Source organism: Solanum dulcamara, chromosome 4, assembly GCF_947179165.1.
Source record: "Solanum dulcamara chromosome 4, daSolDulc1.2, whole genome shotgun sequence".
NCBI lineage: Eukaryota > Viridiplantae > Streptophyta > Magnoliopsida > Solanales > Solanaceae > Solanum > Solanum dulcamara.
The window spans coordinates 71,661,934-71,791,782 of NC_077240.1; the positions used below are offsets into that span (position 1 = coordinate 71,661,934).

The 129,849-nt window shown below is 36.7% G+C and overlaps 2 protein-coding genes across 13 annotated transcripts; both read left to right on the plus strand.

Moving 5' to 3' along the window:
- The first annotated feature begins 11,423 nt into the window (after window positions 1-11,423).
- On the plus strand, window positions 11,424-35,494 carry LOC129887548 (uncharacterized). Of its 8 annotated transcripts, XM_055962677.1 has the most exons (9): window positions 11,424-15,399; window positions 21,969-22,031; window positions 22,328-22,481; window positions 23,442-23,504; window positions 32,408-32,505; window positions 33,607-33,696; window positions 34,775-34,822; window positions 34,904-34,980; window positions 35,084-35,494. In XM_055962677.1, the coding sequence occupies exon 1, from the start codon at window positions 11,873-11,875 to the stop codon at window positions 12,944-12,946; it is 1,074 nt and encodes a 357-aa protein (XP_055818652.1). In that variant the 5' UTR covers window positions 11,424-11,872; the 3' UTR covers window positions 12,947-15,399; window positions 21,969-22,031; window positions 22,328-22,481; window positions 23,442-23,504; window positions 32,408-32,505; window positions 33,607-33,696; window positions 34,775-34,822; window positions 34,904-34,980; window positions 35,084-35,494. The 8 variants fall into 8 exon arrangements, with proteins under 8 accessions (XP_055818652.1, XP_055818651.1, XP_055818649.1 ...); XM_055962676.1 differs by having other exon boundaries at window positions 22,328-23,504; XM_055962674.1 differs by lacking the exon at window positions 32,408-32,505.
- Window positions 35,495-45,052: 9,558 nt separating this feature from the next.
- Window positions 45,053-70,260, plus strand: LOC129887550 (uncharacterized). 5 transcript variants are annotated; one of them, XM_055962681.1, is made up of 9 exons: window positions 45,053-45,271; window positions 46,437-47,141; window positions 60,103-60,193; window positions 60,314-60,349; window positions 61,273-61,410; window positions 68,364-68,453; window positions 69,534-69,581; window positions 69,670-69,746; window positions 69,850-70,260. In XM_055962681.1, exons 3-9 carry the CDS (start codon window positions 60,119-60,121, stop codon window positions 69,998-70,000), a joined length of 615 nt encoding a protein of 204 aa, XP_055818656.1. In that variant the 5' UTR covers window positions 45,053-45,271; window positions 46,437-47,141; window positions 60,103-60,118; the 3' UTR covers window positions 70,001-70,260. The 5 variants fall into 5 exon arrangements, with proteins under 5 accessions (XP_055818656.1, XP_055818657.1, XP_055818659.1 ...); XM_055962682.1 differs by having other exon boundaries at window positions 46,661-47,141; XM_055962684.1 differs by lacking the exon at window positions 46,437-47,141.
- The last annotated feature ends 59,589 nt before the right edge of the window (window positions 70,261-129,849 follow it).

Sequence of the window (129,849 nt, forward strand, 5' to 3'; positions counted from 1 at the left end):
GATGAACCAGATCCTCTCGTGAATGAGATGATGTATCATGGAATCATTGGTTCCTTACTGTATATCACAGCCTGTATACTTAATATCGTTTTCAGTCTATGAATGTGTGTAAGATTCTAGGCATATCCTAAAGATTACACCTTAATGACGCAATGAGGATTCTATGATATCTTAAGAGGAACCCCGAAATGGTCCTCTTCTATCCCGTAGGCGAACTTTGATCTTATTATCAATGCAAATGTTGATTATGTTGGATATCTGGTAGATAGGAAAAGTATTTCTGTAATGGCTCACTTTTTGGGTTCCATTCTAATCTCTTGGGAAACTAGAAAACAAAATGCAGTTGCCCTATCTATGGCCGAAACTGAATATATTGTTGTTGCATCATGCTGTGCACAAATTTTGTGGATCAAGTATTGACTTGAAGACTTTGGTATCCTCACTGATTTCATTCCATTAATGTGTGAAAACATAAGTGCTTTAAACATATCTAAAAACCCAGGTAGCACAAGCGTAATAAGTACATTGACATCATACATCAATTTTAAGGGATAATATGGAAAAATGGATGATATGTATGAAGTACTGCAAAGTAGAGGACTAGGTGGCAGATATCTTTTCTCAAGCTCTAAGCAGAGAAAATTTTGAATTGAATCGACTGAGGTTGGGATTGATAAACTTGATGGCTTATGCAATGAGTCGTGGTTTGCTGTCTCATTTTAATGATGCCAAATGGGGACTATGAGGAATGATTGATAGGGGAAACTGGTTGTTAGGCGAAATGTTCTGAGAAAAAGAAGTCAGGTGGATTTGTCTCACATGGTGAACATAAACTGAACTGTTGATTATCTGCGAAGTGGCTGAAATGATTGCATTATTTGTCATCAACAAAAAAGGGAAGAATGTTATAATGTTGTAAAAATGATTTTGATGATTGAAAAACCTATAGAAGGGACATGGTATGTATAACATGCATTCAACAAAGTCAACAATCCAAGTGTAAAGTGTAACTTGTCTATGCAGTGCGACAAAGCAGTAGGGCATGGTGACAGTGTGATAGTAGTTTCCTTGTACAACTTGACCAATGAGAAGAGGTTAAAGTTTTGCCCTTTGTCTCCCTCTCATTGATAAGTAGACTTAGCAAAGAGCAAAACCTAGCTTTTGTAACATTGATAAATATTGCTCTCTTCTCAATCATAGGTTGTGTCAACACTCTTATCACAAATACCTCAACCACAAATGACTTGCTCTTATCACTAAAGTTGTTCATTTATTCCTTGTTGTTGAGTCTTTCTTTTGTGCTAATAATGTAAACCTACCCTTCTCAATAAAGCTTGTATAATTATTGTTTCTTTTCTTATCTTTAGCTTAACGTTATTGGCTAGAGTTAGATGTAGGTGTGTTGTGGGGTAGAGTTAGCCGTAGAAGTCTATGCTAGCTAGAGTTAGTTGGTATAATAGGAAATAGAGTTATTTCTTGGTTGTCTTGTAATAGACATATTACAAGGCTCTTGTTAAGTGAAGATGTTGGTGAAATCCTATGTAGTAGGTAGTGGTTTTTTCCTTCCTTTAGCAAGAAGGTTTCCATGTAAACATTGTGTGTGCTTTTCTTTCTAATGTATAGATTGTTCTTTCTTTGTTCTTAGTTTTTCTTATTCAAGGACTTGCTCCTTCACTCTTGGTGGATTCATACAAGCCATCAATATGATACTTGGACATATTGGGATTTTAGAGTAGACTTCAAAGTAATGTTAAATCTATACAGTTCAGTAGATGATATTTAAAGTAGAAGAATAGCGAATATAAATGAGGTGGACAATATTTGAATAATCTAAAAGAAACAAATCATTGAAAGGTATTGATGTATCTATATACAGTAGGAGGATTATTGGATTCTCTTTGATGTGTCTTTAAGGAACATCATGAAATCAAACCATTATACAAAGTTATGCACATTTGGGAGAGAATACAAACAATTATGAGCTCAAGAGTTTGACCCTACTTGCCAAGAGGGTTAAAATGTTAAATGTGCAGTAATTATAGCCTATTATGAATACAAGCTCTTATCCGGATCAAAAAAAGACTACTAATAGAGTAACAGTTAGCTGTCAATGTCAACACTAGCATCACTTGTTTCTGATATTACCCTATATCCTCACATGTCTGTTCCTCACCATGGCACTAGTTAGACATCTTTAGTTTTAGAATTATCTATTTTCATCACTAAAGCTCTGCAATAAAAGCATAATTCCACATCTTTATCAATAGAAAAACTAAAATCTTTTGAGTTATCCATTACAATACTTCTACTCAAGCGATTCACGCCAACTTAATGCAAAAATTTTGCATAGAACCCTACTATACTACATTTTTGCCCAATATTCAATTTTCCATCCACTCATGTTGTGTGCCTATATCTTTCTAGTTTGTACAGACCACCAACATGACTTATGCCTCTTTACAGACGAGTGCAAGGTATGGCATGCATACACTTATAAATTAAACATTGTAATCATTATCATTATTAGTAATCTCGTTATTTCTAATCTTATCACTCCTAGTATGATCGCACATCCATCTCAACATCCTTATCCCACAACATGCATCTTCTAAATATGGGTTTTTTGACTAGCAAGTACTCCATCCCATGCAATAATGTCAGTCTAACCACCATTCTATAGAACTTACCTTTGAGTTTTGGTAGTACCTTTTTATCATACAAGACTCCAGGGGCAAGCCTTTATTTTATCCACGTCGCACTAATACGATGTGTGATATCCTTGTTGATGTCCCCACTCCCCTAAATTATAAACCCAAGGTACTTGGATTTTTCTCTCTTGGGGATATTTTGTGTGTCCAGCCTCACTTCCTCCCCCACCTTATGCATTACATCACTAAATCTGAACTCCACATATTCTGTCTTAATCCTACTCAAACTGAACCCTTTAGTCTCCAGCGTTTGTCCCCATACCTCTAATATAACGTTAACTTCATTGTGCGCATCATCAATCTGTACTATGCCATCTACAAATAATATATACCAAGGCACCTATCTTGAATATTTTACGTCAATTCATCCATCACAAAGGAAAATATAAATGGACTAAGAGTTGATCCCTAATGTAACCTCATCTCTACTGGAAAGTGATACGAGTCTCCTCATACCATGCTTACCCTCATTTTATCTCATTCGTACATGTATTATATCACCCTAATATAGGCCACCAATACACCTCTTGGCTCTAGGCATCACCATAAAATTTCCCTCAGGACTTTGTTATAGGCCTTCTCAAGGTTAATGAACACCATATGTAAGTCTCTCTTCCTTTCTCGATACTTCTCCATTAGTCTCTTCACAAGATGGATATCTTTTATGGTTGATCTCCCTAGATGAATACAAAATGATTTTATGATAATAATTTTCTACTTATTGTTACTATTATGATATGTACAAATGTACACCATTATCTCCAGCAGCTTGAGGAGCTATCCTCAGCTACATCCTTTCGAGCAAGTTATTCAAACCATGACTATCTATCATATCCTCCTCCAATTTGCTACAGCATCGTCAAAGACTTAAAGAAAAACTCAAAGCAGAAATTAAAAAGATAACATAATGCTTGGAAGTAATTAATGATTGCAAGCAAATGCTTAAACTAAGATACTATATGAAAAATACACTAGTTGTTAAAAAGAGAATGCATAAGACCTTAAAGGGTAGTAAGCTCATGTAAGAAGCTAAAACATAGTCCTTAAACAACATGACCATGAAAGCTACCCAATGGAGAATTTATATGCTACAAATTAATTATGGAGGAAATTAAATAAATAATAAAAAAATAATTGTCAAGCAAAGCATACAGAGGATAATAAACATAATATACTTCTTAATATATGGTTCTCCAAACTTTCATGAGCCATAAACTCGTAGATGATTTGCCTCTCATCTACTTCCTTGCAATATCCTACTAACTTGACTAAATTCTAATGGTGAACATTGCGAAGAAAGTTTACTTCAGCATGCCATATGAGATAACTTGTAAATGGACATGCATAAAAAATTACAGTAGTAAATTTTTAAAATCAAGAAATAAAGACAAAAACTAGAAAGTAGCAATACAAGCCACCCCATATGACCCTGAAGTCCATGTGTATTCAGAGTTTTTACTGCAACAAGAAGCCCAGTGTTAGGTTTCATTGCCAAACTTCCACTCTCATTTATCCAACCTTTGTAAATAGAACCAAAGACATCCACTCCAAGAATACCTTTAGGTCTGAAGTTCCCTATCGCCAACCTCAGCTCATTGAAAGCAATGTTTTGAACCTGTGTAGCTATTTCTAGTTCCCTATTGTATTGAAGTTTCACAGGTTTCTTGGAGTAGACAACTAAGTTTCTAATTACAAGTGTTGGATAAATGAGAGTTGAAGTTCACTAGTGAAAATCGATATTGGGCTTGTTGTTACGGTAAAAGCTCTCAAGGTTATAGGGAGTGGCTTATATGCTACTTTCTAGTTTTATCTTTATTTTATGGACTTTGAAAATTTAATACGTGTAATATTTTTATGCGTATCATGTATAAGCTATCTCATGTGACAGGTTGAATCTCTTCACAATCTCCACTATCAGAATCTAGTTAAGTTAGTAAGATATTGCAAGGAAGGTGATGAGAGGCTAATCATCTACAAGTTTATGACTGATGAAAGTTTGGAGAACCATCTATTCAGAAATATGTTATGCTTGTGCTCTTCCGCATGCTTTGCTTGACCATTTTTTTTTGTTTATTTAATTTCCTCCGTAATAGAATTTGTAGCATATAAATTCTCCATTGGGTAGCATTCATGGTAAAGCTTCTTAAAAACTATGTCATGTTTTAGCTTCTAACATGTGTTTAGTACCCCATAAGGGCTTATGCATTTACGTTCTTTCAACTGGTATATATCATGTAGTTTCTTAGTTTAAGCATTTGCTTGTAATAATTAATTACTTCCAAGCATTTTGGTGTCTTTTTAATTTCTGTTTTGAGTTTTTCTTTAAGTTTTTGGCCATGCTGTAGCAAATTGGAGTTGTGGTTTGAATAACTTGCTCGAAAGGATTTAGTTGATGATAGCTCATCTAGGCGCTTGTGATAATGGTGTACATTTATACTTATCATAATAGTAACAATAAGTATAAAATTAAAATTATTAATACTATTTTATTATTGTTATTATTGGTATGTAAGAGACTACACCAGCCATTATGTTGGTGTCTTATTCAAGCTAGAAAGAGGTAGGCACACAACATGAGTGGATGAAAATAGGAAAGCTAGGCAAAAAATTAGTATTGTAGGGTTTTATGCAAAAAATTTGCATTAAGTTGGCGTGAATCGCTTGAGTAGAAGTATTGTAATGAATAATTTAGAAAAAAATAGTTTTTCTATCTGTGTTGATGTTAATGGTGCTTTTATTGCAGAGCTTTAGTGATGAACATAACTAATTCTAAACTAGTGATGTCTAACTAGTGTCATGGTGAGGAACATACATGCGACGATAGAAGCTAATATCAGAAACATGTTGACATTGACTGCTAACTGTTACTTTATTAGTAGTCCTTTTTCGAACCCTTTCCTCAACTTTAAAGTTATGCATTTTCTCCTTTTATACTGACGTGCTACAACTTCAAACAGTGTAGCATGAAACTTGAAACTTGAATGTGAAGGAAAAGACTTTGGTTAGGTCTTATTGAGTGCTTGCTAGTACTAAGTCATTGAGTTATACACGTCAGATGGTTAGTCTAATTATGCTTGATGTGTAAAATTAGGTTTTTCATAATTAGACTTTTCTAAATTCATTGTGGACTGATTCTCACAATTATAGTCATCTTTGACCATGATATTTAATGGTATTGCTCCTTATCAATGCCTATAGCATATATCAATCAGATTTCTACCATGGGCAATACTGGTCTAGTACATACCATTGCATAAGTTAAACTTTCAACGACAGAGGAATATAGAACTCTGACCACTCTCCCCCCTAATTGTAGGACATATATTTTTGCTCAACTTTATATGACTAGCAAGAAGTATGCTAACAGACTTACTATTCATCATGTTGAAGCGCTCTAGTACATGTTACCAGGGGCGGAATCAAAATATTTGATAAGAGGGTTCAAGAAAATTAAAAAATAAGGGACTAGATGAAAAAAGTAAAAAAATGTGTCATTGCCGAGAGTCAAACCCGCGACCGCGAGCTCAATCATAGGCACCTTATCCACTGATCCACAATCTCCATTTGTTAAGGGGATGCAAAAATAATATTTGTACATGAATAAAAAAATTCGCAGTATATATATAGTGCAATTTTCCGACGAAGGGGGTTCGGTTGCCACCCCTCGCACCCCTGTAGCTCCGCCCCTTCATGTTACATGTTCAATATACTTATTTTGTGATAAATAAATCCTCCTTTCATCTCTGAGATGAGTAATATAATTCTCATGTCCAAAATTTTCCTAGCATGACCCAAGTCTTTCATAGCAAAAGATTTACACAACTCTTTCTTCAACTCGTCAATCTTAGAAGTATTTCTGCCCACAATCAACTTACCATCCACATATAGCAGGAGGATGTTAAAATCACTGTTAAAAATATTTTGTACAAACACACAATGATCTCAAAAAGTCTTTTTGTAGCCTTGCTCTCCCATAAGAGATTCAAACTTTTTGTACTACCATCTAGGAGCTTGTTTTATGTCACAGACATTTTTATAAGTTTGCAAAAACAAATTGTTTACCCTTTACGTTGAAGCCTTTAAGTTGTTCCATATAAAACTCTTATTCTAGGTCATTCTGAAGAAAATCCGTCTTCAGATCCATCTGCTCAATCTCTAAATTAATACTAGAAGTCAAACCAAAATTGTATGATCGAATAACATTTTAGGACAAGAAAAAATATTTTGTCAAAATCATTGTTCTTCCTTTGACCAAATCCCTTACAACCAATCTATATTTGTACCTAGTCACAAAATTAAAATTACTCTCTCTCTAGAAAATCTCTCCCCTAACGGTAACTAGCACTACTGTTCATCATCTTCATCGGCAGAAGACTGCCGAAATGGCTTCACCACCGCCGGTGGAGCTCCACATACCACCGGACCGTAATATGAACATATCTCAAGAAGCATCAACCTCTAATCCAGCTAAGAGTACTTTGAATCTGCAAAAAAATACTGACAAAGCAGTAGCAATTTCAAGTAAAGCAGGATTGATTCAAGTTGTAACATTGCAAAATTCAACCCACAGCTCCTCCAATCTGCAAAATACACCTGCGAACACTGTAGCACTTTCGGAAGAGCAAATCGCCTGGGTTCACAAAATTATTGCGCTAGAGAAATCTGGTTTGATTCATGTAAAATCGAACACTGGAGATGAATCTCCATTGCCTAATGTATATACTATTGAAAAATCAGTTCATTTCATCGTGCCAATCTCGAGATCTTCACTGTCAGCTCAAGCGCAAGTCGCGACGGCGCCGCTGGAAACTAGATCACAAATTAGCGATACCTCCGGCGACATTCGAGCAAATTTGATCACTGGGGTTTGTTCTCCAGTCCATAGCGCTCCTCATACCAAAAATTCAAACCAAATGGCCGACAGAATCATGGTGGAGCAAACTGACGGCGATGGTGGCAGAGCTCCGATGAACTTTTCAGTTCAAAACCAATGCCAAGAGGGACGCTTCAAAGATCATAACAACCCCCACCAGGTATCATCCATCGAATCTCAGCCTATCAATTCGAATATCAAAAACTTACCTACTGGAAGTGAAAATGCTGCTGAGATTTCTGGAGAAAAAATTCATGTTTCAATTTCGGATAATACTCAATGTAGTCGTTTAGTTATTATGAAAGATAGAGATTATCCTACTCCAATATTTGGTGATGAAGATTTGAGCTCCTCAGTTGTTGGGAAAAAGGACCTGTACACTGTTTCATTGAACGACAAGCTCGAAACTGATAAAGACATATCAAAATGTGGTCGTAATAAGATGAATGATCTCAGTTCAACTAATTTTTCGATTGGTCTAACTACTCATGGAGCCTTGTTAGAAATTCAAGCAAATGACAAGAATCAAGGATTCACTGCCAAAGAAGTAGAAGTAGAACAGCCATATACACTTATGGCGGTTGCTCAACACAATAATACATCTCCAATAGCACCTACCATAGCAGATCAACAAGCTGATAATATAGAGAATCCACGACATCATAATGCTAATGAGAATGCAAGGCAATCACAAATGCAAACAGTGGGCACAGCTGCAGATGTGGTCAATACTGAACAGGGGAATACATCCTTTGGAAATGTGCAAACAAACAACAATATAAACCAACAACCTGCACACCTCACTGTGAACCTCCAACCTGTCCAAAGACCTTATATTCCTAATAGCAATCCTATGAAAGTGTCTAACAATTTTGAGGTTTTCAAATCCAATAATAAAACTGCTGCTGTGAATAATGGAAGCAATTCAGGTTCCAAAAATCCAAACCAAATTAGAGTTCCAAGTCTTAATAGTCCTAATCCTCCTAATCATGTGGTGCCTCCCAATACTAATCTGGCTATCAAACAAACCAAGCATCCCAATACTAATACTCCAACCCCTCCTAATCCTGTCATCCCTCATACCTTGGCTACTAAGTTGAGAGCCCAAGAAAATATGAAAACTGCTACTATTGAGATTACCCCTCCCAAAATTACCACAAAGCAGGGCTATCCAGCTGTTGTATTTATACAAGAAGATTTCATGGTGAAGCTGGCCAATGACTGTAAGTATACTCTAATAGACAAATTCACAAACACTATGCCTAAGATGGAAACCATTAGAAAGGAATTCATCTTGCAAACAGAGCTTAGAGGAGGAGTGAAACTTACCCACTTTAACTCTAGGCATCCGTATATAGACTTGGACAATGAGTATGGCCACTCTACTGTATGGTCCAAAGGAAAAATATACATAAATGGCCAACTTATGAGACTCCAGCTATGGACCCCCACCTTCAAGCCTGACGAAGAAACTCCTTTAGTTCCTATATGGGCTATCTTACCCGAATTACCTTGGCACTGCTATCGTCTTGAAGTGGCAATCCCATTATTATCTCCAATTGGAAAGGTCTTGTTCTTGGACTTGGCAACCTACAAGAAAACAAGGGGTAGTGTTGCAAAAGTCAAAGTTCAAATTGATCTTACCAAACAAAGACCCCAGCATGTCTGGATGGGCTTCGATGAAGATGAAAATGGAGCAGGCAGGTGAGCCTGAAGTCTGAAAGCTTTTTAGTAGTATTGATACTGGTAGAGATCTGTTACTTCTTTTTTTTTCTTCTTCTTGTCCTGATGACCCCCGGGTGATAAACCCTGTTTCTCAGTGACCTGCAACTCTTCATCCTGAGTTGTAGTATCTGTGGTAGCATCCAGTGCTCTCCAAAGAGGGGCACTAGTTTCCTCATCCTCATCATGAGATTGTTCCCTTTGATCTGGATCCTCTTCATCTTCAGATTGAATAGTTCTGTATTCATCCTCAAAGTCATCTGATATGGCTCTTTTATTAAGCACACACAACTCAGTAGAGCTGGCTTGAATTTGGAGAGGATTCACATGAATCCCTGCTTGTTCTTCAACCAACACATAGTTCACTCTATGCTGTGACTTTCCAGACAGAGATTTCTTTGTCTTAGCTAGCTTTTTCTTCAATGCATCCCTCTTCTTCTTACTCAAAGATAGAGTATATTTATTGTTCAGGAGCTGAGCCACTACACCCATATTTTGTTCATTGATATTTGGAGATTCAGCACCTCCCTTATCAATTTCATTGAGCTGGAACCTGTCCTCTGAAACCTGTTGAACATCAACTTGTTGAACCTGCATATTGGACCTTGTATCTGCTGGAAGAGTGGTGGCAGAGGCTCTAGGGACTCTCCTATGGTCAATCAATAGATTTTCCCTCTCCCTGGTTTCCCCTTCCTGCAGATTAGTGATTTTCTCCTGTATTCCCACAACCTCACCTCCACAGACTTCTTCAGCCACAACAGTAATATTGTTTAACACATTAAAATAATTGGGGGAGCCATGGGGGTGTGGGAGCATTGAGTCAATACCTGAGATTTTTCCTTTGGCATTGTTGCATTCCACATTATCCAAATCAGTATTTGGTTCAAACCTGACAGTAATATTATGATCTTTTTGTTTGTCTGCAGGTCTGCTAGTTCCATTAACATGTAAAACCTGTTGTATGGGATTATGGGGACTGGGATCCAATGTTGTATGGGGAGAGGGGGGTTGGCTCTGGACTCCAGAGTCAACATTACAAGTTTGGATATTACAAGTATTAGAGTTAGAGTTAATAAGCATACCTGCCTGCTGTTGAGTTTTCCTTTATTGCTGTTGCTGATATTGTGCTGGGGGTACTGAGCTTTCCCCTTTTGACATGGATACTTGTGTTTTATGCTGTTGTGGTTGTTGTTGGTAGTTCTGTCCATCTTTTTTGCCTTTCCTCCTTTGAACTACCAACAACTACCACAACAGCATAAAACACAAGTATCCATGTCAAAAGGGGAAAGCTCACTACCCCCAGCACAATATCAGCAACAGCAATAAAGGAAAAACTCAACAGCAGGCAGGTATGCTTATTAACTCTAACTCTAATTCTTGTAATATCCAAACTTGTAATGTTGACTCTGGAGTCCAGAGCCAACCCCCCTCTCCCCATACAACATTGGATCCCAGTCCCCATAATCCCATGCAGCAGGTTTTACATGTTAATGGAACTAGCAGACCTGCAGACAAACAAAAAGATCATAATATTACTGTCAGGTTTGAACCAAATACTGATTTGGATAATGTGGAATGCAACAATGCCAAAGGAAAAATCCCAGGTATTGACTCAATGCTCCCACACCCCCATGGCTCCCCTAATTATTTTAATGTGTTAAACAATATTACTGTTGTGGCTGAAGAAGTCTGTGGAGGTGAGGTTGGGGGAATACAGGAGAAAATCACTAATCTGCAGGAAGGGGAAACCAGGGAGAGGGAAAATCTATTGATTGACCATAGGAGAGTCCCTAGAGCCTCTGCCACCACTCTTCCAGCAGATACAAGGTCCAATATGCAGGTTCAACAAGTTGATGTTCAACAGGTTTCAGAGGACAGGTTCCAGCTCAATGAAATTGATAAGGGAGGTGCTGAATCTCCAAATATCAATGAACAAAATATGGGTGCAGTGGCTCAGCTCCTGAACAATAAATATACTCTATCTTTGAGTAAGAAGAAGAGGGATGCATTGAAGAAAAAGCTAGCTAAGACAAAGAAATCTCTGTCTGGAAAGTCACAGCATAGAGTGAACTATGTGTTGGTTGAAGAACAAGCAGGGATTCATGTGAATCCTCTCCAAATTCAAGCCAGCTCTACTGAGTTGTGTGTGCTTAATAAAAGAGCCATATCAGATGACTTTGAGGATGAATACAGAACTATTCAATCTGAAGATGAAGAGGATCCAGATCAAAGGGAACAATCTCATGATGAGGATGAGGAAACTAGTGCCCCTCTTTGGAGAGCACTGGATGCTACCACAGATACTACAACTCAGGATGAAGAGTTGCAGGTCACTTAGAAACAGGGTTTATCACCCGGGGGTCAACAGGACAAGAAGAAGAAGCAACAGATCTCTACCAGTATCAATACTCCTAAAAAGCTTTCAGACTTCAGGCCTATATCCCACAGTAATTTTACTAATAAAGTCATTTCTAAGGTTTTATGCCTCAGATTAGCTCCCATTCTTCCTCAGCTAATCTCTGAAAATCAGTCAGGATTTGTCCAGGGAAGAAACATCTCTGAAAATGTCATGTTGGCACAAGAAATCATTCACAGCATCAAAAGACCTAAGATTGGTGATAATGTTGTTATCAAACTAGACATGGTCAAAGCCTATGACAGAGTGTCTTGGTCATTCATATGCCTGGTTATGAGAAGGATGGGATTTGGAGAAATATTTATAGATATGGTTTGGAGGTTAATGGCCAATAATTGGTATTCAGTTATTGTGAATGGTGGTAGGCATGGTTTTTTCGATTCTACAAGAGGCCTCAAACAAGGAGATCCATTGTCCCCTGCCCTCTTTGTAATAGGTGCTGAAGTTCTTTCAAGAATGCTCAATAATTTGCATCAACATTACCTGTACAGAGGTTTTTACATGGAGAAGAAGGGCCCCTTGATTAATCATCTGAGCTTTGCTGATGATATAATCAGCTTCACTTCAACTTGTAAATACTCTCTCAAGCTGATCATGAAGACACTCCAGAGGTATGAAAAAAGTTTAGGTCAGCTTATTAACAAGGAGAAGAGTCAGTGCATGCTCCCCTTGAATACCAATCCTGAGATTATGTCAAGGATCACTTCCATCACTGAATTCAAGCATACTCATGGTCCTATTACCTATTTAGGATGTCCTCTATATATTGGAAGACAAAGGATCATTTACTTTACTAGTATGGTGTCTAAAGTGACCTCTAGAATTAGAGGATGGCAGACCAAAGTCCTCAACTACGGAGGGAGAGCTGCTCTTGTGAAGTATGTGCTGCAGTCTCTCCCAATTCATCTTCTATCTGCTATCACCCCTACTGCCACTACCCTCAAACAAATAAAGTCTCTTATAGCAAACTTCTTTTGGGGATGGGACAAAGAAAAGAGGAAATACCATTGGGCTTCATGGGAGACCCTCAGCTATCCAACAGAAGAAGGAGGTATTGGTATGAAAAATCTTAAAGATGTGTGCCAAGCATTGCAGTATAAACAATGGTGGACCTTCAGGTATAAGAAGACTTTATGGGGGAGCTTCTTGAGGGCCAAGTACTGCCAAAGAGCTCATCCAGTAATCAAGAAATGGGACACTGTCAATCACTTATGTGGAAGCACATGATGACAAATAAATCTGACATTGAGCCTCATATACAGTGGCACATTAATTCAGGTTCTTGCAGCTTTTGGTGGGATGATTGGCTAGGAATTGGCCCCCTAGCCTACCACAATGACCATCTACCTAGACTTAACAATATCACTATCTCTAAGTTCTTGGTTAATGGAGGCTGGAATGAAGAGAAAGTGAGACAGGATGCACCACAGCACCTTATACATAAGATCCTCAATTTTTCCTTCAAGTATCAACCTGACCTCTCAGATATAGCCTGCTGGAAACTGACCTCAGATGGCAAGTTCACTTGTGCTTCAGCTTGGAACCAGATCAGGTAAAAAAGGAACAAAACCATGACTGACAATAATATATGGCATAGGAATATCCCTTTCAAGATATCCTTCCTTATTTGGAGAACTCTCAGAAGCAAGCTGCCTACAAATGAAAGTATTGAACACTTTGGTCATGCACCTGCTCAGTGTTCTTGCTTCTACAGGCCAGGGTGGGACACTATAGATCACATATTTATCTCTGGACACATTGCTAGACACATATGGAAGTATTTTTCTGACTGCTGGGATATACAACACAGCAGTAGCCCCATGAGAAGTAAGTTGATGAAATGGTGGCTGTCTAAACCAAATAATGAGGTACATAAACTCTTATTGCAAGCTACTCCTATATTTATTTGTTGGAACCTATGGAAGAATAGATGTGCTAGCAAATATGGAGGCAAAAAGTCAAGCAGTATTAGAGATTTTCAGTCATCAAAGACCTCTATATGCTGATTTTCACAGCTTTCCCTTACATTAGCTGGCCAAATGACTGGAAGGGGCTAATAGCTATGGTGGAGAGATGCAACCATGAACTGAAAATCATCCAAGTTAGTTGGCACAAACCTGCTTACAACTTGGTTAAGCTTAACACTGATGGAAGTGCTTTGGAGAATCCTGGAAGAATTGGAGCTGGGGGCATCCTAAGAGATCACAAAGGAAAGCTCATTTATGCCTTTGCTGCACCACTTGGATTTGGATCTAATAACCAAGCTGAGGTGCAGGCTGCTCTGATGGGCATCACTTGGTGCATTCAGCATGGCTACAGCAGTGTTCTCTTGGAGGTTGATTCGGAATTACTTGTGAAATGGCTAAAACAAGAGATCACACCACCTTGGACCATCAGAAACTACATCATAGACCTGCAGGAGCTGGTTATAATGTTGGATTACTTTCAATGTAGCCACATCTATAGAGAAGCTAACTTTGCTGCAGATACTCTTTCCAAGCACAGCCACAGTGTAGACAGCATGTTCTAAGTCTACAATGTTCAACAACTTCCAAAGGAAACAAGAGGATACTACATATTAGACAAAATGGGGATGGCAAGTTTTAGAAGGACAAAATTGAAGAGGATCAAACAACCTCCATGACTTGTATACCTTATCTGTAATTGTAGTATAGAACTCTTTATGTATAATTTCATAGTTAGAATTTTTGTAAAGGGGAGAGTCTCCCTTGTTTATTGCTTTCCTAGAATAATCAACTTACCAGTAGAGGTAAGGACTAGAGTAGTTGTTTCTTCTTTGGTTTTGCTGTGCAGGTACATGACTGATCTGCAGCACTTGAGCCAACACTTGGAAATGCATTGTTTGTTTCTTTGAGCAGGCACACTAAAGTGTTGCAGCACTTGGTTATGGAGCTCCAACATGGTTCCAGTACCTGTAGAGTCCAAGAATCTGAAGGTTGATACCAATAAAGATGCAACACCCAACAACAACATCTTCAACATCCAATAATCTGTAACTAGTAGAACTGCAGCTGTACACTCCAGGCCTGCAACATCTCAACCAACATTTGGAATTTTCCTTTCCTTTTCTTATGTTGTGCAGGCTACTTCAAGAAGACCAGTGGATCCAACAGGAGCAGCACACAACAACAACAAGAGTTGCAGCAGTTACACTACAGCTGCAGCAGTCACCAGGAGCAACACACAACACCAACATCCAACAACAACAGCACTCGACATGTTCATGGAGTTGCAGATTGCAGCCTTAATCAGCCTAACATGGGGGATTTCTTGTAGGTACATGGCAGAGCTGCAGTTCTTGTATACTGCAGGTCTGCAACAACCAACAATTAGTCCATTAACCACTACAAACATCTACAACAACATACAGAATTGCAGTAATATCAGTGCAGGCTACAACACTACAATCACACTGCAGACCATCAGCATTTGTTGCATCTCTTGTTTTTTTGCTCTCTTGGTTTGCTTATTTTGTGCAGGTACACTAAAGAGATGCATCATTTGCCTGAGCTGCAACATCATCCTGTACCTGCAGGGCCAAGCAACAATCCTACAACAACAGCAACCTGTAAAAACCAGGGACTACACCTTGGTTCATCAAGAGATGCTGACCTGCAGAGAAACACCTACAAATATTTCAACCTCCAACACTGGATAAGGTAATTTTCCAGCACCTGCATATCCCATGGAGATGCAGATTGCATCACCTTGGAGTTCCTCTAATCCAAATTGTAGTCAAGAAGATCAAACACCAACATGAAATCCCCATACTTGATGGGCTGCTGCTGCTGGTTCTTCACTGTGACTAATTATAGCTCTTTTGAAGAACTTGAGGTTAGGACTTTCTTGAACTTGACTAAGCTGGAATCGATAATTTAGAAGACGACAACGACTCTAGACGAACAAGATAACATCATGAGTTCTCCAGTTTTACTGTTTAATTTGGAACTAAGTACTTCTTAACTTTTTAAGAATATTTAGTTACGATTAGATTGTAAAGGGGAGAGTCTCCCTCGTTTATTGCTTTTCTAGATATTGTGAATAGAGAGGAGTCCACTCATAGGGTCTTTCTCTTTTTTTCTAGTATTTAGAAAGCACCATATTGTATCGGGGAAGAGTTGGCCGACCTTAGTAGGTTAGCCGACTTATGAACCACTATAGGATCGGAGGTTAGGTTTATGTCCCCCTCTTTGTATTTTTCTGTTTTCATGTATAATAAGGCTTAGGGGTGTTGCTCAACCCCTGGCTGTGCACGAGAGGTGGGAGCCTCTTGTAGGGTCTGTTCCCGAGAAAAAAAAATATTTGTACCTAGTCTTTATGTTGTATTCTTCAACTTGAACTTTGAACACCACGAGTTTTTCAAATCTCTCATGCCCCTAGGCAATTTCATCAACTCATAAGTGTGGTTCTCTTGCAGAGGTTTCATCTCATCTTGCATGACTTCAATCCTTTGATCCGTATACTCATCTTCCATGGACTCCTCATAAAATTTAGATTCTCCCCCATCAGTGAGTAGTACATACTCATTAGGTGAATAATGAGAGAAAAGGAATACGTTATCTTGTGGATCTCCTAAGAGGAATGTTCGATTCATCCACAACTTCATGAGTAGGAGCATCATCAATAATAACATCATTTTCCTTATTAATATCAACATGTTGATTTGGGACATGGTTTTGGACATCACTATGAGCATCAAGCCCACCAACATCATGCACACTTGTATAAGGAACTTCATCAAGATTAACTACACCATCAGAACTTGAAGATTCTAGTAACTTCACTTTGTTCATATTTTCAATGGTTTGATTCTCCATGAAGACGATATCACAGCTTCTCACAAACTTCTTCTCAGTTAGATTATATAGCCCATACAAAAAACATCTAGGCCATAGCCAATGAATATGCACTACCTTGTCTTGGCATCTAACTTTGACCTTTACTCTTTTAGCACATGTGCAAAAACTTTGCAATCAAATACTCGCAAATGGTCATAGGAAACATCCTTGCCATACAAAACTCTTTTTGGAACAACAATTTGTGAAGAAACATTAGAAGATAGATTAATAACATGTGAAGCGGCCAATAGAGCTTCACCCCAAAAGGAGTTTGACAACATTGCTTCAGAAAGTAATCATCTAACTCTTTTCATTAAGGTTCTATTCATCCTCTCTGCCAAAACATTAAGCTAAGGAGTCTTAGGTGGAGTCTTCTGGTGTCTAATACCCTGATGCTTGTGGTATTTGTCAAACTATCCACAATATTTACCACCGTAATTAATAGTGCATAAAGATTTTAGCTTTATGTAAATTTCTCTTTCAATTAAAGCCTGAAATTGATTAAACACAACTAACACTTGGTATTTAGTCTCCAAAGACATATACCCAACGTTTCCTTGAACAGTCATTAATAAAAGTGATAAAGTAAATGCATCACTCAAAGTCCTTCTCTTCATATGACCACAAAAATCTGAATGTAACAATTCAAGCAACTTTATCTCTCCTTGTAACACCCAGTACTATTCTAGCCAAGACCAAATCTAAGAACCAAGTGAAAACTCAAGAAAAATTGAGGAAGTGAACTGGAAGTGGGGTCTACAACCTGCTCTATGGCCCATAGTGTGATCTACGATCCATAGAAAGGGTTCATGGAATCCCTCCACACTTTGCCATTTTCATAAGGGTTATAACACTCCTACGAGTCAAGTCTATGACCTATAGGAAGGATCGTAGGTGAAGTTCAGAAATCTAGGAAACTTGGTATGCAGAACGACTTGCAAGGACAAGCCGTCAATCATTCTACGACTTGTAAGAGGTGGTAGTAGGAACCCTTGACACTTAGCCAAAATCTAGGGGTCAAGAACTATTCCTACGACCCAAGCGATGACCCGTAGGATGTTGTATGGGCCGTAAAAAATGGCCCATAGGCTCCACCTTCAGAAGGGCCTTCAAAACCCTTCCTACGAGTGAGAAGGATGACTCGTCTAAGGGTCTACGACCTTTAGGAACATGGTCATAGACCCATGAAAGGAATATCCAGTTAAGTCCAATTTTGGACCATGGCTTCTATGACCGGCCTTCTACAGTCCGTAGGAGTGCCCGTAGATGGCCCCTAGTCAATTTTAATGGGATTAGTTTAGTCTTTTCCTACCTTTTCCAAACTAAACCCAACCCATTTTATGACTAAAATTAGTCTCTTATCAGTAGCTAAAGGATTTTTATCTCATTAACACTTAGAAATTTTGAGAGAAAGGATTAGAGAGAAGAAGAAGAAGAGCTAGAGTTCAAGCTTTTCAAGCGAAGTTGTTATACCCCAATTTTTTTTATGCTAAGACCTAAGCCATCCTTCTTGTGCGTATAGTCCCCGAGCCTGATGAATTCTAATTTTATATATGTTTTAGGATCAATTCCTAAGTATTCGGGGTGTATTAGAGGTGAAATAGGGTCATAAGGAACCTCTAGTACTAAGTCGAGTTCAAAGATTCTTTACCAATTGAGTTTTCGTATAAGATCATATGAGGGTCAACTTCAAATGATCATATCTCTTAGAGTATTAAGAGTTATGTTTTTCATGACTAATAAATTAAATATCTACTTGTCCTCTTTCCAACACCACCAACTTTGCCTCATTTGGAATTTGTAGTAGAAAGTTATGGTCATTTTACCAAAGGGTGTCTGTACAGGACAATTAGGTGAGCTAACTAGACATTTTGGCGACTCGCCAAATGGTTATGCCAGGCTCAACTTAGCTCACCGAATGGACCCGAAATCCTCCAGAAACTATTATTTTAGGCGAGTTAAAGCCCCATTTTGGCTACTCGCCAGATGATTCGGCGAGGAGACCTCCAGCTCGCCGATATGGCCGACGAGACTCATTAAAAGGTTATTTTTTTAATTTTATGATTTTCTTATGTTTCTAAAAGGGTATTCTTGACCTTTTACCCTTAATTAACTTCCCTAAGTCTACCTTATAGTCTTTTAACCTCCCTATTCATTCCAAACCCTTCGACAAATCAAAATTTACACGTTCTAAATTATTTTAAGAGGGGAAAAAGCTAGAGTTCCAAGAGCATTCATCGAATTCTTCAAAGTCCTTCAAGAATATAATTCTTATACGTATGTAAGGCTAACACAATGTTGGACTGAGTTTGTTCACGTGCCCCTTCATCATTGTTGATTCGAGTTGAATTGAGTTGGAGTTTTCAAGTTCCTTGAATTGAATTCTTGAGTTATCTATGGTCCTTTTGAGTTCCTTGTACCTATTTAAATACATATTGATGTTGTTCATAGGTTGAATATTTGATTTAGATGCATGTTCATATCTCCATTCACATTAATCCTAATTGAAGATTATATTTGATTTTGATCCTTGATTTTACAAGAATTTGATTTTCACATGAGTTGAGTCTAAGGAGTCTATGAAAGTTTTTATTATTTTGAACATGAATATTTTGAGCATAAATGATGGTTTTGAGCAGAGTTTTAATAAGTTGTGATTGATTTTAAAAATATTTCGCAAAGAACTTGATGATTTGAGCATGATCTGAGCTCAAATTGAATTGAAAAGAGTCTTTAAGATTATAACTGTGTTGTGATCCTGATTTCTGTATGAATTATTTTGAGTCGAGATTGCATGTTTTTAAAGAGATTTAAAATTTTTGAGTATTTAATTTAAATGAGTGGATTTGATTGAATTGATTTGAAAGAGCATCATGATTAAGGATTTAGTCTAGAGCCTTGAACTGTGAATGCATGATTGTGATTGGAATGTGAGCATAATGATAGTATTGATAGTGTTAACGAATTGATAGTCTTGAATGTTGTCATAAATGATTGTTTAAAACCCCTCATAAATAAATGATTTGAGTGCGATTGGAAAATTGATTGGTTGAAAGGATTGATTGATAGAACGAATGAGTGGAAAAAGGGTCCAATGAAACCAGATGAGATGGTTTGAATATCTTACATCATAGATATGAGCATATTAAGTCTTGAAAGGAGTATTGAGCACCGATTTGGATAAGAGTGTAGTTCATACTAGAACCCAATGAACTACGTAGCCAATGTAGGATGGAGGGTTAAACCTCTTAAGTCCCAAAATGATGGACTTTGATAGATTATGGATCCAATGATAGTGATTCATCCCTTACCCTGACAAAGTATTGGATGGGGGTGGCAACGATATCGCTTCATTGTGCATCACTGGCTCATAAGTGATGATTGTCGGTTAGAGAAACTCCCAAATTTAGTGGATTGTGCATGATGTGATTGGTTCGATTGAGATTGTAGATGATTGATCGATTTGAAAGGCATTGCTAAATTCTAATTTGCACATCTATCATCTATCGAGTTGAGTCCTCTGAATCGACATGAGTATTTTCAAAGTTGATCTAGATTGGTCTTGATAGTACTCTAATGATTGGATTGGATTAGATTGGATTGTATATGGTTGGTCTCTGTCTAAACTTTACTCTTGCTTTAAACTTATGATATCCTGATTGAGTTCCTTACACGTGATTAAGTTGCTTGATCAAACGTTATTCTACCTTATGCACGTTTCATTCTGCCATATTACATACTCATACATTCCACGTACTGTCTTCCATTTGGACATACATTAGGGTCATAAGGAACCTCTAGTACTAAGTCGAGTTCAAAGATTCTTTACCGATTAAGTTTTCGTATAAAATCATATGAGGGTCAACTTCAAATGACCATATCTCTTAGAATATTAAGAGTTATGTGTTCCATTAGAATCAAATTAAATATCTACTTGTCCTCTTTCCAACGACACCAAATTTTCCTCATTTAGAGTTTGTAGTAGAAAGTTATGGTCATTTTACCGAAGGGTGTACGAATAGGATAATTAGGCAAGCTGACTAGCTATTTTGGCAACTCGCCGAATGTTTATGCGAGACCTGACTTAGCTCGCCGAATGGACTCGAAATCCTCCAGAAACAATTATTTTAGGAAATCTAAAGCCCCCTTTTGGCTACTCGCCGATATGGCCGATGAGACTCATTAAAAGGTCTTTTTTTAAAAATTTTAATGATTTTCTTACGTCCCCAGAAGGGTATTCTTGACCTTTTACCCACAATTAACTTCCCACCTTATAGTCTTATAACCTCCCTATTCATTCCAAACCCTTAGACAAATAAAAATTCACACGTTCTAAGTTATTTCAAGTGGGAAAAAGGCTAGGGTTCCAAGAGCATTCGTCGAGTTCATCAAAGTCCTTCAAGAATTTAATTCTTCTAGGTATGTAAGGCTAACACAACGTTGTACTGAGTTCATCCACGTGCCCCTTTATCTTTATTGATTCGAGTTGAATTGAGTTGGAATTTTTGAGTTCCTTGAAATGAATTCTTGAATTATCTATGGTCTGTTTAAGTTCCTTGTACCTATTTAAATATGTATTGATGTTGTTCATGGGTTGAATATTTGATTTAGATGCATGTTCATGTCCTAATTCACATGGACTCTAATTGAGGATTATATTTGATTTTGACCCTTGATTTTATAAGAGTTTGAGTTTTCACATGAGTTGAGTTTGAGGAGTCTCTAAAAGTTTGCACTATTTTGAACATGAATATTTCGAGCATAAATGCTGGTTTTGAGATAGAGTTTTAACAAGTTGTGATTGATTTTGAAAAGAATAATATGAAAGTACTTGATGATTTGAGCATGAGCCAAGCCCGAGTTGAATTGGAAAAAGTCTTTAAGATTATAACTATGTTGTGATCCTGATTTTTCTATGCATTATTTTGAATTGAGATTGCATATTCTTAAAGTATTAGACTGGTGTGGCAACCATACTGCTTCATTGTGCATTACTGGCTCATAAGTGATGGTTGTCGGTTAGACAAACTCCCAAATTTAGTGGATTGTGCATGATGTGATTGGTTCGATTAAAATTGTAGGTGATTGAGTCGATTTGAAAGGCATTGCTAAATTATAATTTGCATATCTATCGAGTTGAGTCCTCTGAGTCGACATGAGTATATTCAGAGTTGATCTAGATTGGTCTTGATAGTAATATAATGATTGGATTGTATTGTATATAGTTGGTCTCTGTCTTAACCTTACTCTTGCTTTAGACTTATGATATCCTGATTGAGTTACTTGAGTTGAAGTTATTCTACCTCATGCACATTTCATTCTGCCGTATTACATACTTATACATTCTACATACTAACGTTCATTTGGACCTGCATCATTTCATGATGTAGAGACAGGTTTAAGAGATCATCAACAGGCGCACCATTGAAGATCTGTTCACACTCAGCTTATTGGTGAGTCCTCCCCTACATTCGAAGAATACCACTTATGTTTTTCCTGCGTTGAGTTTAGTTTTTTCATTCTGATTTTAGGTAGCCATGAACCTATCATTGGTACAAATTGGATAATAGTGATAGAGGCTTCATAGAATACATACTGATGGGTTGATTGAGTATTTTATTTTCTTGAATTGTACTTGTCAAACTATTTTAATAACATAGATTGGAGTTTGATTTATTGGCCCATGGCCTTTTTTTCTTGAGTTAGATTGTTGATTGGAATTGCCACCTAATTATCTCTTTATTTTAAGTCTTCCGCTAATTGAGTAAATGAACGGATGTGTGATCAAGCCAAGTAGTTCGCTTGGGAGCCAGTAATGGTTTCTGAGTGTCGGCCACGTCTAGGATACTCTCCCGGGGTGTGACAGAAGTCTTCAATTTTTAGCTAGATAATCCTCATTCCAGGTATGTAAGGCTATCACAATGTTGTACTAAGTTCGTCCTTGTGCCCTACATGTTCATAAAGTCAATTAAGTTATGAGTTAGAGTTTCTAATTCCATAAAAGTGAATTCTTAATGTATTTATTTACTTCTTTATTGAGTTCCAGTATGAATATTATATTATACTTGATGAGTTGATGTTTGAGGTTATGGATTCGTAGTTGCATTCACATGAACCCAAATTGAGGTTTGCATTAAATATCTTATGCACTATTGTTGTTAAAAGATGGACTATTATAATTGAATAAATGAGCATGATGTTGAGCTATGAAGGAGTTTATCAATGTCTATTTTCTCACATGAGTTTTTACATATCCTAAATGTCATATTTAAATAGGTACAAGGAACTTAAATTGATGTAAATTGATGTAAAAAGTCCAATGAGACTTAGATGAGATGTAAATTGAGTTTTTTGCTCACTTGATGTATATGAGCTTAATAATGTTTTGGAAGTAATATTGAGCACCGACTTGGAAAAGAGTATAACTAACTTAATCCCCATAAACTACGTAGCCAACGTAGGATAGGATCGTTCCGTTCTTTCGGTTGACTCCTTATTGTCCTAAAAGAGGACTTTTTATATGGATCCAAAGTTGATGTGACATCCTTTACCCTAGCAAAGTATTGGATGGATGTGGAAACAATATCGCTTCATTGTATCATTACTAGCTCATAATTGATGGTTGTCACTTGGAGAAATTCCCCTAATGAATAAAAGTACTATATTTTATTTTACTGAGTTGCGTCTATCATTGCATGCCTTTAAACATTGTTTTACTACATTGCATTTTCTATTGAGTTGAGTCATTTTTAGAGATGAGTTCCTTAAATTAAGTATCTTGGTGTAAGTTTTCTTTTTCCATTTTACATGCTTGTACATTCCATGTACTGACGTTGTTCAACCTGCATCATTTCATGATGCAGATACATGTGTGTTAGAGATCATCAGCAGGCGCACCATTGAATATCTATCTATCCGAGCTTTTGGTGAGATCTCTTTGCATTCAGAGGAGCTCCTTCACATTTCAATTTCATTCATTTTGTTACTTCTTTGAGGTAGCAGTGGGCTTGTCTCAGCATCTTTTTGATTGTCAGTAGAGGCTTCATAGACTGAGTAGAGTAAAGTCATGTTGAGTCATTTGGAGTCTGTTTAAAAACTATGATTTTTGTTATTGAAGTTATAATAGTTGTCCTATATTTTTATATGGGTACTTGAAGCTATTAATTAAGATTGATGAGACCATTTTAAATTCCCACTTGATGTTACTCTTTAATCAAGTTAAGTCTTTCGGTGAGTGAATTAGCCAGGCTAAGTGGTTCTCTTGGGACCAGCAATGGTTATCGAGTGTCGGTCACATCCAGGGTATAGGCTCGGGGCATGAAAAACTTGGTATCAGAGCACAGAGTTCAAGTGTCTAGAGTGTCTATGAAGCCGAGTCTAGTAGAGTCCTTATTGGTGTGAAGTGCGCTACATCTATAACTGTGAGGTTACAGGACTTTAAAAACTGTTCCACTTCTTTCATGTTCCACCCCATGCTATAGAGTTTGAATCTATGAAATCTCCTTTTAATTCATGCTTTTCACAATTTTAGGTCATTCCTTCTAAGATAACTTTGAGTTAGAGGAACGTCACTGAGGACAAGATCCTGCACCCATCCGGAATACAGACCCAAAACTGAGCTCAAGCTACTAAGAATGAGAATAAGATTAGGAATAGGACTCTGGGAGTTCCACAAACTACTCAGCCCATGATGACTTCTGACGGCGAGTTTAGGGGAGCTATCTCTATGCTCACCCAGTTGATGGCTATACAGACTAGTTGTCAGAATACCCCAGCCCCGAGCTACAGTTCTCAGGATCCATCTGCTGCAAACAGGATAAGTGATTTTCTAAGAATGAATCCACCAATCTTCACTAGTTCTAAGGTCGAGGAAGAGCCTTAAAATTTCATTGATGACATGTGAAAGATCTTGAAAGATATGGATTCCATAGAGATAGAAGGAGTTGAACTTGTCTCCTATCAGTTGAAAGATGTTGCCAATGTCTGGTACAATCAGTGAGAAGAAAGTAAAGGTATGGATGCCGAGCCTGCAGTGTAGGATAAGTTTGATAGTTCATTCTTATATCACTTCTTCTCGCAAGATCTAAGGGAGGCAAGGTAGAAGAGTTCATAAACTTGAAGTACGAAGGGATAAATATCAAAGAGTATATCCTCAAATTTATTCAGATGTCGAGGTATGCTCTCGAAACAGTTCCCGATATGAGAGCCAAAATGAGAAAGTTTATTTTAGGTTTGGGCAGACATGTGAAGAAGGAGTGCCATGCAACATTATTGATCTCAGATATGGACACCTCCATACTTATGATGTATGCCCAACAAGTTGAGGGCAATAATTAAAAGGATCGAGAGGAACACCAGAGTAAGAAGGCTAAATCTGCAGGCCATAAATCAAACCAACAGAAGGAAAGAATGGAAATCGCTCTTTATTTCAGAATAAGTCTTCTAATTATGCACCCTCTGTAAGTGCACCTACACTCAACATAAGAAATGATCAAAGGTCAAAAAATTTCATAGCACAAGGTTCTCAGTCTTAAGAAAGTGTGGCCCAAGGTCCTATATGGGCACTGCCTTGTGGTAAATATGGTAAGCTCCACCTGAGACAGTGTCAGGTTGGCATAAATAGATGTTACAAGTGTGGCCAAGCAAATCACTTCCACAGAGAATATCTGACGGGTAGATAGAGTGATGGGCGCGACAGAGCCCAATCTTCTTCGGCAGCACCGCCAAATAGAGGTAATCAGCGGGGTGCTACTTCAAGAACATGCGGAGGTCAAAACCATTTGTATTCTATGGCTAATCGCCATGATCAGGAGAACTCGCCAGATGTTATCACTAGTATGCTTCAAGGTTTTTCCCATGGTGTTTGTGCTTTACTTGATCTAGTGCTATCTTGTCTTTTGTGACTCCTTATATAGCCTTTAAGTTCAAAATTCTTCCTGAACGACTCTTAGAACCATCATTCTTTTCACCCCTGATGTGAGTCCATTCAAGCTAAGAGAGTTTATCGTGATTGTATAGTCTCTGTCTATCATAAAGACACTTTTGCAGACTTAGTTGAGCTAGATATGGTTGACTCTAATGCCATTCTTGGCATGGACTGGCTTTTTTATACCTATTATACCCAATTGATTGTAGAATCCGAGTTGTCAAGTTCCACCTTCTGAATGAGCTAGTCTTAGAGTGGAAAGGTAGTCTAGCTTTGCCTAAGGGTCGATCTATTTCTTACCTTAAGGCCAAAAAGTTAGTGTCCAAGAGGTGTATCTGCCACATTATCCGAGTTGGAGATGATAGTGTGGATACACCATCCCTTCAGTTAGTTCCTATAGTGTATGAGTTTCTTGAAGTCTTTTTCGAGGATTTTCCTGGAGTCCCTCCTAATAGGGAGATAGACTTCGGAATAGATATTCTTCCTAATACTTAGCCAATCTCCATCCGCCATATAGAATGTCTCTCGCTGAATTAAAAAAGTTGAAAGATCTACTATATAAAGTGTTTATTAGGCCTAGTATCTCACCTTGTGGCGTTCCTGTCCTATTCGTGCGGAAGAAAGATGGTTCCTTAAGAATGTGAATTGACTACCGTCAGCTGAACAAGGTTATCATAAAGAATAAGTATCCTCTTTCGAGAATCGATGACCTTTTTGACCAAATTTAGGGCGCCATTTGTTTATCTAAGATAGACCTCAGATCAGACTATTATCAGTTGAAGGTAAGAGAATGTGACATCCTGAAAGAAAGCCTTCAGAACAAGGTATGGTCACTATGAGTTCTTAGTCATGTTTTTTTAATTTGATTAACGCTCCTGCAACATTTATGAACCTCATGAATAAAGTGTTCAAGAAGTACTTAGATATGTTTGTTATTGCATTTATTGATGAAATCTTGATCTATTCAAGGAATGAGGAGGAGCATGCCAACCATCTCAGAATTGTTCTCCAAACACTCAAGAAAAAGGAGTTGTATGCTAGATTTTTGAAGTGTGAGTTTTGTCTTGCATCTGTGGCCTTCTTAGGCCATATTATTTCTGGTGATGGTATTTGAGTTGACTCGTGGAAGAATGAAGCCGTAAAGAACTAGCTCAAATCCACATCTCTGACTGACATAAGAAGTTTTTAGGTTTGGCTAGTTACTATAGGAGATTTGTTCATGGATTCTCATCCATGTCGTCTCTATGGACCAAGTTGACTAAGAAGAAGACTAAGTTTTAATAATCTGATGCTTTCGAGAAGAGTTTCCAAAAGTTGCAGATGAAGTTGACTATTACTCCAATTTTGTCCCTACTCGAGGGAACAAATAGGTTCGTGATTTATTGTTATGCGTCTTGATTTTGGGTTGTGTTTTAATGAAGAAAACCAAGGTTATAACTTATTCTTCTAGACAGCTTAACATTCACGAGAGGAATTATCCAACTCATGATCTAGAGTTGGCAACGATAGTATTTGCACTCAAGATTTGGCATCATTATGTTTATGGCGTGCATATGGATGTGTTCACTAATTACAAGACTCTGCAATATGTGTTTAGTAAGAAAGAGTTGAACCTGAGGCAGAAAAGGTGGCTTAAGTTGTTCAAGGATTATGACATAAGTATTATCTACCATTTAGGTAAAGCTAATGCTATTACCGATGCTCTTAGCAGATTTTCCATGGGAAGTACATCTTATGTTGAGGAAGAGAAGAAAGAGCTAGCTAAAGAAGTGCATATGCTTACACGATTGGGAGTTTGTCTTGTGGATTCCGTTGAGGGAGATGCTATCATTCAGAATAGAGTTGAATCCTCACTAGTTTTTAGGGTGAATGAAAAGCAAGATAAATATCCTTTTCTCCTTCAATTGAAAGATGATGTTTGAAAACAGAAAGTGATTGCTTTCGGCAAAGGGAGAGATGGAGTGTTGAGTTCTTGCATTGTATTTGTGCCTTGAATATATTCTTAACTTGATCATCATTCAAGGATGAATGTTCTGAATGGGGAGCTATTGTAACACCCAGTACTATTCTAGCCTAGACCAATACCTAGAACCAAGAGAAAACCCGAGAAAATATGAGGAAGTGAACTGGCACTGGGTGTACGACCTACTCTACGACCCGTAAAGTGATCTATGAGCCGCAGAAAGGGCTCGTGGAACCCCTCCACACTTAGCCATTTTAATAAGCATCAGAACACTCCTACGAGTCAAGTATACAACCCGTAGTAAGTGTTACGACCTGTAGGAAGGATTGTAGGTGAAGTTCAGAAACCTTGGAAACTTTGGTACTTAGGACGACTTGTTATGATGATCCATCGATCATTCTACGAATCGTAGGAGGTGGACATAAGACCTACCAACACTTAGCCAAAATACAAGGGTCAAGGACCATTCCCACGACCCAAGCGACGACCCATAGAATGTTGTACATGCCATCGAAAATGGCACGTAGCTCCACCTTCAGAAGGGACCTCAAAAACCTTCCTACAAGTTAGGAGAATGACTCGTCTAAGGGTCTATGACCCGTAAGAAGGTGGTCGTAGACCCATGAGAAGGGACCTCAAAAACCTTCTAATTTTGGACCATGGCTTCTACGACCGGCCTTCTACGGTCCATAGGAGTGTCCGTAGATGGCCCCTAGTCAATTTTAATAAGGTTTAGTTTGGTCTTTTCCATCCTTTACCAAACTAAACCCAACCCATTTTCAAACTAAAATCAATCCCTTATGAGTACCCAAAGGGGTTTTCTCTCATTAACACTTAGAACTTTTGAGAGAAAGGATTGAAAAGAAGAAGAAAAGCTAGGGTTCAAGGTTTTCAAGTGAAGTCTTCAATTTTCGGCTAGATAATCTTCATTCCAGGTATGTAAGGCTAGAACAATATTGGAATAAGTTCTTCCTCATGTCCTACATGTTCATAAAGTCAATTAAGTTATGAGTTTGAGTTAACAATTCCATAAAAGTAAAAATGTATTTACTTACTCCTTTATTGGGTTATAGTATGAATATTATATTATACTTGAGGAGTCGATATTTGAGGTTATGGATTCATGCTTGCATTCACGTGAACCCAAATTGAGGTTTGTGTTAAATATCTTATACATTATTGATGTTAAAAGATGGACTATTGTAATTAATTAAACGAGTATGATGTTGAGCTTTGAAGGGGTTTATTGATGTCTATTTTCTCACATGAGTTTTTACATATTCTAAATGTCATATTTTGAGAATTTGAGGTATGTTTTCAAATGAATGATTAAGATAAGATGTACTTATATTGAAGAGAAGAGATGATGATATGAGAAGATGATGTAAATTGATGTAAAAAGTCCAATGAGACTAGATGAAATGTAAATTGAGTATTTCACTAACTTGATGTATATGAGCTTAATAATGTTATGGGAGCAGTATTGAGCACTGACTTGGACAAGAGTATAGCTAACTCAATCCCCATAAACTACGTAGCCAGCGCAGGATAGAATCATGTCATTCATTCGGACGACTCCTCCTTGTCCAAAAAGAGGACTTTTTATATGGATCTAGAGAAGATGTGACGTCCTTTACCCTGACAAAGTATTGGACGGATGTGGCAATGAAATTTCTTCGTTGTATCGTCACTAGCCCATAAGTGATGATTTTCAGTTAGAGAAACTCACCTAATGAAATAAAAGTACTATATTTTATTTTACTGAGTTGCATCTATCATTGTATACCTTTTAAAGCAATGTTTTACTACATTGCATGTTCTATTGAGTTGCGTCATTTTCAGAGATGACTTTCTTGAGTTGAGTATCTTGGTGTAAGTTTCCTTTTACCATTTTACATACTCATACATTCCATGTACTGATGTCATTCGACCTGCATTATTTCATGATGCATATACATGTATTAGAGATCATTAACTGGCGCACTGTTGATGATCTATCTTTCCGAGCCTTTGGTGAGACCTCTTTGCATTCAGAGGAGCTCCTTCACATTTCAGTTTCTTTCATTATGTTAGTTCTTTGAGGTAGTCATGGGCTTGTATCGGCACCTTCTTGATAGTCAGTAGAGGCTTTATAGACTAAGTAGAGTAGAGTCATGTTGAGTTATTTGGAGTCTGTTTAAAAACTATGATTTTCATTATTGAAGTTATGATAGTTGACTTATGTTTTTATATGGGTGCTTTAAGCTATTAATTAAGATTGATGAGAATGTTTTAAATGCCCTGTATAGGCTCTGGGCGTGACACTCTTGAAGGAGGACGAGACTTAAAGGAAGCTCTATCATATATTGCATTAAATACATCTCTACATATATGTGCTTTTTAGGGTGGTGAATATATATGCTTATATGAACTAATTGTAGGGACATGACCTCATTCCAATGACTACCATTCTTTGATTTGTTCATATGGATCGGTGTTCCTATTGTTACTTATTTGTTACCTTTTTTTCTCAATTCTTTTTTTGATCTATCAAATAATTTAAAATTGAGCATAATGGGTAAAAAAAATTTATATATCCAACCCAATCAGATTTAGACTGAGGCGCAGTTGACTGATTGACTGAACAGATAGTTTTCAAAGCATTTTACCCTAAAAAAATAGTTTTAAATGGAACAAGGAGGCACTGCAAAACTGAGCGAGCTAAGTGGAACATAACAGTTGTTTGGTATCAAAAATTATTGCCACTCTTGTTTCTGTTTCGAAATACATCTACTTTGTGTTTCTCGAGTTTTAGGTATGAATTCTCACGCACTAATCAGGCTTTTTGGTAACCCGTTTAAACACTGGTCCATTGAGGGCAGAGTGATTTTTTTTCTCCTTTTGAAATGTTAGGCAGGGCAGAATAAAATGATAATTGTCTTCTTTTTTCCCATTAACTGGTCCTAACAAAACCAGGAAAAAGCTCTGTAAGAAAAAGGCCATTACTTCCTTGGGATAGAAAGAAGGAATTGCAACCAGACATAATGGTTGAAGGATCAACATTTGGCTTTTTTGTGGGATTTTGATTCCTATTTATCTCTCCAACATTATCTTTCTCATTTTCATACATCCCAAACGAAAAAATGCATCTTTTTCGGAGCTTAAGCTTATGATTGATCCAAACTTAATTATCTATCCAATGCTGCTAGTCAGCTTTGTAGTGCTGACACTTTTTTTTTGAAAAAGGTAACTTGTATTATGAACAAAGGAACACTCCAAAAGTATTCCAGTAATACTTATAGCAAAATTACAGAGGGAGAGGTGGCCCAACTAGTGCTTCATAAATAATCTAGAATACTAGTAATATTCTCTTCTTCTTGAGGATATCTGTGTTTACACAAAAAAAAGAAAAGGACTAAACAGTTCATCTTCAATTTTTGCAGAGTGCATCTCTTGTTTTCGAAGCACATCTAGTTCCTTTCCATCCATATCATCTGCCAAATGTATGCTGGGACAATCTTACATCTCTTCCTCTGTCCTGACTGATTTCCATCTCGATTCTAGCAAGCTAGAGCCACTTTGATGCTCCTTGACATAGTCCAGCTTATGCATCTTAAATTAATGAAAATCTGCCATAACTTCATATTCTCTCTACAATGTAGAAAGAGATGGTTTATTGTCTCAATCTCACAATCACAAAAAGAGCAATTAGAGCAAATTTGAAAATCTCTTTTCATGAGGTTGTCCTGGGTGAGTGTGGTCTGTTTGGATAGTAGCCAAGTGAAGCATGCCACCTTGAAGGGTATCTTGACTTTCCAGATCATCTTCCAGGACTAGCCACCACACTATGAGACTGATCTCTGTGATCTCTTGTAAGTTGAACATACTGAAAATCTGCCTTGCTTGTCTGGTAGCCAAAATAGATTGTCCTCGTTAGAGTTTAAATCTTTGTATTGCTCCAGAGTATTGAGTAGTTCAGCCACATTGTTAATTTCCGAGTCGTTCAAGTGTCTCCTAAACCTTAGATCCCACCCCTTATTGTCTCTCATTTCTCTAATTTTGGATACCTTTTGAAGGCTCAGATTGAACAAGTCAGGATACTTGTTCTTCAAAATCTCCTGTCCAATCCACACATCTTCCAAAAATAGTGTTTTCCCCCATTTCCTACCTTTATTTTGCAGCTGTTAGCAATACTAATCTACATGAAAGTCTGACGGTACTCCATGGAATCTAAGTCACTACACCTATCAAGTCGACTTTTGATAGGCCTCCATAATCCAGTCCCATAAGATTGTGTGGGCATGCAGGTAGTCCATTTGTTCTCCCTTCAAAACCCAGCCTTGATTATCTCCTTCCACAATGCTTGTTTCTGTGATGCAAATCTCCATAGCCATTTCATGATTCATCAAAAGGCTCTGATTCTGCAACTTTAGATTCCTTATCCCTAGACTCCCTTCTTTTTTGCTTTCAATGACTTGATCCCACTTTACAAGACAAAATTTGTAATCACTTGGATGACAGTTCCCTTACCACAAAAAATTTCCTAATGGCATCCATTCTGTCAATCACATTTGTAGGCATTGGGAAAATTGACATCATGTATGTAGGCATGGAATCCAACACACTGTTGATGAGTGCAACTCTTCCACCTAGAGACAAATATTTGCTTTTTCAATTCACTAGCTTCTTCTCATATTTCTCCAGAACATTGTTCCATATGCCTTTTGACTTGCTCTTATCCCCTAAAAATATACCAAGGTAGGCATACCAAAGTACACTGTGGGAAGTTCTCCTGTCTTCCCCCCAAGAATATTTGCTAACACATTTGTTGGACACCTTATTAACTGGGTAAATGAAACTTTTCCCCCCTGTTAATTTGTAATCCTAAGATGGATTCAAACAATATCAAGACAATTCTTAAATACTTTAGTTCTGAGCTCTCTGCATCAACAAAAACTCAGGCTTTGCGCATGGAAGTTCTGCACTGTTGCAACTACTTCTTTACTGACCACATCCCAACAGGCTATGAAGAGCGCCATGGTGTAACCGTCAGGGCCAGGTGCTTTATCCCTTGCACATACCATAAACAGTCTTTTGTTTTTTTTTCACTGAACTGTTCTTGTAGCATGATGTTATCCATCTCGTTCACCATAGTACCAGATCTGCTCCATCTTTCTGTTTCACCATATAAGTTCTGATAGAATTAAATGAGTTCTTTGACAATGATATTGTACCTCTTGTGACAGTTCACAGTTCTAAGTTCTATGGAAAACCTTAGTGTTTTTGTCTGCCTCTTTTAGCCACAAAGCCCTGGACCTTTGTCTCCAAGCAATTTCTTCCATGGTTGTGAGTGAAGATTGAAGTATGATTTTTGATGGGATTGAGCTTGAACTTTCATTGGATAAGTTCAAAATTTGGAGGTAAGAAGTGGAGGATTTGAAATCAAAAAATCAAAAAATGTGAAGATAATGTGATAGAACAGAGAGTTTAGGGAGCCAACGAAGGGAGTTACTGTAGTGATTTTGAGCGAAATAATAGATTTGGAGATTTTGAGAAGAAAAAGTGAGTACCGCCATTATTGTGAGAGGTTTTGCTTTGAGATGGAGTGTTGTCATGGTTGGTAAATATACCTGTTGGGTGCGTGTTTATCACCATCAAACACATATCTCGTTATGACTTTTTAGGGTGGAATTAATTCCACTTTTAAATAGTTTAGGGGGGTAATAGGACCCCCGCAAAGTATAAGTGTGTAGTTGAGAATCAACGAATAGGTTGGGGGGACATTTGGCTATTTTCTCCTGCAAAAATCAATGGATTTCCTCCATATATCACTTTATAGTCCTCTATTTTAATTCCAGTTTTTTCAAAAGAATTTTATGATTTTTGGTATTATCTCTTTGATCTCGATTAATGCAATTCAGTACTCTGACAACTCTCCGAGGAGTTTTTCTTCAAGGTCCAGTATTACATTGCAAAATAATTGGTCTTGTATTTACAATCATATAAATGGGAATTCTTTTACATGAAATGAGATGTTGAACTTGTTCATTTCTCTGAAGCTTGCAGTTTGATAATTGGTTAAGCCCAAATCTTTATAAGTTGTTAGGTTACATGGCATTTCAGATGTTATCTTGTTGATTTTTTTGGTTTATATCTACAGATCACTGAGCAGTCAGCAGCAGTGTTTGAGGCCCCTGAATTGTTATATAGAAACATGCCTGCTGTCATCACCACCGCTGTTGGTCAAATGGTATGTTAATGTTATTTTAGAAGTGCTCCGCATTTATGTATGATCTCAACTTCAATTGGTACCTTATTTCTATGGATCTTCATGTTTATGACATAGTTTTGATGGCAACAAAAGCTGTTTTAATGTTTTTACCTGTTTAAAAAAAAGCTATTTTAATCTGTCATCAGAATTGGGGAGGTTACCATGAAGGTCATATACCATTTGGGAGAAGCATCTTTTTTGCTTAATGTCTAGTTAGCGTCTCTATAAACCCTAAGAACTTCCATTCTCTTCCACCATGGTTATCAAAAAGAAGAAAGAGAAAAAAAAAGGAACGTTCATTCTCATTACAGTAAATTCCGTAGTTTGTGCTCCTGTGTATGAAATGAATTTTATTGTAGTTTTCTTCACAAAATTGGCAGATCCATTGTGTAATCTTCAATAGATATAGCACCTGGTGTAACTCAACCTCAAAAGTTCCCCTCTGGGAGGATTGCAAAAGTCCATGTAAGGAGACCAGTTGCCCATCCCCACTACCAATATGTGATACTTTAACAATTTTCTGAAAATTATGACTCATGGCCTTGATGACTTGAATTTGCTTTGAATTTAACTCACAGACGAGCTTGGTCCCTTTATCAACTCCACATTTTGGCCATCTTCTCGTTATTTTTTACATTTATACATTCATTAAGTGACCTGACAAGATGCACATGAAGATTTTTGTTGGATAAGGAACTTAACAATGGCGCTCCTCTATAGTGTCATATGACAATGTTAAGAAATGCACGTTCTCAGAAGAGGATTTAGTTCTCTAGTCTCATACATCCCTCTCTTTTTACTTTCAATATGTAGATATTTTGGTAAAGCTAAAGTTATCTTCCTTCTTCATCACATTTGCATGAAATTATTTTCTGGAAAAACGAAAGTAGATGTGAAGATTGTTAGTTCTCCCAACACACAAAGATTCAACTAGGATGAGAGTCATCGACATGCTAGCGAGCTAGTTGTATAATTTCATAAATTTCTTTTGTTGGTTGGTAAGATTTATCATTTCATGTTGTTTTGCTAATCCTGATCAACCTTATTCAATTCATAGGCAGTTTCTAAGGGAAGACAAGGGAGGGAAGCACAGAACTTGGTTAAGGTAAGTTTGTAATTTCCCTTTCCATCCCCCATCCCCTTCCCTGATGCAGTTTAAACGACAAGATGAGAGTGTCCTGTTCAGGTGTACCTGGCAAACATTCGCCTTAAGGAAGTTGGGACGGATGTTCTGATAACTGCATATGAGCCTCTAGTAATTAAGTAAGTTTGGATGATAACTCGGTTTATTCCTGGTGTTCTTAAAACTATAAAGTCAAATTAGCTTGCTTTTTAACATTTTCTTTGTTTACCTTTGTGATTGTAGCCGTTTGAGTTAGAGTGCTACCGTAGTCGGGGCAGGCATGGTTGTACCTGTTGCACAGTCTGGAGTTATGCCGATGGCTGAAGTTTTTAAACTTGCAGTCTCTAGTTTCAAAGTGCACAACTGGAGTCTCTTTGGCTCCCCTGCTGCTTGAGTTGCAGTTACACACATCTGGCATCACTTGGTTGATTATTGGTCCAATTTTGAAGTTTCCGATTATTTTATTTTTTCCGTATCGATTAGTTGCTTAGATGGTTTCCTGTTTTAGTAGACTGAGGGAGATAGAAAGTGCAGTATTTCTACTTTTCAACTTTTGTTTTGGGTTTTGACTCTTTGCTTTCCTTTGTTAAGTTAATGAGTAAAGTATACACTTCACTACAAAGGCTTGAAGCTATTAAGTACAATGTTGATCAACATCTAAGACTGTTGAGTCATATTTCATCCTGGATAAAGTGGTAATAAGTAATGATATTTTGTACTATGGATCAATTAGAAATTAGGATTTTGAAATCAACATTTTAAGTGTACTTTTTTGATCGTGCATGTATTTTAAAAAAAGAAAGTAAAGACTTTTGAAAACTTATGGTCTTATACAATTCGTGACTATAAAATGATGTCATTTAGGATAAAATGAAAAGTTTAAGTTAAATTACGTTATATATATATATATATATATATATATATATATATATATATATATATATATATATATATATATATATATATAGATAGATAGATAGATAGATGGATAGATAGAGAGAGATAGAGAGAGAGAGAGAGAGAAATGTATAGATACATGTATCTGGCGTGTTTAGATACATGTTTCGGATGAATGAGGTCAAATTAGATGTAATTTATTTCAGATACACTGTATCCAAACATATTTACATGTATCTGGAAATTATTGACTCTCTCTCATTGTAACACCCCTCAAAATTTTTCCCTAGAATTCAAACCCTTCTTGTATACGGGTAGGGTCGAACTCGAGTATTGAGGAGCGTATGCATGAGTTGAGATGAGTCTTTGAGAATTTGAGCAGTATTAGAGGTGAGGTGGGGTCATGGAGGACCCCTAGGATCAAATTAAATCCAAAAGATTCGTCGGGGCTAAGTTTAGGATGAGTTCGTATAAGGGTCGACTTGTAACGACCCTATCTTTTGAAGGACGTCAATCTGGGTGGCCCACGACCTATCAAATTAAAGGTCGTCGAGTCTTCTTTCCAACTCCACCAAGAATGTAAATTTTGGAGTTCGGAGTCAAAAGATATGACGATCCTAAGATGAACTAGCACGGCAGGAATTTCATTCTTGGCCTGGGTTGCAACTGCTGGGGAAATAGCCTTGGCGCTGTAAGGGCGCGACGCGCCACTATCGCGCCAGAAACATGCCTCAGTAGTTTGGTCCTTGGCGCGACGCGCCACTAAAAGTTGTGCAGGGTTTTTCATGCCAAATTCCCAGAACCCAGAAAATTTGGCCTTGGCGTTGTAAGGGCGCGACGCGCCACTATCGCGCCAGAAACATGCCTCAGTAGTTTGGTCTTTGGCGCGGCGCGCCACTACGAGGTGTGCAGGTTTTAGGCGTATTTAGCCTGGCGCTGCAATGGCGCGACGCGCCACTATCGCGCCAGGTGCGTTTTTAGCCTATTTTCAGAACTTTGAGGAGGGGTAATTTGGGAACTTACCCAAGTTATATATGTATTGCCCTTGGTCATTTTGGGATCAAAATTTCCAGCTCTCTCTCTCTCTCTAAAAGCCCTAGAAGTTCCTCTCTCTCCCTCTCTCTTCTTCATCTTCTTCTTCTTCTCCATTCTCAACAAAGATTTGTCCCAAGAGCTTCAAGATTTGAGTCCTCCATTGAAGACCCAACATCAAGGTTTTCTCCAAGTCTTCACTAAGGTATGTAAGGTTATCCAAAATATGGGTTGAGTCCACCCATGTGCCCTACTCTTGCCTTGAAGTTAGATGTTCATGAAAATGGAGTTTCTTGGTATGGTTTATGTTTGTATGAACTTTGTCTCCTATTTATTTGATGCTATATGTGTTGATGTTGTTGAGCTAAGGAGTCCCTAAAATCCTTCATGTTATTATGAGTTGATGGAGATGACTTGTTGTTACGTCTTGTTGATCTTTTTAGCTATGTGATTATGTTGCTTAAGCCAATTTCCTTAAATGTGCTATTCTACTTGAATTGTTGAGTTGAAGTCATAGAGTTGTGCCGAATCTTGAGGAGATGTCATAAATGTTTAGGTAAATGAGGCTTGATTGAGTTGATTTGAGGATGGAATTGACGAGTGGACAAAGTCCTAAATGAGACTTGCCATTATGACTTAATTGAGTTGAAATGAGAACCAAGTTGATGAGGTGGTAATGTACCACGTGAAACTAGCCGTGAGGGCTTGTTTGAGATGATTAGAGGAGTTTTATGAGCATGGAGTCATAGGAGGAGTATCGAGCATCGAGGCGGGCGAGAGTACAATCCATACTCGAACCCCAGAAACTACGCCGCCAACGTAGGTAGGGATGGAACCGTTAAAGTCGGATGTTTCCTATTTTTATTGTCCTGAAATGATAGGACTTGACTAATCGATGGTAACCATGATTAGGGAGGCGTTCATGCCCTGGCAAGGTATGGACGGACGTGGCAACAACGTCTGATTGTTGTACTATCGCCGGCTCATAGGTGATGGTTGTCGGTTAAGAGAAATTCCCATTTAGGTCTTGATAGTGCTCTGAGTCAGTTGAGTTGAGTGGTTTATGAGTTAGTCCCGTCTAAACTATTCTTGTTAGACTTAGGACATTTGAGTGAGTTGTCCTATATTTATATATATATATATATATATATATATATATGTATGAGCTGAGGTGCTGAGTTGATGTTGATGTCTTCTTGATGTTGTTTCCTCCGGCCATTTTACATACTCGTACATTCCATGTACTGACGCCATTTGGCCTGCATCGTTTTATGATGCAGCGAAAGGTACCAGAGATCATCAACCGACGCCCCGTTGAAGATCCACTTACACTCTCAGCTAGTCGGTGAGCTCTCCTAGTTTCCGGAGGATGTTGAGTTCCTTGTATAGTTTTGTTGTTGTCGTTTCCTTTATCTTGATTGTTGGTAGCCATGGGCTTGTCATTGTCACCTTCTAGACTTTGATAGAGGCTTCATAGACTAGAGTGTGGGAAAGTTGGACTGTTATTTTGAGGGGTCCTATTTTACTTGTTTTGTTGAGTTGAATATGTTTGGCCTTCGGCCCTGCAATGTGGATAGTATGTTATGGTTGACCCCTCCTTTGGGAGAGTGTGATTGAATGATGAAGTGACTGAATCAGGTGGTTCGCTTGAAGGTCAGAAATGGCTTTCAAGTGCCGGTTACGTCTAGGGTACCCTCCCGGGGCGTGACACTCATACTCATAAAATTCGTTGATTTCACGAATAGTAATAATATAAACATAAGCATTTCTAATGATGAATTGACAAAAAAAATGACTTTGATGATGTGAAATGTTTTCTAAATAGTATTTGCTTATGAATTTTAAATGGAACTTAAAAAGATTTATATTAATTGGAGATTTATTAAAACATAATGAAAATAATTAAATTTCATAAATTCATTAACTTTTATATTTCGCGTGGACAAATATACTAGTACTCTCTTCGTTTCATTTTATGTGGCATAGGACAATACCTAGCTTACGATATATCTGAAAACTGAAAAAAGTTTCAAAAGACATAAAAGAACTCATAATATGACCATGTCTTAAACCATGAGGACTTACCAAAGTAATATATGTTGATCAGAATCTTGAACTAGCCACAACCAGAAGAAGGAGCGTCAAACCCTATATTATGAGACAATATAGGCAAAATTATGTGTCAATAGTCTGAATGTACTGAGTATGGAGAACATGCAATGATATGATATCAACATAAATTGAAAAAAATGATAATGCAATGACCAAGCTAAAACATGATGTACCTTTATCAACATGAGTTAAAAACATAGTACATGGTCAATACAATATCCTAAATATCATAATCTAATATAAGTGCAAACATAGTCTTTTGTGGGAGGTACCATTAACCGACATATAACCATGTGAGCTATAACATGGAGTTCAGTGTTTTACGCTCATAATGAAAAGAGAGGGTCCTACTTGCCAAGGTAATGACCATAACATCGCCTAAGTGGATCGACTAAGCTACTAAGGAATCAAGCCTCAACTAATGAGTGATCCTTTCTAAGGAGTCAAGCCTCTACTAATGGGTGACCCTTTTCTCCTATGGTGACACGTAGTTCTAGGACAAGGGGATTTCTATGGAATGTCTCAAGCCTCTATTAATGGGGTGAGCGCCCATTCCAAAGTCCACTCGGTGCTAAGTAAACTCCCAATGAAAAATATATATATAATCATATCATAATTTTTTGAAATGGTAAAGATCTAGTAATACCAAGTTCATCATAAAATACTTAAAATCATAAGAATAACTCCTTTCAACATATCATGATTCATAACATAATCCATTCATAAGAGACACTTATCTAAATCATCTTAATCATGATAAACTTTTCATAAAAAATCACAGTTCAATTAGAAGTGGCTAAGTCATGGTAATCCTTCAAGATGAAAATACTTCAATTCGAAGCAACCTTGTTTTCATAAAGCATAAATGATACTTTATCTAAAAGAATCATTAAATTACAGTCTCTCCAATCATGATACATGCATAATCTCGAAACATATTTCATAATCATAAAATAGGCATAATGCATGGGTTCATGAGAAAACCGTTGAAAACATCCATTTAGATCGAATCATGCATAATAAAATCAAATAGGATGAATATAGTCAGAAATAATTGAATCCATAAGAAACTTGCATGACCCTAATGTGGATTGAAAATCATTGAAGAAGTAGATAAATCTTTGGGACTCAATGGATGGAAAGGATCCATTGATAAATTCTCACATACCTTGATGGATTCTAGCCTTGAAATTTAAAAGAGAAGACTTGAAGCTTGAAGAACCCTAATTAACATTAGGAGAATCCTTGGAAAATAAAACTTGAGTTCTTTTGAGGTTTTGAGTGAATGAGAGGGAATGGGAGAATTTTGAAGGGTAAAAATAGCTATAGGCCTTAGGATTTAGGACTTTTCACATTTCCAGGGTCTTACAGCTCCTTTATGCAAGTATGCAACAACATTAAATTTAAAAAATGGTTAATAATTTTTGTGAGTTTCTATTTTTTAAGAATATTAAAAATTAGAATAACTGCATATAAAAAAGTAACAACATAAAAATAAACTATAAAAATGAAAAGAAAACTAACTATCAAAATTTAAATTTATAAAATAATCTGTAAAATGATAAGGAGTACATCTATAGTTTTTAGGTAAAAATTTATTTTTTCACATAAATTGCTTATTTATGAAGAGAATTCACTTTATATATATTGTGAGGGTTTATATGCTATTTATGAATTATATTTAAAATAAAATATATCATTCCCCTTCGCATTCTGCCTCTGAGGGCACACACCGTCCTCATCTGTCAAGCATAGCCTCTCCCCCGTCGTCCTCTTTTTTTTTTCCAGAGGATTTTCGGCACCATACCTTGGGGAGGAAGTTTAAGAATTTAAGCTACAAAATTTAACTATTCATGAACTTAACTTGGACAATGAATCAAGCAACCGAGACAGTTTAAGCAGTGGTGCTAGATTGAGCAATTATCTTATTAATTCCTTTATCTATGGGTAGTGAAATTCATGGCTTAGTACCCTTGCCAAGAGTTACACATTTCAAAAACGTATAGCAAATTAATGATGTAACATATCCTGAATGTGGAGTATTCTTATGCTTACCTACATTCTTAATAACACCGACACATCTCGTATTCTACCTTCATATATTCACCATTACAACATTTTCAATGTCAAACTTGATAAAATAAATAATCTTATTGGATTATTCATCTTTTCATGACTTCATCATTCCTAAAATACAAAGTAAAAGTATTATAATTTTTTAATAATATAAAAATATTATTTATGTATAGAGAGATGAGGAGTTTCAAGAAGCAAAAGAGATAAAATTGTAACAAATGATTTGACTAAGTAATGAAACATGAAAACTCCAAATCTTACCAACATATTGGACATCCTTAGCAGGAGAATTTTGCAAATAAAGGTATCCATTTTTATAAAGATAATTAGAAATCAAATTTAAAAATAAACGATAGAAAATAATAAAGAAAACGTAAAATTTGAATAGATATCTTGTTGCAATATTAATTTTTTTGAGTTTGGGGGGTGTCAAGATGAGTCTAAAGATAAATGATGTATCCCTGATGAAACGATTTCTTGCCTCATAATTATTTATTTATATTGAGATCTAAAGGTAGTGTATAATTATCTAAACAAATTTAATTTCTTAATATTGGATGGTTTTATTTTCATTTACGTAATTAAATGTATTTATTTTTATCAAAAATCAAACAAACAAAATAAGAATGAAAATATTACTTACTTCGATCCAGGCATGAATATAATAGAAAAGAGAATTAACCTGTAATACAATCATCACTTATCTGCATATGACAAACAAAAATATTAAAACAAAAAGAAATATTAAAAATGAAGAATATGGTAAAAAAATTTAAGGATAAAGTTAATGATCAATAACAAAAAAAAGAGGGAAGGAACTCAATATTGTATATCATTGTAGGAGCATATATTATATACAAAAGAGGTTAGAAGTTAGAACTCCATTCCAACTCAAATTTCATTTAAATTCAAATTCAAATATTATATCAATACATTGAAAGAAGATAAATTCATTCTTTTTTCTTATTCTTTATTTTTAAAATACAATGCATATTTTTAGTACGGAAAAGGGCCAAAATTCCCTTCAACTATTTGAAATAGAGCATATATACCCTTAGAGCCCGTTTGGATGGGCTTAAAAAAAGTAACTTTTATGTATGAAATGCTTTTAGAACTTTAAAGTGCTGAAAGTTATTTTTATAAATAAGCAGTTGAGTGTTTGGATAAAAGTGCTTAAATGAGGAAAATTATGTGAATTTTAGGGTTAAAAGAATAAAAAGGGTAGTTTAGGAATTTAGTTAAAATATAAGGGATATAAAAGTAATTTCCATGGTCAAAGAAAATGACTTTAAGCACTTAGAAAAAAAAAGTTAGGAATCCTAACTTTTCATTTTTGACTGACTTTAAGATCTTTCTGGCTTAAAGTTAGCATTAGGCAAACACGTCCAAAAGCTGAAAAGGGGCTTTAAGTTGATTTTGACCAACTTAAAGCCAATCCAAACGGGCTCTTAAACTATATTCTGGCTCAAAAATATCATTTCCTTCATACTATTGACTCAAAAATACCCTTCACGTTATACTATTGACTCACTTCTACCCCTCCGTTTGACAGAATGAAATGTGGCATTTCATGTGTATCAATTTACGTCATGTAAGATCTCTACATAAGCACCCCACCCCATCAATTAAAAGACTCAAGCTCATCATTGACTCTCGTAGTTATTGTTTTCTTGACTCTCGTAGTTATGGCTGCCACAATTAATTTGCACTAATTTTTAAGCAAACTATTAATTGGCTATTTAATTTGCTAAACTACAGTTTTCATTCCGTAGACATAGCTAGCAAAGGGTGATAAGTTTAACTTTCCAAAATGACAATTAAGAAAGTGTGTTACCTGATCAAGTATGTACTTTTCTAGAAAGAAGATGGGTACGGTCGGGCCTGAAGTGAGCTGCAGAACAATATAATCGTATGTTTAACGTGATCAATAGATGCATGAGAAGTAGCTGAAGTGTTTTTCCTAAAGCCATACCAATAAGCAAGGGTGTTTGACTGCCGCGAATTGTTACGAGAGTTGCTTAAAAACTGCTACAAATTAATTGTGACACCCATAACTACGGGAGTCAAGGAAACCATAACTACGGGAGTCAAGGATAGTTTTGGGTCTTTTAATGGGTGAGTTTGAGTCTTTTAATTGATGATGTGTGGTGGGGTGCTTATGTGGAAATCCTATGTGGCATAAATTAATACACATGAGAAGCCTCATTTCATTTCGACAAACAAAGGGGTAGAAGTGAACCAATAGTATGACGTGAAAGGTATTTTTGAGCCAAAATTTAGTTTAAGAGTATATGTTCTCTATTTCGAATAGTTGAAGAATAGTTTTGGCCTTTTCCATATTTAGTATAATCTATACATTTAAATTAAGAGAAATATTTGGGACGAATAAGATCAGTTTGTTGTTCTTCTTCATCTGTGCTATTTTATCTTTTCCCTATTTTTTATTCTCTCTCTCTTCCTCTTTTATCTTTTTTTTTGTTATTTTCTATTTTATTATTATAATTACGACTACTATTGTTGTTATTATTATTATTATTATATTTAAAATTTTATTTATATTTAAATATATTTGGTGTCAAGAAATAAGAACATAAAAATCTGGAAAACTTGCTCGGAATCCACCACTGGCCACCGCTTTCTCCATCGCACCCCTCAAACCACATTCTTCGCTGAAGGGTTTTTCTGATCGGTGCCCATTGAAATCAGGTCTGCTAAAACTCTCACGCCGACGACTTTCAAGTTAGTTCACACTTTCATTATTCACCGAAAAAATAAAGGTACAAGGATTCGCCTAAATTCTTTCTTGGGAAAAGGATTAAAAATACCACTCAATTTTTATTTATTAATTGACTTTACCTTTATTATTAAAATCATACCCCGCCGTTATCAAACTTAACAAATATACCCTGCAATTGGACAGTTTCCCCAAATTAACTTAAACTATTCAATTTAAATTAAAATTATCCGATTCGACCCACTAAATTAAATAAATCCATAACTAATTAAATCCCAAAATCGATTTATCTTCATCTCCTTCCTCCATGGAAACACCAGGGGATTTTAATTAAAAGAGACTTTTGAGTTATCTATTTGAGGATATAGGACACAAGTTTTAAAAATTGGGTAAAAGGGACTCTAGTATAATTAGGTATTAATGGGTTATGCTAATTTAAAAAAGAATATTTTTATACACCCCAAAATTTTGCTATTTACAAATAGGTCCAACATATAAGAGGGTTGTAAAAAACACCTAAACAACTTAGGGTTGTTTAAATATCTTCGGGTTGTTTGAACTAAACAACTTTTGGTTGTTTAAACAACTTCTGGTTGTTTGAACTAAACAACTTAGGGTTGTTTAAATATCTTCTGATTGTTTGAACTAAACAACTTTTGGTTGTTTAAATAATTTTTGGTTGTTTAAACAACTTCTGTTGTTTGAACTAAATAATTTAGGGTTGTTTAAATATCTTCTGGTTGTTTGAACTAAACAATTTTTGGTTGTTTAAATATCTTCTTGGTTGCTTGAACAACTCATGTTTATATAAACATTTACAACATATCCTCTCTTCTGTTCTCTTCTCTTTTCATCAATTTTTTTAATATAATTTTCACAATCAAATCGGAGTGAAGAAAAAAATGAGAATGACAACATCCGAAGAAGAAGAAGATGAAAACACAAAAAGTTTAAAAAGAAAGGGAAAAACGGAGAAGAAAAAAAGTAAAGAAGTTAAGGAAGAAGAAGATGAAAGAAAAAGAAACAAGAGCGTTTAAAAAAATGAAGAAAAGAGAAGAGAGGAGAGGAGAGAAATGAAGAACAGAAGTTTTAAAAAATGGAGTAAAGAAAAGAGAAGAGAAAAGGGAAATAGAGAACATAAGTTTAAAAAAGTGGAGTAAATGAATGAAAATTAAGGTTTTATTAAAAGTTTTTGATCTTTTATTTTTTACCCTAAATTTTTAAATATTCTAATTCAACCCAATCTCTTCATAATTAACATCTAATTAAATATTTATAAAAATAAAAATAAAAATAAAATATAAATCCCCTATCTTTCATTTCACTTTCAAAGGTCCCTTTTACCTTATTTTTCCGAAACACCATGCCTTGTCTGTCTCCAAGTTATCCGATCCTTCTTCATCTCCATCCTCCATGTAAACCCATAACAGAGGAGGATCCACAATTTTTCCTCAAAGTCAGCTCCTTAGGTCATTCAAAAAGTTGCCGTTGATTCGAACTTTCTTTTGCAATCTTCACTAGAACCGTCCCCGTTGTTCCTGCCGGAAAAGAGCTCGTTTTGTGAATATTTCATTCTAAGGGTAAACCATAGCTTTTCCTTTTGCAATCATTTGTGTACTATTGTTGGTTCGTAGCTCTTATCATTTGTGTATATGCAGATTTAGAGTTATTTTCAGATTGGTTCCTATATTATCTTAAGATATAACTTGCTTTCTTTATTTCGATTACTCTATTTTATCTGTGTCGCTTTTGATATTTGCTTTACCATATCACTTTGAACTTCTTAGTCTTATCTGACCTTTATGCTTTTATTGAGCCGAGTATCTTTCAGAAACAACTGTCCTATCTTGATAGGAGTAAAATTTGCGTACACTTTATTCTTCTCAGACTCCACGTTGTGAGATTTTACTGGATTATTGTTATCGTATATTTTATTAGATCTAAAAATAATAAGTTTATGAAATAGTAAGATTCTCCGGAATTCCATATCAACTCAAATTTTATTTAAAAATAAATTCAAATATCATATCAATTTATTAAAAGAAGATAAAAGAATTATTCTAATTTTTAAACATATAATGCATATTTTTAGTATAATCAATACATTTGAATTAATTTTTTTTATAATGAATAAAATCAATTTTTTTTTTTTTTTACAAATAACACTAATGAAATAAAAGAGACCAGTTTATTGTTCTTTCCTTATCACTTCTTCTTTTCATTTTTTGTTTGTTGTTTTTTTATTTTATTATTATAATGAATTAAAGTTAATTTACACTAAAATAGAGCTAACACAATTTTAATTTAAAATTTTTTGTGTCCTGAACCGGAAATGCCCCAAACACTAATATTGTTGAAGATTTTTTTTTTTTACTCAACAATTTTGGCGTTCAAAGTAAGCCATTGTAGAAGGTATATATATATATATATATTCTGGGCTGAAGAGTGAGTAGAGATATTCTATCAATAAGAGTGAGCAATATTGTTGTAATTTTAAGGTAATTTTTTTCTCATATCTCCCTCTCGGTCTTCAATTTTTAAATTCGATTTCTTCATATGTTTTCTCTTGGATTATCTTTTGAATACAATTTTGGGCTAATTTCATATAAGTATCAAAAAGTTATTAGTTTACAAAAACTTTAGTATATTTTTATTTATACAAAAAATAGTATTAGGTTTTTTTTGCTTTTATTTTTTGGTAACTAACTATAGTATTTAATTACCAAAAACAAACATTACACACAGCTATCACAGCATGTTTTGTTTTCGGACTTGAGACTCAGCAGACGAGCTCTAACATTCCTATTGCTCAGAAAGTACAGCTATTCAATACGTTCCTTATGCTAGAGTTAGATCTAACGATGGTAATGTAGGGTATCTCTTTCACCATATAAGTTAGATGCATAAAAAAATGTAAAAAAGGAAAAGGATACCTTTTCGTCTGACTGAACCACTGATCCTATCAATAGAAGGCGCAATCGCAACAGAAGACCTCTCCAATTTACGAGCACCGCCGCTAAAACTTTCCGATCCCATAAGCTTAGACACATCCACATCCACCAAAACAGGTCCTTTCAAAGTTTCCATCACTTCACTGTACTCCACCAAACAAAATCCTCACATAAACTCTCAAACTCATCATTTTCCGTCGGAAAAACTTCAAATTGAACAGATTTCAGCCGGTAAAAAGGTAAAATTGAGCTGATTTTGGGAGATTTGAAGGGAAAACAAGAGATAATTTATGGATTATAGGTGAAAGTGAGCTGTTGAGGCTGAAGAGAAAAGGGGGAGTTTCGTGGGCACTTTCATTCCCTATTTAACTAATCTGTCTACAGTTAATAACCTCTTGTGGAGCATGAGCCACAAGGTGAAATAGGCTTTTGGTCTGGCTGCATTTCTGAACATAAGGCATTTCCACTGCATTCTTGGTTGCTCCCCTAATATTTGCAGGTATGTTTGCCTTATCATGCATCCTCTTTTACTCCTTGCCTGTTGCATTTGATCAGCTACCTGTTTAGCTTCCATGACCTCCCTGACCATCCAACTAGCTTGTCTTGGTATTTGCCATATGCTTTGGCCCTTTATATAGAAACTATGGATCCATTTTATCCACAAGTTATCTTCCTTGTGTGCAAGATCCCAACATATTTTTGCTAGTACTGCCATATTCCACAGCTGCAAATTAAGTATTCCCATACCCCCTGCTGCTTTGGGACAACAGACTCTATCCCAGGCAACTAGAGCCTTCTTGGTAAGATGACCTTCTCCAGACCATAGGTAGCTTCTACATAGGCCTTCAATTAGCTTGATAATCTTTGTAGGTATAATAAACAACTATGCCCAGTATGACTGAACCCCAAATAACACAGTTTGGACTAATTGTGTTCTGCCTGCATAAGACAGTTTTCTAGATGTCCAAGAGATGATCCTTGCCATTATTTTCTCTATAAGAGGATACCATTGTAGTACAGATAGCTTCTTTGTGGATAATGGAATCCCAAGGTACTTAAAAGGTAGTTCTCCCACTGAGTATCCAAGTTGTTGTGTGATTTGATTTCTATCCTCTAGTGCCACTCCTCCAAAATAGATGGAGCTTTTGCTCAAGTTTGCTTGCAGCCCTGAAGCCTGAGAGAATTGAGAGAAGCATTGTTGTAAGGCTTTGATAGAGTTTAGGTCACCTCTGGAAAATATTAGGAGGTCATCTGCAAAACATAGATGTGTAATACCCAATTTAGAAAACCTTGGATGGAATTTGAAAGTTTTGTCATTCTTGAGTCCATTGAGTGATCTGCTAAGGTACTCCATTGCAATGGCAAATAGAAATGGAGACGTTGGACCCCTTGTCTAAGCCCTTTAACAGCTGCAAATGCCTGAGAGGTATTTCCATTCACAACAATAGAGTAACTAACTGTCTTCATACAAATCATGACCCATTGAGTGAACATAGCAGGAAATCCCAGCTCCTTCATCACCTGTTCTAGATAGCCCCGTTCTACAGAGTCATAAGCTTTCTGAAGGTCAATTTTCAGCATACATCTAGGTGAAATATTCTTCTTAGTGTATGCTTTAACCTACTCATGAGCAAGCAGTGTATTATCAGATATTTTTCTCCCTGGGATAAACCCAGCTTGGCTGTCACTTATGATAGTATGGATGACATCATGTAGCCTTTTAGTCAATACCTTGCAGATGATCTTATATAACACAGTACAGCATGCAATAGGCCTGGACTCTTTCACATTGTTGGGACTATTCACTTTTGGGACAAGGGATACTAATGTACAGTTATCAGGTTTATAAATCTTCCCAGTAGTGTAAAAACTTTGTACTGCATCAATAACTTCATGCTTGATGATCTGCCATGCCTGCTTGAAGAAAAAAGCACTATAGCTATCAATACCTGATTCCTTGTCATTCCCAATGGTTTGCAGTCCTGTATATATCTCCTCCTCTGATATCTCAGCACATAGTTTGATTCTTTGTTGTCTAGTCAGCACTGGACCCCTGGACCCCTTTTCATAACTTGAATATCTATGGCTGGTAGATTGATTGCTGAGGTTTCCATAAGCCCCTTATAGAACTGGAAAAATTCTTCTTGAATATCTTTAGGCTCATATAATCTCTGTCCTAAAAGGGAGGTGATGGTCCTTATTTGTTTCTTCTGAGTTCTCTCCCTTAGATAGCACTGAAGTATTTGTTGTTAGCATCCCCTAGCTGAATCCATTTTGTTCTGGACTTTTGTTGTAATGCACTCTCCTCTATCAAGAACCATTTTTCCGGCTTCATTAGCATCTCCTTTTCTTGGTCAATTAAGTCATCAGTAGCTTGAATGGCTATATGATCTTGTATTCTATTGAGATCCTCTCTGGCCTTTTCTATCCTCTTGCTTATGTATTTGAATTCAGAATTATTTAGCTTCCTCAATCCCTGTTGAAGATCCTTCAGCTTAAACCACACATTCTTCATACTGTTATTGCTAAACTTCTTCTTCCAGGTGGTGTTAACCATAGTCAGGAATGCTGGGGTTCTTGCAGGGCGAGTACCATAGGGCAATGATCCGAGATACCAGGGTTCCCATAGTCAGTGGTAACATGTCCCCATTGTACCATCCGCTCATAATTACCAAAGGCTCTATCAATTCTGCTTGATATCCTTCCTGACTCATGCTGCTTGTTAGTCCAGGAGTAATAGCTTCCCCTCCATGGTAATTCATTAATGCCAATAGTTTGCACACATTCCACAAAGTCTTTAACATCATTCATTGTTAGAGCCCCAGCTAGCCTATCCTGTGGAGTTAATAAAGCATTGAAATCACCAGCTATAAGCCAAGGTAGATAAAATGCTTTGTGCTTGTGTGTTCAGATCTTGCCATAGATACTTCCTCAGTTCTATAGTACTGAACCCATAGATGACTGATATCATACATTGCTGATCATTAGCTCTATCTCTAATTAAACACTGCAACACTTGTGCTGTACTGCTTATGACATTGGCCTCATAATAGTTTTCATCCCATATCAACCATATCCTTCCATTAGTTGTTGTATTATAGTTATTTAGTATTCCCCATCCTGGTGCTATCCTTTTACTAATTGCCTTCATGTTGTGATCTTTCGCCCTTGTTTCAATAAGTCCAGCCAGAGTTATTTTATTATTCTGCAAATAAGTCTTAAGCTCCTTCTGCTTATATCTCTTATTCACACCCCTCAAGTTCCAGAATAACCACTTCATTAACAAGTTTTTGAGCTCTATCCACAGGCAGTGAAGCTAGTTTACTATGCATGAGACTCTCAAATCCATTCCTAGTTGGTATAGTGGCGAACACAGGGAAGTTAGTAAGAGTGAATTCTGTGCATGTGTATCCTGCATTTGGCCAAAAGTTATACTGCTTTGTCTCACTTGGTGTGTGCATGGCTGTAGCTATCCCCTTCTCTGGCTGTCTCATCTGCTCATCTGTATTGTGCTGACTAGGGCTTGTAAGTGTCTGATCTTGTTCTTTATTAGGCTCAACAGGTTGCTTCTGTGGCTGAATAGGTCCTTTATATTGCCAAGCCTGAGTTACCTTCTTCCCTGGCCTCCTCATCTTTGAAGTATCATCTGTAGCTATCATAGGCTTAGAACATTGATGACCAATCTTTTGGCATTTATCGCAATACTGAGGTCTCCATTCAAGTTCCACTAATTGGGGAAATGTCTTCTCGTTAGGATCCATAACCATTATTTGTTGAGGAATGTCCTTAGTAACATTCACTTCAATTAGCATCCTAGCATACGAAATTCTTGTTTGCTTAGTTGTACATTCATCAGCAAACAGTGGTACTCCAACTGCACTCTCTATTCTGCTTAAAGATCCCACACCCCAACAGTTGAGAGGTAGTTTGGGAAAGGTCACCAACAGAGAAATTTCAGCTAGGAATTCACTACCAAAATCAAAATCAGGACACCATTGTTTCAGTATCATAGGCCTGTGATTAATGGTATATGGTCCAGTATACAATATCTCCTTCACATCATGGATTGATTGGAACTTTATTATGTAATATCCTTCTTCATGAAGATACACATCTGGTTTGGTTTAGTCACTGTAGTCCAGTTCAAAGTAACATACATGTTCATTGTGTTGTATCCAGGACATTCTCCAACAACATACACAATGAGGGCACATTTCCATTTCTCCTCTTCAGTTTGGACATCTTCCTCCTCCAGTTGAACTGTGGTTTGTCCATCAATAATTTGCGAAGGAAAATAGGCTAAGTTCATACCATTATTTGTTGCTCGATTGTTCCTGAACATATTCGTCCAAGGCTCCATATGTTCAGAATCCTTGATCTTCTCCTTGCCCTTGTTTTGCCCTAGGCCACTAGTATGTTCCTACTGAATCACACTCTTATACGGTTTAGCTCCAGCTACTGCAGATGCTGGTTACTGTTCCATTGATTTCAGTTTCCTTACCTCCAAGTAAAGGCTCTGAATCTGGGGGCCCTCTTGAATCTGCAGTTGGAGGCGTCACACTCTGATTCAATCTCCTAGCTACCTCAGATCTTGATGCAGTTCCTATTTCAGCATTCTCCCCTTCATTCACTGATAAGGTTTTTGATTGCACCCGTATTTCTTCCACTTCTCCTATCACTCGAGCTCCCACCGAGCTTCCTAGTGTTAGCAATGTTATTTTCCGTCCACGACCACGTCCCCTCCCTCTTCCTCTTCCTCTCGCCATAGCTACCACCCCTGCGCACGTTAACTACCGTGCACTGAGAGCATCTAGAGAGAGTTTTTTTTTTAGACTTTGAATATCACACACTTTTTTTGCTTTCTTTCCTTTTCTTTTTTTCTTTGCTGTGTTGATTTTTTTTAAAAAATAAAAATTATTTTACTGTTTTTTTTGCTGCATTTTAAAATAAAAAATATATTTTGTTTTTTCAATTTTTTTTCATTAATTTTTTTTCATCTATCAATATTGTATAAATGGTGTAAAAACATGTATAATATACAAACAATTATGTAGTGTATATGTAATGTATCGATTTTTTATATGTAATGTATCGATATTGTATAAATAGTTATGTAGTGTATATGTAATGTATCGATATTGTATAAGTAGTTATGTAGTGCATATATAATGTATTGATATTGTATAAATGTTGTATGAACGTGTATCAATATTGTATAAATGATGTATAAACATGTATATGTGATGTATAAATAATTATGTAGTGTATATGTAATATATTGATATTGTATAAATGTGTATAATCATGTATTGATATTATATAAATAATTATGTAATGTATCGATATTTATTTGACTATTATGCATTCCCACCTTAACAAATAAAGAATAAACAAAAAAAACAAAACGACATAAATACTCATTTTTTCCACAAAAAAAGTGAAACAATTATAAAAAAGGGCAACCCGGTGCACTTAAGCTCCCGCTATGCGCAGGGTCCGGGGAAGGGCCCGACCACAAGGGTCTGTTGTACGCAGCCTTACCTTGCATTTCTGCCAGAGGCTGTTTCCAAGGCTTGAACCCGTGACCTCCTGGTCACATGGCAGCAACTTTACCAGTTACTCCAAGGCTCCCCTTCACAATTATAAAATAAAAAAAATAAAAAAGGAGCAAATAAATAAATAAATTAAAACAACGATTTTATTTTAAAAGAGCATAGCATTTGTTTTTTAAAATAAAGCAAATGGCCCACTTGCTTTGCACAGCCGAGTGGCCATTGGCCATTTGTTTGGTTAGATAAAAAGGCATGGCTATTTATTTTGAAAACAAATGGACCGAATGGCCACTGACTGTAATTTTGCCTACAATTTTTTCATCCAATTTTTATATTTGTCTGAATAAATTTGTAAATCTTTCGTTTTAGATTTAGTTCGATGAAGAATCTAATTTGAGAAGTTTGAGTTTGAATATAAGACATCATAATCATAAAAGCTTTTTGGTAACATAGTAAAGGAATATGTAAAAGGAGTGATCAACTTCATATATAATAACCGAAATTTAGTGTTCTTTTATAAAGCCTTGTTGCTGATAGCAGTTTTTGGTTAATGTACACACTTGAAGACTATGGGAGATCGTAATCTTATGCCAATTTGATACAACCTGAAATTCGAAATATGAAATTGAACAGAGTTGAGCTCACCTAAAGAACAAATGGCTGAATTGTTCTTGAACAGTGCACTCTAGAACCCTTATTGGATTCAGCAGTTAGAGAAGAAAGAGAGAAATCTTATTGATTGAGAATTTTCTGATGCTTTACAATTCACCGTTTTGCTATTTATGCTGTGAGTAACTGAATTAGGGAAATGGAATCTAAAAGTTAGTTACAACTAACTTTCTAACTACCTACAGCTGACCACGTGACTTCTAAATGACTAATCTATTGCTAAAATAGGCCTCGACAGATTAGGATCGTATCAAATACTCTCCCCTTGAGACAATCCTTTTCCTCAAGGATTGAACCGAGGGAATTGAAGAGCAAACTTATTATAGTCCTCCCAGGTGCTATCTTCTTCGGCAGTGTTGAGCCACTTAATCAACAGTTGTGGAACAGCTCGGCCATTCCTTTGGATGAGCCTCCTATCCAACACCCTTTTAGGCATCAAGAGGACATGGCCAGAGTCAGAGTGAATGACAGGGAGTGTCACTGAGGCAGCATACGAACCAATCTTCTTCTTCAATTGGGAGATATGGAAAGTGGGATGGAGCTAGGTACCTGCTGGTAATGCCAAAGTATAAGCAACCAAACCAACCTTAGCTACAATTTCAAATGGTCCAAAGAACTTGGCGGATAACTTCTGAAAGGTGTGAGATCTTAAGGAGGTCTGTCGATAGGGATGGAGCTTGACATAAACCCAATCACCCACATCATAACTTCTGTAAGACCTTTTCTTATCTGCGTGAGATTTCATCCTGTTTTGAGCCTTGAGCAAATTAGATTTGAGCATCCTCAAAGTAGTTTCCCTATCAGTCAAACTTCTATCCACAACGTCCAATTGGGAATCCAGAGGCATATAAGGCAGAAGAGGTGGTGGTTTCTGGCCATACACTATCTCATATGGAGACATCAGAGTAGAGGAATGGAAAGTGGTGTTGTACCATCATTCAGCTAGTGGTAACCACTGTGGCCATTCTTTAGGTCTCTCGAAAGTCATGCATCTGAGGTAACACTCAAGACATCTATTGACTACTTCTGTTTGACCATCAGTTTGTGGGTGGTAGGCAGTGGAAGTAAGGAGAGATACCTTCTGGGGCTTAAACAATTCTTACCAAAACCTACTAGTAAAGACAACATCTCTGTCCGATACGATAGATCTGGGCATGCCATGTAGCTTGAACACCTCACTCATAAACAATTGCGCCACCTCCAATGCAGTATAAGGGTGTTTTAATGCCAAGAAATGAGCAGCCTTACTTAGTCTGTCCACCAAAACAAAAATAACTTCTTTCCCAGAAGCCTTTGGCAACCCTTCAATAAAATCCATAAATATATCCTGCCAGACCCCAGCAGCCCTGGAGAAGCCACATTCTCACCTTTGCATTTTTGACATACAACACAGTGCCTCACAAAGATATAGACCTCCTGTTTCATCTTCTTCCAACAAAACTCCTGTTGCAACCTTTGTAAAGTGGCTTTAATCCCAGAATGGCCACCTAGAGGACTTTCATGATAGAAGGTCATCAGTTTCTGTTTCAAAGCCATATTAGAACCATCACTTTGCCCTTTCTACTGAGAATGCCAGCATGATACTTGTACTAAAGGTGGGGACTAGAATTGGCCTGAATGAGAAGGATCAATCTTTGAAGTTTGGGGTCAGCCTCCCATGAGAGCTTGATCTGATCTAGTAAGGTAGACTGTATTGCAGAAATACTACAGAGGGAAATGCCTTCCTCCATCCTAGAGAGGGCATCTGCCACTATGTTCTCTTTTCCCTTCTTGTAGTCAATGGTGTAGTCATATCCGAGCAACTTGACTAATCATTTTTGTTGACTTGGGGTGGTGATTCGCTGCTCCAATAAGTATTTGAGACTGTGATGGTCTGTCTTGATCACAAAATGCCTTACCAATAGATAAGGTCTCCACTTTTGGACAGCTGAAACTAAAGCCAACAGTTCCCTCTCATAAACTGATAGTGCCTTATTCCTCTATGATAGACCTTGACTATAAAATGCAATGGGTCTACTGTCTTGGACCAACACAGCACCAATTCCTCCACCAGAAGCATCAGTCTCCACTATAAATTCCTTGGAGAAGTCAGGTAAGGCTAAGACAGGTGCTTAAGTAATAGCTAACTTCAGGTTCTCAAAGGCAGTAGAAGCTGCAACCTTCCAGATGAAATTTCCCTGTTTCAGTAAATCATTTAGTGGTCTAGCAATGACCCCATAACCTTTTATGAATCTCCCGTAATACCCAGCCAACCCTAAAAACTCCTCAAACTCTTGATAGTTTTAGGTTGGGGCCGCTGTAGTACAGCTGCAACCTTCTGTTTATCCATAGCCACTCCAAGCTCAGAAATAACATGACCTAAATAATCAATCTGAGTGACACCAAAAGCACACTTGCTTTTCTTAACAAAGAGAACATTGGTTCTGAGAATCTGGAAGGTTTGTTGTAGAAGCACCAAATGATCAGACCAACTGTGACTGTAGACAAGGATATCATAAAAAAAAACCAAAATAAATTTCCTAAGATGGGCATGGAATATCTGATTCATGAGACTCTGAAAAGTTGAAGGTGCATTGGTGTGGCCAAAAGGCATCACTAAGAACTCGCAATGACCTTGATGAGTTCTGAATGCAGTCTTGGGTATGTCATCCTCAAACATTTTGATCTGGTGGTATCCAGATCTCAAATCCAACTTAGAGAAGTACTTAGCCCCATGTAACTCATCTAACAATTCCTCAATAACTGGAATTGGAAATTTATCCTTGATGGTGTTATTGTTCAGTTCTCTGTAATCCACACATAGTCTCCAAGATCCATCCTTTTTTTTCACCATCACAATGGGTGAAGAAGTAAGGGCTGGTGTTGTGCCTAATCACTCCTGAATCCAACATCTCATCAACCATCTTTTCAATCTCATCCTTCTGGATTGTAGGGTACCTTTATGGTCTAATGTTGATTGGAGAGGTCCCTTCCTTTAATGTGATCTTATGGTCATGCAACCTAGAAGGAGGCAATTCAGTAGGGGTCTGGAATAAGTCCTGATATGACTGAAGGATCAACTGCAATTCATTATCATCTTCATACTTCCCTGATGCCTCCAATGAGAATAAGCTAGCCCCATTTACAGGTTTCTCCTCCTGAAACTTGCCCACAGTTACCATGCATAGTTCTGATGGTTTGGCCAAGAGTTTGTCCAAGCTATGCTGTTGTACCATCTATGCAGTAGGTGGTTAGCTGCCCCTTAGTGATATCTTATGTCCCATGATGCTAAACTCCATTTTAAGTTTATTAAAATTCCACATAATGTCCCCTAAGGTGATCAACCACTAGATTCCTAGAACCATGTTGCATCCACCAATTGGCAAAATTAACATGTCAGAGTCAAATGAAACCCCCTGCATCTTCCAAACTAGGCTCTTACACACATAATTGTTCTGAGTTTTCTTCCCATCAACTACTGATACATCAAAAGGTGATATAGCAGTCAACAAACACCCAAGTTTCCCGGCAGTGTTAAAATCCAAGAAATTGTGGGTACTCCCTGTATCAATCAACACATGACCAACTGTTCCTTTTACTGAGGCAGTGACTCTCATTGTCCTAAAGTCATGAATCCCATTCATGGCATGTACCGACACATGAGGTAGGATAGCCCCTTCATCATCAGTTTATAATCCTTGACCAATCGTGGTTAAGAATTCAGCAGGGTCTATCATCACATCCTCCTCCTCTCCACTTCCGACTTCTTCCCCACGTTCTCCTACATCCATAGAAAACAATTGCCTCTTGTTTTTACATACGTGCCCAAAAGCTTACTTCTCATCACAGTTAAAGCATAGGCCCTTGCTTCTCCTTTCATCCATTTCGACAGGAGTCAAAAGTTTGGCATTTCTGTAGTTGGATTAAGGTGCAGTAAAAGTTTGTTGTGTTTTTGGGTAGGACTGGGATGGCTTATGTGATTGACTGGAGCTTGGATTAAAGGAAGAATTCGATTGTGCAAATCGTGGTGTACTTCTTGGATTAGCTAATATAGCAGAGTTTTGGAAAATTTGTTTCTGTACAATAAGGGTTTGTTCCTGAATTCTTGCCAGATTAATAGCCTTAGCCGGGATAATTCACAGGAAGGCCCATCTCAGGTTTCAACCCCCTAACAAAGCAACTAACTACGTAATCCTCGGATAATTCCACTCGAGTGAGCAGTTCATCGAAAATATCTACATAGTCTTGGACAGAGTGTACCTGCCTGAGATCTTTAAAATCTCCCATAGGATCATCAAACAACTCTGAACCAAATCGAGCGTAGAGGCATGTGACATACTCTCCCCATCGCGGCCATTCCCTCGATAGCCTGTGTTTCATAAAAGACTGGTGCCATTGAAGGGCCTTACCTTCCAACTTGCAAGATGCCAATTTTACCCTTGAATCTTCTGGTGTTTCATCCACGTCAAAGAACTGTTAACACTTGTACAACCAATCCTTCAAGACCACTCCATCGAATTTAGGAAATTCGACTTGATATCCCCTGGTAGGAAGCTGATAAGCTCCCCTTTGATGTTCTGTTTGCTCCGGATTGTCATTTCCCTCTGAATTGTCCGTCAAATCTACTCGTGGTGGATTCTCCATATAATTACTGTTGCCTAACAATAAATTCTTGATCTCCTCCATGGCCGCCGCGACCTTGTCATCCATAGAATTCCTCATTTCTGCAACAGTATTGACTACCCCTTCCATCAAGCCCTTCAAATTATCCACTTCTTTCCGTAGCTCTTGCATTCTTGTATTGTGCTCTCCCATAGCACAGGTCAGAGGATTAAGGCTCTGATACCAATGATACAACCTGAAATTCGAAATATGAAATTGAACAGAGTCGAGCTCACCTAAAGAACAAATGGCTGAATTGTTCCTGAACAGTGTACTCGAGAACCCTAATTGGATTCAACGGTTAGAGAAGAAAAAAAGAGAAATATTATTGATTGAGAATTTTCTGATGCTTAACAATTCACCATTCTGCTATTTATGCTGTGAGTAACTGAATTAGGGAAATGGAATCTAAAAGTTAGTTACAACTAACTTTCTAACTACCTACAACTGCCCACGTGCATATCATGTAACTTCTAAATGACTAATCTATTGCTAAAATAGGCCTCGACAGATTAGGATCGTATCACAATTTAATATCACATAATATTATTTGTGTTTTCTATCTTTGTTCTCACTATAATAATTCCTCTCTCCATTTTGCAAAGCTTGAATTTGAATATTTGGTGTTCGTCCCTAAAATATGTATCATACTTGTAGCAGCCACTTTCATTGGAGCTGTTTATATTGCATGTATGTAATTTTAATGTAGTTTTGTTTTTGTGAAAATTTGGAACTTGAAAACGCCTCAGTGTTCAAGTATGTCCACATTGGGAGAGGGCTTATTTGTAACTGAAACCCCATATGAAACAAAGTCACACAATTCTTTTGATTCTGTGACAGTGAAAGGCTAATAAAAGGACAATTGATTAGAGCCTTTGTTTGCTAAATGCATATCAGTTCACCACATTAAGAGGCATATCCACATGGCCACATTACAATCACATGCTCAGAGTAGACCCCTTTTTCGTGCTTATGGACCTATATAAATGTTCTTGGTTGATGCTCATTAGGGTTTCCCTGATCGTCTTCTTTTAGTTTTCATTTTATTCGAATTTTGTTTTCTGATTAATACCTTCACTGTTCTTCATCTTTTTCTTTTCTATTTCTAGACTTTCTTCATTCAAGTTAAGTTTAAACTTTGAGAATTGTCATGTTCTCTATTTATACATGTACTCACCATTTCTCAAATGACATACCCTCTGTTTACAGGAAAAAGCAATGAATTCAAGTGAAGCATATAATTTTTAGATGAATATCATATTCGTTTTTCATAGCACATGCATATATATTCCTTCACTGGTTCCTTAATCATTGTTGTAAATGAATGTGTAATCAAATTGTCTAGAATTTATAGTTTGAAGAATGGCTAGCAGAAGCATCTTCACTTTGACGTTAGCTGAAAAGTTTTGATTGACGAGCTATTGTGATTTCACTATTTTGTAGTAATTTAGTATGAATCTTTTCTTGCGAGGAACCAGTGTATTCACATATATGAGTTACTTTTAGCTTGAAATTAAAAAAACTCATTTGAGCATAATATAGGTGTAAATCAATTTTGTCATCAAAAACTAGGGGTAAATCAATCTCTTGATATGATAGAACCTTATTTTACATTGATAGTTGAGGCTCTATCGGAAACAATCTCTTTACCCCACAAAGGTAGAGGTAAGGTCTATGTACATCTTATCCTCCATGGACCCCACAAGTGGGATTACAATGGATATATGTTGTTGTATTTTATATTGATGTATATGTCTAGTTTTCCATGTCTCATGCTAACGTCAAGGTGCTATATGTATAATACTTTGAAGTACATGGAGAGAGAATTTCTTTCTTATCAGATTTGGCTTGAGCTTATTAAAGTTGTAGCATCAAAAAAGTAGTTGTGCTCTTTGAAATTTTTGGTTAAGTATACCTGCAATTCTCAAAGCCATTTTTTCATTGAACTTGTTGGTTTCACTAAAAGTTGGTCTAAAGATATTCACCAATCATGTGCACGACTATATGCACTCAAGGGTGTAGATTTTTTGTTACAGATAGGTAAAAGTCAAATGGAGGGACGTATGGATGGAGGAAACAGTTTACTGGAGTAGGCCCTATTTTGGGTGAACAGGCACATCTATTAGATTTTGAATTTCATCTAATATAAGTTTGAAATACATTTTGCACCGCAGTATACCACTTAAGGAGTGCCGTTTAATTAGGTTTCTCTTCAATGTATTTTTAGGAAATTTACATTTTTAGCTTGATTAGATATGATTGCCATATCAATCAAGACCAGTAAATTCGTAATTTCATTTTGTCCTTTCAAGATCAATAAGTTCATAATTTTTTTTCATGCATTTCTGTAATTTTGATTCTACCATGTAAAAAGTACTCTAACTCATGTGTTGGGCCTGTGCGCAGCACTGGCATTAGACATCTAGTATAAATATATTACATAGTTTTTCTTCTTGTCAAGAATATAAAAACTTGATGGAAAAATCTTTAGGAAAATTTTGAAGTTTGCTTTCAAAGTAAGCCATTGCAGTAGGTATATATATTTTCTGGGCTGTCTAGTTCTTTCTACTGACATACATAATATGTTTTCTTGTCAAGAGTTGGGATTTTGAATATGTCTGGAGATTCTATTGTTGTGCGTCCTCTCTTCGGTGGCACTATTTCCACTACTTTTCCTCTCCGTTTCCAGGTTTTTTTTCCAATTTCTCTATCTCTATTTGCTTCTACATAATTATTCAAATAGGGGATTGCAACATAATTTATATGATTTTCCAATTTCCCATATTGAGGGTTTTCATTCATTTTGCAGGATGTCAGTAATGTGCGTCAAGTTCCTGATCATCAGGTTTGTTGCTTTTCTTTGTTTTTTTGTTTTGGTCGAATTAGTGACAACCCATAAAAGGCTACAGTTGAATTCAAGTGTGGTTTAAGGGCAAACGAATTGAATTGATGTTGCAATGAAAGGAATAATAGTAATTGAACAATAATAAAGGCAAGAATAATCGGAATTATGTTGGAGCCTTGAAACAAAGTAGCCCAATAGAGCTTGAGAGCAAAGCTTGTAGCCTGTAGGTAAGAAAAAATAGTATGTAGTGTTATATATCAGAATTCTTGAACCCCTAATACAAATGGCTAAGTGGTTATTTATAGAGAAACGCTAGGGTGCAACTTCTGTAGAATTCGCCCTTTTGTGGTCACCAACTTTGCGGTTGTGTATTGTGATCTCAACACCTTTCGTGATTCAGCTGTGGTTCTGCCTCCTCTCCTTTATCTCCAGAGCTAGATGAGCCTTTTCTTCCTGAACCGGGTTCCACTCGTTGGCCATGCCCACAGATGTTATTCAATGCTTCTTACTGGACCGCTGTAACCGGTCATTACTCACCACGTGTCGTTGCATCATTCGTCCACCTACTTGAGACCACTTTTGCTCCATACAACCCCTATATGCAATTTCCTTTGTAAAAGTTCAATCTTGGATGGAATTTCTGGGATTATTTTATTTTTGATCGTGTTTCATCCCTTTGTTCTTCTAAATAGTTTGTTCAGATTTTTTTTTGCTTTGTTTGTTTAAATCATACAAGGTTTATTTCCTTTGTTCTTGTTAACTTTTGATTGAATTAAGAAAAACACACTTGATTGTTATTTATAAAAGTCTCAATCTTGGAAGAGATACTGGATTTTTTAAATTATTTTGGATAGTGGCTCATTTTTTCTTTTTCTTTCTAATCTTCTGCTTGAATTTATTTCACTTTTATTGTTTGATTGCAGGAGGTGTTTGTTGACCCTGGGCGCGATGAGAGTTTGATAATTGAGCTTCTGGATATGAAGGTGGATGTAGCAGACAATGGAAGTGCCAACTGGTTTCTTCAAGACCTTGCCAATGAACAAGAGGCTGAGGGAACTACAGTAAGCTCTTCTCCTTTCTTCAGAGAAGAACTGTTTTGGCATAACTTAATTTTTGTTCTCTTCATTTCTGTTTGATCAAAATTTGATATTCTTTTCGAGGTAGTGAATATATATACGCTTATATGAACTAATTGTAGGGACATGACCTCATGCCAACGACTACCATTCTTTGATTTGTTCATATGGATTGTTGTTCTTGTTGTTACTTATTTCTTACCTTTTTTCTCAATTCTTTTTTGGATCTCAAAAATAATTTAAAATTGAGCATAACGGCTACAAATAATTTATATATCCAACCCAACTAGTTTTTGGACTCAGGCACGGTTGATTGACTGACTGAACAAATAGTTTTCAAAGGGTTTTACCCAAAAAAAATAATTTTAAATGGAACAAGGAGGCACAGCAAAACTGAGAGAGCTGGGTGGAACATAATTTGTATCAGTTGTTTGGTATTAAAAATTATTGCGACTCTTGTTCCTGTTTCGAAATCCAGCTACTTTGTGTTTCTCTAGTTTTAGGCGTGAATTCTCATGCACCAATCAGCCTTTTTGGTAACCTGTTTAAACACTGGTCCACTGAGGGCAGAGTGATTTTTTTTCTCCTTTTGAAATGGTAGGCAGGGCAGAGTAAAATGGTATTTGTCTTCTTTTTTCCCATTAACTGGTCCTAACAAAACCAGGAAGAAGCTCCGTAAGAAAAAGGCCATTACTTCCTTGGGATAGAAAGAAGGAATTGCAACCAGACATAATGGTTGAAGGATCAACATTTGGCTTTTTTGTTGGGTTTTGATTCCTATTTTTCTCTCCAACATTATCTTTCTCATTTTCATACATCCCAAACGAAAAATGCATCTTTTCCGGAGCTTAAGCTTATGATTGATCCAAACTGAATTATCTATCCAATGCTGCTAGTCAGCTTTGTAGTGCTGGCACTTTTTTTTTTTTGAAAAAGGTAACTTCTATTATGAACAAAGGAATACTCCAAAAGTATTCCAGTAATACTTACAGAAAAATTACAGAGGGAGAGGTGACCCTACTAGTGCTTCATAAATAATCTAGAATACTAGTAATATTCTCTTCTTCTTGAGGATATTCGTGTTTACACCAAAAAAAGAAAAGGACTAGATAGTTCATCTTCGATTTCTGCAGAGAGCATCTCTTGTTTCGAAGCACCTCTAGTTCCTTTCCATCCATATCGTCCGCCAAATGCATGCTGGGACAATCTTCCATCTCTCCCTCTGTCCTGACTGATTTCCATCTCTATTCCAGCAAGATAGAGCCTCTTTGATGCTCCTTGGCATAGCTCAGCTTATGCATCTTAAATTAATGAAAATCTGCCATAACTTCATAGTCTCTCTACAATGTAGAAAGAGATGATTTATTGTCTCAATCTCACAATCACAAAAAGAGCAATTAGAGCAAATTTGAAAATCTCTTTTCATAAGGTTGTCCTGGGTGAGTGTGGTCTGTTTGGCTAGTAGCCAAGTGAAGCATACTACCATAAAGGGTACGTTGACTTTCCAGATCATCTTCCAGGACTAGCCACCACACTATGAGACTGATCTCTGTGATCTCTTGTAAGTTGAACCAACTGAAAATCTGCCTTGCTTGTCTGGTAGCCAAAATAGATTGTCCCCGTTGGAGTTTAAATCTTTGTATTGCTCCAGAGTATTGAGTAGTTCAGCCACTTTGTTAATTTCCTAGTTGTTCAAGTGTTTCCTAAACCTAAGATCCCACCCCGAGATCCCACACCTGATTGTCTCTCATTTCTCTGATTGTGGATACCTTTTGAAGACTCAAATTGAACAGGTCAGGATACTTGTTCTTCAAAATCTCCTGTCCAACCCACACATCTTCCCAAAATAGTGTTTTCCCCCATTTCCTACCTTTATTTTACAGCTTTTAGTTAGCAATACTGATCCACTGACTTCTGATAGGCCTCCATAATCCAGTCCCATAAGGTTGTGTGGGCATGTAGGTAGTCCATTTGTTCTCCATTCCAAACCCAGCCTTGATTATCTCCTTCCACAATGTTGTTCCTGTGATGCAAATCTCCATAGCCATTTCATGATTCATCAGAAGGCTCTGATTCTGCAACTTTAGGTTCCTTATCCCTAGACCCCTTTCTTTTTTACTTTGAATGACTTGATCCCACTTTACAAGACGAAATTTGTATCACTAGGATCACAGTTCCCTTGCCACAAAAAATTTCTCCTAATGGCATCCATTCTGTCAATCACATTTGCAGCCTGCAGGCATTGGGAAAATTTACATCATGTATGTAGGCATGGCATCCAACACACTGTTGATGAGTGCAACTCTTCCACCTAGAGACAAATATTTTCTTTTCCAATTCACTAGCTTCTTCTCATATTAAACCAGAACATTGTTCCATATGCCTTTTGACTTGCTCTTATCCCCCAAAGGCATACCAAGGTACACTGTGGGAAGTTCTCCTGTCCCCCCCCCCCCCTCCCCAAGAATATTTTGCTAACACATTTGTTGGACACCTTATTAACTGGGTAAATGAAGCTTTTCCCCCAGTTAATTTGTAATCCTGAGATGGCTTCAAACAATATCAAGACAATTCTTAAATACTTTAGTTCTGAGCTCTCTGCATCAACAAAAAATCAGGGTGTCATCAGCATATTGTAAATGTGATATGGCTATGCCCTGTCTATCATTCATGTTGGCATTGAATCCTCTTATCCATCCTTCCATTTGAGCTGTCCTGAGCATGTCATTTAGTCTTTCCATTGCCAGAATAAAGAGAAAAGGGGATGGAGGGTCCCCTTGCTTCAATCCTCTCTGAGATGGGAAGAATCTCGAAGGAGATCCATTTATTAGAATGAAAAAATTCACAGTCGAGATGCAGAATTTCATCCATTTTTCACCAAAGCCCATATTCTCTAAAGTCTTCCAGAGGAATCCCCAGTGAAGGTGGTCATAGGCTTTTTCAATAACTAACTTACATTGGATACCTGGGACCTTGCTGATCTTTCCGACATCCACACACTCACTTGCAATCAAAATTGCATCCATGATCTGTTTGCCTTTTATAAACAATTGCTGAGCTCCACCAGCTTGGAGACTACTTTCTTGAGCCTTTCAGTCAGAACTTCTGATAGGATCTTGTATATGCTTCCTATTAGGCTTATGGGTCTGAAGTCTCGTTTTTGGGATCAGTGCTATGAAGGTCGCATTGAAACTTTTTTCAAAAAAGCTTTGCGCATTGAAGTTCTGCACTGTTGCAACTACTTCTTTACTGACCACATCCCAACAGGCTATGAAGAGCGCCATGGTGTAACCGTCAGGGCCAGGTGCTTTATCCCTTGCACATGCCATAAATAGTCTTTTGTTTCTTTTTCACTGAACTGTTCTTGTAGCATGATGTTATCCATCTCGTTCACCACAGTACCTGATCTGCTCCATCTTTCTGTTGCAGCCTATAAGTTCTAATAGAATTTAATGAGTTCTTTGATCACTGTTGGTTCCCCTATGCATTCTCCATTGACAGACAACTTGTCAATGTTATTGTACCTCTTGTGACAGTTCGCAGTTCTATGGAAAACCTTAGTGTTTTTGTCCGCCTCTTTTAGCCACAAAGCCCTGGACCTTTGTCTCCAAGAATTTCTTCCATCTTTGCATTTTCTTCAAATTCAACTGCGAGGACTGCTCTCAAATATGTCTCATCATCTGTCAATTGTCTTTGGCATCGGATCCCATCTAATTCAGCCAATTGATTTAGGATGCCGTGTTTTGCAGTCCTAAATTTCCTTGTCTTGTTTTACTCCACTCTTTGAGTTTTATCTTTTAAGCATCTCAGTTTACTTGCTAAGATAAAATCAGGCCTTTCCCTAACATTGAGTGACTCCCACCAGATTTTTACCATCTCCTTGAAGTTTTCAGTTTTTAACCACCATTACTCAAACTTAAAATAAGAGTTTGATCTTTCCCAGTTCCCGCATTCTAAAATCAAAGGAGAGTGATCAGAAATAAGCCTATGCATAGTTGATTGTTTGATGTTTCTAATGGAAGTCTCCCATTCTTCTGATATCAAAAACCTATCAAGTCTTGCTACGAGAAAATAGCCAAATGCCTGTCCAACCTATTCGTCAATTCTCAACTACATTCCTTGTTCTGACTGCAACACCATATCTTGACCCTTTTCTCGAATTACACTTATACTTTACGGGGGTCCTATTACCCCCTGAACTATTTAAAAGTGGAATTAATTCCACCATAAATGCTGATGTGGCATAGAGAGATTATTTCACTCTCTTAAATAGAGTGAGAAGCAACAATAACAGTAAAAATTATTTTTATATTATATTTTATTGATTGTGTTTTCTTTTTCTTTTTTCTTTAATTATCTCCTTTTTCTTATTTTTCTGCCTATACTTCCTCTGCCACTACGACACCGGAGCCACCATCTTCTCCAACAGAACTCTCCAACAAAACTCACCCAATTAATTCTTCTACTTCCCCAACTCTCACAAACTCTGATTCATTTTTGCTCACATCAATTCCATTAACTCGATCCAAATGAAATTCTTTTTCGTGCACTAAATCGACAAAAACCAACCATCTTCCCCAATATTAACAAAATCAGATTCATTTTTGCTCACATCAATTTCATTAATCCGATCCAAATAAAATCTTTTTTTGTGCACACTTTCCTGTTACGATGGGGTTGCACCAGGGATCGACTCTTAGCCCGTTTCTATTCGCCCTGGTGATGGATCAATTGACAAGACAAATACAAGGTGAGGTGCCTTGGTGTATGTTGTTCGCGGATGACATAGTCCTGATTGACGAGACTCACTATGGAGTTAACGACAAGCTGGAGGGCTGGAGACAGACGTTGGAGTCTAAAGGATTTAAATTGAGTAGGACCAAGACAGAATACTTGGAGTGCAGTTTCAGTGGCCTGCCGCGTGAGGCTGACGGGGAAGTGAGGCTTGGTACCCAGGCCATTCAAAAGAAAAGAAGCTTCAAGTACCTTGGGTCTATTATACAGAAAGATGGGGATATCGACGACGATGTTTCACACCGCATCGGTGCAGGGTGGATGAAATGGAGGCTCGCCTCCGGAGTGCTGTGTGACAAGAAACTGCCACCAAAACTCAAAGGCAAGTTCTACAAAGTGGTGGTTAGACCGATCCTATTGTATGGGGTGGAGTGTTGGCTAATCAAGAAACTTCATGTTCAGAAGATGAGAGTCGCGGAAATGCGAATGCTGCGGTGGATGTGTGGGCACACTAGGATGGATAGAATTAGGAATGAAGATATCCGAGACAAGGTGGGAGTGGCATCGGTGGAGGACAAGATGCGGGAAGCGAGACTGAGATGGTTTGGGCATGTGAAGAGGAGAGACACAGATGCTCCAGTGCGGAGGTGCGAGAGGTTGACTATGGACGGTTTCAGGAGGGGCAAAGGGAGGCCGAAGAAATATTGGGAAGAGGTCATTAGACATGATATGGCACAGTTGCAGCTCTCCGAGGACATGACCTTAGATAGGAGGCTATGGAGGACTTAGACTAAGATAGTGGGCTAGGTGGCCTATCGGTTCTCCATAGTAGTCGTAGTCGCGCTCATTTGTCTTAACATATGATTTTGCATGTGATTACTGCTTATATTAGTTGGCCCAGTTTACTTTGGGTATCCTATTTTATCTATAGTAGTTAATGCTCCTTTATCCCCGATCTTTCCTATCCTGACTTTATCGCTTTATCGCTCTCATTATTCATATCTTTATATTGTCTGCTATATGCCTGGCTTTACTGACCTATGTCTTGTTTTCCTTGTTTCTCCTCCCTTGTTCTTCCCTCTTAAGTCGAGGGTCTTTCGAAAACAGCCGCCCTACCTTTTAAGGTGGGGGTTAGGTCTGCGTACACTCTACCCTCCCCAGACCCCACATGGTGGGATTACACTGTGTTTGTTGTTGTTGTTGTTGTAAATTGACAAAATAGAACAATTTATTAACCAAATCAGTTGTATAAAGCAACGAAAAATCTGAAAAAGTGAAGACAACAATAAGGAATTTATTGGGGTTTTGCAAAGTTGTCAATAAAGTGATTCTTGATGGTTGTGAGTGAAGATTGAAGTATGATTTTTGATGGGTTTGAGCTTGAACTTTCATTGGATAAGTTCAGAATTTGGAGGTAAGAAGTGGAGGATTTGAAATCAAAAAATGTGAAGATAATGTGAAGGTACAGAGAGTTTAGGGAGCCAACGAAGAGAGTTAATGTAGTGATTTTGAGCGAAATAATAGATTTGGAGATTTTGAGAAGAAAAAGTGAGTACCGCCATTGTTGTGAGAGGTTTTGCTTTGAGATGGAGTGTTGTCATGGTTGGGGAAGAATAGGAAACTGAATAAGGAGAAAGAAAATTAATTAAAAATTAAATTAATCGGTAAATATACCTGTTGGGTGCGTGTTTATCACCATCAAACACATATCTCGTTATGACTTTTTAGGGTGGAATTAATTCCACTTTTAAATAGTTTAGGGGGGTAATAGGACCCCCGCAAAGTATAAGTGTGTAGTTGAGAATCAACGAATAGGTTGGGGGGACATTTGGCTATTTTCTCCTGCAAAAATCAATGGATTTCCTCCATATATCACTTTATAGTCCTCTATTTTAATTCCAGTTTTTTCAAAAGAATTTTATGATTTTTGGTATTATCTCTTTGATCTCGATTAATGCAATTCAGTACTCTGACAACTCTCCGAGGAGTTTTTCTTCAAGGTCCAGTATTACATTGCAAAATAATTGGTCTTGTATTTACAATCATATAAATGGGAATTCTTTTACATGAAATGAGATGTTGAACTTGTTCATTTCTCTGAAGCTTGCAGTTTGATAATTGGTTAAGCCCAAATCTTTATAAGTTGTTAGGTTACATGGCATTTCAGATGTTATCTTGTTGATTTTTTTGGTTTATATCTACAGATCACTGAGCAGTCAGCAGCAGTGTTTGAGGCCCCTGAATTGTTATATAGAAACATGCCTGCTGTCATCACCACCGCTGTTGCTCAAATGGTATGTTAATGTTATTTTAGAAGTGCTCCGCATTTATGTATGATCTCAACTTCAATTGGTACCTTATTTCTATGGATCTTCATGTTTATGACATAGTTTTGATGGCAACAAAAGCTGTTTTAATGTTTTTACCTGTTTAAAAAAAAGCTATTTTAATCTGTCATCAGAATTGGGGAGGTTACCATGAAGGTCATATACCATTTGGGAGAAGCATCTTTTTTGCTTAATGTCTAGTTAGCGTCTCTAGAAACCCTAAGAACTTCCATTCTCTTCCACCATGGTTATCAAAAAGAAAAAAGAGAAAAAAAAAAAGGAACGTTCATTCTCATTACAGTAAATTCCGTAGTTTGTGCTCCTGTGTATGAAATGAATTTTATTGTAGTTTTCTTCACAAAATTGGCAGATCCATTGTGTAATCTTCAATAGATATAGCACCTGGTGTAACTCAACCTCAAAAGTTCCCCTCTGGGAGGATTGCAAAAGTCCATGTAAGGAGACCAGTTGCCCATCCCCACTACCAATATGTGATACTATAACAATTTTCTGAAAATTATGACTCATGGCCTTGATGACTGGAATTTGCTTTGAATTTAACTCACAGATGAGCTTGGTCCCTTTATCAACTCCACATTTTGGCCATCTTCTCGTTATTTTTTACATTTATACATTCATTAAGTGACCTGACAAGATGCACATGAAAATTTTTGTTGGATAAGGAACTTAACAATGGCGCTCCTCTATAGTGTCATATGACAATGTTAAGAAATGCACGTTCTCAGAGGAGGATTTAGTTCTCTAGTCTCATACATCCCTCTCTTTTTACTTTCAATATGTAGATATTTTGGTAAAGCTAAAGTTATCTTCCTTCTTCATCACATTTGCGTGAAATTATTTTCTGGAAAAACGAAAGTAGATGTGAAGATTGTTAGTTCTCCCAACACACAAAGATTCAACTAGGATGAGAGTCATCCACATGCTAGCGAGCTAGTTGTATAATTTCATAAATTTCTTTTGTTGGTTGGTAAGATTTATCATTTCATGTTGTTTTGCTAATCCTGATCAACCTTATTCAATTCATAGGCAGTTTCTAAGGGAAGACAAGGGAGGGAAGCACAGAACTTGGTTAAGGTAAGTTTGTAATTTCCCTTTCCATCCCCTATCCCCTTCCCTGATGCTGTTTAAACGACAAGATGAGATCTAATCGTGTCCTGTTCAGGTGTACCTGGCAAACATTCGCCTTAAGGAAGTTGGGACGGATGTTCTGATAACTGCATATGAGCCTCTAGTAATTAAGTAAGTTTGGATGATAACTCGGTTTACTCCTGGTGTTCTTAAAACTATTAAGTCAAATTAGCTTGCTTTTTAACGTTTTCTTTGTTTACCTTTGTGATTGTAGCCGTTTGAGTGAGAGTGCTACCGCAGTCGGGGCAGGCATGGCTGTACCTGCTGCACAGTCTGGAGTTATGCCGATGGCTGAAGTTTTTAAACTTGCAGTCTCTAGTTTCAAAGTGCACAACTGGAGTCTCTTTGGCTCTGCTGCTGCTTGAGTTGCAGTTACACACGTCTGGCATCACTTGGTTGATTATTGGTCCATTTTTGAAGATCCGGATTATTTTATTTTTTCCGTATCGATTAGTTGCTTAGATGGTTTCCTGTTTTAGTAGACTGAGGGAGATAGAAAGTGCAGTATTTCTACTTTTCAACTTTTGTTTTGGGTTTTGACTCTTTGCTTTCCTTTGTTAAGTTAATGAGTAAAGTATACACTTCACTACAAAGGCTTGAAGCTATTAAGTACAATGTTGATCAACATCTAAGACTGTTTGAGTCACATTTCATCCTTCATAAAGTGGTAATAAGTAATGATATTTTGTACTATAGATCAATTAGAAATTAGGATTTTGAAATCAACATTTTAAGTGAACTTGTTTGATCGTGCATGTATTTTAAAAAAGAAAGTAAAGACTTTTTGTCTTGTACAATTCGTGACTATAAAATGATGTCATTTAGGATAAAATGAAAAGTTTAAGTTAAATTACTTTCAAATATGTATATAGAAAAATGTATAGATTTTTTTAGAATAGAGTAATAAGGAAAGAATGCTACATAAAATGGACCGAGGGAGTATAGTTTATCATTATAGGCAGAAAACACAAATTTCACCAGTTTAGGACTGACTTACATGGTTTTTTGTGTTTTTGAAATTTATCATTCGTGTCATATTTCGATCGCCAGATACATGTATCTGGCGTGTTCAGATACATGTATCTGGTGTGTTTAGATACATGTATCTAGCGTGTTCAGATACATATTTCGGATGCATGAGGTCAAATTAGGTGTAATTTGTTTCAGATACACTGTATCCAAACATATTTACATGTATCTGGAAAATATTGACTCTCTCTTACTCATAAAATTCGTTGATTTCACGAATCGTAATAATATAAGCATAAACATTTCTAATGATGAATTGACCAAAAAAATGACTTCGATGATGTGAAATGTTTTCTAAATAGTATTTGCTTATGAATTTTAAATGGAACTTAAAAAGATTTATATTAATTGGAGATTTATTAAAACATGATGAAAATAATTAAAATTCATAAATTCATTAACTTTTATATTTTGCGCGGACAAATATACTAGTACTCTCTCCGTTCCATTTTATGTGACACTCTTTGACTTGACACGGTGTTTAAGAAAAAAAGAAAGACTTTTGAAAGTTATAGTCTAAAATAATCTTTAGATAAAATTAATTATTTTTAGTTATAATAATGTAACATTTTTTTTGGAACGGACTAAAAAAAAAGGTTGCCACATAAAATGGGACATAGTGAATAGTAAATAATAAGCCATCCAAGCTAGATTTCACGAACTTCTTGTTGTGAGTTTTGATTTCTTCTCCTTCAAATTCATTGTCTCTGCGTGCTTCTTCAGGTAATCAATAATTTTTATTAGGATCGGGGTATCACTGTTTGGGGGAGGGATGAGGCTAAAATCACCCTCCCCATATTTTGGTTGGATTCTTCCAATTCAAACTCGGCGTCTGGGGCGGCTCAATATAGTTACTGATCTAGAGCCAAACTTAATAGATATAATCAGTGTTCTCAAAGGTGTGCTTAAGCCATGAAGTGAGGCTCAAAACGTGTTTAGCGCTTCGTCTCGCTTTATGTGCACTTCAGTGTAGTCATCTAGGTTCTAATGCTTACTTTTCCTTGCCAATGAACCTCTTTTGAAGAAGTGATACTAAACAATTGATATTTCACTTTATCATACTTTTTTTCCAACTTCTTTGGTCATATATTTATCATTCTTGTTTATAATTATTGATCTTGGACTATATATATTTGTATCTTTTTCTCCCTTTGCCCCTTTTTTCATTAAAACCCACACTTTATTTGCTCTCTGCAAAGTTTTTTTGTGCTTTTAGCCTTTGATAACACTGAATATCATAAATATTTAAATTTTTTATTTATTCAAAATTGACTCTTTTAACTCTTTTATAGGCAGAGCTATAAATTTATTCTTTTAAGAATTAATTTATCCAAAAATTTCTTTTAATGGGTACAAAAAAAATTAATTCAAAAAAAAATTATGTTTAAAAAGGAATATAAAACTATTATAAATATGAAAAGGGAGAACAAATTTGTGGGAAGAAATTAACGTAACTAATACACAATTTTATAATTTTCTTGAATATTTATATAATAATGCATTAATGGCCTAACCATTTGATCACATTTTTATTTCCATATTTCAAGTTACAATTAATTCTTCAACAATTCTTTTTATATAGCCACTAAAACATTACTATACATATCACAATATTACAATCAATATTCGAAAACGTTTCACTATTTCCTTAAATAATCATAACAATAAAAATGTAGTAAAGAAATAAGTTTTTAAGTTTTTAGTTAAATGACAATATAACTTTGTCTAATATTTTAGAACTTTGAATAAAAAAATTACATTTAATAACTACTTTTTTTAAAAAAAAAATAAAAAAAATTACATTTAATAACTACTTTTTTTTTTTAAAATTAAGGTCAGTGAAACAAGTCCCACTAACTATTTTATTAAATAAAAAGGTATGTACAGAAAACTAAAATACCGTAAAAGCAAAAGATCAAAAGTAAAATAGGTTTTCAAAAGATAAGTGAGGATTGCTCAGTTAGTTAAGCACCTCCATCCACGATCGGTAGGTCCTGGGTTTGAGTCACACTGAAGGAGAATTGTGGAAAAACTATAAATCCTCCAAAATGGGGGGGGGGGGGGGGAGGGGGAAGAAAAAAAATTACATTTAATAACTACCTTTTTTTTTTAAATTAAGGTCAGTGAAACAGGTCCCACTAACTATTTTATTGAATAAAAAATATATGTACAGAAAACTAAAATACCCTAAAAGCAAAAGAACAAAAGTAAAATAGGTTTTCAAAAGACAAGTGAGGGTTGCTCAGTTGGTTAAGCACCTTCACCCACGATCGGTAGGTCCTGGATTCGAGTCAAACTGGAGGGGAAGTGTGGAAACACTATAAATCCTCCAAAATGGGGGGGGGGGGGGAGAAAAAAATTATATTTAAAAACTACCTTTTTTTTTAAATTAAGGTCAGTGAAACAGGTCCCACTAACTATTTTATTGAATAAAAAAGGTATGTATAGAAAACTAAAATACCGTAAAAGCAAACAAAAAAAGTAAAATAGGTTTTCAAAAGAGAAGTGAGAGTTGCTTAGTTGGTTAAGCACCTTCACCCACGACCGGTAGGTCCTGGGTTTGAGTCACACTGGAGGGGAAGTGTGGAAACACTATAAATCCTCCAAAGTGAGGGGGGGGGGGAAGAAAAAATATTACATTTAATACCTTTTTTTATTTTTAAATTAAGGTCAGTGAAACAGGTCCCACTAACTATTTTATTGAATAAAAAAGGTATGTACAGAAAACTAAAATACCGAAAAAGCAAAAGAACAAAAGTAAAATAGGTTTTCAAAAGACAAGTGAGGGTTGCTCAGTTGGTTAAGCACCTTCACCCACGACCGGTAGGTCCTGGGTTCGAGTCACATTGGAGGGGAAGTGTGGAAACACTATAAATCCTCCAAAATGGGGGAGGGGGGAAGAAAAAAAATTATATTTAATAACTACCTTTTTTTATTTTTAAATTAAGGTCAGTGAAACAGGTCCCACTAACTATTTTATTGAATTAAAAAGGTATGTACAGAAAACTAAAATACCATAAAAGCAAAAGAACAAAAATAAAATAGGTTTTCAAAAGACAAGTGAGAGTTGCTCAATTGGTTATGCACCTCCACCCATGACCGGTAAGTCCTGGATTCGAGTCACACTGGAGGGGAAGTGTGGAAACACTAAAAATCATCCAAAATTGGGGGGGGGGGGTAGAAAAAAATATAGGTTTTCAAATTGAATTTGGATAGTCTTGAACTTCTTCCTCATGTTGTCCGTCGGTGGCTCATGCTCCTATACATCGATTTGTTTCCTCCGGCCATCTAAGGTATGATTCTTGTACTCTTCTTTTAGCTTCTTGATGTTTTACTGTTTAGTTTTCCATTTCCTCTTGTATGTGTGTCCTCTTACCATCCAAATCTGGTGTGGTTGTTGTTGAACACGGTGGTCTCTATTCTAATTTGGACTTGTGATGTATTTACACTTAAGGTAGGTATTTTGTCCTCTTCCTCCTATTTAGCCTTTTGTTTTATGTTCGATGAATTTTTTATATGCTTGTTATTCTTGTGTTTATTGCATTTAATAGAATTGTATCTTTCTTGATTGATCTCCTTTTTCTTACTTTTGTTCGAGGAACACTTGCATTTTTTGTACCTTACATTTTTAGATTAAATTTTGAACAGTGGGTTGAGCTTCCGTAGATGTTGATACCACTATTGTCCTACTTTCTATGTTTCAAGTTGTGTATACCTCCTTTGTTGCCCTGGTTTGTTGTATGAAATTCTTTCTTTGTACCAAATTTCTGCATGTGTTGTGATTTGCGATGCTTTTTTGTGGTTTTATACCCTTTTGTTTTTTGTATTATTCTTTCTTGATGTGAATTATCTTTCTGTTGACTTCCTGCAAAGTTAGACAATCAATTATTGTATATAACTTTTTCATATTTTTCCTCCTTTTGGACTTGAATTCGAAGAACTCTTTTTTCTCTATTATCCATATTAATCGATTTCGTAAATGGAAAATACTGGTGGTTGATTCTTTTGTTGTTTTTCATTTATTTTGGGAAGTGAGTTGAGCATCCAAGGATGTTGATACCATCAATTTCCAAATTTTGATGTATTAATCAAAATTGTAATTTGTGTGTATCTCCATTGACCCTCCTCTTGTATTTGATAAATCTCATCTAGTTCAATATGTTGTGTCTGCGAGTGTTTTGCTCTCTTTGATTTCTTTGTGTTTTGTCTTTCTTTGTGTGTGTTTCCTATTCCTCTATATTGATTACCTACAAAAATGAACGAACAATTAGTAAGAGAAGAATACTCATAGCTCTTGTCCCTTAGGATTTGAGCTTGAGGATCTCCTTTCACTGTTATATCCCGCACTTTTGGGCATGCAGAAAGAGGAAAAAAAATATTTTTGGCTTGCAAGGAGTAGAGTTGTAAATTATTTTATTCATTTTAATTAGTACCGATGTGATGTTCATGGAAAAATTGGTGTGAAAATACGGAGGAAGGCCGAGGGAAAAATTGGAAATTTTGGAAACTAGTTGGTGAATTACTAATACGACTTATGGTTTTGTTGGGCTCAAATAATGATAATAATAATAGGAACTAAGTGATTGGGCTTGGAAAATAAAAAGGAAAACAAGAGAGGCCCAACACAAGGAAAGGGCCCAAGTCTTGGAACTTAGCCCATTAATTAAGTGGCTTATATATATATATATGTTGATGACTTTTAAGTCATATTTATCCATTAAGTTTTCTTTATCAACAAGAGGATTCAAGAGAGTTCTAGAGAGAAAGGAAGAGAAGAAACTTGAAGCTAGAGGAAGAATGAGTTCGGCCAAAGGAAAAAAAAAGGTAAGTCTCCGATTTTGCTTCGTGAATTAATTATCTAAGGTGTACCAAGATGTTATGAAGGTATTGGTAACGTAAATTTATGGTTTGTAGCATCCCAAAAACGTTACCAAACAGCCCCAAAGTTTTAGCCGCGCTAGGAGAGCTTCCGAGGCAAGTTTTGGAGAGTTTCGGTAAAGGTAAGGTCTCTCCTTTCAAATTGGAGTTTATGATGTTGTTATGAGGTGTATTACGTGTCCTAAATATGGCTGGAATCATAGAAAATGTATAAGGAGGCATGATGTTGGAAACTACTAAATTAAAGTCGTAGTAGCTAAATCGAAGTCGCGTAGTGTATGGTCGTTGAGGCGCTGCGGGTGCAGCTGGTTGGATTGTATGTTGCAGGGCTTTAAAGTATTTTAAAAAGGGTGTGGTTGCTGCTGGTTTCAGCCACACGACCCCCCGTTTGGTATGGTTAAAGATTTTACGAAATAAAGGTTAAAAACTCTATTTTGGTATCGTAGTTTTATGCTAGTTGTTTGGAGCTTGTGTTGTGTAAAGTTGAGGTGATTTGATTGTATATATACTGCTGGTTGTTGTTGTTGATATGGTTGTTGACATGGTGGCCGAGTTGAAATCTCGGGGATGGTGTATTTATAGGGGAGATGCTGCCGAAATTTCGGCAGATTGGAAATTAATTTGTTTGAAGGATTGAGACAAGTATATGGTGATGAATCTAATGACTATGTCAACTCTCTTGAATGTAGAAAAACAAGTTGGACATAAGCGTAGCTAGTAAGGCGCGGCACAGGTACGTAAAGCGAACCTTTCTTTCTTTTGGCATGTCTTTGGCATAAGTATGTAAAGCTAACCGTTCCTTCTTTTGGCATGTCTTTGACATAAGTATGTAAGGCTTACCCTTTTTTTTTCAAGGCATGATCCCGATGTTATGGTTTCATAAGTTCTTCCATATTTTTTCTTGTTTCCAAAAGTTAGGTGTCAATGGTCCCAAGGGAATGACTACTTTTTCTATAACCCGTCAATGTTTTCCAAAATGTCTATAGCTTTCCAAGACAAAGGTTTATAGTATTACAAGCTTTTATGATAGTAACGATAGATATATTTTACAACGACATTGATGATGTCGAGGATAAGAATATGTCTATGATGGCTATGATAAGAACGGCTTCATGTATGTAATGTTTACTCTTCTTTATCTTGGCATGTTTTGACATAAGTATATAGAGCTACACTTTATTTTGGCATGATTTTTATGAAACAAGTATATGTCATTTTGTACAATTTCAAGGAAGTCCTATTCGTAGAGCCACTAGGATGGTCAATTTTCTTGAGTTTCCAAAAGATATTTTTCTCGTGCTTAAATACGTGTATATGATTCCAAAAGTTTTATGTTGATATAATCCATGGTAATTTTTGAAAGGTACTTGACATGACTCTTATCTTGTTTTGTTAATCATAGCTCATTCCGATTATTCTATGAGTCTTGAAAATTGGTCCTATGTGCATATGTATACGATTTGGCGTCTTATGAGATTGTGACCTTATTCTACGTTCTCTTAATATTATCTTTCGTTGATAGTCTCATCCTATAATAATTGTTCCTTCAAGGTGAGACAAAGCGACCATGGTTAGTCTATAATACAATCGGAGGTTACCGACCTTCCGTCACTCCGATAAGTATACGACTTTCATTGGGCTCTCATGCATGCTATCTATATGTATATGTATATGTATATGTATATGTATATGGGGGATATGGGGAGGTGCATATGTGGCGCTATAGACGCATTCCCACCTGATCAGTTGGAGTAATTTTCATCCTGGACGCGGGATGCCCAGACGCGGGAAATATGTGGGCACGCTGACGTTGTTCGGTGATATGACTTCTATTTTCTATGCATATGAAAAAGATATGTTTTATATGATAAGACAAGCATGCATGGCATCCGGCCTAAAAGGGCACTCATATGTACATGTTACTCTCTTATCTCACTATATGTCTATGATTCTACGATATAGTTGTTCATACCTTATGTTCTTTATTATGCTGATTTTCATGCCTTACATACTCAGTACATTACTCGTACTGACCCCCTTTTCTTTGGGGGCTGCGTTTCATGCCACGCAGGTACACCCAGACAAGTAGAAGTTACTATAGAAGATGTTGCAGCGGGGTTAGCAACTCCACTTGTTCCTGGAGTGCTGCCGAGTTAGAGTATATGCGCTATGATGTTTCATTCGAAGTTAGAGACTTTGCAGATAGAGTCGTGGGAGTAGAGTGTCAGCTTTGTAAGCGGCGTCACCAACCGATATGTTATTATGTAGTATGTCATGAGTTTATGAGATGATAGATTTTGGATAGCAAGATTCGGAAAGCGTAGCTATGTTTTTCATTTCTTTTTGATGCAAAATTCTAAAGAGATTGAGAATGTAATATGATTTAGCGGGTTCGCTCGGCTTCGAGCACGGGGTCGGGTGCCCATCACACCCTGTTGAGATCGGGGTGTGACATTCACCCCCCCTCCCTTTTTCTCCAGTCTCAACTTCATCTTCTACATAATCGAATTCTTAGGTAGGACATCATCAACTTGTCACTTTTGATTATCCTCCTTCCTTGGGATTCCATCTCTTGAAAACTGCTCATAATAAGTGTCACGATCCAACTCCGTAGGCCTTGACGAGTGTTCAAGCTTGACGCTCGCGTATACCCCTATTAACTGTAAGTAAACCTGTCGCATGATTACGCATTGGCATAACCTGTCTCCTGAGGGGTCACAACTTATCATTTAGGCAACATAACACATAAGCCAAAGAGGCTATCATAGCATGTGGGGTCTTCCCACTATATACATACATGCAAGCCGACAAGGCTGCCATGACGAAGGGAACATCCCATAATATGAGTCGTATGGGCATAATCGAACACACATATATACACAACACACACACGTATCTACAGACCCCTAAGAGTATTAACGATAACCTATGGCGGGATAGGGCCCACGCCATACCCTTGAATGAACAATATACACATCAGAAGGCCAGTACCAAAAGCTAGGCTCCGATACAATGGAGCTTTTCCCAAACCGCTGTGTGGAATCCTAAGCTGGCGGATCCCCAAAACATGCGTCTATACCTGCAGGCATGAAACACAGCCCCTCGGAGAATGTGGGGTCAGTACGATATGTGTACTGAGTATATAAAGCATAAAATGTCATAACTGAGACAACAACTGAAATAGGGATGCAAGCAACAAGTGTAACAGTTAACAAATAACTATACCTGCACCTTATGAAATGAAGGCATGTATATCTTCCTCACATACCATATCTAGCCCGCTGTGGGACTCGGTGCTATAAGTGTATCACTATATTTCATATCCATGTCTATATACTGTATCCGCCCATTTGGTAAGGGACTCAGTGAGTAATCATCTCATTATTTATCAGGCCCGACCCTTCATGGGAGGCAGTGAATAATTATTTCATCATTTATCATGCCCGGCCCTTCATGGAACGTGGTGAATAATCATTTCATCATTTATCATGCCGGACCTTCATGAGACGCAGTGAATAACCATTTAATTATTTATCTGACCGGCCCTTCATGGGATGCGGTGAATAATCATTTTATCATTTATCATGCCCGTCCCTTCATGGGATGCGGTGAATAATCATTTCATCCTTTATCATGCCTGACCATTCATGGGACGCGGTGAATAATCATTTCATCGTTTATCATGCCCTGCCCTTCATGGGATGTGGTGAATAATCATTTAATAGCATGCACGAGTAGAGTAGCGAGCTGCGAGTAACCATATGCAAGTAAAGTTACCGTATAAGATTCAAGGAAATAGTCAAGTGAACCGTCACTTAAAGATCAGGGTAGTACTTGTCTTAAGTACCCTCTAAAGGTCATTAGGGATCATATTAAGTGGAGCCTCAGGCAACATAGACGTGCATCAAGATAATGCTACACAACCTATGCAATCAGAGACATTTATCATCACAGAGTCTTTAGAAATAGGAGCTTACGTACTTAGTCACTACTCAACATATAGAAGGCTCGAGGGTAGTAGTTCAACTATTTTAGGAATTCTAGCATTCAGGAGTGAGCACGATTCATGAGTTATGTCCGAAACTTATGAATGGAACTCCCTCCAAACTCATATCAAACCTCAATTCACTTACATTTAAGATATTCCAAAAGAAAGGAGAGATAGGCTTTACGTATACTACCCTTCATCATATAGAAACATTAAAAGGCAATAACTCAACTATTATAGGAGTTCTTATACCAAGAAGTGGGTAAGAATTATGAGTCATGCCTGGAGTTTTATGAATGTAATTATCCCCACATTTTATATAAAAATTACTTATGGCTAAGACATGCCAAGAGAAAAGAAGTATAGCTTCACATACTCATCACTTCCTAACGTATGAAAGGCTTGAGAAGCTCTAGTTCAATTACTGTAAGAGTGATTTCATCAAGAAGTAAATAAGGACCGTGAATTACGCTTGGCATTTATGAGTAGATTTACCCTCAAGCTCATATCATTCATTACTTAACTTGAAGACATACCAAAATAAAAGAAGAGATAAGCTTTACATACCTCTGATGGGTTACTCGTAACCACATTCACATCATCTTCCTATGAGCCTATTTAACACAAAAATAATACTCATATTAATAACCTTCGACTCTTCAGTTCCTATATTTGTATTCAAGTATCCATAGGAACCATTTCCTTGTTCACCTTTCTCGACTAGTTTATAAGTTAGTTAGGAAGTTAACGTAAATCAAGCAGCACCTCCCCTATAACTTGCCCTATCCAAACTTCCATTTTAACCTCCAAACCTTAGCAGACATATTAACAACAACAACCAACATCTATACAACATCGAATTACTACAATACGACGCAATACAAGTTCCAAATAACTCGCCCAAAACCACGATATCAAAATAAGGTTTTGTATCTCTATTTCGTAAAACCTTTAACCACACAAAATAGGACGTGATGTGGCTGAAACCAGCATAAATTATACCCATATTTAGAAATTTTTACATCCCTGAAACACTACAAAACAACTCCCCATACAACCCCACAACAACAACGACACTAGCCAAACTTTAACCCATTAGAATATCGTCAAAACAACCCTTGTACGGCATGCAACATCCTTCAGCCATAACGTACATATTTGCATGTATCCAACTCATATTTACACATCCATCACACACTTAAACCTTTACCAAAACGTGGGAGAAGAGAATCAAGCCATACCTTGCTGAAAATTGACTTCGGAAGCTCCTTGTCGCGGCTGAACTTTGGTGGCTGTTTGCAGCCCTATCTTTCTGCCCCAAATAATTAATTTATGTTGTTAAACACCTTTATTTAACCGAGGTATACCTTACATAATTAACTCACGGAGCAGAATCGGAGGGCTTACCTTATTTTGCCCTTAGCCGTCGCTACTCTCTCTTAGTCTCTAGGGTTTCTCTCTTTATTTTTGTTCTAAGTGCTGAAGAATAGGATATGTTCAGCATGTAGTACATATATACACCTCCTTAGGAGGTGAAACATGTCAAACCCTAAGGGTGACACGTGTCCAGCCCCTATTGGGCCACTACACCCATGCATCCCTTCCTAGGTTGGCACGTGGCAGGTGGGGGTCCACCCTAAGATGCTGCATCACCTACTTGAACCTAAGTAGGTGCATCACCTGCTTCCATGTGTCTTTACCACGTGCTGCCACGTGTCCAAGTAGATGCATCACCTGCTTACTCCTTTTTCGTGGGTTCGTAATCCCGTCTTACTTTAAAAATCTATGTAATCCTTGCTACGTAGACTCGTTATGTACTTAAGTAGATTAAGTATGTAAGACATCCAAGTTGATAGCCTATGCAAGTAAGTCGAGTCCTATGACTCATTACTTGGACTTCAATTCCTTTTAAATCCTTCCACACCTATGTCCAACCATCACTACTCACGTAGGGCTAGCTTATGCTAAATTTGGGATGGCCTCATCCTCCCTTCCTTAGACTTATTTGACAATGTCGTGGGTAACACGGATCATATAGTAGCTTTAGAGAAGCTAAATAGATGTTCCCATGTATCAAAAGTGCGGGGTATAACAATAAAGTTTGTGGTTGCTAGTGATAATAAGCGAGGTGATCATTTATTTCCTTCTTTACAAATATTCTTAATAATCATTGTTCTTTCTTGATTTAGTATCCAAATTTCCTATAAATAGTCTCAGCTTGCCCGGGAATCTTCCAGCCTTTTTTTACAATATTTTTATTAGAAGAGAATCTGTTTCAATCATTAGTCTATCCATCTGTGTTTCCTCTACGAACTTTAAGGCCTGTAGAATAACTATAACTTCTGGTTGAGTGTTTATACAAGCCAAATCTTTGTTCTCTTGAGATTTTGCATGAAAAATATCTCCCCTTTTATCTCTTACATAGAAATCGCAAGAGATTTTTCATGGATTTTGTCATGATCTAGACAATCCCCTAGGTGTGACATGAGGAATAGGATCCTGAGAGACCCTAAACAAGCCCCTTGACATAAGTATAACATTTTGAAATCAATATAACTAACACATAAGATAAGCGGAAGAGAAAATCTCAAGCATAATCTCAACATAAGGAGAATCCAGTACAAAGACTGACAATGCGGAAATCATACTAAGTTTGATATAAGCCTATACTTTCATAGTTATGGCATAGGACAATACCTAGCTTACGATATATCTGAAAACTGAAAGAAGTCTGAAAAGACATAAAAGAACTCATACTATGACCATGTACTAGAAACATGAGGACTCACTAAAGTAGTATAAGCTGATCACAATCTTGAAATAGCCACAACCAGAAGAACGAGCGTCAAACCCTATATTATGAGATAATATAGGCAAAAGTATGTGTCAATACTCTGAATGTACTGAGTATGGAGAACATGCAATGATATGATATCAACATAAATTGAAAAAAATGATAATGCAATGACCAAGCTAAAACATGATGTACCTTTATCAATATGAGTTAAAAACATAGTACATGGTCAATACAATATCCTAAGTATCATAATCTAATATAAGTGCAAACATAGTCTTTTGTGGGAGGTACCATTAATCGACATATAACCATGTGAGCTATAACATGGAGTTCAGTGTTTTACGCTCATAATGAAAAGAGAGGGTCCTACAAGGTAATGACCATAACATCGCCTAAGTGGATCGACTAAGCTACTAAGGAATCAAGCCTCAACTAATGGGTGATCCTTTCTAAGGAGTCAAGCCTCTACTAGTGGATGGCCCTTTTCTCCTACGGTGACACGTAGTTATAGGACAAGGGGATTTCTATGGAATGTCTCAAGCCTCTACTAATGGGGTGAGCACCCATTCAAAAGTCCACTCTGTGATAAGTAAACTCCCAATGGAAAATATATATATAATCATATCATAATTTTTGAAATGGTAAGGATTTAATAATACCAAGTTCATCATAAAATACTTAAAATCATAAGAATAACTCCTTTCAACATATCATGATTCATAACATAATTCATTCATAAGAGACAATTATCTAAATTATCTTAATCATGATAAAATTTTCATAGAAAATCACAATTCAATTGGAAGTGGCTAAGTCATGGCAATCCTTCATGATGAGAATACTTCAATTAGAAGCAACCTTGTTTTCATAAAGCATACTTGATACTTTATCTAAAAGAATCATTAAATCACAGTTTCTCCAATCATGAAATATGCATAATCTCGAAACATATTTCATAATCATAAAATAGGCATAATGCATGGGTTCATGAGAAAACTATTGAAAACATCCATTTAGATTGAATCATGCATAATAAAATCAAATAGGATGAATTTAGTTAGAAATAATTGAATCCATACGAAACTTGCATAACCCTAATGTGGATTGAAAATTATTGAAGAAGTAGATAAATCTTTGGGACTCAATGGATAGAAAGGATCCATTGATAAATTCGCACATACCTTGATGGATTCTAGCTTTGAAATTTGAAAGAGGAGACTTGAAGCTTGTAGAATCCTAATTAACATTAGGAGGATCCTTGGAGAATAAAACTTGAGTTCTTTTGGGGTTTTGAGTGAATGAGAGAATTTTGAAGGGTAAAAGTAGCTATATGTCTTAGGAATAGGCTTAAAATGACATAAATTAAGTGTTAACAGAATTAAAAAGACTGAAATAATCATGAGAAATAACTGCTGGAGGGACTTTACGGACCCCACCTATGGGCCGTAGACCCCACCTACGGACTGTCCATGGTCTTGTGGGAAACAGTGCAAAAGTACAAGTCTCTGAAGTTCATATTATGACCCACTCCATGGTTTGTAGAATTTCTTGTCATGTTCAACCTAAGAAAATAACTCTCTGAATCTCAATCAACGGGACCACCTACGACCCATAACCCTATCCTATGGTCCATAGGACCTCTCGTGGAACCCAACCTTTGAAAGAATACCTCTAATTCTCATCCTATGACCACTCCTATGGGTTGTAGGTCCTCATACATTCCGTAGGCACCTTTCAATGTCGTAATCATTTTTCCAAACTTAGGACCTCACCTATGACTGCTTATCTGAACCTTTTTTTCCAACTAAGCCTTTCAACTTCTGGGGTGTTACAGGTTTACTTTTGAAGTTCCATTAGTATTAACTTTCATCCTTCTAGTGTCAGGTTGCTTCCAAATTACCTTAGTTACCTTAACTTTGGGATTGTAGTTATTTAGAGATTCCACCACTATCCTCCATTTGTATGGAATATGTTTAGTCTTTCTCATCCTTGTCTTTATAAGTAAAATCAGAGTATGAATAATTTGGTAAATTAATCTACTACTCAACATTTTTCTCCATGACTCACCTTATTTATCCTTTTCTATAAATCCTTGAAAATGGTGGCAAGGACATCATGAAAGACATAGTTCACCTTATGGTGAATAATTATTTCCCACCATAGATTTATTACTTGAGTTGGGTGCATGTTCTCCGTTCTTATAACTACAGGCCCACATAAGTGTTTCCCTTCCAATTGAGCAGTTGGTGAGTGTAGAAAGACATGGAATATGTCCTCTACCTTGGGCTGATCATAACAAAAGCATCTAGAGTGGAATTGAATCCCCCAACTTCTAAAAGTACCATCTAATGCTATCTTGGTCTTCCACAGTTTTCACATTAAAAGAAAATTTTAAGAGGCATAACTTTAATCCACATGTGGTTGTAAATCATATTCACCTTTTGTCTCTGTTTTATATGATAAAATGCAAAACTTATTATAAATCTTGCCTTGGGTTTCAGTCTCAAATAAGGTCTATCTAGTTTTTCTTCCTTCTTTGATGGACTAATTCTGTTGAGTATGTCTTCTACTAGGTTTTTGAGGTAGTAGGTTTCTTAGTGCCTGGTCATTTGGTTGCCCTGTCTCAACCACTTTCTTGACTAGAGTTACTATTTGATAATATTCTACACCTAAAGGGATTATTCTCCCATTATTGTAAACTCCATTCACTTCTGGATCATCTGCAGGATGTTTCTTTTTAGTTGCTTCTTCCCTTGCTTTTTCTTTATCATTTTCTATTCTTTATTTTCTTCTTAGATGTAAAATCCAACATCCTTGTAGGTCATGTCCTTGTAGACTACCTTATAGACTACATTAGGTGCAATAATTTGGAAGGTAATTATACTATTCTTTGAAATTTAGATCTCACTGTTCTTATTTCTCCTTTTATACACTTTATTTTTATTCTCTCTACACATGTGGGTGGGTGTTTAAATAGAGAAACAGAATAAAGATGATCAAATGGGAGATTATGGGTTTAAAACCTAGGGTTTCTGCAAGTGGCGCCAATCAACAAGGTATCTATTTGCGCCATTGCTATAGCCCGACAGAAGTGACCCCTTTGAATGCCAAAAGAACAAGCGACAACAGAGAGATTGATAACCCAGAGATTGGTGTTGCTAAAAACCTAGATCCAATTCATTTTGCAAATTGGATGCCAGGTCGATGGACTGTATCAACAGTTCCCTAATTGGTATGTGAAGAAGTACCTAAGGACTTATCAAGGACTCACATGCCCAATGTAGTAATGCTAAACCTAGAAAATAGGGAATCCATTGCAACAAAGAAACTTACTTTCTCGGCAATGGCCACTGGCATCACACTCCCGATGGTGGAGGTAATAAAGGATAACTGAACCACTTAGATGGGACTCTAGAGAGAGTTCTATCCAAAAATACGATAGGATGATGTCAAGAAGGTCTAAGTTAACCCTATGAAAATCACAGAGAAGTGTTAGCGATAGAAGTCCTCCCTAATAGGCTATGTTATTAGGGACAATCTTTCATTCAAGGAAATGTTGTGATTTGTTTATAGAGTATGGAATTTTGTCACTATTCCACAAGTTTCTACATAGTGACAAGTATTTCATATTTTGTTTTACATATGAGGAAGATAAGATGGAATTGCTACAAAATGGGCCATATACATTCAACAATAGACCAGTGGTTCTTCATCAATGGGAACCGATTTTTATGATAAGTAAGGACCCAACACAATTGTGCACCTTCTCTAACCTACATGAATTAGCGCTCCCATGGTTGAAGCCGTTGTCCCAATTATCTTGGTTCCTATCTACGCAACATTCATTTTGATATTTGTTCCAACCTTGATCGCTTTGTCCTTTCCACCAAGGTCCTTGGTTATAACCCTGGTAGTTTGGAAGGGAACCCCCATCCGGTTATTGATATAGCGAGCTTCATCCTCATAATTATGGTAAGTGTCCTTCTATATTTACCCTTGATCATTAATAACTATAACATTCAACTTCTGTGTAGGTGAACTCATTACATGCTTAGTCAATAACATATTTTCATCATTAATTATGCGATTCTTTGCTCATTAGCTTCTTTTTTTGAGTATCTCTTTAGTTCAAACTTTAGGGTTGAGCAACTTCGTTGCCTAAATTCTCTCTATTTCAGGATCAATTGAAACCAAGGGAGATCATTGAATCCTATATCAGGCATAAACAATAGAGGACACTGCAATGGACAAAAACAACAACTGTAATTTGAAAAAAGAAAATAATAGCAACCTAATGAATTTCTACAAATTATAAAACTCTAAACTACACTCCCGGTAACAACGCTAGAATTTTGATGTTGCCTAAACTACTCTCTTTTTAAGGGATTAAAGTGATTGATGCAAGATACAGTAACTCGATTAGGTTGAGGGTTGAATCTCGTAAAGAGTGTACTAAAGTTTATTCATAATTTCATGTTGAGAATCACATAAGTAACTATTATTTGGGAAAATGGAGTTTTTTTATAATATATTAACTACTTTAATTACTTGGTTTTTATCAATAAAGAAGATAAACTAGGGCTACAATTCTTTGATAGTGAAACTCCAATAAATACTATACTATCCATTCATTCTGGTGTATTCATTGTGTAAAATTGACAAATTTATAAGTCTCCTAAAGCCTTTCAGCCCAATTAGGACAATATCACCCTAAGTCATTCTCAAGCACTTGTGTGTCGAATTAATTTGTTCGTCAACCAAATGTCTCAAGTAAACTATCCTCTCTTGTGCTCAAGTATAGTATGGTGGTTGATATAACCAAATTCTTTTTAATGAACCTTTTTCCTAATCTATACTTCTATAGTCAAGCAGGTCAGAATACATGCGAGTTTCTTTATTAATGGTTGTCAATCATCTAAAGTTAGGTATAAAAAGAACTTAACACATCACCCTATTTATGAATATACATATATTATAAAATATTTATTATCACATCACTATTCTAAGTTTCATAACCCCAGTTATGAATTTAACTACTCATAACTTGTGTGAAATAGAAATTATAATAATTTAAACTAAAGAATTCTTACCCTATATATATATATATATAACAGGGTTAAATCCTAATCTCGGTTGGACCTAGATTGACTGGGTCAAATATATTCTGGTAGACAGGGGTAGCTAGGTGAGTGGCATCGTGAGGAGCCTAGCCCGCAGAGCAGGGGCTATCTCAAGTTTGGCCTCTTTTTTTTGAGCCTTAAAATTTTAGTTTCTAGAGAGGTATGACATGAGGTTAACCTCATGGTCCTTTTGGGAGCTATTAGCACAAATTACTTTGCTTTACGTTCCAATCTATATCATTTATTGCTAGTTTTGACCTAAAATCAACCTAATTATGTACATTAGATCATCACAACATATCATCAATAGACATAAGGATATTCATAAGATTATAATTAGAACTATTCTAAAATACGAGTAACATTTGGTGTTTGAATGCGCAAATACACCCTAGATCAGGTAACACCATTAAGAATAAAGCAGATTGATTGTTCAAGGATGTAATCTAGAAGAGGGGATAGACTATGATAAAACCTTTTATATTATTTCCCGAGTTGAAGCAATAAGGATCCTGTTCACTTTTGCCTCCTATATGAAAATAAAACTATTTTAGATGGACGTGAAAAGTGACTTTCTAAATGAAATTATGAAAAAAGAGGTATATGTGAAGAACCCTCCTAGTTTTGAAGATTTTGAAAACCCAACCATGTTTTCAAACTGGATAAACCTCTCTATGGATTGAATCAAGCACTAAGGGTCCTGATATGAGAGATTGTCTAAGTTTTTGCATAAAAATGAATACAAGAAAGGAAAGATTAATAACACTCTTTTATAAAAATCAATAGGGCGAAATCTACTCATAGTTTAAGTGTATGTGTACAACATCATTTTTAGTGCTACGTTGGACTCATTTTGTGAAGAATTTGAAAAGCTGATGGGAAGTGAATTTGAAATAACTATGATGGGTTAACTGAACTTCTTTGTTGATCTTCAAGTAAAGCAGTTGTAATTGGTATTATGATCTTTCAACAAAAATATATTGGAGATATGCTCAAGAGGTTTCACATTGAATATGAAAACCCAACTGCCACTACCATCAGAACTTCCACCAAACTAATCATCGATGAACCAGATCCCCTCGTGAATGAGATGATGTATCATGGAATCATTGGGTCTATACTGTATCTCACGGCCTGCATACTTAATATCATTTTTATTTTATGAATGTGTGTAAGATTCTTGGCATATCCTAAAGATTACACCTTAATGACATAATGAGGATTCTACGATATCTTTAGAGGAATCCTGAAATAGTCCTCTTCTATCCCATTGGCAAACTTCGATCTTATTATCAATGCAACTATTGATTATGTTGGATATCTGGTAGATAGGAAAAGTACTTCTGTAATGGCTCACTTTTTGGGTTCCACTCTAATCTCCTAGGAAACAAGAAAATAAAATGCAGTTGTCCTATCCATGGCCGAAACTGAATATGTTGTTGTTGCATCATGCTGTGCACAAATTTTGTGGCTCAAGTAATGACTTGAAGACTTTGGTATCCTCACAGATTGCATTCCATTAATGTGTGAAAACACAAGTGCTTTAAACATAGCTAAAAACCCAGGTAGCACAAGTGTAATAAGTACATTGACATCAGACATCAATTTGACGAGATAATATGGAAAAATGGATGATATTTATGAAGTACTGCAAAGCAGAGGATGAGGTGGAAGATATCTTTTCTCAAGCTCTAAGCAGAGAAAATTTTGAATTGAATCGACTGAGGTTGGGATTGATAAAGTTGAACTGACCCCACTCTTAAGTTTTCTTTTGCATGGCTATGATCATATGACAAGTATCCAAGAAACAAGGCTTATGCAATGACTCGTGGTTTACTTTCTCATTTTAATGATGCCAAATGGGGGAACATGAGGAATAATTGATAGGGGAACTAGTTGTTAGGGGGAATGTTCTGAGCAAAAGAAGTCAGGTGGATTTGTCTCACATGGGGTACATAAACAGAACTGTTGATTATTTGCAAAGTGGCTGAAATGATTGCATTATTTATCATCAACAAAAAATGGGAGAATGTTATAATGCTGTAAAAATGATTTTGATGATTGAAAAACCTATCGAAGGGACATGGTACGTATAATATGCATTCAACAAAGTCAATAATCCAGGTGTAAAGTGTAACTTGTCTATGCAGTGCGACAAAGCAGTAAGGCATGGTGATAGTGAGATAGTAGTTTCCTTGTACAACTCGACCAATGAGAAGAGGTTTAAGTTTTGCCCTTTGTCTCTTTCTCATTGATAAGTAGACTTAGCAAAGATCAAAACCTAGTTTTTTTAACATTGATAAATATTTCTCTCTTCTCAAGCATAGGTTGTGTCAACACTCTTATCACAAATACCTCAACCACAAAGGACTTGCTCTTATCACTAAAGTTGTTAATTTATTCCTTGTTGTTGAGTCTTTCTTTTGTGCTAATAATGTAAAACTACCTTTCTCAATGAATGTTGTGTAAGTGTTGTTTCTTTTCTTATCTTTAGCTTAAAGTTATTGGCTAGAGTTAGATGTAGGTGTGTTGTGGGGTAGAGTTAGCTGTAGAAGTCTATGCCAGCTAGAGTTGGTCTGGGAAATAGAGTTATTTATTGGTTGTCTTGTAATAGACATATTACAAGGATCTTGTTAAGTGAATATGTTGGTGAAATTCTATGTAGTAGGTAGTGGTTTTTTCCTTCCTTTAGCAAGAAGGTTTCCATGTAAACATTATGTGTGCTTTTATTTCTTATGTGTAGATTGTTCTTTCTTTGTTCTTAGTTTTTCTTATTCAAGGACCTTCTCCTTGACTCTTGGTGGATCCATATGAGCCATCAATATTATACTTGGACATGTTGGGATTTTAGAGTAGACTTTAAAGTAATGTTAAATCAATACGGTTCAGTAGATGATATTTAAAGTAGAAGAATAGCAAATATAAATGAGGTGGACAATATTTGAATAATCTAAAAGAAATAAATCATTGAAAGGTAGTGGTGTATCTATATATAGTAGGAGGATTATTGGATTCTCTTTGATGTGTCTTTAAGGAACATCGTGAAATCAAATCATTATACAAAGTTATGCACATTTGGGAGAGAATACAAACAATTATGAGCTCAAGAGTTTGACCCTACTTGCCTAGAGGGTTAAAATATTAAATGTGTAGTAATTATAGCCTATTATGAATATAAGCTCTTACCCGGATTGAAAAAAGACTACTAATAGAGTACCAGTTAGCTATCAATGTCAACACTAGCATCACTTGTTTCTGATATTACCCTATATCCTCACATGTCTGTTCCTCACCATGGAACTAGTTAGACATCTCTAGTTTTAGAATTATCTATGTTCATCACTAAAGCTCTACAATAAAAGCACAATTCCACATCTTTATCAATAGAAAAACTAAAATCTTCTGAATTATCCATTACAATACTTCTACTCAAGCGATTCACGCCCACTTAATGCAAAAGTTTTGCATAGAAACCTACTATACTTCATTTTTGCCCAACATTCAATTTTTAATCTACTCATGTTGCGTGCCTATATCTTTCTAGTTTGTACAGACCAACAACATGACTTATGCCTCTTTAGAGACGAGTGCAAGGTTTGGCATGCATACACTTATAAATAAACATTACAATCATTATCATTATTAGTAATCTCCTCATTTCTAATCTTATCGCTCCTAATATGATCACACATCAATCTCAACATCCTTATCCCACAGCATGCATCTTCTAAACATGGGTTTTTTTTTACTAGCAAGTACTCCATCCCTTACAATAATGTCAGTCTAACCACAACTCTATAGAACTTACCTTTGGGTTTTAGTGGTACCCTTTTATCATACAAGACTCCAGGGGCAAGCCTCTATTTCATCCATGTCGCACTAATACAATGTGTGATATCCTTGTTGATGTCCCCACTCCCCTAGATTATAAACCCAAGGTACTTGAATCTGTCTCTCTTGGGGATATTTTGTGTCAAGCCTTACTTCCTTGCCTACCATGCTTACCCTCATTTTAGCTCATTCGTACATGTATTATATCACCCTAATATAGGCCACCAATACACCTCTTGGCTCTAGGCATCGCCATAAAATTTCCCTCAGGACTTTTTTATAGGCCTTCTCAAGGTTAATGAACACCATATGTAAGTCTCTCTTCCTTTCTCGATACTTCTCCATTAGTCTCTTCACAAGATGGATATATTTTGAGGTTGATCACCCTAGATGAAGCCAAAATGATTTTATAATAATAATTTTCTACGTATTGTTATTATTATGATAAGTACAAATGTACATCATTATCTCCAGCAACTTGAGGAGCTATCCTCAGCTACATCCTTTCGAGCAAGTTATTCAAACAATGACTATCATATCCTCCTCCAATTTTCTATAGCATCGCCAAAGACTTAAAGAAAAACTCAAAGAAGAAATTAAAAAGATACCATAATGCTTGGAAGTAATTAATGATTGCAAGCAAACACTTGAACTAAGATACTACAAGAAAAAAATATACTAGTTGCTAACAAGAGAGTGCATAAGACCTTAAAGGGTAGTAAGCTCATGTATGAAGCTAAAACATAGTCCTTAAACAACTTGACCATGAAAGCTACCCAATGGAGAATTTATATGCTACAAATTAAGTATGGAGGAAATTAAATAAACAATAAAAAACTAATTGTCAAACAAAGCATACAGAGGATAATAAACATAATATACTTTTTAATAAATGGTTCTCCAAACTTTCATGAGCCATAAACTCGTAGATGATTTGCCTCTCATCTACTTCCTTGCAATATCCTACTAACTTGACTAAATTCTAATGGTGAACATTGCGAAGAAAGTTTACTTCAGCGAGATAACTTTTAAATGGACATGCATAAAAAATTACAGTAGTAAACTTTCAAAGTCGAGAAATAAAGACAAAAACTAGAAAGTAGCAATACAATCCACCCCATATGACCCTGAAGTCCATGTGTATTCAGAGTTTTTACTGCAACAACAAGTCTAGTGTTAGGTTTCACTGGCGAACTTCCACTCTCATATATCCAGCCTTTGTAAATAGAACCAAAGACACCCACTCCAAGACTTCCTTTAGGTCTGAAGTTCCCTATTGCCAACCTCAACTCATTGAAAGCAATGTTTCGAACCTGTGTAGCTATTTCTAGTTCTCTACTCTATTGAAAATAGCTTCACAGGTTTCTTGGAGTGGACAACTAAGTTTCTAATTAGAAGCGTTGGATAAATGAGAGTTGAAGTTCACTAGTGAAACCCGACATTGGGCTTGTTGTTATAGTAAAAAAAAGTCTCAGGGTTATAGGGAGTGTCTTATATGCTACTTTCTAGTTTTATCTTTATTTTATGGACTTTAAAAATTTAATACCAGTAATTTTTTATACGTATCCATGCACAAGTTATCTCATGTGATAGGTTGAATATCTTCGCAGTCTCCACTATCAGAATCTTGTTAAGTTAGTAAGATATTGCAAGGAAGGCGATGAGAGGCTAATCATCTATAAGTTTATAGCTGATGAAAGTTTGGAGAACCATCTATTCAGAAATATGTTATGCTTGTGCTCTTCTGTATGCTTTGCTTGACCATTATTTTTTTGTTTATTTAATTTCCTCTGTAATAGAATTTGTAGCATATAAATTCTCTATTGGGTAGCATTCATGGTCACGATTCTTAAAAACTATGTCATGTTTTAGCTTCTCACATGTGTTTACTACCCCATAAGGGCTTATGCATTTGCTTTCTTTCAACTGGTATATATCATGTAGCATCTTAGTTTAAGCATTTTCTTGTAATCATTAATTACTTCCAAGCATTTTGGTGTCTTTTTAATTCCTATTTTGAGTTTTTCTTTAAGTCTTTGGCCATGCTGTAACAAATTGGAGTTGTGGTTTGAATAACTTGCACGAAAGGATTTAGTTGGTTATAGCTCATCTAGGCTCTTGTGATAATGGTGTACATTTGTACTTATCATAATAGTAACAATAAGTATAAAATTAAAATTATTAATACTATTTTATTATTGTTATTATTGGTATGTAAGAGACTACACAAGCCATTATGTTGGTGGCTTATTCAAGCTAGAAAGAGGTAGGCACACAACATGAGTGGATGAAAACAGGAAAGTTGGGCAAAAATTTAGTATTGTAAGGTTTTATGCAGAAAATTTGCATTAAGTTGGTGTGAATCACTTGAGTAGAAGTATTGTAATGGATAATTTAGAAAAAAATAGTTTTTCTATCCGTGTAGATGTTAAATGGTGCTATCTTCCCGCAAAAGTTATTGCAGAGCTTTTAGTGATGAACATAACTAATTCTAAACTAGTGATGTCTAAGTAGTGCCATGGTGAGGAACATACATACGACGATAGAGGCTAATATCAGAAACATGTTGACATTGACTGCTAACTATTACTTCATTAATAGTCCTTTTTCAAACCCTTCCCTCAACTTTAAAGTTATGCATTTTCTCCTTTTATACTGACGTGCTATAATTTCAAACAGTGTTGCATGAAACTTGAATATTAAGGAAGAGACTTTTATTAGGTCTTATTGAGTGCTTGCTAGTACTAAGTCATTGAGTTATACACGTCAAATGGTTAGTCTAATTATACTTGATATGTAAAATTAGGTTTTTCGTAATTAGATTATTCTAAATTCATTGTGAACTAATTCTCACAATTATAGTCATCTTTGACCATGATATTTAATGGTCTTTCTCCTTATCAATGCCTATAGCATATATCAATCAGATTTCTACCATGGACAATACTGGTCTAGTACATACCATTGCATAAGTTAAACTTTCAACGGCAGAGAAATATGGAACTCTGACCATTCTCTCTCTCCCCTAATTGTAGGACATATCTTTTTTTTCCAACTTCATATGACCAGCAAGAAGTATGCTAACAGACTTACTATTCATCATGTTGAAGCACTCTAGTACATGTTACATGTTCAATATACTTATTTTGTGATAATAAATCCTCCTTTCATCTCTCAGATGAGTAATATAATTCTCATGTCCAAAATTTTCGTAGCATGATCCAAGTCTTTCATAGCAAAAAATTTACACAACTCTTTCTTCAACTCGTCAATCTTAGAAGTATTTCTGCCTACAATCAACATATCATCTACATATAGGAAAAGAATGGTAAAATCAATGTTAAAAATATTTTTTAGAAACACACAATGATCTCAAAAAGTCTTTTTGTAGCCTTGCTCTCCCATAAGAGATTCAAACTTTTTGTACCACTGTCTAGGAGCTTGTTTTATGCCATAGACACTTTTTTAAGTTTGCAAACAAAAATTTGTTTACCCTTTAAGTTGAAGCCTTTAGGTTGTTCCATATAAATCTCTTCTTCTAGGTCATCAGGAAGAACATCCGTCTTCAGATCCATTTGCTCAATGTCTAAATTAATACTATAAGCCAAACCAAAAATTGTATGATCGAATAACATTTTACGATAAGAGAAAATATTTTGTCAAAATCAATGTTATTCCTTTGACCAAATTCCTTAACAACCAATCTATATTTGTACCTAGGCTTCATGCCATTTTCTTCAACTTAAACTTTGAACACCCACGTGTTTTTCGAATCTCTCATGCCCCTAGGCAATTTCATCAACTTATAAATGTGGTTCTCTTACAGAGGTTTCATTTTATCTTGCATGACTACAATACTTTGATCCTTATGCTCATCTTCCATGGATTCCTCATAACATTTAGATTCTCCCCCATCAGTGAGTAGCACATACTCATTAGGTGAATAATGAGAGAAAAGGAATACGTTGTCTTGTGGACCTCGTAAAAGGAATGTTTGATTCATCCACAACTTCATGAGCAGGAGCATCATCAATAATAACATCATTTTCCTTATTAATATCAATATGTTGATTTGGGACATAGTTTTGGACATCACTATGAGCATCAATCCCACCAACATCATGCACACTTGTATAAGGAACTTCATCAAGATTAACTACACAATCAGATCTTGAAGATTCTAGTTACTTCGCTTTGTTCATATTTTCAATGGTTTGATTCTCCATGAAGATGATATAACAGTTTTTCACAAACTTCTTCTCATTTAGATTATATTTCCCATACCAAAATCATCTAGGTCATAGCCAATGAAGATACACTACCTTGTCTTGGCATCTAACTTTGACCTTTTATCTTTCAGCACATGTGCAAAAACTTTGCAATCAAATACTCTCAAATGGTCATAGGAAACATCCTTGCCATACAAAACTCTTTTCGGAACAAAAATTTAAGAAGAAACATTAGAAGATAGGTTAATAACATGTGAAGCGGCCAATAAAGCTTTACCCCAAAAGGAGTTTCGCAACATTGCTTCAGAAAGAAATCATCTAACTCTTTCCATTAAGGTTCTATTCATCCTCTCTACCAAAACATTAAGCTAAGGAGTCTTAGATAGAGTCTTCTGGTGTCTAATACCCTGATACTTGTGGTATTTGTCAATCTATCCATAATATTCACTACCGTAATTAATAGTGCATAAAGATTTTAGCTTTATTTAAATTTCTCTATCAATTGAAGCCTGAAATTGCTTAAAGACATCTAGCACTTGGTATTTAGTTTCCAAACACATAGACCTAAAGTTTCCTTGAGCAGACATCAATAAAAGTGACAAAGTAAATGCATCACTCAAAGTCCTTCTCTTCATAGGACCACAAAAATATGAATGTAACAATTCAAGCAACTTTATCTCTCCTTGTAACACCCATTACTATTCTAGCCTAGACCAAGTCTAAGAACCAAGAGAAAATTCAAGAAAACTTAAGGATGTGAACTGGCAGTAGGGTCTACAACCTGCTTTATGGCCAATAGCGTGATCTACGATCCATAGAAAGGGTTCGTGGAACCCCTCTACACTTTTCCATTCTTTAGAAGGGTCATAACACTCTTACGAGTCAAGTCTATGACCCATAGAAAGGATCGTAGGTGAAGTTCAGAAATCTTGGAAACTTGGTATGAAGAATGACTTGCAAGGACAATCCGTTAATTGTTCTACAACTCATAAGAGGTGGTCGTAGGAACCTTTGACACTTAGCTAAATTCCAGGGGTCAAGAACCATTCCTATGACCCAAGCGATGAATCGTAGGATATTGTATGGGCTGTAGAAAATGGCCCATAGACTACACCTTCAGAAGGGACCTTAAAACCCTTCATATGAGTGAGCAGTCCATAGGAGCGCCCGTAGATGGCCCCTAGTCAATTTTAATGGGATTAGTTTGGTCTTTTCCTACCTATTCCAAACTAATCCCAACCCATTTTGTGACTAAAATCAGTCTCTTATCAGTACCTAAAGGATTTTTATCTCATTAACACTTAGAACTTTTGAGAGAAAGGATTAGAGTGAAGAAGAAGAAGAACTAGAGTTTAAGCTTTTCAAGCGAAGTTGTTATACCCAATTTTTTTTATGCTAAGACCTAAGCCAACCTTCTTGTGTGTATAGTCCCGAGCCTGATGACTTCTAATTGTATATATGTCTTAGGACATATTCCTAAGTATTCGAGGTTTATTAGAAGTGAATTAGGGTCATAAGAAATCTCTAGTACTAATTCGAGTTTAAAGATTCTTTACCGATTGAGCTTTCGTATAAGATCATATGAGAGTCAAATTTAAATGACCATATCTCTTAGAATATTAAGAGTTATGTTTTCCATGACCTATTAAATTAAATATCTACTTGTCATCTTTCCAACGCCACCAACCTTTCCTCATTTGGAGTTTGTAGTAGAAAGTTATAGTCATTTTACCAAAGGGTGTCTGTATAGGATGTTATAACCCGTACTTTGCACCTAAGGACATGTTGGGAATACTTGTAACAAGTCAAGGGTAAGACTATGCTTGGTCTTGTTATATACAAGTTTTTATTGATTAAGTTGGGAGGTGGAATTATTGGAAAAGTTAAAGGGCAAAATTGAAATTTCACATGTGGAAATACCATAAAAAGTTAGGGGTAAAATTGGAATTTCACATGTGGAAATACCATAAAAGGTTAGGGGTATACTTGGAATTTTACATATGGACATACTATAAAAGGTTAAGGGCAAAGGTGAAATTTCAACTTGAAAATATTAGGAAAGGTGAGGGGCAAAATGGTAATTTCACATGGGAGCCTTAGTCATAAAATCCTAGAGATTTCTAGACCATTTGAGAGAGTTAGAAGTGAGAAGAACTTGAGGAAAAATGGAAGAGAAAAATCGGCCAAGGAGGGAGTAAATCACCCCTCCAAATTTCATCCCCAAAAATTATAATTTTCTAGTATTCCTACTAAGTCAAGGGTGCTCTACAACATGGTATAGTTGTTTTGGAAGTTTGGAGACTTGTTTCATTGATTTGGAAGTGAAGAAGCTAGAAGAAAAAGGTAAGAATTGATTCATTTTATTATGTTATGAAGGTTTGTATATGTTGTAGTATGTGGAGGTGTATGGAATTTATGAAAATATGGAAGTTTTCATGGTAATATGGTGCCATGTATACATGTTCTTATATGAGTAAGAATTATTCAATTTTTGTGTAGTATTTTTGTGTAGTATTTGTATAGTAGTTATGATAGTTATTTGATGTTGAAAATGGAAGTTGGATGAAATTTATTGAAGTTGGAAATATGGGTTAGGTGATGTAATTGGAAAAAAAAATAAGTTTGTATAATTTGTTAGTTGTGGTTATGATTTTGGGGATATAAATGAAGTTTAAATGGTGTAAGTTGGTATTAAACTAGTTTGTAGGAATTATGTAATTTGAGTATGATATTATAAGAATATGGAGGTAAATTATTAAAAGTATGGAGTGTTGTTGTTAGTTGTGAAGTTGAAGAAAGAAAATGAATTTTTAATATTTTTGTGGTATTTATGGAATTTTTGAGTGAAGTATGGAGTTGAAAAAAATTGGATAGCTTACTTGGAATATTTTTCACTTATGTTGGAATAAGTTGAAACTAATTATGGATATGAGATATTCATATTTATTTGGAAATGCAAAGTTTGGTTGAAAGTTGTTGCACTAATTGGAAAATTACACCAATTTATGTTATGGTGTGTTTAAGTTGATTATTGATGGAATTGGTGTTGTTGTTGGCTTGGTTGTTGATATTGTGGCCGAGTTGTAATCTCGGGGTTGTCATATATATAGGGGAGATGCTGCCGAAATTTTTGTAGACAAGTATTGGAAAAATTGAATTCTTAAAGTCTTATGAATAGTAATTGGTAAATGTGACCAATTGTAGATTTTGGAGAAAACGGGAATTGATTTTGGACAACCGTAAAACGTCAAAAAGGTATGTAAAGCTTTACCTTTTCTTCACTTGGCATGTCCTAGATGTAATAGGAGTGAATACGAACCTCGGGGATCACTCTACTCTTTGAAATCGACGCTCGAAAATTTCCCTTTTCTATTCAATAGAATTGAATTAGGTAATTATGAATAGTTTTGGAAAAATTGTCTAAACTTCTAGATTTTGCACAAATGAATTCCGAATACCTTGAAACTCTTCTAAATAATGTTATGAAGTCTAACGCACGTGATTTGTATACGCCACCTCATTTGACCGAGGTGGGCCCCACTATTCCGAATTTTTCTTCGTTATTCCATTTGAATTACGGTAGGTAGCATTTGAAAGAAACTCTTTGCTATGCTTCCTAATATTATATGAATAATTATTCCGTTAATTTCCATAATATATTTAGAAGTACAGAGATGATTCGGAAAGTACTATTTTTACATAGACTATTGTGATATTGGTTGTACTACTATTATTATTCAAGTTTCCTTTTATGATTTGTTATCGAAATTATGCCATCGAGTCTGTATAAATGTTTTGTAATTTAAATTGCATTTAGTTTCTCACTACTCCACTCGTGGATGCCTCAATGCTTCTTTTACTGAGCCTGGGCCAGGATATGTTTTCGTGCGTATTTCTCTGCATTATTCGCCGTGTCCCGATGTGAGAGGGCAGGTATGACATGTACCATGGGGTGGTAAATATTATGCCACGGAGTTATGCTGTGCCATGTACATATATGTTTGTGATATGATATGATATGATATGATTTGATATGGCCATCTGATATGATATGATTTGTTACGGAGATATTCCCTACTCTGGTGTTATGCTGTGCCGTGGTGCCGATGATGGAAGGGAAACCACACTTTGTTCATCGAGTCCCTAATGGGGCCGGATATGGCATATGTCTGTGCATATATGGTTTGAGATTTTGATAAGCATTTTGAAATTCTAAACATTGATTTCATGTTTTGCATATACTATTCAGATTATGATTTTATATAGTACAGTGCATGCTTCATATATTCAGTACATTTTCCGTACTGACCCCCTTTCTTCGGGGGCTGCGTTACATGCCCGCAGGTACCGAAGTTTGACTTGCTGATCCGCCGGTTTAGGACATCTGCTGTGTTATTGACAGTGCTCCTTTGTTCGGAGCTTGTATTTTGGTACTGACTCTATCTCTGTATATTTGGATATATTGGTCAGGGGTACGACGGGGACCTATCCCGTCTTATGACTATGCTATCATCTGTAGAGGTCTGTAGACAAAGTTATGTTGTGGGTTTTGTATATATGGTTTGGATTTTTGTGTGTTTTGTGACAACCTTTCAACTCTCGTGTGTATATCTATTTTTATGATATATTTAGCAATTTCTACTAATCACTACATTTGTTTATTCGAAAAAAAAATAGACTAATTTAGGATAAGGGTACGTTTGGGTGCCCAACTCGGGCATCAGTCGCGGCCTACGGGGTTGGGTCGTGACAAAAGTGGTATCAGAGCGGTTGGGTCCTCGGAATGTCTACAGACCGTGTCTAGTAGAGTCTTGTTTATCGGTGTGTTATGCACCACATCTATAAGCAGGAGGCTACAGGACATCTAGTAGAGTCTTGTCTTAGATCGTGCGATAGAGCTATATTATTAGGATGATTCTTTCCTAACGAAACGATTGTCATTATTTCCAGTATTGACTCCAAGGAAAACGATGGCTACCCAAAAGGGCAAATCAGTAGCACCCGGTGAGATTGGTCAGGCGCACAGAGTTACCAGGGCCCGATCGATGCCTGAGAAGGAGACTGTGCCCCCGACAGCCAGCTCTGCTACACCGCTAGAAATTATGGCGGCCCCAGGTGAAGATCAGAGGGCGTATTCACCTGTTTTTGGAGCCCCAGCACCCGAGCCTCTAGCTCCACAGTCAGGAGCGGAAGACAGGGCTATGCAGGATGCTGTGCAACTGTTGACCAGGTTGGTGGCCGGACAGGAACACAGACGTGGTTTAAGCGGAGATCCGATACACAGGTCTGATAGTTCGAGGGCTCATGAGTTTCTGACTTGTAACCCTCCAGAGTTCTTCGGGACAAAGCCCGAAGAGGACCCCCAGGAGTTTGTTAGAGAGATGCAGTGCACTTTACGTCTGATTAAAGCTTCGGCAACCGAGTCGGTTGAGTTGGCTTCATATAGATTGCACGAGGTAGCTGCTAACTGGTTTGAGTCCTGGGAGTTGTCCAGGGGGAGACTAGCTTCTCCAGCGGTATGGGACGAGTTTACAAAGGCATTTATCAGTCATTTCTTGCCTCCTAAGATGCGTAGAGCCAGAGCAGATAGATTTTTACAGTTAAGACAGCGAGGCCACAGTGTTCGCGAGTATAGTTTGGAGTTCGACTCATTGGCTCGACATGCACCTGCTCTGGTAGCTGACATGACAAACAGAATGCACAGATATGTGATGGGCCTAGATCGTTACCTGGTGGATAGTTGTTTGGTGATGGCTGCTCAGCCAGGGATGGACATCGCTCATATTCAGGCATATGCTCAAGGCATGGAGGACAGACATAGAAGACGCCAATCCGACCGAGATTTTGGCAGAAGTCAGCCCAAGATGGCCAGGTCAGCTGGATATTTTGGAGAGTTCCGAAGCAGGCCATTCCTGCAGCAGGGTAGCAGACAGCCCACCCATCCAGCACGGAGTATGCCTTTACTATCTTCAGGCCGGAGATCAGGTGGTACAGGATATTCGGGAGCTGGTTTGAGCTCTAGGGCTTCCGGTTCGCAGTTAGACAGAGGTTCTGGTCAGATGCGGCCACCCAAGCCCCCGTGTTCTTATTGTGGTAGGTACCATCTGGGAGAGTGTTATCGTGCTACAGGAGCTTGTTTTATTTGTAGTCGTCAAGGCAATACGATGAAGGATTGCTTGAATAAGGGTGATTCAGGTAGAGCAGCTCGGACTACAGGATCATTTGCTGTGTCATCATCTTCTTCGGTAGGTATGCGCCCTACGGGGCAGGGTGTGTCTACACCAGCAGGCCGTAGTAGAGGCCGGGGTGGAATTTCTGGTTCTAGCGGCCCTTCGAACCGCACTTATGCCTTGGCCACCCGACAGGATCAAGAGGCGTCTCCAGATGTGATCACAAGTACATTATTGATCTTTTCCCAGATTGTATATGCATTAATAGATCCAGGCTCCACATTATCATATATTTCCCCGATGATTGCTGATAAGATTGGTGTAAATCCCGAACCGATAGAACTATTTGAGGTAGCTACTCTTGTAGGAGATTCTATTATAGCAAGGCGAATATATAAAAGTTGCTCAGTAATTATATGTGATCGTTGCACTAAAGCAGACCTAATAGAATTGGAGATGACTGAATTTGATGTGATTATGGGAATGGATTGGCTATCTTCCTGTTATGCTAATGTTGACTGTCAACGGAAGGTAGTTTATCTTCAATTTCCAGGAGAACCAGTGATAGAATGGGCAGGTAATACAACATCTCTAAGAGGGAAGTTTATTTCCTACCTTAAGGCGAGGAAGATGATCAGAAAAGGTTGTATTTATCACCTGGTTCGCGTACATAATTTGCAGGCTGAAACGCCAACTATTCAGTCAGTTCCAGTTGTTAATGAATTTGTAGATATATTCCCAGATGATCTTTCAGGCCTTCCTCCTGAACGAGAGATAGACTTTACCATAGATGTATTGCCAGATACTCACCCGATATCTATTCCCCCATATAGAATGGCACCTGCAGAATTAAAAGAACTGAAGGAGCAATTGAAAGACTTGCTAGAAAAAGGCTTCATCAGACCCAGTACATCACCTTGGGGAGCCCCAGTATTATTTGTAAAGAAGAAAAATAGGTCGCTGCGGATGTGTATTGATTACAGGCAGCTGAATAAGGTAACTATAAATAATAAATACCCCCTCCCCAGGATTGATGATTTGTTTGATTAGTTGCAGGGTGCCAAGTGGTTTTCAAAAATAGACTTGCGATCGGGTTATCATCAGGTACGGGTAAGAGAAGTTGATATTCCAAAGACAGCATTCCGAACTCGATATGGCCATTATGAGTTCAGAGTGATGTCTTTTGGGTTGACAAATGCTCCAGCGGTATTTATGGACCTTATGAATCGGGTATTCAGATCATTCCTGGATATGTTCGTGATTGTGTTTATTGATGATATTCTAATTTATTCCCGATCAAAAGAGGAGCATGCAGATCATCTGAGAGTAGTACTTACAGTACTCCGACACCAGAAATTGTATGCTAAATTTTCTAAATGTGAATTTTGGTTGACTTCTGTAGCATTTTTGGGACATATTGTCGGCGCTGAAGGTATTCGGTTAGATACACAGAAGATCGAGGCTGTAAAGAACTGGCCTAGGCCGATGACACCTACTGAGGTACGTAGTTTCCTGGGATTAGTAGGTTATTACAGGAGATTTGTAAAGAAATTTGCTTCTATGTCAGCACCACTGACAAGATTAACTCAGAAGGGAGCCAAGTTCCAGTGGACTGAGGCCTGTGAACGAAGCTTTCAGTTATTGAAAGAGAAGTTGACTACAACTCCTGTTCTAACTCTTCCCGAAGGACCGGATGGGTATGTTATTTATTGTGATGCTTCAGGTGTGGGAATAGGTTATGTATTGATGCAGCACGGGAAAGTTATAGCTTACGCTTCCCGACAGCTTGAAAAGCATGAAAAAAATTATCCTACTCATGATCTGGAACTGGCAGCAGTGATTCATGCTCTGAAGATATGGAGGAATTACTTATATGGTGTTCATGTTGATATATATACAGATCACAAGAGTCTCCAGTATATTTTTAAACAGAAAGACTTAAATTTGTGGCAGAGGAGATGGCTGGAGTTCTTAAAAGACTATGATGTTGATATTTTATATCATCCAGGAAAGGCCAACGTCGTAGCAGATGCACTCAGCCGTAAGTCCTTGGGTAGCTTGATAGATGTTCCAGCAGAAAAGAAGGAAATAGTTCGTGAAATTGGTCAATTGGCTAGTCTTGGAGTTCGTTTTGCTAAATCGGGAGATAATAGGATTTCAGTTCGAGATGTTGCTGAATCTTCCATTATAGAAGAAACAAAGCGACGTCAATATGAAGACCCTATTTTGGCACAGTATCGAGATATAGGTATGGACAAAGAGAAGACCCCTTTTGGTATTACATCTGATGGAGTATTATTATACAGGGACAGGTTGTGTGTACCTGATGTTGCTTGGCTACGGCAACAGGTTATGGGTGAGGCACATCATGCCCGATATTCTATTCATCCGGGTACAACAAAAATGTACCATGACCTTAGATATTTATTCTGGTGGGATGGTATGAAAAGAGATGTTGCTGAGTTCGTGGCCCAATGTCCAAACTGTCAGCAGGTCAAAATTGAACACCAGAAACCAGGTGGTTTATTATAGGAGATGGAAATTCCAACGTGGAAGTAGGAGATGATTAATATGGATTTTATTACAGGTTTACCTCGCACTCCACGGAAGTACGATTCGATATGGGTTGTTGTTGATAGGTTGACTAAGTCAGCCCATTTCCTTCCGGTTCGGATCACATATTCAGCCGAGGATTATGCCAGGTTATATATTAAGGAGATAGTAAAACTCCACGGAGTTCCTGTGTCTATTATCACTGACAGAGGTGCCCAGTTTACAGCAAATTTCTGGAGATCTTTTCAGGCGGGATTAGGGACCCAGGTGAGCCTTAGTACAACATTCCATCCTCAGTCTGAAGGGCAAGCCGAGCGCACTATTCAGACGCTGGAAGATATGTTGCGGGCCTGTGTTATTGATTTCAGGGGTAGCTGGGATGACCATCTACGACTTGTTGAATTTGCTTATAATAATAGTTATCACTTTAGTATTCAGATGGCTCCGTATGAGGCACTGTATGGAAGAAAATACAGGTCACCTATAGGCTGGTTCGATGTGGGTGAAACTAAGTTAATTGGCCCAGATCTGATTCAGCAGGCAGTTGAGAAGGTGAAGCTTATTCAGGAACGATTATTGGCAGCTCAAAGTCGACAAAAAGCATATGCTGACAACCAGCATCGACCTTTAGAGTTCCAAGTGGATGACTGGGTATTCTTGAAGGTGTCACCTATGAAGGGCGTCATGAGATTCGGCAGAAAAGGGAAACTTAGTCCGAGATACATCGGGCCTTATCAGATTGTTCGTAAAGTAGGCAAGGTTGCCTATGAATTGGATCTACCAGTTGATTTAGATGCAGTACATCCGGTATTCCACGTGTCTATGCTTCATAAATTCGTTGGCGATCCTTCCAGAGTATTTCCTGTACAGGATATTCAGGTGACCGAGGAGCTATCCTATGAGGAACAGCCGGTGGCTATTTTAGATCATCAGGTAAGGAGGTTACGCACCAAAGATGTGGCATCTGTCAAAGTATTGTGGCGCAACAACAACCGAGAAGAAATGACTTGGGAGGCGGAGGAAGAAATGAAGAAAAAGTATCCTCAGTTGTTTTCTGCACCCACAGGTAACTTAAGTTCCTTATTACCTATATTGGAAATAATAAATTATTTGAAACAACTATATTTATAAACCTATAAGATCAATTTAACATTCGAGGACGAATGTTCAAAAAGGGGGGAAGAATGTTATAACCCGTACTTTGCACCTAAGGACATGTTGGGAATATTTGTAACAAGTCAAGGGTAAGACTATGCTTGGTCTTGTTATATACAAGGTTTTATTGATTAAGTTGGGAGGTGGAATTATTGGAAAAGTTAAAGGGCAAAATTGGAATTTCACATGTAGAAATACCATAAAAAGTTAGGGGTAAAATTGGAATTTCACATGTGGAAATACCATAAAAGGTTAGGGGTATACTTGGAATTTTACACATGGAAATACTATAAAAGGTTAAGGGCAAAGGTGGAATTTCAACTTGAAAATATTAGAAAAGGTGAGGGGCAAAATGGTAATTTCACATGGGAGCCTTAGTCATAAAATCCTAGAGATTTCTAGACCATTTGAGAGAGTTAGAAGTGAGAAGAACTTGAGGAAAAATGGAAGAGAAAAATCGGCCAAGGAGGGAGTAAATCAACCCTCCAAATTTCATCCCCAAAAATTATAATTTTCTAGTATTCCTACTAAGTCAAGGGTGCTCTACAACATGGTGTAGTTGTTTTGGAAGTTTGGAGACTTGTTTCATTGATTTGGAAGTGAAGAAGCTAGAAGAAAAAGGTAAGAATTGATTCATTTTATTATGTTATGAAGGTTTGTATATGTTGTAGTATGTGGAGGTGTATGGAATTTATGAAAATATGGAAGTTTTCATAGTAATATGGTGCCATGTATACATGTTCTTATATGAGTAAGAATTATTCAATTTTTGTGTAGTATTTTTGTGTAGTATTTGTATAGTAGTTATGATAGTTATTTGATGTTGAAAATGGAAGTTGGATGAAATTTATTGAAGTTGGAAATATGGGCTAGGTGATGTAATTGGAAAAAAAATAAGTTTGTATAATTTGTTAGTTGTGGTTATGATTTTGGGGATATAAATGAAGTTTAAATGGTGTAAGTTGGTATTAAACTAGTTTGTAGGAATTATGTAATTTGAGTATGATATTATAAGAATATGGAGGTAAATTATTAAAAGTATGAAGTGTTGTTGTTAGTTGTGAAGTTGAAGAAAGAAAATGAATTTTTAATATTTTTGTGGTATTTATGGAATTTTTGAGTGAAGTATGGAGTTGAAAAAAATTGGATAGCTTACTTGGAATATTTTTCACTTATGTTGGAATAAGTTGAAACTAATTATGGATATGAGATATTCATATTTATTTGGAAATGCAAAGTTTGGTTGAAAGTTGTTGCACTAATTGGAAAATTATACCAATTTATATTATGGTGTGTTTAAGTTGATTATTGATGGAATTGGTGTTGTTGTTGGCTTGGTTGTTGATATTGTGGCCGAGTTGTAATCTCGGGGTTATCATATATATAGCGAAGATGCTGTCGAAATTTTTGTAGACAAGTATTGGAAAAATTGAATTCTTAAAGTCTTATGAATAGTAATTGGTAAATGTGACCAATTGTAGATTTTGGAGAAAACGGGAATTGATTTTGGACAACCGTAAAACGTCAAAAAGGTATGTAAAGCTTTACCTTTTCTTCACTTGGCATGTCCTAGATGTAATAGGAGTGAATACGAACCTCGGGGATCACTCTACTCTTTGAAATCGACGCTCGAAAATTTCCCTTTTCTATTCAATAGAATTGAATTAGGTAATTATGAATAGTTTTGGAAAAATTGTCTAAACTTCTAGATTTTGCACAAATGAATTCCGAATACCTTGAAACTCTTCTAAATAATGTTATGAAGTCTAACGCACGTGATTTGTATACGCCACCTCATTTGACTGAGGTGGGCCCCACTATTCCGAATTTTTCTTCGTTATTCCGTTTGAATTACGGTAGGTAGCATTTGAAAGAAACTCTTTGCTATGCTTCCTAATATTATATGAATAATTATTCCGTTAATTTCCATAATATATTTAGAAGTACAGAGATGATTCGGAAAGTACTATTTTTACATAGAGTATTGTGATATTGGAAGTACTTGTACTACTATTATTATTCAAGTTTCCTTTTATGATTTGTTATCGAAATTATGCCATCGAGTCTGTATAAATGTTTTGTAATTTAAATTGCATTTAGTTTCTCACTACTCCACTCGTGGATGCCTCAATGCTTCTTTCACTGAGCCTGGGCCAGGATATGTTTTCGTGCGTATTTCTCTGCATTATTCGTCGTGTCCCGACGTGAGGGGGCAGGTATGACATGTACCATGGGGTGGTAAATATTATGCCATGGAGTTATGCTGTGCCATGTACATATATGTTTGTGATATGATATGATATGATATGATTTGATATGGCCATCTGATATGATATGATTTGTTACGGAGATATTCCCTACTCTGGTGTTATGCTGTGCCGTGGTGCCGATGATGGAAGGGAAACCACACTTTGTTCATCGAGTCCCTAATGGGGCCGGATATGGCATATGTCTGTGCATATATGGTTTGAGATTTTGATAAGCATTTTGAAATTCTAAACATTGATTTCATGTTTTGCATATACTATTCAGATTATGATTTTATATAGTACAGTGCATGCTTCATATATTCAGTACATTTTCCGTACCGACCCCCTTTCTTCGGGGGTTGCGTTACATGCCCGCAGGTACCGAAGTTTGACTTGCTGATCCGCCGGTTTAGGACATCTGCTGTGTTATTGACAGTGCTCCTTTGTTCGGAGCTTGTATTTTGGTACTGACTCTATCTCTGTATATTTGGATATGTTGGTCAGGGGTACGATGGGGCCCTGTCCCGTCTTATGACTATGCTATCATCTGTAGAGGTCTGTAGACAAAGTTATGTTGTGGGTTTTGTATATATGGTTTGGATTTTTGTGTGTTTTGTGACTACCTTTCAACTCTCGTGCGTATATCTATTTTTATGATATATTTAGCAATTTCTACTAATCACTACATTTGTTTATTCGAAAAAAAAATAGACTAATTTGGGATAAGGGTACGTTTGGGTGCCCAACTCGGGCACCAGTCGCGGCCTACGGGGTTGGGTCGTGACATAGGACAATTAGGCGAGCTGACTAGACATTTTGGTGACTCGCCAAATAGTTATGCCAGGCCCGAATTAGCTCGCCGAATGGACCCAAAATCCTCTAGAAACTGTTATTTTAGGCGAGCTAAAGCCCCTTTTTGGTTACTCACCGATATGAACAATGAGACTCAATTAAAAGTCATTTCATTTAATTTTTATGATTTTTATTCATTCCCATAAGGGTATTCTTGAACTTTTACCCTTAATGAACTTCCATAAGTCTACTTTATAGTCTTTTAACCTCTCTATTCATTCCAAACTCTTAGACAAATCAAGATTCACATGTTCTAAGTTATTTTGAGAGGGGAAAAAGCTAGGGTTCCAAGAGCATTCGTCAAGTTCTTCAAATTCCTTCAAGAATATAAATTTTTAGGTATGTAAGCCTAACACAACGTTGGACTGAGTTCATCCACGTGCCCCTTCATCTTTATTGATTCTAGTTGAAATGAGTTGGAGTTTCCAAGTTCCTTGAATTGAATTCTTGAATTATCTATAGTCTTTTTGAGTTCCTTGTACCTATTTAAATACGTATTGATGTTGTTCATGGGTTGAGTATTTGATTTAGATGCATGTTCATGTATTTATTCGCATGGACCCTAATTGAGGATTATATTTGAGTTTGAGCCTTGGTTTTAAAAGAGTTTGAGTTTTCACATGAGTTGAGTTTGAGGATTCTCTGAAAGTTTTCATAATTTTGAACATAAATATTTTGAGCATAAATGATGGTTTTGAGACAGAGTTTTAACAAGTTGTGATTGATTTTAAAAAATATATTTTTCTGAAAGAACTTGATCATTTGAGCATGAGCCAAGTCCGAGTTGAATTGGAAAGAGTCTTTAAGATTATAACTGTGTTGTGATCTTGATTTCTCAATGCATTATTTTGAGTCGAGATTGCATATTCTTAAAGAGATTTAAAAGAGTTGAGTAATTAATTTAAATGAGTGGATTTGAAAGAGAATCATGATTAAGGATTTAGTCTAGAGACTTGAACTGTGAATGCATAATAGTGATTGGAAAGTGAGCATGATGAGAATATTGATAGTGTTGACGAATTGATAGTCTTGGATGTTGTCCTAAATGATTGTCTAAAACCCCTCATAACTAAATGATTTGAGAATGATTGGTAAATTGATTGGTTGAAAGGGTGATTTGATAGAACGAATGAGTTAAAAAAAGGTCCAATGAAATCAGATGAGATAATTTGAATATCTTCCATGATAGATATGAGAATATTGAGTTTTGGGAGGAGTACTAAGCACCGAATTGGGTAAGAGTATAGTCCCTACTCGAATCCCATGAACTATGTATCTAACTTAGGTTGGAGGGTTAAACCTCTTAAGTCCAAAAATGACAGAATTTGATAGATTGTGGATCCAATAATAGTGATTCATCCCTTACCCTGGCAAAGTATTAGATAGGGGTGGCAACGACACCGCTTCATTGTGTATTACTGGCTCATAAGTGATGGTTCTCTGTTAGAGAAACTCCCAAATTTAGTGGATTATGCATGATGTGATTGGTTTGATCGAGATTGTAGATGAAAGGGTCAATTTGAAAGGCATTGCTAAATTCTAATTTGTATATCTATCGACTTGTGACCTATGAGTCGACATGAGTATATTCAGAGTTGATCTAGATTGGTCTTGATAGTACTCTAATGATTTGATTGAATTGGATTGTATATGTTTGGTCTATGTCTAAACCTTACTCTTGATTTAAACTTATGATATCCTGATTGATTTCCTTACACGTGATTGAGTTACTTGAGTTGAAGTTATTCTACCTTATGCACGTTTAATTATGCCACTTTACATACTCATACATTCCAGGTATTGACGTCCATTTGGACTTGCATCATTTCATGATGTAGAGACAGGTTTAAGAGATCATCAAGAGGCGCACCATTGAAGATCTGTTCATACTCATCTTATTAGTGAGTCCTCCCCAACATTTGGAGGATACCACTTATGATCTTCTTACGTTGAGTTTAGTCTTTTCTTTCTCATAGACTACATAGTGATGGGTTGATTGAGTATTTTATTTCTTTGAATTATTCTTGTCAGACTATTTTAATGACATAGATTGGAATTCTATTTTTTGGCCCATGGCCTTTCTTCCTTGAGTTAGATTATTGATTGGAATTTCCACTTAATTATCTCTTTATTTTAAGTTTATCACTGATTGAGTGAATGAACGGATGTGTGATCAGGCCAAGTGGTTCGTTTGGGAGCCAGTAATGGTTTCTGAGTGCCGGCCACATCTAGGGTACTCTCCCGGGGCATGACAAAAGTCTTCAATTTTTTGGCTAGATAATCTTCAATCCAGGTATATAAGGCTATCACAATGTTGTACTAAGTTCGTCCTTGTGCCCTACATGTTCATAAAGTCAATTGAGTTATGAGTTAGAGTTTCTAATTCCATAAAGGTGAATTCTTGATGTATTTATTTACTTCTTTATTGCGTTCTAGTATGAATATTATATTATACTTGATGAGTTGATGTTTGAGGTTATGGATTCATGGTTGCATTCACACGAACCCAAATTAAGGTTTGCATTAAATATCTTATGCATTATTGTTGTTAAAAGATAGACTATTATAATTGAATAAATGAGCATGAGGTTGAGCTATGAAGGAGTTTATCAATGTCTATTTTCTCACATGAGATTTTACATATCCTAAATGTCATATTTTGAGAAATTGAGATATGTTTTCAAATGAATGATTGAGATGAGATGTACCTATATTTAAGAGAAGCGATGATATAAATTAATGTAAAAATTCCAATGAGACTAGATGAGATATAAATTGAGTGTTTTTCTCACTTGATATATATGAGCTTAATAATGTTTTGGGAGTAATATTGAGCACCAACTTGGAAAAGAGTATAACTAACTTAATCCCCATAAACTACGTAGCTAGCGTAGGATAGGATTGTTCCGTTCTTTCGGTTGACTCCTTATTGTCCTAAAAGAGGACTTTTTATATGGATCCAGAGGTGATGTGACATTCTTTACCCTAGTAAAGTATTGGATGGATGTGGCAACAACATCGCTTCGTTGTATCATCACTAGCTAAAAAGTGATGGTTGTCAGTTAGAGAAACTCCCCTAATAAAGTTAAAGTACTATATTTTATTTTACTGGGTTGCGTCTATCATTGCATACCTTTTAAAACATTGTTTTACTATATTGCATTTTCTATTGAGTTGAGTCTGTTTTAGAGATGAGTTCCTTAAGTTGAGTATCTTGGTGTAAGTTTTCTTTATCTATTTTACATACTCATACATTCCATATACTGGTGTTGTTCAATCTGTATCATTTTATGATATCGATGCATGTATGTTAGAGATCATCAACAGGCGCACCATTGAATATCTATCTATCCAAACTTTTGGTGAGACCTCTTTGCATTCAGAGGAGCTCCTTCACATTATAATTTCTTTCATTATGTTACTTCTTTTAGGTAGTCGTGAGCTTGTCTCAACCCCTTCTTACTAGTTAGTAGAGGCTTCATAGACTGAGTAGAGTAGAGTCATGTTGATTCATTTATAGTCTGTTTAAAAACTATGATTTTCGTTATTGAAGTTATAATAGTTGTCCTATGTTTTTATATGGGTACTTTAAGCTATTAATTAAGATTGATGAGACTATTTTTAATGCCCACTTGATGTTACTCTTTAATTATTAAGTCTTTCGTTGAGTGAGTTAGACAAGCTAAGTGGTTTATTTAGGACCAGCAATGATTTTCGAGTGCCGGCGACGTCCAGGGTGTTGGCTCGGGTCATGACAAACTTGGTATCAGAGCACAGAGTTCAAGTGCCCTGGAGTGACTATGAAGAAGAGTCTAGTAGAGTCCTCCTTATTGGTGTGAAGTGCGCTACATCTATACCGGGGAGGCTACAAGACTTTAAGAACTGTTCCACTTCTTTCATGTTCCACCCCATGCTATAGAGTTTGAATCTATGAAATCTCCTTCTAATTCTTGCTTCTCACAATTTCAGGTTATGCTTTCTAAGATAACTTTGAGTTAGAGGAACGTCGTTGGGGATGAGATCCTCCATCCATCCGGAATACAGACCATAACTGAGCTCAATTTGTTAAGAATGAGAATGAGGTTAAGAATGGGACTTAGGGAGTTCCACAAACTACTCAGCCCATGATGACTTCTGACGGTGAGTTTAGGGGAACTATCTCTATGCTCACCCAGTTAATGACTGCATAGACTGGTCGTCAGAATACCCCAGCCCCGAGCTACAGTTCTCAGGAGCCATCTGCTGCAAACAGGATCCGTGATTTTCTGAGGAAGAATCCACCAATCTTCACTGGTTCTAAGGTCGAGGAAGAACCTTAAAATTTCATTGATGACATGTGAAAGATATTGAAAGCTATGGATTCCACAGAGATAGAAGGAGTTGAACTTGTCTCCTATCAGTTGAAAGATGTTGCCAATGTTTGATACAATCAGTGAGAAGAAAGTAAAGGTATGGATGCCGATCCTGCAGTCTAGGATAAGTTCAATAGTTCAATCTTATATCACTTCTTCTCGCAAGATTTAAGGGAGGCAAAGATATAGGAGTTCATAAACTTGAAGTATGAGGGGATAACTGTCAAAGAGTATATCCTCAAATTCATTCAGCTATCCAAGTATGCTCCCAAAATAGTTCCCGATATAAGATCCAAAATGAGAAAGTTTATTTTAGGTTTGGGCGGACATGTGAAGAAGGAGTGCCATGCAACATTATTAATCTCATATATGGACACCTCCATACTTATGGTGTATGCTCAACAAGTTAAGGAAAATAAAAAGAAATATCGAGAGGAACACTAGAGTAAGAAGGCTAAATCTACAGGCCATGAATCAAACCAGCCAAAGGCAAGAATGGAAATCGCTCTTTATTTCAGAATAGGTCTTCTAATTATGCACCCTCTGTAAGTGCACCTACACTCAACATAAGGAATGATCAAAGGTCAAAATATTTAATAACACAAGGTTCTCAGTCTTAAGGAAGTGTGGCCCAAGGTCCTATACGGGCACTGCCTTATGGTAAATATAGTAAGTTCCACTTGAGAGAGTGTCATGTTGGAACAAATGGATGTTACAATTGTGGACAAGCAAGTCACTTCCACAGAGAATATCTGATGGGAAGATAGAGTGATGCGGGTGACAGAGCCCAATCTTCTTCGGCAGTACTGCCAAATAGGGGTAATCAATGGGGTGCTACTTCAGGAACATGCGAAGGTCAAAACCATTTGTATGCTATGACTATTCACCATAATCAGGAGAACTCGCCAGATGTTTTCACTAGTATGCTTTAAGTTTTTTCCCATGGTAATTATACTTTACTTGATCCAGTGCTATCTTATCTTTTGTGACTCCTTATGTAGCCTTTAAATTTAGAATTCTTCCTGAACGACTCTTAGAACCATCAGTCTTTTTACCCATGTTGGTGTCCATTCTAGCTAAGAAAGTTTATCATGATTGTATAGTCTCTATCTATCATAAAACACTTCTGTAGACTTAGTTGAGCTAGATATGGTTGACTCTAATTCTATTCTTGGCATGGACTGGCTTTATACTTGTTATGCCCAATTGATTGTAGAATCTAAGTTGTCAAGTTCCACCTTATGAATGAGCTAGTCTTAGAGTGGAAAGGTAGCCTAACTTTACCTAAGGGTCGATTTATTTTATACCTTAAGTCTAGAAAGTTAGTTTCCAAGGGGTGTATCTACCACATTGTCCAAGTTAGAGATGAAAGTGTGGATACACCATCCCTTCAGTCAGTTCCTATTGTGAATGGGTTTCCTAAAGTCTTTTCTGGGGATTTGTTGATAGACTTCGGAATAGATATTCTTCTTGATAGTTATCCGATGTCCATCCGCCATATAGAATGGCTCCCACTGAATTAAAATAGTTGAAAGATCTCCTATATAAAGGGTTTATTAGGCCTAGTGTCTCACCTTGGGGCACTCTTGTCTTATTCGTGTGGAAGAAAGATGGTTCCTTAAGGATGTGAATTGACTACCGTCAATTGAACAAGGTTATCATAAAGAATAAGTATCTCCTTTCGAGAATTGATGATCTTTTTGACCAAATTTAGGGCGATACTTGTTTATCTAAGATAGACCTCAGATCAGACTATTATCAGTTGAAAGTAAGAGAATGTGACATCCCGAAGACAATCTTCAGAACCAGGTATGGTCACTATGAGTTTTTAGTCATTTTTTAATTAGACTAACGCTCCTGTAACATTTATAAACCTCATGAATAAAGTGTTCAAGAAGTTCTTAAATATGTTTGTTATTGCGTTTATTGATGAAATTTTGATCTATTCAAGGATTAAGGAGGAGCATGACAACCATCTCAGAATAATTCTCCAAACACTCAAGGAAAAAGAGTTGTACACCAGATTTTTGAAGTATGAGTTTTGCTTGTATCTGTGGCCTTCTTAGGCCATATTATTTCTAGTGATGGTATTTGAGTTGACTCATAGAAGAATGAAGCTGTAAAGAACTGGCCCAGACCCACATCTTTGATTGACATAAAAAGTTTTTTAGGTTTGGCTGGTTACTACAGGAGATTTATTGAGGGATTATTATCCACGTCGTCGCCATGGAACAAGTTGACTAAGAAGAAGACTAAGTTTTAATGATCTGATGCTTGTGAGAAGAGTTTCCAAAAGTTATAGATGACGTTGACTATTGCTCCAGTTTTGTCCCTACCCGAGGGAACAAATAGGTTCCTGATTTATTGTTATGTGTCTCGAGTTTGGGTTGTGTTTTAATGCAGAAAGCCAAGGTTATAGCTTATGCTTCAAGACAGTTTAAGATTCACGAGATGAATTATCCAATTCATGACCTAGAGTTGGCAACGGTAGTATTTGCACTCAAGATTTGGCGTCATTATCTTTATGGTGTGCATATGGATGTGTTCACTAATTACAAGACTATGCAATATGTGTTTAGTAAGAAAGAGTTCAACTTGAGGCAGAGAAGGTGGCTTGAGTTGTTCAAGGATTATGACATGAGTATTCTATACCATCTAGGTAAAGCTAATGTTGTTGCTGATGCTCTTAGCAGATTTTCCATGGGAAGTACATCTCATGTTAAGGAAGAGAAGAAAGAGCTAGCTAAAGAAGTGCATACGCTTGTACGCTTGGGAGTTTGTCTTATGGATTCTGATGAGGGAGATGCTATCATTTAGAATGGAGATGAATCCTCACTAGTTGTTAAGGTGAAGGAAAAGCAAGATCAATATCATATTCTCCTCTAATTAAAAGATGATGTTTACAAACAGAAAGGGATGACTTTCGCCAAAGGGGGAGATGGAGTGTTGAGTTCTTGCATTGTATTTGTGCCTTGAATATATTCTTAACTTCATCATCATTCGAGGAGGAATGTTCTGAAGGATGAAATATTGTAACATCCAGTACTATTCTAGCCTAGATCAAGTCCTAGAACCAAGATAAAACCTGAGAAAACATAAGGAAGTGAACTGGCATTGGGGTCTACGACTTACTCTACGACCCATAGAGTGATCTATGAGATGCATAAAGGGCTCGTGGAACCTCTCCACACTTAGCCATTTTAATAAGGTTCAGAACACTCCTAGGACTCAAGTCTACGACCTATGGTAAGTGTTACAACTTGTAGGAAGGATTGTAGGTGAAGTTTAGTAACCTTGGAAACTTTGGTACTCCATACGACTTGCTAGGATGAGCCATCGATCGTTCTACAAACCGTGAGAGGTGGAAATAAGACCTCTCAACACTTAGCCAAAATCAAAGGGTCAAGGACCATTCCCATGACCCAAGATATCACCCGTAGAACGTTGTACAGGCTATCCAAAATGGCCCATAGCTCCACCTTCAGAAGGGACCTCAAAAACCTTCCTACAAGTTTGCAAAATGACTCATCTAAGGGTCTATGACCCGCAGGAAAGTGATCATAGACCCATGAGAGGAATTTCCAATGAAGTCCAATTTTGGAACATGGCTTCTAAGACCGGCCTTCTACGGTCCGTAGGAGTGCCCGTAGATGGCCCCTAGTAAATTTTAATAAGGTTTAGTTTGGTCTTTTCCCACCTTTTCCAAAATAAATCCAACTCATTTTGGGACTAAAATTAGTCCCTTATCAGTACCCAAATGGGTTTTCTCTCATTAACACTTAGAACTTTTGAGAGAAAGGATTGGAGAGAAGAAGAAGAGCTATAGTTCAAGGTTTTCAAGTGAAGTCTTCAATTTTTGGCTAGATAATCTTCATTCCAGGTATGTAAGTCTATCACAACATTGGAATAAGTTTTTCCTCATGTACTACATGTTCATAAAGTCAATTGACTTATGAGTTTGAGTTTCTAATTCCATAATAGTAAATTCTTGATGTATTTACTTACTCCTTTATTGGGTTCTAGTATGAATATTATATTATACTTGAGGAGTCGGTGTTTGAGGTTATGGATTCATGCTTGCATTCACAAGAACCCAAATTGAGGTTTGTATTAAAAATCTTGTGCATTATTGATGTTAAAAGATGGACTATTATAATTAATTAAATGAGCATGATGTTGAGCTTTGAAGGGGTTTATTGATGTCTATTTTCTCACATGAGTTTTTACATATTCTAAATGTCATATTTTGAGAATTTAAGGTATGTTTTCAAATGAATGATTGAGATAAGATGTACTTATATTTAAGGGAAAAGATGATGATATAAGAAGATGATGTAAATTGATGTAAAAAGTCCAATGAGACTAGATGAGATGTAAATTAAGTATTTCACTAACTTGATGTATATGAGCTTAATAATGTTTTAGGAGAAGTATTGAGCACTGACTTGGACCAGAGTATAGCTAACTCAATCCCTATAAACTATGTAGCCAGCGCAGGATAGGATCATGTTGTTCATTCGGACCACTCCTCGTTGTCCTAAAAGAGGACTTTTTATATGGATCCAGAGATGATGTTCCTTTACCCTGACAAAGTATTGGACGGATGAGGCAACAACATTGCTTTGTTGTATCGTCACTAACTCGTAGGTGGTATTTTCAGTTAGAGAAACTCACCTAATGAAGTAAAAGTACTATATTTTATTTTACTGAGTTGTATCTATCATTGCATACCTTTTAACCCACTATTTTACTACATTGCATGTTCTATTGAGTTGTGTCATTTTCAGAGGTGAGTTCCTTGAGTTGAGTATCTTGATGTAAGTTTCCTTTTACCATTTTACATACTCGTATATTTCATGTACTGATGTCATTCGACCTGCATTATTTCATGATGCATATACATGTGTTAGAGATCATCAAAAGGCGCACTGTTGAGGATCTATCTTTTCGAGCCTTTGGTGAGACCTCTTTGCATTCAGAGGAGCTCCTTCACATTTCAGTTTCTTTCATTATGTTAGTTCTTTGAGGTAGTCGTGGGCTTGTATTTGCACCTTCTTGATAATCATTAGAGCCTTCATAGACTGAGTAGAGTAGAGTCATGTTGAGTTATTTGGAGTCTGTTTAAAAACTATGATTTCCATTATTGAAGTTATGATAGTTGACTTATGTTTTTGTATGGGTGCTTTAAGCTATTAATTCAGATTGATGAGACCATTTTAAATGCCCACTTAATATTACTCTTTAATCGAGTTAAGTCTTCCACTGAGTGAGTTAGCCAGACCAAGTGGTTCGGTTGGGACCAGCAATGGTTTCTGAGTGCCGACCACGTCCAGTGTATAGGCTCGGGGCATGACACTCTTGAAGGAGGATGAGACTTATAGGAAGATCTATCATATATTGCATTAAATACATCTCTACATATATTGCATTTAATAAAGCTTATTTAGTAATAAAACAAAAATGAGGACATTATTTGTAGGCCAACCACACGTTGGCCCAGAATTAAGTCGAGCTAGAATGAAGCTGATATACAGGTTCTCTCAGACTTAAAAGTTTCAGTTCAAATTATATATTTGTATTAACAAAATCACTAAAATACGTATAAAAATTAAATTTAAAATCCAATTAATAAACACATGATATTAATATTTTAAATCCATAACTTCCAAATCATGACTCTGACTCTAATTGAGCCATTTGTTGCAATTTGTTGAATGTAAAATAGCTAGGTTGTACGTGAATGTAGGGTGTATGACGAGGTGGGTCACCGGGTTCACGTGAATTCATGCTCCCCTCCCGAAATCTTATATTGTTGTATTATATTTTTTAAAAAATATTTAAATATAGATGTATGAATTCACACTCGAAGTATCATATAATGCAGTGATGATTGGGTGCACCTTTCCAAGTGAGGTTAGAAATTTGAATCTTATATCTACCTTGTTTTATTTTTCTTTCTAAATTGGGTAACATCTCTCTAAGTGATTATTGATAGTGTTGACACCTAATTTTGGCCCTTCACAATATGGGTTAATCATTGAGTTTCTTCAATTCCAAACAATTTAAAAATAATTAGCTTTTAAAAAAAATCAAAATATTTTAAAATTATTTTAAAGTAATTTTGTGATTTTTAAATGATATATACAATGCTATATAATTATGTATATAATTGTTAGCTTTTATAAATGTTCGAGAATGATCTAAAAAAGGTTTTGTTTTTAATTAATTATTTCGTTAATTAGTAGTTTATATTTTTCGAAATTTATAATAAAGCTAATTATTTTACTTTGTTAAGATTAAGAAATTTGTTAATTAATTAATATTAGTTTGTCTTATTCAATTATTAGCCAGATTTGGTTGGCCAAAATTGCAATTTATTTGGCCATTTCTTAAATTTAATTTTAACCATTATTTTTAGTAAAAATTTTTAGAATCACATAGTCTAAGGAGCTAATTACTATTTGTCCCCACCCTTTTTAATATTACATAAATCTCTTAAAAAATAGTCCATCCGGATAAATCATGTGGTATTCGGATATATTAATTAACAAATAAGTTGAGATAAAAAAGAAATTATGTATCCGGCTACATCCTGTGGTATCCGGATACATTAATTAACAAATCAGTTGAGCTAAAAAGGAAAAGAGAGTAGCAATTATTCGGATACATTAATGAACAAGCAATCATGTATCAGGACAAATGGGTTTTGGGTATAAGAAAAAAGAAAATTTTGAAACATTTTGAAATGGTAGAAAATATTTAAAGATATGGTAAATAAAGTAGTGTATATAGGTAATTTTTCCTTATTTTTACTTAACCTTTAGCCCATTTTTAGAGTCTTTCCAGCCAACCTTTTCAACTCCAACCGGCCCAATACCCACAATAACTCCTACAACACCAACCCAACCCAATAACAATACAAACACTAATCGACCCCTTTCCCCAATTCTACACCAACGATCCTCTCCAAAACCCAATTCCCTGTACACCAATCGACCCCAATTTCCCTTCCCACGTACAAATACACCCTATACAACCAACAATACAAAAACCCAATTCCCTTGTAAATACTCCAGCGCATACCTACCAGTTCACCCAAACACATACGATTATACGCGTCTTCTCCAACATTTACCAGACAATAGTACATTCAGACGTTTCCCCTGCAATACGTCTTTATAAAAAAATTGTTGAGTGTGTTAAAAAATATACTAGTTTAACAATTAAAGGGAAAAACAACAACTAAAGGATTAATAAATAGAAAGAGAGAGTTTAGAGAAAATATGTAATCTCTGATTTTTTCTCTATCAGAATAGCCAAAAATGGCCTTATTTATAGATGAACAAACGTAGGCAAGTTGGACAATTTGCCAACAATTTGCCTTAGTGGTGGGTCCATGAAAATGGACATCCACTCACTTAACACTCCCCCTTGGATGTCCATGTGAAATGTGTCTTAAAAGCTTTATATGTAAATAATATACATATTTATCGTAAACATTCATAAATATTGTGTCTACATATCTGGTAATACGCCTTGATTGCTGCCTCATTAAAAATCTTACCAAGAAAACCTAGTGGGACAAAACCTTGGTTAAGGAAAAATGAGTGCAGCGCATATTTTACTCCCCCTAATAAAAACTTCATTTGATATTTTGGAGACGACGCATTCCAACCTTATATCTTAGTTTCTCAAAAGTTGATTTTGGTAATGCCTTTGTGAATAAATCTGCAAGATTATCACTTGAACGAACTTGTTGTACATCTATATCACCATTCTTCTGTAGATCATGTGTAAAGAATAATTTTGGTGAAATATGTTTTGTTCTGTCTCCTTTTATGAAACCACCTTTAAATTGAGCTATGCATGTGGCATTATCTTCGAATATAACTATGGATACTTTAACATCATTTTCCAGACCACATCTTTCTTTGATGAACTGTATCATCAATCTCAACCACACACATTCTCTACTTGCTTCATGAATTGCTATTTTTTCAGCATGATTTGAAGAAGTAGAAACAATAAATTGTTTTGTAGATCGCCATGATATAGCAGTTCCTCCGTGTGTAAATAGATAGCCTGTCTGAGATCGAGCTTTATGTGGGTCTAATAAATAACATGCATCTGCATAACCAATAATGTCTATGCAACCTTTGTTAGTATATAACAAACCCATATCTATAGTACCATTCAGGTATCGCAAAATATGTTTGATACCGTTCCAATACCTTCGCGTTGGGATGAACTATACCTTGCTAGCAAATTAACAGAAACTGTTATATTAGTTCTAGTTGCGTTAGCAAAAGATACATAAGTGCACCAATAGCACTGAGATATGGTACTTCAGGACCAAGGATTTCTTCATCCTCTTTTGGAGGTCAAAATTGATATTTTTCCACTTCAAGTGATCGAACAATCATTGGAGTACTTAATGGATGTGCTTTATCCATGTAAAATCTTTTTAAGATTTTCTCGGTGTAGGCAAATTGATGGACAAAAACTCCGTCTGCTAAATGTTCAATTTGCAGACCTAGACAATTTTTTTGTCTTTCCAAGGTCTTTCATTTCAAATTCTTTCTTTAGATATTCAATTGCCTTTTGGACCTCTTTAGGGGTTCCAATGAGATTTATGTCATCAAAATAAACGGCGAGTATAACAAGCTCTGATTTCATTTTCTTAATAAAATACATGGACAAATAACATCATTAGTATAGCCTTCATTTATTAAGTACTCACCTAGGCGATTATACCACGTGCGCTCTGATTGTTTCAGACCATATAATGATCTTTGCAGTTTTATTGAGTACATCTCCCGAGATTTATTACATGCTTTAGGCAATTTTAGTCCTTCTGGGATTTTTATGTAAATTTCATTATCAAGTGAACCATAAAGGTAAGTTGTAAATACATCCATTAGATGTATTTTAAAATTTTTATGTACAACTAGACTGATGAGATATCGAAATGTTATTCCATCCATAACAGGTGAATATGTTTCTTTATAATTGACCCTGGGTCTTTGAGAGAATCCTTGTGCAACAAGGAGTGCTTTGTATCTTACAATTTCATTTCTCTCATTTCGTTTTCGCACAAAATCCCATTTATAGCCAACTGGTTTCACACCTTCAGGGGTTTGGACTACATGTCCAAAAACCTCAGGTTTAGCAAGCGAATCTAATTCTGATTGAATTGCCTTTTGCCATTCTGGCCAATCACATTTACATCGACATTCTTCAATGGATTTAGGCTCAAGACTTTCACTATCTCGCATGAGGTTAATTGCAATATTATATGCAAAAACATTATCCACCGTAATTTTTGATCGATCTAGATTTATCTCATCACCGGTAGAACTTATTAAAAGTTCTTCATTCACTTGAGTCTCGGGCTCATTGATTTCTTAGGAATATCAGGATTACTCAAATTTTAACCTTCTTCAGGAAGTTTTTGTGTAGTATCATTCTTATAGTTTCTCATGCTTTTCTTTCTAGGATTTTTATCTTTTAATCCCAATGGTCTACAACGCTTCAGGCGTGTTTGAGATTGAGAAGCTATGATACTAGTAGATGGTCCTTTTGGGACATCAATTCGGATAAGCACATTCACTGTAGGGATATGTGACTTAGTTATCTGTTTCAAATCAGTAAATGCATCTGGCATTTGATTTGCTATTTTTTGTTAGTGGATGATCTTCTGGACCTCCTGCTCACATGTGCGAGTACATGGATCAAAATGTGATAGTGATGAAACTTTCCATGCAATTTCTTTTTCTTTTTTGGGTTCCTTTTTCTCTCCCCCTAATGGCGGGAAAATTGTTTCATCAAACAGACAATCTGCAAATTGAGCAGTGAATAAGTCTTCAATCAACGGTTCAAGGTATCGAATTATGGAGGGTGAGTCAAACCCAACATATATGTCCAACCTTCATTGAGGGCCCATTTTTGTACGTTGTAGTGGTGGCACATATACCGCACAACCAAAAATTCTTAAATGGGCTATATTTGGTTCATGACCAAATACTAATTGTGATGGAGATATTAATTATACATACAAGTACTGCTGTATGTAAGATAACATGACCCCAAACAGTAATTGGCAATTTTATTTTCATTAGTAGAGGTCTTGCTATCAATTGTAGGCGCTTTATAAATGACTCTGCAAAGCCATTTTGAGTATGAACATGAGCAACAGGATATTCAATTTTTATCCCAATTGATAAGCAATAATCATTAAATATTTGGGATGTAACTTCTCCAGCATTATCAAGGCGAATGGACTTAATTGGATAATCTGGGAATTGCGTTCTCAATCTTATTATTTGTGCTAACAACTTCGCAAACGCCAGGTTGCGAGATGATAACAGGCACACATGAGACCATCTAGATGATGCATCTATTAGGACCATAAAATATCTAAACAATCCACTAGGTGGATGAATAGGCCCATATATATCTCCATGTATACGCTCTAAAAAGCCAGGAGATTTGATGCCAACCTTCAGGGTCGATGGCCTGGCCATTAATTTGCCTTGATAACAAGCAGCACATGAAAATTCATCATTTGTAAGAATCTTCTGGTTCTTTAACGGATGTTCAGTTGAATTTTCAAGAATTCTTCTCATCATTATTGATCCAGGATGACCTATTCGATCATGCCATAGCACAAATGTATTTGGATCAGTAAACTTCTGATTTACGATCATATGTGCTTTAATTACACTAATTTTTGCATAATATAGGCTAGATGATAATGTTGGTAATTTTTCCAAAATATATTTCTGGCCTGGGACACTCTTGGTTATACCAAGATATTCAATATTCATTTCATATAGTGTCACAACATGATATCAATTTCTGCGAATATCTTTAAAACTTAACAAGTTTCTTGGGGATTTAGAAGAAAATAGTGCATCTTCTATAACAATTTTTGTCCCCTTAGGCAGAATTATAGTAGCTTTTCTAGAGCCTTTTATCATTTTTGAATTACCAGAAATTATAGTAACATTTGCTCTTCTTCTTAGCAAGTTAGAAACATATTTCTCTTCTTTAAATATAACATGGGTTGTTCCACTATCAATTACACAAATATCTTTGTGATTGATCATTGATCCAAATAAAATTTGAGGCATTTCCATATTTTCTTCAATAAGAAATAAAATAAGTATTAACACGTGGTATATTACACAAATTTTATTTATTTACATTGACTAGAAAAATACAAACATCATATTTAATACAAATTAGAAGAAAAATATTTACATATTATTAGTCCTATCAATATTCATATTTTCATCTGGAAAATTAAAGAAAACAGCTACATCCAAATGTATGGGTTCAATATTATCTTCAGAGATAAAATTTGTCTCTGGATTATTTTCTGCCCTCTTTAATGATGCCTGATATAGCTGAACCAGATATTTTGATGACCGGCAAGTCCGCGACCAGTGCCCCACACCTCCACATCTATGACATACACTTTTTGAATTATTCTTCGATAAAGCTTCTGGCTTTTTACCCTGCCTTTTATATTGCTGATCATTTATCGGTGCCAGACGAGTATCATTATTAAAATTCTTTCTTTGACCATGACTACGACCACGTCTGGGGCCATGGCCTCTTTCTTATTGGTTATAATTTGCCTGATTCACTTCAGGGAGTGACAAAGAACCAACGGGCCGACTATCATGATTTTTCATTAATAGTTTATTGTGGCGTTCAGCAATCAGAAGGTGAGAAAGTAATTTAGAATATTTTTTAAATTCTTTTTCGCGATATTGCTGCTGCAGGAGCATATTCGCGGGTGGAAATATGGAGTATGTCTTTTCAAGTTTATCTTGCTAATGATCTCTTCTCCGCATAAATTTAACTAAGGTATAATTCCAAATATAGCAGAATTATATTCAATTATATTTTTGAAATCCATTAATCTCAGCTTTAGCCAATCATGACGAGCTTGTGGAAGCATGACCAACTTTAGGTGGTTATATCTTGTAACACCCCCCAAAATTCTTCACTAAGATTCAGACCCTTCTTCGTATACGTGTAGGATCGAACTCGACTATTGTAAAGTATATGCATGAGTTAGGATGAGTTCCCAAATAATTGAAGAGTGTTAGAGGTAATGTGGGGTCACAAAGGATCCCTAAGACCAAGCTAAGTCCAAAGAATTCATCTTGGCAAAGTTTTAGAATGAGTTCGTATAAGGGGTCTACTTCTAATGACCATATATTTTGAAATATGATGATCTGGGTGGCCCATGACCTATTAAATTAAAGGTTTTTGAGTCTTCTTTCCAACGCCACCAAGATTGTAATTTTTAGAGTTTGGAGTCAAAAGTTATAACTATCCTAAGATGGACTAGTACTGCAGGAATTTCAGGCCTCGGTGACAACTGCTGGAAACCTGGGCTTGGCGCCGCAGTGGTACGATGCGCCACTATCGCACCAGGAACAAACCTCAGTAATTTGGTACCTGACGTGACGTGCCACTATGAGATGTGCAGGGTTTTCAAGCTTATTTTCCATAACCCAGAAAATATAGGCTTGGCTCTGTAAGGGAGAAACGCGCCACTATAACGCCATAAAATAGCCTCAGTAGTTTGGTCCTTGGCGCGACGCGCCACTATCAGATATCCAGGTTTTAAGCCTATATTCGACTTGGCGCCGTAGTGGCGCGACGCACCACTATCGCGCCAGGAGCATTTTAGCCCATTTTTCCAGATTTTCGAAGAAAGGGAAAATTGGGCATTTCCCAAATTATATATACACACTAGCCTTGGACGGTTTTGGACCATTTTTCACTTCAACTCTCTCTCTAAAAGCTCTAGAAATCCCCTCTCTTCTCCTTTAAATCCTTTTCCAACAAGGATTGCCTTCAAGAACTTCAAGATTCAAGCTTTCCATTGAAGACTCAACATCAAGATTTCTTCAAAGTCTTCACCAAGGTATGTAAGGCTACTCAAAGCACGGGTTGAGTCCACCCATGTGCCCTACATCTTCTTTGAGATTTATTGTTCATAAGAATGAAGTTTATTGATAGAGTTAGGTCCATATATGTCCATTTCATCTATTACCCTAATTTCTATTATGTTGATATTGTGGAGTCAAGAAAGTGATATGCTACATGTTGGTATGAGTTGATTGAGATGAGAGGTTGAACATATATTGTTAATTTCTTAACTATGGTTATTATGATAAAAAATGTTAATTTTCTTAAATATGTTGCTTATATTGAATTGTTGATTTAAACCTTGAAGTTGTGATGAGTCCCAAAAGATTTGTTAAATGAATAGAGGAATGATTGGATAGGTTTGTATATTGTTATAAATGCATATTTAATCTACTCTTGAAATATATGATTGGGATTGATCGGATAGTATAATTGGGAGAGGTTTGATTGTGATAGAGTTGACGAGTTGACAAGGTTCTAAATGAGACTTGTCGATATGATTTGATTGAGTTGATTGGATGGAGTTTTATGAGCATTAAGTCTTGGGATAAGTATCGAGCACCGAATTGGGTAAGAGTAAATAATAACTTGAATCCAATAACTACGTCGCCAAACGTAGGAGGGGATTGAACCATTAAAGTCGAATGCTTTCCCAAAATTATTGTCCTGACATTATAGGACTTGGTTGGATTGGATCCATGATTGGTTAATTTGTTCATACCCTGGCAAAGTATAAACAGACGCGACAACAATGTTGGTTTGTTCTACTGTCACTGGCTCATAAGTGATGGTTGTTGGATAAGAGAAAATCTCATAGAGGTCTTGATAGTACTCTGAGTCGGATTGGGTTGAATTGTATGCGATTGGTCCCATATAAATCATATTCATTTTTAGACTTAGGACACTTGATTGAGTTGTTCTTTCTCTTGAGTTGAGATTTCGAGTTTATTTGATTCTTCCGTGATGTTTGTTTCATTCAGTCATTTTACATACTCGTACATTCCATGTACTGACGCCATTTGGCCTATATCAGTTCATGATACAGACACAGGTATTAGAGATCATCAACCGACACACCATTGAAGATCTTCTCACTTTCAGCTAGTTGGTGAGTCCTCCCAGTTTTCAAAGGATATCGAGAGATAGTTTTGTTTTTTATTCCTTTGTTTCGATTGTTGGAAGCCATGAATTTGTCATTGGCACCTCCTGGATTGTTGATAGAGGCTTCATAGACTAGAGTATGGAAGTGTTGAATTGTTTGTTTTGTCTATTTTTATTCTATCTAGTTATTGATGGGGTACTTGTTTGGCCTTTGGCCCTAAAGTATGAATAATATTCTTATGATAGAGTCTTCTGCCAATAGAATGCGAATGAATGAAAGTGTGATTGGACCAAGTGGTTTGTTTGAAGGCCAGAAATGGCTTTTGAGTGCGGGTCACATCTAGGGTACCCTCCCGGGGCGTGACAAATATGGTATCAGAGCACAGAGTTCAAGAGTCCTAGAGAGTCTATGAAGCCATGTCTAGTAGTGTCTTGCTTATGGGTGTGTTGTGCACCACACTTATAATCAGGAGGCTATAAGAAATTAAAAATTGTTTCACTTCTTTCATACTTTAAATTCGTGAGTTAAACTCTATAAAGCTTCCTTTCTAATTCGTGCATTTATACGTTACAGTTAATGCCTCTGAAATGTACTGCTAGCCACAAGAATGCTGATAATGCAGAGATGCCACAGTCAGAGGTACGTCCATCGAGGGCTAGGGGCCAACCGATGAGGTATGCGGAGGCACCTCAAGTGCCTATTACTCCACCTGCACCAACTTTGGAAGAAGATTTTTGAGGAGCTATTTCTATGCTCACTCAACTAGTGGCTGCCCGAAATGGTAACCAGAGTTTGCCAACTCTTAGCTCTAGTTCCCAAGAGCTGTCTGCTGCCACCAGAATTAGAGACTTTCTGAGAATGAATCCGCCAGCATTCACGGGTTCTAAGGTCGATGAAGACCCCCAAAATTTTATTAATGAGATATGGAAGATCCTGAAAGCTATGCATGCTATGGAGATCGAAGGGGTTGAGTTGGTGTCTTATCAACTCAAAGATGTGGCAAACATTTGGTATAACCAATGAGAATAAGGTAGAGATGAGGATTCTGAACCTGCTATGTGGGATGAATTTGAGGCAGCCTTTCTTGACCATTTCTTTCCCAGAGAATTGAGGGAAGCGAAAGTGGAAGAGTTTGTAAATCTAAAACAAGAAAGTATGACCATTAAGGAGTAGAGTATAATGTTCATCCAGCTGTCTAGATATGCTCCAGAGATGATCCCAGATATGAGGTCGAAGATGAGGAAATTTGTCTCCGATTTGGGAAGACATGTGAAGAAGGAGTGCAAAGCGGCATTGTTAATCTTCGACATGGATATTTCAAGATTAATGGTGTACACTCAACAGGTGGAGGATGAGAAGAGGAAAGACAGAGATGAGCATCTGATCAAGAAGGCAAAATCAGTGAGGCATGAGAATGAACAGAGGCAAAACAAGGGCAACAAGTCCTTCTTCCAGAAAAGGCCTTCTTCCAATGGTCCGATACTTGTGAGGAGAGTTTCTAGAAATTGAAGACCAAGCTAACCACTGCTCCTGTTCTAACTTTGCTCGAGGGAACAGAGGATTTTGTAATCTATTGTGATGCATTTAGAGTTGGTTTGGGCTGTGTGTTGATGCAGAGGGGAAAGGTGATAGCCTATGCTTTAAGATAGCTTAAGACTCATGAGAGGAATTACCCAACTCATGACCTTGAGCTGGCAGCTGTGGTATTTGCTCTTAAAATTTGGTGCCACTATTTGTTTGGAGTGCATGTTGATGTGTTTACCGATTATAAGACTTTACAATACGTCTTCAGTTAGAAGGAACTCAATCTGAGGCAAAGGAGATGGCTCAAGCTACTCAAAGACTATGATTTGAACATCCTCTACCATCCAGGTAAAGCTAATGTTGTTGTTGATGCTCTTAGCAGGTTGTCTATGGGTAGCACTGCCCATATAGAGAAGGGAAGGAAAGAATTGGCAAAGGAGGTACATAGGTTAGCTCGATTGGGAGTTTGTCTTGAAGAGAACAATGAAGGCGAAGTTAATGCTCAGGATGGGTCTGCATCCTCACTCGTGGCAGAGGTAAAAGAGAAGCAAGACCAAAATCCCATCCTTCTCTAGTTGAATGAAGTTGTTCACAAATAAGAGGTGATAGTTTTTACCAAAGGGAGAGATGGTGTATTAAGGTACCAAAATAGATTGTGTGTACTAGACGTCGATGATGTTCGAGAAAGGATTATGGCCGAAGCGCATAGTTCCAGATATTCTATTCATCCTAGCTCTACAAAGATGTACCATAACTTAAGGGAAGTTTATTGGTGGAGTGGAATGAAGAGAGATATTGCGGAGTTTGTTTCCAAGTGCCCAAATTGCCAACAGGTTAAAGTTGAGCATCAGAGCCCATGTGGGTTAGCTCAAAATATAGAGATTCCAGAATGGAAGTGGGAAATGATCAACATGAACTTTATTACGGGTTTGCCGAGGTCTCGAAAACAACATGATTCGATTTGGGTGATTGTGGATAGGATGACAAAATCAGCTCACTTCTTGGCAGTTAAGACTACTACACCGCAGAAGATTATGAAAAATTATACATTCAGGAGATCGTCAGATTGCATGGGGCCCCCTTGTCTATCATCTCAGACAAAGGAGCTCAGTTCACTTCCCAATTTTGGAAATCCTTCTAGAAGGGACTAGGTTCAAAGGTGAATCTTAGTATGGCCTTTCATCCCAGACAGATGGCCAAGCAAAGTGCACCATCCAAACGTTAGAGGATATGTTGAGGCCATGCTTACTTGACTTCAAAGGAAATTGGGATGATCACTTACCTCTCATAGAGTTTGCATATAATAATAGCTATTATACAAGCATTCAAATGGCTCCTTATGAAGCCTTATATAGGAGGAGGTGTAGATCACCAATTAGGTGGTTTAAAGTGGGTGAAGCTGAGTTGATTGATCTTGATTTTGTTCACCAAGCT

Coding starts and splice junctions, on each gene's coding strand:
- LOC129887548 (XM_055962676.1), top strand. CDS start 11,873: ATGTTGGCACAAGAAATCATTCACAGCATCAAAAGACCTAAGATTGGT.
- LOC129887550 (XM_055962681.1), top strand. CDS start 60,119: ATGTCTGGAGATTCTATTGTTGTGCGTCCTCTCTTCGGTGGCACTATT. Junction 61,411..68,363: donor AAGAGGCTGAGGGAACTACA/GTAAGCTCTTCT, acceptor TTATATCTACAG/ATCACTGAGCAGTCAGCAGC. Junction 69,747..69,849: donor TATGAGCCTCTAGTAATTAA/GTAAGTTTGGAT, acceptor TTGTGATTGTAG/CCGTTTGAGTGAGAGTGCTA.